This window comes from Carassius gibelio, chromosome B5 (genome assembly GCF_023724105.1).
Source record: "Carassius gibelio isolate Cgi1373 ecotype wild population from Czech Republic chromosome B5, carGib1.2-hapl.c, whole genome shotgun sequence".
Classification (NCBI taxonomy): domain Eukaryota; kingdom Metazoa; phylum Chordata; class Actinopteri; order Cypriniformes; family Cyprinidae; genus Carassius; species Carassius gibelio.
The window spans coordinates 6963249-7107427 of NC_068400.1; the positions used below are offsets into that span (position 1 = coordinate 6963249).

The 144179-nt window shown below is 37.6% G+C and overlaps 2 long non-coding RNA genes across 3 annotated transcripts; both read right to left on the bottom strand.

Annotated features, from left to right (window-relative positions):
- Positions 1 to 6657: 6657 nt before the first annotated feature.
- Positions 6658 to 85861, bottom strand: LOC127957884 (uncharacterized). 2 transcript variants are annotated; one of them, XR_008153887.1, is made up of 4 exons: positions 85356 to 85861; positions 74860 to 75623; positions 62738 to 62846; positions 6658 to 6896 (listed from the first exon to the last, which is right to left on the bottom strand). It is a non-coding gene; the product is annotated as an uncharacterized LOC127957884 (long non-coding RNA). The 2 variants fall into 2 exon arrangements; XR_008153888.1 differs by lacking the exon at positions 6658 to 6896 and adding an exon at positions 15096 to 15175.
- Positions 85862 to 114854: 28993 nt separating this feature from the next.
- Positions 114855 to 129092, bottom strand: LOC127957882 (uncharacterized). Its single transcript, XR_008153885.1, has 3 exons — positions 128984 to 129092; positions 119432 to 119608; positions 114855 to 115402 (listed from the first exon to the last, which is right to left on the bottom strand). It is a non-coding gene; the product is annotated as an uncharacterized LOC127957882 (long non-coding RNA).
- Positions 129093 to 144179: the final 15087 nt, after the last annotated feature.

The window sequence follows — 144179 nt, forward strand, 5'->3', positions numbered from 1 at the left end:
GATACAGCAATTTACAACTAAATCCAAAATGGCCGACGCCCAAAATGGCCGAATTGGGAAAATTCGGTATCATTCGACTCGGAATGATGCACTGAATCTAAAGACACCACTTTTGTGATTTTTGGCAAAACCGTTCAGAAGTTATGAGCAAAAACATGCATTTTTCATATCTCCTGACCACTAGGGGGCACAGCGCCGAAACACTGCAGGTAGTCCCAGGGAATGGTTGTTATAAGACCCACCAACATTGGTCTCAATAGGCCAAACCGTTGCGGAGATATAGCCTCACGTTCACGTTTGCGTGCTTTTCGAAGAATTCGTTCATGAGCTATTCGGAAACGGTTTGAGAAATCAACTTGAATTCCATAACTTTTTGCCAGCATGGTCTGAAGATTATCTGATTCAATTTTCGTGACAATCGGTGCAACGGCCTAGGACGAGTTCGAAAAAGTAGGTTTTACGATCAATTGACGATAGCGAAAAAACTAAGCCTTGCGATTTTTGAATTTCGGTGTCCATTCGACTCGGCATGAGCCAAGGAATCACAGGAAAAAAGAATTTTCATTTTGTGGCTTACGGTTCAAGAGTTATTAGCATCAAGTTTTTGAAAGTTTAGACAATTGGTGGCGCTAGAGAGTTTGAGTTAGAGACTTCAAATTTGCTACGGTTAATGTACAGACAGTCCTCTATTAGTGTGCCAAATTATACAACTTTCCCGCAATCGGTTCTATGGGCTACCATAGACTTGGGGTGGAAGAAGAAGAATAATAATAATAAATATAGCTGCAAGCAGCAATTACGGGGCCAAGCACTCCAACGGCAATGTAGTAGCTAAGCATCGCATGAAGCATCACACCAAATACATTAATGAGCAATAACAGCAATTTTGGAATTATTGTATTTGAAATGGCAAAAAAAAAAAACCACCAATACCCCCTCTAGTAGCATGATTACTTGGTTTATGAAGCTTGACCAATAGGTGACACTGTTATAAAATCAATTTGGTGTACTCTGTGTGACTTTTCAATGACACACACAAAGTTTGGTGTCAATATGCCAAAGCATTCCAGGGATACAGCCTCAAGTGTCATTTTCTCATTGTGCCTCAAATTCGTCGATGTGGTATGCGAAAACGGTTTTGTCTATCGACTCAAAATCCATAACTTTGAATCAGTATAGCCTGAAGATCATTTGATTCGAATTTGGTGAAAATCGGACATACGGTTGATCAGGAGTTCGAAAAAGTATGTTTTCAACATAAATCAAAATGGCGGACCGGAAGTTCAGCTTACCGTGGTATATTTGGTATCTATGTTATCGGCATAAGCCAGGGAATATTTTGAGCCCAGTTTCCTTCAAATAGGCTAATGCATTAAAAAGTTATTAGCATTTTAAAAAGTGTAATTACTCATGGTTAATGAATGGTTTATTACTCTTGACCAATAGGTGGCGCTGTTACCAAATTTATGTGGCATGGTCAGTGTGAGGTGGCGATGACACATACAAAGTTTGGTGCAAATATGTCAAAGTGTTGCAGAGATACAGCCTCAAATGCATTTTGGCACCCTTCCAGCAAATTCCTTGATGCGCTAAATGAGAACCGTTACGTATATCGACACAAAATCCATAACTTTTTGCCAGCATGGTCTGAAGATGATTCACGTCAAATTTGGTGAAAATTGGGCTAACGGTCTAGGAGGAGTTCGAAAAAGTAGGTTTTCAACATTAAGCAAAATGGCGGACAGGAAGTAAGGCCAATTTTCACATTATTGGTATCAATACTCTCGGCATGACCCACAGAATATAGCGAGACCATTTTAATTTTAATAGACTAATTTATTCAAAAGTTATTAGCATTTATGTGATATTTCATTATAACTATTGGCCACAAGGTGGCGCTGCCACCAAACTTTTTGAGTACCTTCAGGGCATGGAGCCGAATATTTTTGTAATTATTTGCGAAACGATACGATGCTGCGTTCAAAAAATACAGCATTTTAAATCATAATTCAAAATGGCCGACGCCTAAAATGGCCGACACAGGAAAATTGGATATCATTTGACTCGACATGACTCACTGAATCTAAAGAGACCAGTTGTGTGATTTTTGGCCAAACCATTCAGTAGTTATAAGCCAAAATATGCATTTTTCATATCTCCTGACCACTAGGTGGCGCTGTGTCGAAACACTGCAGGTAGTCTCAGTTCATGCTTGTTATAACACACGCCAAGTTTGGTCTCAATATGACAAACCGTTGCCGGGATATAGCCTCACGTGCATGTTTGCGTGCTTTTCGTCAAATTTGTTTACGTGTCATTCGACAACAGTTGGACGAATCAACTTGAATTCCATAACTTTTTGCCAGCATGGTCTGAAGATGATCTGAGCCAATTTTCTTGGCAATCGGACTAACCGTCTAGGACGAGTTCGAAAAAGTAGGTTTTTCGAATAATTGAAAATAGCGAAAAAACTAAACCTTGCGATTTTTGAATTTTGGGGTTCATTCGACTTGGCATGAGCCAAGGATTCAGAAGAAAAAAGAATTTCCATTTTCTGGCTTACGGTTCAAAAGTTATTAGCATACAAACATTGAAAGTTTGGACAAGTGGTGGCGCTAGAGAGTTGGAGTTAGAGACTTCAAATTTGCTATAGTTAATGCTGGGACTGTCCTCTATCAGTGTGCCAAATTATACAACTTTCCCGCAATCGGTTCTATGGGCTGCCATAGACTTGCGGCGGAAGAAGAAGAAGAAGAAGAAGCAGAATAATAATAAATATAGCTGCAAGCAGCAATTACGGGGCCAAGCACTCCAACGGCAAATGTAGGAGCTAAGCATGGCATGGAGCATCACACCAAATGCATTAATGAGCAATAACAGCAATTTTAGGATTATTGTAATTGAAATGGCTAAAAAAAAATCATAAATACAACCTCTAGTAGCATGATTTACTGGCTTATCAAAATTGATCAATAGGTGGTGCTGTTATCAACTCAATTTGGTGTACTCTGTGTGACTTTTCAATGACACAAACAAAGTTTGGTGTCAATATGCCAAAGCATTGCAGAGATACAGCCTCAAGTGTCATTTTGGCATTGTTCCTCAAATTCGTCGCTGTGGTATGCAAAAACGGTTTTGTCTATCGATACAAAATCCATAACATTTTGTCAGCACAGTCTACAGATCATCTGAGTCAATTTTGGTGAAAATCGGACTAACGGTTGATGAGGAGTTCGAAAAAGTAGGTTTTCAACATAAATCAAAATGGCGGACAGGAAGTTCGGCTTACTCTGGCATATATGGTATCTATGTTGTCGGCATAAGCCAGGGAATATTTTGAGGCCAGTTTCATTACAATAGGCTAATGCATTAAAAAGTTACTAGCATTTTTATAAGTGTAATTATTCATAGTTAATGAATGGTTCATTACTCTAGACCAATAGGTGGCGCTGTTACCAAATTTATGTGGCATGGTCAGTGTGAGGTGGCGATGGCACATACAAAGTTTGGTGCAAAAATGTCAAAGTGTTGCAGAGATACAGCCTCAAATGCATTTTGGCACCCTTCCAGCAAATTCGTTGATGCGCTAAATCAGAACCGTTTCGTATATCGACACGAAATCCATAACTTTTTGCCAGCATGGTCTGAAGATGATTCACGTCAAATTTGGTGAAAATCGGACTAACGGTCTAGGAGGAGTTTGAAAAAGTAGGTTTTCATCATTAATCAAAATGGCGGACAGGAAGTATGGCCAATTTTGGCATAATTGGTATCTATGTTCTCGGCATGACCCAAAGAATATAGTGAGACCATTTGCATTTCAATTGTCTAATTTACTCAAAAGTTATTAGCATTTTTGTGATAATTCATTATAACTCTTGACCACAAGGTGGCGCTGCCACCAAGCTTTTTGAGTACCTTCAGGGCATGGAGCCGAATATTTTTGTAATTATTTGCGAAACGATACGATACTGCATTGAAAAAATACAGCATTTTAAAACATAATTCAAAATGGCCGACGCCTAAAATGGCTGACACTGGAAATTTGCATATCATACGACTCGACATGACTCACTGAATCTAAAGAGACCAGTTGTGTGATTTTTGGCCAAACCATTCAGAAGATATAAGCCAAAATATGCATTTTTCATATCTCCTGACCACTAGGTGGCGCTGTGTCGAAACACTGCAGGTAGTCTCAGGTCATGCTTATTATAACATACACCAAGTTTGGTCTCAATATGCCAAACCGTTGCTGAGATATAGCCTCAAGTGCATTTTTGCGTGCTTTTCGTCAAATTTGTTTACGTGTCATTCGACAACGGTTGGACAAATCAACTTGAATTCCATAACTTTTTTCCAACATGGTCTGAAGATGATCTGAGCCAATTTTCGTGGCAATCGGACTAACCGTCTAGGACGAGTTCGAAAAAGTATGTTTTTCGAAAAATTGAAAATAGCGAAAAAACTAAACCTTGCGATTTTTGAATTTTGGGGTTCATTCGACTTGGCATGAGTCAAGGATTCAGAGGAAAAAAGAATTTCCATTTTCTGGCTTACGGTTCAAAAGTTATTAGCATACAAACATTGAAAGTTTGGACAAGTGGTGGCGCTAGAGAGTAGGAGTTAGAGGCTTCAAATTTGCTATAGTTAATGTTGGGACTGTCCTCTATCAGTGTGCCAAATTATACAACTTTCCCGCAAACGGTTCTATGGGCTGCCATAGACTTGCGGCGGAAGAAGAAGAAGAAGAAGAATAATAAATATAGCTGCAAGCAGCAATTACGGGGCCAAGCACTCCAACGGCAAATGTAGTAGCTAAGCATCGCATAAAGCATCACACCAAATACATTAATGAGCAATAACAGCAATTTTGGAATTATTGTATTTGAAATGGCAAAAAAAAAAAAAAAACACCAATACCACCTCTAGTAGCATGATTACTTGGTTTATCAAGCTTGACCAATAGGTGACACTGTTATAAAATCAATTTGGTGTACTCTGTGTGTCTTTTCAATGACACACACAAAGTTTGGTGTCAATATGCCAAAGCATTCCAGGGATACAGCCTCAAGTGTCATTTTCTCATTGTGCCTCAAATTCGTCGATGTGGTATGCGAAAACGGTTTTGTCTATCGACTCAAAATCCATAACATTGAATCAGTATAGCCTGAAGATCATTTGATTCGAATTTGGTGAAAATCGGACATACGGTTGATCAGGAGTTCGAAAAAGTATGTTTTCAACATAAATCAAAATGGCGGACCGGAAGTTCAGCTTACCGTGGTATATTTGGTATCTATGTTATCGGCATAAGCCAGGGAATATTTTGAGCCCAGTTTCCTTCAAATAGGCTAATGCATTAAAAAGTTATTAGCATTTTAAAAAGTGTAATTACTCATGGTTAATGAATGGTTTATTACTCTTGACCAATAGGTGGCGCTGTTACCAAATTTATGTGGCATGGTCAGTGTGAGGTGGCGATGACACATACAAAGTTTGGTGCAAATATGTCAAAGTGTTGCAGAGATACAGCCTCAAATGCATTTTGGCACCCTTCCAGCAAATTCGTTGATGCGCTAAATGAGAACCGTTACGTATATCGACACAAAATCCATAACTTTTTGCCAGCATGGTCTGAAGATGATTCACGTCAAATTTGGTGAAAATTGGGCTAACGGTCTAGGAGGAGTTCGAAAAAGTAGGTTTTCAACATTAAGCAAAATGGCGGACAGGAAGTAAGGCCAATTTTCACATTATTGGTATCAATACTCTCGGGCATGACCCACAGAATATAGCGAGACCATTTTAATTTTAATAGACTAATTTATTCAAAAGTTATTAGCGTTTATGTGATATTTCATTATAACTATTGGCCACAAGGTGGCGCTGCCACCAAACTTTTTGAGTACCTTCAGGGCATGGAGCCGAATATTTTTGTAATTATTTGCGAAACGATACGATGCTGCGTTCAAAAAATACAGCATTTTGAAACATAATTCAAAATGGCCGACGCCTAAAATGGCCGACACAGGAAAATTGGATATCATTCGACTCGACATGACTCACTGAATCTAAAGAGACCAGTTGTGTGATTTTTGGCCAAACCATTCAGTAGTTATAAGCCAAAATATGCATTTTTCATATCTCCTGACCACTAGGTGGCGCTGTGTCGAAACACAGCAGGTAGTCTCAGTTCATGCTTGTTATAACACACGCCAAGTTTGGTCTCAATATGACAAACCGTTGCCGGGATATAGCCTCACGTGCATGTTTGCGTGCTTTTCGTCAAATTTGTTTACGTGTCATTCGACAACAGTTGGACGAATCAACTTGAATTCCATAACTTTTTGCCAGCATGGTCTGAAGATGATCTGAGCCAATTTTCGTGGCAATCGGACTAACCGTCTAGGACGAGTTCGAAAAAGTAGGTTTTTCGAATAATTGAAAATAGCGAAAAAACTAAACCTTGCGATTTTTGAATTTTAGGGTTCATTCGACTTGGCCTGAGCCAAGGATTCAGAGGAAAAAAGAATTTCCATTTTCTGGCTTACGGTTCAAAAGTTATTAGCATACAAACATTGAAAGTTTGGACAAGTGGTGGCGCTAGAGAGTAGGAGTTAGAGGCTTCAAATTTGCTATAGTTAATGTTGGGACTGTCCTCTATCAATGTGCCAAATTATACAACTTTCCCGCAAACGGTTCTATGGGCTGCCATAGACTTGCGGCGGAAGAAGAAGAAGAATAATAATAATAACGCCAACGAAAACAATAGGTGCCTACGCACCTTCGGTGCTTGGCCCCTAATAATAACGCCAACGAAAACAATAGGTGCCTACGCACCTTCGGTGCTTGGCCCCTAATAACGCCAACGGAAACAATAGGTGCCTACGCACCTTCGGTGCTTGGCCCCTAAATATAGCTGCAAGCAGCAATTACGGGGCCAAGCACTCCAACGGCAAATGTAGGAGCTAAGCATCGCATGAAGCATCACACCAAATTCATTAATGAGCAATAACAGCAATTTTGGAATTATTGTAATTGAAATGGCAAAAAAAAATTATAATACCACCTCTAGTAGCATGATTACTTGGCTTATCAAACTTGACCAATAGGTGGCACTGTTATAAAATCAATTTGGTGTACTCTGTGTGACTTTTCAATGACACACACAAAGTTTGGTGTCAATATGCCAAAGCATTCCAGGGATACAGCCTCAAGTGTCATTTTCTCATTGTGCCTCAAATTCGTCGATGTGGTATGCGAAAACGGTTTTGTCTATCGACTCAAAAGCCATAACTTTGAGTCAGCATAGTCTGAAGATCATTTGATTCGAATTTGGTGAAAATCGGACCTACGGTTGATGAGGAGTTCGACAAAGTAGGTTTTCAACATAAATCAAAATGGCGGACCGGAAGTTCAGCTTACTATGGTATATTTGGTATCTATGTTATCGGCATAAACCAGGGAATATTTTGAGCCCAGTTCCATTCGAATGGGCTAATGCAATAAAAAGTTATTAGCATTTTTACAAGTGTAATTATTCATGGTTAATGAATGGTTTATTACTCTTGACCAATAGGTGGCGCTGTCACCAAATTTCTGTGGCATGGTCAGTGTGAGGTGGCGATGACACATACAAAATTTGGTGCAAATATGTCAAAGCGTTGCAGAGATACAGCCTCAAATGCATTTTGGCACCCTTCCAGCAAATTCGTTGATGCGCTAAATGAGAACTGTTTCGTATATCGACACGAAATCCATAACTTTTTGCCAGCATGGTCTGAAGATGATTCACGTCAAATTTGGTGAAAATTGGACTAACGGTCTAGGAGGAGTTCGAAAAAGTAGGTTTTCAACATTAAGCAAAATGGCGGACAGGAAGTATGGCCAATTTTCACATAATTGGTATCAATGCTCTCGGCATGACCCACAGAATATAGCGAGACCATTTTAATTTTAATAGTCTAAATTATTCAAAAGTTATTAGCATTTATGTGATATTTCATTATAACTATTGGCCACAAGGTGGCGCTGCCACCAAACTTTTTGAGTACCTTTAGGGCATGGAGCCGAATATTTTTGTAATTATTTGCGAAACGATACGATGCTGCGTTCAAAAAATACAGCATTTTAACACATAATTCAAAATGGCCAACGCCTAAAATGGCCGACACGGGAAAATTGGATATCATTCGACTCGAGATGACTCACTGAATCTAAAGAGACCAGTTGTGTGATTTTTGGCCAAACCATTCAGAAGTTATAAGCCAAAATATGCATTTTTCATATCTCCTGACCACTAGGTGGCGCTGTGTCGAAACACTGCAGGTAGTCTCAGTTCATGCTTGTTAAAACACACACCAAGTTTGGTCTCAATATGACAAACTGTTGCCGAGATATAGCCTCACGTGCATTTTTGCGTGCACTTCGTCAAATTAGTTTACGTGTCATTCGACAACGGTTGGACGAATCAACTTGAATTCCATAACTTTTTGCCGGCCTGGTCTGAAGATGATCTGACACAATTTTCGTGGCAATCAGACTAACCGTCTAGGACGAGTTCGAAAAAGTAGGTTTGTCGAATAATTGAAAATAGCGAAAAAACTAAACCTTGCGATTTTTGAATTTTGGGGTTCATTCGACTTGGCATGAGCCAAGGATTCAGAAGAAAAAAGAATTTTCATTTTCTGGCTTACAGTTCAAAAGTTATTAGCATAGAAACATTGAAAGTTTGGACAAGTGGTGGCGCTAGAGAGTTGGAGTTAGAGACTTCAAATTTGCTATAGTTAATGCTGGGACTGTCCTCTATCAGTGTGCCAAATTATACAACTTTCCCGCAATCGGTTCTATGGGCTGCCATAGACTTGCGGCGGAAGAAGAAGAAGAAGAAGAAGCAGAATAATAATAAATATAGCTGCAAGCAGCAATCACGGGGCCAAGCACTCCAACGGCAAATGTAGTAGCTAAGCATCGCATAAAGCATCACACCAAATACATTAATGAGCAATAACAGCAATTTTGGAATTATTGTATTTGAAATGGCAAAAAAAAAAAAACACCAATACCACCTCTAGTAGCATGATTACTTGGTTTATCAAGCTTGACCAATAGGTGACACTGTTATAAAATCTATTTGGTGTACTCTGTGTGACTTTTCAATGACACACACAAAGTTTGGTGTCAATATGCCAAAGCATTCCAGGGATACAGCCTCAAGTGTCATTTTCTCATTGTGCCTCAAATTCGTCGATGTGGTATGCGTCAACGGTTTTGTCTATCGACTCAAAATCCATAACTTTGAATCAGTATAGCCTGAAGATCATTTGATTCGAATTTGGTGAAAATCGGACATACGGTTGATGAGGAGTTCGAAAAAGTATGTTTTCAACATATATCAAAATGGCGGACCGGAAGTTCAGCTTACCGTGGTATATTTGGTATCTATGTTATCGGCATAAGCCAGGGAATATTTTGAGCCCAGTTTCCTTCAAATAGGCTAATGCATTAAAAAGTTATTAGCATTTTAAAAAGTGTAATTACTCATGGTTAATGAATGGTTTATTACTCTTGACCAATAGGTGGCGCTGTTACCAAATTTATGTGGCATGGTCAGTGTGAGGTGGCGATGACACATACAAAGTTTGGTGCAAATATGTCAAAGTGTTGCAGAGATACAGCCTCAAATGCATTTTGGCACCCTTCCAGCAAATTCGTTGATGCGCTAAATGAGAACCGTTACGTATATCGACACAAAATCCATAACTTTTTGCCAGCATGGTCTGAAGATGATTCACGTCAAATTTGGTGAAAATTGGGCTAACGGTCTAGGAGGAGTTCGAAAAAGTAGGTTTTCAACATTAAGCAAAATGGCGGACAGGAAGTAAGGCCAATTTTCACATTATTGGTATCAATACTCTCGGCATGACCCACAGAATATAGCGAGACCATTTTAATTTTAATAGACTAATTTATTCAAAAGTTATTAGCATTTATGTGATATTTCTTTATAACTATTGGCCACAAGGTGGCGCTGCCACCAAACTTTTTGAGTACCTTCAGGGCATGGAGCCGAATATTTTTGTAATTATTTGCGAAACGATACGATGCTGCGTTCAAAAAATACAGCATTTTGAAACATAATTCAAAATGGCCGACGCCTAAAATGGCCGACACAGGAAAATTGGATATCATTCGACTCGACATGACTCACTGAATCTAAAGAGACCAGTTGTGTGATTTTTGGCCAAACCATTCAGTAGTTATAAGCCAAAATATGCATTTTTCATATCTCCTGACCACTAGGTGGCGCTGTGTCGAAACACTGCAGGTAGTCTCAGTTCATGCTTGTTATAACACACGCCAAGTTTGGTCTCAATATGACAAACCGTTGCCGGGATATAGCCTCACGTGCATGTTTGCGTGCTTTTCGTCAAATTTGTTTACGTGTCATTCGACAACAGTTGGACGAATCAACTTGAATTCCATAACTTTTTGCCAGCATGGTCTGAAGATGATCTGAGCCAATTTTCGTGGCAATCGGACTAACCGTCTAGGACGAGTTCGAAAAAGTAGGTTTTTCGAATAATTGAAAATAGCGAAAAAACTAAACCTTGCGATTTTTGAATTTTGGGGTTCATTCGACTTGGCATGAGCCAAGGATTCAGAGGAAAAAAGAATTTCCATTTTCTGGCTTACGGTTCAAAAGTTATTAGCATACAAACATTGAAAGTTTGGACAAGTGGTGGCGCTAGAGAGTAGGAGATAGAGACTTCAAATTTGCTATAGTTAATGTTGGGACTGTCCTCTATCAGTGTGCCAAATTATACAACTTTCCCGCAATCGGTTCTATGGGCTGCCATAGACTTGCGGCGGAAGAAGAAGAAGAAGAAGAAGAATAATAATAACGCCAACGATTACAATAGGTGCCTACGCACCTTCGGTGCTTGGCCCCTAAATATAGCTGCAAGCAGCAATTACGGGGCCAAGCACTCCAACGGCAAATGTAGGAGCTAAGCATGGCATGAAGCATCACACCAAATACATTAATGAGCAATAACAGTAATTTTGGAATTATTGTAATTGAAATGGCAAAAAAAAAATCATAATACCACCTCTAGTAGCATGATTACTTGGCTTATAAAGTTTGACCAATAGGTGGCACTGTTATGAAATCAATTTGGTGTACTCTGTTTGACTTTTCAATGACACACACAAAGTTTGGTGTTAATATGCCACAGCATTCCAGAGATGCAGCCTCAAGTGTCATTTTGTCATTGTGTTTCAACTTCGTCGCTTTGGTATGCGAAAACGGTTTTGTCTATCGACACAAAATCCATAACTTTGTGTCAACATAGTCTGAAGATCATCTGATTCGAATTTGGTGAAAATTGGACATACGGTTCATGAGGAGTTCGAAAAAGTAGGTTTTCCACATAAATCAAAATGGTGGACCGGAACTTCAGTAAACACTGGCATATTTGGTATCTATGTTATCGGCATAAGCCAGGGAATATTTTGAGCCCAGTTTCGTTGCAATAGGCTAATGGACTAAAAAGTTATTAGCATTTTAAAAAGTGTAATTACTCATGGTTAATGAATGGTTTATTACTCTTGACCAATAGGTGGCGCTGTTACCAAATTTATGTGGCATGGTCAGTGTGAGGTGGCGATGACACATACAAAGTTTGGTGCAAATATGTCAAAGTGTTGCAGAGATACAGCCTCAAATGCATTTTGGCACCCTTCCAGCAAATTCGTTGATGCGCTAAATGAGAACCGTTACGTATATCGACACAAAATCCATAACTTTTTGCCAGCATGGTCTGAAGATGATTCACGTCAAATTTGGTGAAAATTGGGCTAACGGTCTAGGAGGAGTTCGAAAAAGTAGGTTTTCAACATTAAGCAAAATGGCGGACAGGAAGTAAGGCCAATTTTCACATTATTGGTATCAATACTCTCGGCATGACCCACAGAATATAGCGAGACCATTTTAATTTTAATAGACTAATTTATTCAAAAGTTATTAGCGTTTATGTGATATTTCATTATAACTATTGGCCACAAGGTGGCGCTGCCACCAAACTTTTTGAGTACCTTCAGGGCATGGAGCCGAATATTTTTGTAATTATTTGCGAAACGATACGATGCTGCGTTCAAAAAATACAGCATTTTGAAACATAATTCAAAATGGCCGACGCCTAAAATGGCCGACACAGGAAAATTGGATATCATTCGACTCGACATGACTCACTGAATCTAAAGAGACCAGTTGTGTGATTTTTGGCCAAACCATTCAGTAGTTATAAGCCAAAATATGCATTTTTCATATCTCCTGACCACTAGGTGGCGCTGTGTCGAAACACAGCAGGTAGTCTCAGTTCATGCTTGTTATAACACACGCCAAGTTTGGTCTCAATATGACAAACCGTTGCCGGGATATAGCCTCACGTGCATGTTTGCGTGCTTTTCGTCAAATTTGTTTACGTGTCATTCGACAACAGTTGGACGAATCAACTTGAATTCCATAACTTTTTGCCAGCATGGTCTGAAGATGATCTGAGCCAATTTTCGTGGCAATCGGACTAACCGTCTAGGACGAGTTCGAAAAAGTAGGTTTTTCGAATAATTGAAAATAGCGAAAAAACTAAACCTTGCGATTTTTGAATTTTAGGGTTCATTCGACTTGGCCTGAGCCAAGGATTCAGAGGAAAAAAGAATTTCCATTTTCTGGCTTACGGTTCAAAAGTTATTAGCATACAAACATTGAAAGTTTGGACAAGTGGTGGCGCTAGAGAGTAGGAGTTAGAGGCTTCAAATTTGCTATAGTTAATGTTGGGACTGTCCTCTATCAGTGTGCCAAATTATACAACTTTCCCGCAAACGGTTCTATGGGCTGCCATAGACTTGCGGCGGAAGAAGAAGAAGAAGAAATATAGCTGCAAGCAGCAATTACGGGGCCAAGCACTCCAACGGCAAATGAAGGACCTAAGCATCGCATGAAGCATCACACCAAATACATTAATGAGCAATAACAGCAAATTTGGAATTATTGTAATTGAAATGGCTAAAAAAAAATCATAATAACACCTCTAGTAGCATGATTACTTGGCTTATCAAGCTTGACCAATAGGTGGCACTTAAAATCAATTTGGTGTACTCTGTGTGACTTTTCAATGACACACACAAAGTTTGGTGTCAATATGCCACAGCATTCCAGGGATACAGCATCAAGTGTCATTTTCTCATTGTGCCTCAAATTCATCGATGTGGTATGCAAAAACGGTTTTGTCTATCGACTCAAAATCCATAACTTTGAGTCAGCATAGACTGAAGATCATTTGATTCGAATTTGGTGAAAATCGGACATACGGTTGATGAGGAGTTCGAAAAAGTATGTTTTCAACATAAATCAAAATGGTGGACCGGAAGTTCAGCTTACTATGGCGTATTTGGTATCTATGTTATCGGCATAAGCCAGGGAATATTTTGAGCCCAGTTTCATTCAAATAGGCTAATGCAATAAAAAGTTATTAGCTTTTTAAAAAGTGTAATTACTCATGGTTAATGAATGGTTTATTACTCTTGACCAATAGGTGGCGCTGTTACCAAATTTATGTGGCATGGTCAGTGTGAGGTGATGATGACACATACAAAGTTTGGTGCAAATATGTCAAAGTGTTGCAGAGATACAGCCTCAAATGCATTTTGGCACCCTTCCAGCAAATTCGTTGATGCGCTAAATGAGAACCGTTTCGTATATCGACACGAAATCCATAACTTTTTGCCAGCATGGTCTGAAAATGATTCACCTCAAATTTTGTGAAAATTGGACTAACGGTCTAGGAGGAGTTCGAAAAAGTAGGTTTTCAACATTAAGCAAAATGGCGGACAGGAAGTAAGGCCAATTTTCACATAATTGGTATCAATGCTCTCGGCATGACCCACAGAATATAGTGAGATCATTTTAATTTTAATTGTCTAATTTATTCAAAAGTTATTAGCGTTTATGTGATATTTCATTATAACTATTGGCCACAAGGTGGCGCTGCCACCAAACTTTTTGAGTACCTTCAGGGCATGGAGCCGAATATTTTTGTAATTATATGCGAAACGATACGATGCTGCGTTCAAAAAATACAGCATTTTGAATCATAATTCAAAATGGCCGACGCCTAAAATGGCCGACACGGGAAAATTTGATATCATTCGACTCGACATGACTCACTGAATCTAAAGAGACCAGTTGTGTGATTTTTGGCCAAACCATTCAGAAGTTATAAGCCAAAATGTGCATTTTTCATATCTCCTGACCACTAGGTGGCGCTGTGTCGAAACACTGCAGGTCGTCTCAGTTCATGCTTGTTATAACACACACCAAGTTTGGTCTCAATATGCCAAACCGTTGCCGAGATATAGCCTTACATGCATTTTTGCTTGCTTTTCGTAAAATTTGTACACGTGTCATTCGACAACGGTTGGACGAATCAACTTGAATTCCATAACTTTTTGCCAGTATGGTCTGAAGATGATCGGAGCCAATTTTCGTGAAAATCGGACTAACCGTCTAGGACGAGTTCGAAAAAGTAGGTTTTTCGAAAAATTGAAAATAGCGAAAAAACTAAACCTTGCGATTTTTGAATTTCGGGATTCATTCGACTTGGCTTGAGCCAAGGATTCAGGGGAAAAAAGAATTTCCATTTTCTGGCTTACGGTTCAAAAGTTATTAGCATATAAACATTGAAAGTTTGGACAAGTGGTGGCGCTAGAGAGTTGGAGTTAGAGACTTCAAATTTGCTATAGTTAATGGTGGGACTGTCCTCTATCAGTGTGCCAAATTATACAACTTTCCCGCAATCGGTTCTATGGGCTGCCATAGACTTGCGGCGGAAGAAGAAGAAGAAGAAGAAGCAGAATAATAATAACGCCAACGATTACAATAGGTGCCTACGCACCTTCGGTGCTTGGCCCCTAATAACGCCAACGATTACAATAGGTGCCTACGCACCTTCGGTGCTTGGCCCCTAATAACGCCAACGAAAACAATAGGTGCCTACGCACCTTCGGTGCTTGGCCCCTAATAATAATAACGCCAACGAAAACAATAGGTGCCTACGCACCTTCGGTGCTTGGCCCCTAATAACGCCAACGGAAACAATAGGTGCCTACGCACCTTCGGTGCTTGGCCCCTAAATATAGCTGCAAGCAGCAATTACGGGGCCAAGCACTCCAACGGCAAATGTAGGAGCTAAGCATGGCATGAAGCATCACACCAAATACATTAATGAGCAATAACAGCAATTTTAGGATTATTGTAATTGAAATGGCTAAATAAAAATCATAATACCACCTCTATTAGCATGATTACTTGGCTTATCAAGTTTGACCAATAGTCGGAACTGTTATAAAATCAATTTGGTGTACTCTGTGTGACTTTTCAATGACACACACAAAGTTTGGTGTCAATATGCCAAAGCATTCCAGGAATACAGCCTCAAGTGTCATTTTGGCATTGTGCCTCAAATTCGTCGCTGTGGTATGCGAAAACGGTTTTGTCTATCGACACAAAATCCATAACTTTGAGTCAGCATAGTCTGAAGATCATCTGATTCAATTTTGGTGAAAATCGGACTAACGGTTGATGAGCAGTTCGAAAAAGTAGGTTTTCAACATAAATCAAAATGGCGGACAGGAAGTTCGGCTTACTCTGGCATATTTGGTATCTATGTTGTCGGCATAAGCCAGGGAATATTTTGAGACAAGTTTCATTGCAATAGGCTAATGCAATAAAAAGTTATTAACATTTTTTATAGTTTAATTATTCATGGTTAATGAATGGTTTATTACTCTTTACCAATAGGTGGCGCTGTTACCAAATTTATGTGGCATGGTCAGTGTGAGGTTGCGATGACACATACAAAGTTTGGTGCAAATATGTCAAAGTGTTGCAGAGATACAGCCTCAAATGCATTTTGGCACCCTTCCAGCAAATTCGTTGATGCGCTAAATGAGAACCGTTTCGTATATCGACACGAAATCCATAACGTTTTGCCAGCATGGTCTGAAGATGATTCACGTCAAATTTGGTGAAAATTGGGCTAACGGTCTAGGAGGAGTTTGAAAAAGTAGGTTTTCAACATTAAGCAAAATGGCGGACAGGAAGTAAGGCCAATTTTCACATTATTGGTATCAATACTCTCGGCATGACCCACAGAATATTGCGAGACCATTTTAATTTTAATAGACTAATTTATTCAAAAGTTATTAGCATTTATGTGATATTTCGTTATAACTATTGGCCACAAGGTGGCGCTGCCACCAAACTTTTTGAGTACCTTCAGGGCATGGAGCCGAATATTTTTGTAATTATTTGCGAAACGATACGATGCTGCGTTCAAAAAATACAGCATTTTAATTCATAATTCAAAATGGCCGACGCCTAAAATGGCCGACACAGGAAAATTGGATATCATGTGACTCGACATGACGCATTGAATCTAAAGAGACAAGTTGTGTGATTTTTGGCCAAACCATTCAGAAGTTATAAGCCAAAATATGCATTTTTCATATCTCCTGACCACTAGGTGGCGCTGTGTCGAAACACTGCAGGTAGTCTTAGTTCATGCTTGTTATAACACACACCAAGTTTGGTCTCAATATGACAAACCGTTGCCGGGATATAGCCTCACGTGCATTTTTGCGTGCTTTTCGTCAAATTTGTTTACGTGTCATTCGACAACAGTTGGACGAATCAACTTGAATTCCATAACTTTTTGCCAGCATGGCCTGAAGATGATCTGAGCCAATTTTCGTGGCAATCGGACTAACCGTCTAGGACGAGTTCGAAAAAGTAGGTTTTTCGAATAATTGAAAATAGCGAAAAAACTAAACCTTGCGATTTTTGATTTTTGGGGTTCATTCGACTTGGCATAAGCCAAGGATTCAGAGGAAAAAAGAATTTCCATTTTCTGGCTTACGGTTCAAAAGTTATTAGCATACAAACATGGAAAGTTTGGACAAGTGGTGGCGCTAGAGAGTAGGAGATAGAGACTCCAAATTTGCTATAGTTAATGTTGGGACTGTCCTCTATCAGTGTGCCAAATTATACAACTTTCCCGCAATCGGTTCTATGGGCTGCCATAGACTTGCGGCGGAAGAAGAAGAATAATAAATATAGCTGCAAGCAGCAATTACGGGGCCAAGCACTCCAACGGCAAATGTAGTAGCAAAGCATCGCATAAAGCATCACACCAAATACATTAATGAGCAATAACAGCAATTTTGGAATTATTGTATTTGAAATGGCAAAAAAAAAAACACCAATACCACCTCTAGTAGCATGATTACTTGGTTTATCAAGCTTGACCAATTGGTGACACTGTTATAAAATCAATTTGGTGTACTCTGTGTGACTTTTCAATGACACACACAAAGTTTGGTGTCAATATGCCAAAGCATTCCAGGGATACAGCCTCAAGTGTCATTTTCTCATTGTGCCTCAAATTTGTCGATGTGGTATGCGAAAACGGTTTTGTCTATCGACTCAAAATCCATAACTTTGAATCAGTATAGCCTGAAGATCATTTGATTCGAATTTGGTGAAAATCGGACATACGGTTGATCAGGAGTTCGAAAAAGTATGTTTTCAACATAAATCAAAATGGCGGACCGGAAGTTCAGCTTACCGTGGTATATTTGGTATCTATGTTATCGGCATAAGCCAGGGAATATTTTGAGTCCAGTTTCCTTCAAATAGGCTAATGCATTAAAAAGTTATTAGCATTTTAAAAAGTGTAATTACTCATGGTTAATGAATGGTTTATTACTCTTGACCAATAGGTGGCGCTGTTACCAAATTTATGTGGCATGGTCAGTGTGAGGTGGCGATGACACATACAAAGTTTGGTGCAAATATGTGAAAGTGTTGCAGAGATACAGCCTCAAATGCATTTTGGCACCCTTCCAGCAAATTCGTTGATGCGCTAAATGAGAACCGTTACGTATATCGACACAAAATCCATAACTTTCTGCCAGCATGGTCTGAAGATGATTCACGTCAAATTTGGTGAAAATTGGGCTAACGGTCTAGGAGGAGTTCGAAAAAGTAGGTTTTCAACATTAAGCAAAATGGCGGACAGGAAGTAAGGCCAATTTTCACATTATTGGTATCAATACTCTCGGCATGACCCACAGAATATAGCGAGACCAATTTAATTTTAATAGACTAATTTATTCAAAAGTTATTAGCATTTATGTGATATTTCATTATAACTATTGGCCACAAGGTGGCGCTGCCACCAAACTTTTTGAGTACCTTCAGGGCATGGAGCCGAATATTTTTGTAATTATTTGCGAAACGATACGATGCTGCGTTCAAAAAATACAGCATTTTAAATCATAATTCAAAATGGCCGACGCCTAAAATGGCCGACACAGGGAAATTGGATATCATTTGACTCGACATGACTCACTGAATCTAAAGAGACCAGTTGTGTGATTTTTGGCCAAACCATTCAGTAGTTATAAGCCAAAATATGCATTTTTCATATCTCCTGACCACTAGGTGGCGCTGTGTCGAAACACTGCAGGTAGTCTCAGTTCATGCTTGTTATAACACACGCCAAGTTTGGTCTCAATATGACAAACCGTTGCCGGGATATAGCCTCACGTGCATGTTTGCGTACTTTTCGTCAAATTTGTTTACGTGTCATTCGACAACAGTTGGACGAATCAACTTGAATTCCATAACTTTTTGCCAGCATCGTCTGAAGATGATCTGAGCCAATTTTCGTGGCAATCGGACTAACCGTCTAGGACGAGTTCGAAAAAGTAGGTTTTTCGAATAATTGAAAATAGCGAAAAAACTAAACCTTGCGATTTTTGAATTTTGGGGTTCATTCGACTTGGCATGAGCCAACGATTCAGAGGAAAAAAGAATTTCCATTTTCTGGCTTACGGTTCAAAAGTTATTAGCATACAAACATTGAAAGTTTGGACAAGTGGTGGCGCTAGAGAGTAGGAGATAGAGACTTCAAATTTGCTATAGTTAATGTTGGGACTGTCCTCTATCAGTGTGCCAAATTATACAACTTTCCCGCAATCGGTTCTATGGGCTGCCATAGACTTGCGGCGGAAGAAGAAGAATAATAAATATAGCTGCAAGCAGCAATCACGGGGCCAAGCATTCCAGCGGCAACATCAGGAGCTAAGCAGACCAAATGCAACAATGAATAATGAAATTAATAATTGCATGATTGTAATTGAAATGGCTGAAAATCGTTAATAAAAGTTCCACAGCGAGGAGCTAAGCATGGCATGGAGCATCAGACCAAATGCAACGAGTAAGAAAAGCAATTATTGGAAGAGTGTAATTGAAACAGCCAGTAAAACTCCAGTAAAATGATGCATTATCATTTTTGGAAAATAGGTGGCGCTGTAATCAAATCGCTTTGTTGTGTTCTGTGGGAGGTGACAATGTTGTGGGCAATTTCTTTCAAAATACTTACAGACCTTTAGGGCAATGAGTCGAACATGCCCACCGAGTTTCGTTCCGATCGACTTCCATTAACCTTGTCAAATAGGTGCTTAAAGTTGTTTGGCCAATGGCGGCCATGTTTTTTAAGATAAGTGAAATTCCTCATAGAGCACTTGTGCCACATTGGGCCATATCAATTTTCAAGTTGATTGGATCAACGGTTGCTTAGTTATAGCCATTTGATTTTTTTTCATCCTGTAGCGCCACCAAGTGGCAGATATGGAAAAAAAATAATAATTTGACTAAAGTTTTTGTTCATGCATATGAGTTCTGAGTTTGGTGAAGATATCTCATTTTGTTCCCGAGTTATAGCCTTTTTCGTAAAATTGGTCCACGAATTTGAATGTTTTGGGTCACCTGGTTTTTTGTTCAGTCTTGATCAAACCACTGCAATAATATTCTGTGGACTCTCTAGATCAATAATTTTCAATAAAATGTTGCATTTTGTCCTTTGGTTAGCTATAAGAGGTCATTTAGGAAAGGGCCGTGGCCACATGTAACCTAAAGCCTATAAAACTGAAACAAAAACTCAAAACTTTATGAAACTTGGTTATAACATGTGAAAGATGACCCACCAAGCATGCAAAGTTTCATTAAGATCAGAAAATAGCTGGTGCTATAACAGTTAAAATGGCCTAAAAAACAAAAGATTTCTGTTGTGAATGGCATTAAACTGCAAAAAAAAGGGCTAATATAATCACACATGCATTAGATCTGTATTTTTTCTAAACAATCATGCAAAATTTAACAGAGATTAGGTAAAAAAGAACACTGTAATATTTATAAAGCTTCAAAACCCAGTGTTGAATAAAAAATTGCAATTATAACCACTAGATGTCACCGGAAGACCACTAATGAGCTCAGTAAAGTCTAAAACATTACAGTTTATGGGCTTGTTGAGGGATTCATCTAGAAAAAATGTATATTACTATTATTTAATATTACTGTTCAAGAATTTCAGATCACATTGAGTCAAAGTTTACCAATTTATTCATACAGATATATCTAATGTTTATAATTATGCCAGATTATGATTGCAATGAAACCTGAAAAATGACATAGAAGCCCATAAAAACAGAAGACTTGCAATAGGTTTTATCACCCATGATTTATTTTAATTATCTATATATATAACAAAATGTGTGCATCTGTGTGTGGGTTTAAGCATGCTTATTGAGTATTAATATAGTAGTTTAAACATTTCATGTTTGTGTGTGTCTGTAATTCTGTTCTATTCTTTTACTGTCAGCCATATCTAGGTTATTTAAAATCAGTGCAGTACTATTATCTAGACTGTGAAATTATACATAAATTGCGTATGCGTCTTTGGAATGAAATTAAGACAACATATAACAGTTATAAAGGTTAAAGAGACAGTGTTGTATGATAAATTGCATTTACGACCACTAGATGTCACTGGAAGACCACTAATGAGCTCACTAAAGACTAAAACATTACAGTTCATTGTCTCGATGATTGATTCATCTAGAAAAATATATATTACTATTATTTAATATTACTGTTCAAGCATTTAAGATCACATTGAGTGAAAGTTCAACAATTTATTCATACATGTATATCAAATGTTTACTATTATGTCAGAATATGAATGCAATGAAACCTGACATAGAAATGTAAGAAAAGAAGTCTTTCTGTGAGTTGTGTGTCACCTATAATTTATTTCAAATATCTACATACAACAAAATGTGTGGGCATGTACTTCTCTCTCTCTGTGTGTGTGTGTGTGTGTGTGTGTGTGTGTGTGTGTGTAATCATGCTTATTGATTATTCATATAATAGTTGAACCATTTCATTTCTGTGTGTGAGTGTCTGTGAGCCTATTCTCCATGTTAGACAATGGCACACACAAGTTTGGCTTAATTACAACAAAGCTTTGCAGAGATATAGCCTCAGACTCATTTTGTGAAGATGCCTGACATCTGAAGCAGCGCTGTACAAAAACGGTTTCGTCTATTGACACGAAATCCATAACTTTTTGTCAGCACGGTCTGAAGATGATCTGATTCAATTTTGGTGAAGATCAGACAAACGGTTGAGGATGAGTTTAAAAAAAAAGGTTTTCAACATGAATCAAAATGGCGGACAGGAAGTTTTGCTTAATATGACATAATTGGTATGTATGTTGTCGGCATGTCCCAAGGAACATTTTGAGACATGTTTCATGATAATAGGCTAATGCAATCAAAAGTTATTAGCATTATTGGAAATGTAATAATTAGCGGTTATTGATTGGTTTATTACTCTTGACCAATAGGTGGCGCTGTGACCAAAATGATGTGGCGTGGTCAATGTGATGTGACAATGTCACATATTAAGTTTTGTGTAAATATCTCCAACCTTTGCAGAGATACAGCCTCAGATGCAGTTTGGCATCTTTCCAGCAAATTCGTTGGTACGCTAATTGAAAACGGTTACGTGTATCGACACAAATTCCATAACTTTTTGCCAGCATGGTCTGAAGATGATCCAAATCAAATTTGGTGAAAATCTGAGCAACGGTCTAGGAGGAGTTCGAAAAAGTAGGTTTTCAACATGAATCAAAATGGCGGACAGGAAATTTTGCCAAAATTGACAAATGGGGTATCGGTGTTCTCGGCATGACCCAAGGAATCTATCAACATCAGCTTTGTTACAATAGGCTAATGTATGCAAAAGTTATTAGCATTTTTCGAAAAAATCGTTATAACTATTGACCACAAGGTGGCGCTGCCCCCAATTTTTTTGTGTACATTCAGGGCATGGAGCCGGACATTTTTGTAATTATTTGCGAAACGATACGGAACTTCATTCTTAAGATACAGCAATTTACAACTAAATCCAAAATGGCCGACGCCCAAAATGGCCGAATTGGGAAAATTCGGTATCATTCGACTCGGAATGATGCACTGAATCTAAAGACACCACTTTTGTGATTTTTGGCAAAACCGTTCAGAAGTTATGAGCAAAAACATGCATTTTTCATATCTCCTGACCACTAGGGGGCACAGCGCCGAAACACTGCAGGTAGTCCCAGGGAATGGTTGTTATAAGACCCACCAAGATTGGTCTCAATAGGCCAAACCGTTGCGGAGATATAGCCTCACGTTCACGTTTGCGTGCTTTTCGAAGAATTCGTTCATGAGCTATTCGGAAACGGTTTGAGAAATCAACTTGAATTCCATAACTTTTTGCCAGCATGGTCTGAAGATTATCTGATTCAATTTTCGTGACAATCGGTGCAACGGCCTAGGACGAGTTCGAAAAAGTAGGTTTTACGAACAATTGACGATAGCGAAAAAACTAAGCCTTGCGATTTTTGAATTCCGGTGTCCATTCGACTCGGCATGAGCCAAGGAATCACAGGAAAAAAGAATTTTCATTTTGTGGCTTACGGTTCAAGAGTTATTAGCATCAAGTTTTTGAAAGTTTAGACAATTGGTGGCGCTAGAGAGTTTGAGTTAGAGACTTCAAATTTGCTATGGTTAATGTTCAGACAGTCCTCTATTAGTGTGCCAAATTATACAACTTTCCCGCAATCGGTTCTATGGGCTACCATAGACTTGGGGTGGAAGAAGAAGAAGAATAATAATAACGCCAACAAACACAATAGGTGCCTTCGCACCTTCGGTGCTTGGCCCCTAAATATAGCTGCAAGCAGCAATCACGGGGCCAAGCATTCCAGCGGCAACATCAGGAGCTAAGCATATGTAGCATCAGACCAAATGCAACAATGAATAATGAAATTAATAATTGCATGATTGTAATTGAAATGGCTGAAAATCGTTAATAAAAGTTCCACAGCGAGGAGCTAAGCATGGCATGGAGCATCAGACCAAATGCAACGAGTAAGAAAAGCAATTATTGGAAGAGTGTAATTGAAACAGCCAGTAAAACTCCAGTAAAATGATGCATTATCATTTTTGGAAAATAGGTGGCGCTGTAATCAAATCGCTTTGTTGTGTTCTGTGGGAGGTGACAATGTTGTGGTCAATTTCTTTCAAAATACTTACAGACCTTTAGGGCAATGAGTCGAACATGCCCACCGAGTTTCGTTCCGATCGACTTCCATTAACCTTGTCAAATAGGTGCTTAAAGTTGTTTGGCCAATGGCGGCCATGTTTTTTAAGATAAGTGAAATTCCTCATAGACACTTATGCCACATTGGGCCATACCAATTTTCAAGTTGATTGGATCAGCGGTTGCTTAGTAATAGCCATTTTAGTTTTTTTTTCATCCTGTAGCGCCACCAAGTGGCAGATATGGAAAAAAATATAATTTGACTAAAGTTTTTGTTCATGCATATGAGTTCTGAGTTTGGTGAAGATATCTCATTTTGTTCCCGAGTTATAGCCTTTTTCATAAAATTGGTCCACGAATTTGAATGTTTTGGGTCACCTGGTTTTTTGTTCAGTCTTGATCAAACCACTGCAGTAATATTCTCAGGACTCTCTAGATCAATAACTTTGAAAAAATATGTTGTATTTTGTCCTTTGGTTAGATAACATTTAACCAGGCCTGAAAAACAAAAGATTTCTGTTGTGAATGGCATTAAACTGCAAAAAAAAAAGGGGTAATATAATCACACATGCATTAGATCTGTATTTTTTCTAAACAATCATGCAAAATTTAACAGAGATTAGGTAAAAAAGAACACTGTAATATTTATAAAGCTTCAAAACCCAGTGTTGAATAAAAAATTGCAATTATGACCACTAGATGTCACCGGAAGACCACTAATGAGCTCACTAAAGACTAAAACATTACAGTTTATGGGCTTGTTGAGGGATTCATCTAGAAAAAATGTATATTACTATTATTTAATATTACTGTTCAAGCATTTCAGATCACATTGAGTCAAAGTTTACCAATTTATTCATACAGATATATCTAATGTTTATAATTATGCCAGATTATGATTGCAATGAAACCTGAAAAATGACATAGAAGCCCATAAAAACAGAAGACTTGCAATAGGTTTTATCACCCATCATTTATTTTAATTATCTATATATATAACAAAATGTGTGCATCTGTGTGTGGGTTTAAGCATGCTTATTGGGTATTAATATACTAGTTTAAACATTTCATGTTTGTGTGTGTCTGTAATTCTGTTCTATTCTTTTACTGTCAGCCATATCTAGGTTATTTAAAATCAGTGCAGTACTATTATCTAGACTGTGAAATTATACATAAATTGCGTATGCTTCTTTGGAATGAAATTAAGACAACATATAACAGTTATAAAGGTTAAAGAGACAGTGTTGTATGATAAATTGCATTTACGACCACTAGATGTCACTGGAAGACCACTAATGGGCTTTGCAGAGATATAGCCTCAGACTCATTTTGTGAAGATGCCTGACATCTGAAGCAGCGCTGTACAAAAACGGTTTCGTCTATTGACACGAAATCCATAACTTTTTGTCAGCACGGTCTGAAGATGATCTGATTCAATTTTGGTGAAAATCGGACAAACGGTTGAGGATGAGTTTAAAAAAAAAGGTTTTCAACATGAATCAAAATGGCGGACAGGAAGTTTTGCTTAATATGACATAATTGGTATGCATGTTGTCGGCATGTCCCAAGGAACATTTTGAGACATGTTTCATGATAATAGGCTAATGCAATCAAAAGTTATTAGCATTATTGGAAATGTAATAATTAGCGGTTATTGATTGGTTTATTACTCTTGACCAATAGGTGGCGCTGTGACCAAAATGATGTGGCGTGGTCAATGTGATGTGACAATGTCACATATTAAGTTTTGTGTAAATATCTCCAACCTTTGCAGAGATACAGCCTCAGATGCAGTTTGGCATCTTTCCAGCAAATTCGTTGGTACGCTAATTGAAAACGGTTACGTGTATCGACACAAATTCCATAACTTTTTGCCAGCATGGTCTGAAGATGATCCAAATCAAATTTGGTGAAAATCTGAGCAACGGTCTAGGAGGAGTTCGAAAAAGTAGGTTTTCAACATGAATCAAAATGGCGGACAGGAAATTTTGCCAAAATTGACAAATGGGGTATCGGTGTTCTCGGCATGACCCAAGGAATCTATCAACATCAGCTTTGTTACAATAGGCTAATGTATGCAAAAGTTATTAGCATTTTTCGAAAAAATCGTTATAACTATTGACCACAAGGTGGCGCTGCCCCCAATTTTTTTGTGTACATTCAGGGCATGGAGCCGGACATTTTTGTAATTATTTGCGAAACGATACGGAACTTCATTCTTAAGATACAGCAATTTACAACTAAATCCAAAATGGCCGACGCCCAAAATGGCCGAATTGGGAAAATTCGGTATCATTCGACTCGGAATGATGCACTGAATCTAAAGACACCACTTTTGTGATTTTTGGCAAAACCGTTCAGAAGTTATGAGCAAAAACATGCATTTTTCATATCTCCTGACCACTAGGGGGCACAGCGCCGAAACACTGCAGGTAGTCCCAGGGAATGGTTGTTATAAGACCCACCAAGATTGGTCTCAATAGGCCAAACCGTTGCGGAGATATAGCCTCACGTTCACGTTTGCGTGCTTTTCGAAGAATTCGTTCATGAGCTATTCGGAAACGCTTTGAGAAATCAACTTGAATTCCATAAATTTTTGCCAGCATGGTCTGAAGATTATCTGATTCAATTTTCGTGACAATCGGTGCCACGGCCTAGGACGAGTTCGAAAAAGTAGGTTTTACGAACAATTGACGATAGCGAAAAAACTAAGCCTTGCGATTTTTGAATTTCGGTGTCCATTCGACTCGGCATGAGCCAAGGAATCACAGGAAAAAAGAATTTTCATTTTGTGGCTTACGGTTCAAGAGTTATTAGCATCAAGTTTTTGAAAGTTTAGACAATTGGTGGCGCTAGAGAGTTTGAGTTAGAGACTTCAAATTTGCTACGGTTAATGTTCAGACAGTCCTCTATTAGTGTGCCAAATTATACAACTTTCCCGCAATCGGTTCTATGGGCTACCATAGACTTGGGGTGGAAGAAGAAGAATAATAATAAATATAGCTGCAAGCAGCAATTACGGGGCCAAGCACTCCAACGGCAAATGTAGTAGCTAAGCATCGCATAAAGCATCACACCAAATACATTAATGAGCAATAACAGCAATTTTGGAATTATTGTATTTGAAATGGCAAAAAAAAAAAACATCAATACCACCTCTAGTAGCATGATTACTTGGTTTATCAAGCTTGACCAATAGGTGACACTGTTATAAAATCAATTTGGTGTACTCTGTGTGTCTTTTCAATGACACACACAAAGTTTGGTGTCAATATGCCAAAGCATTCCAGGGATACAGCCTCAAGTGTCATTTTCTCATTGTGCCTCAAATTCGTCGATGTGGTATGCGAAAACGGTTTTGTCTATCGACTCAAAATCCATAACTTTGAATCAGTATAGCCTGAAGATCATTTGATTCGAATTTGGTGAAAATCGGACATACGGTTGATCAGGAGTTCGAAAAAGTATGTTTTCAACATAAATCAAAATGGCGGACCGGAAGTTCAGCTTACCGTGATATATTTGGTATCTATGTTATCGGCATAAGCCAGGGAATATTTTGAGCCCAGTTTCCTTCAAATAGGCTAATGCATTAAAAAGTTATTAGCATTTTAAAAAGTGTAATTACTCATGGTTAATGAATGGTTTATTACTCTTGACCAATAGGTGGCGCTGTTACCAAATTTATGTGGCATGGTCAGTGTGAGGTGGCGATGACACATACAAAGTTTGGTGCAAATATGTCAAAGTGTTGCAGTGATACAGCCTCAAATGCATTTTGGCACCCTTCCAGCAAATTCGTTGATGCGCTAAATGAGAACCGTTACGTATATCGACACAAAATCCATAACTTTTTGCCAGCATGGTCTGAAGATGATTCACGTCAAATTTGGTGAAAATTGGGCTAACGGTCTAGGAGGAGTTCGAAAAAGTAGGTTTTCAACATTAAGCAAAATGGCGGACAGGAAGTAAGACCAATTTTCACATTATTGGTATCAATACTCTTGGCATGACCCACAGAATATAGCGAGACCATTTTAATTTTAATAGACTAATTTATTCAAAAGTTATTAGCGTTTATGTGATATTTCATTATAACTATTGGCCACAAGGTGGCGCTGCCACCAAACTTTTTGAGTACCTTCAGGGCATGGAGCCGAATATTTTTGTAATTATTTGCGAAACGATACGATGCTGCGTTCAAAAAATACAGCATTTTGAAACATAATTCAAAATGGCCGACGCCTAAAATGGCCGACACAGGAAAATTGGATATCATTCGACTCGACATGACTCACTGAATCTAAAGAGACCAGTTGTGTGATTTTTGGCCAAACCATTCAGTAGTTATAAGCCAAAATATGCATTTTTCATATCTCCTGACCACTAGGTGGCGCTGTGTCGAAACACAGCAGGTAGTCTCAGTTCATGCTTGTTATAACACACGCCAAGTTTGGTCTCAATATGACAAACCGTTGCCGGGATATAGCCTCACGTGCATGTTTGCGTGCTTTTCGTCAAATTTGTTTACGTGTCATTCGACAACAGTTGGACGAATCAACTTGAATTCCATAACTTTTTGCCAGCATGGTCTGAAGATGATCTGAGCCAATTTTCGTGGCAATCGGACTAACCGTCTAGGACGAGTTCGAAAAAGTAGGTTTTTCGAATAATTGAAAATAGCGAAAAAACTAAACCTTGCGATTTTTGAATTTTAGGGTTCATTCGACTTGGCCTGAGCCAAGGATTCAGAGGAAAAAAGAATTTCCATTTTCTGGCTTACGGTTCAAAAGTTATTAGCATACAAACATTGAAAGTTTGGACAAGTGGTGGCGCTAGAGAGTAGGAGTTAGAGGCTTCAAATTTGCTATAGTTAATGTTGGGACTGTCCTCTATCAGTGTGCCAAATTATACAACTTTCCCGCAAACGGTTCTATGGGCTGCCATAGACTTGCGGCGGAAGAAGAAGAAGAATAAATATAGCTGCAAGCAGCAATAACGGGGCCAAGCACTACAGAAGCAAGCTTCAGACGAATGGCAGGAATGAGTAATTAAGACAGTTTTAAGATTATTTTAGGCAAAATGGCTTAAAAACAATGAACACAACAACTAGTAATAGGATTTATTGGCTTATCACATGTAACCAATAGGTGGCGCTGTTACCAAATTAGTTTGGAATGGTCAGTGTGAGGTGACGATGACACATACAAAGTTTGGTGCAAATATGTCAAAGCTTTGCAGAGATACAGCCTCAAATGAATGTTGGCATCATTCCAGCAAATTTGTTGATGCGCTAAATGAGAACCGTTTCGTATATCGACATGAAATCCATAACATTTTGCCAGCATGGTCTGAAGATGATCCACGTCCAATTTGGTGAAAATCTGATTAACGGTCTAGGAGGAGTTCGAAAAAGTAGGTTTTCAACATTAATCAAAATGGCGGACAGGAAGTTCAGCCAAATAAGGAAAACTTGATATCTATGTTCTCGGCTTGACCCAAGGAATCTATTAAGATCAGCGTCATGTCAATAGCCAGATCTTTTTAAAAGTTATTAGCCTTTATGTAAATTGAGTTATAACTTTTGACCACTAGGTGGCTCTGTTTCAAAATATTTTGAGTACCTTCAGGGGATGATGTTGTTGGCACATTCTGAGTTGTGGAATATAACACCAATGCATTTGTTTAGTATAGCCTTTTATTTCACAAAACTGTATTGAAGTCAATGGGAATTTCATGTTTTGTTCTATTATAGCGCCACCAAGAGGCTCAGTCCCACCATTTCTTTTATGTGTCATCAGAGTGAGCCCATACATATGCGTGTCAATTTTGGTGAAAATATCTCAATTCACTTCAGAGTTATAGACATTTACATGAAAAAACACGTAAAAATTGACTGACTCTTGACTTTGATTGAATATTACTACCCCTTACTATCAATATTTTTGCATTTGGGCATTGGCGTATAGCTATCGACCTATGTTTCCGAACTTCTGACGGTGGTTTCGTCTCGATCAGACAAGCGGTTTCGAAGATATAGCCAAATGTTTTTTAAGCGCTAAATCACAACGCTACACAAACCGTAAGGCAAAACCTAGCATGTTTGGTATTGTAGGACTCTGTAAGGTTTCAGGAGTCCAATTTGATGAGTCTGGTGAAAATACGTCGACCACACCCAAAGTTATAAGCATTTAAAAATAGAAGATCACCACTAGGTGGCGCTGTTTCAAAACTTCTCATACTCCTTCAGGACATTGTGCTGATGACCCATACCATGTTTCGTAACAATCCGTTGATGTGTTCAGAAAATACAGCATTTTAGCACAAAATTCAAAATGGCCGACAGTCAAAATGGCCGAAATGGTCAAATTGGATATCAGTCGACTCGGCATGTTGCCCTGAATCTAACAAGACCAATGTTATGATTTTTGGACAAACTGTTCAGAAGTTATAAGCAAAAATAGCAGTTTTTCATATCTCCGGATCAGTAGGTGGCGCTGCGCCCAATCACAGCATGTTGCCTCAGGTCATGCTTGTTATGACATGTACCAAGTTTGGTCTGAATAGGATAAGTCGTTGCCGAGATACAGCCTTACGACTGTTTTTGTAAGCACTACATAAAATTTGTTAGAGCGTTTATCGAAAACGGTTTGACGAATCAATTTGATTTGCATAACTTTTGGTCAGCACTGCCTGAGGATGATATGGTTTAATTTTCGTGTGAATCGGACAAACCGTCTAGGACGAGTTCGAAAAAGTAGGTTTTTAAAGAAATTCAAAATGGCGGTCATATTTCTATGATGGAAATGACTTCGTAGGGTGCAATGGAATCGGCATGAGCTCAGAAATCAGAGGAAAAAAGAATTTCGTTGATTGGCCTTAGGGTTAAAAAGTTATTAACAAAATTAAAGTGAAATTTTGGACAGTTGGTGGCGCTAGAGGGATTGACTTAGACACACCAAAATTGGTGTACTTAATGTTGGCACTGTCCTCTATCAGAATGTCAAACCATTACAACTTTCCCGCATTCGGTTCTATGGGCTGCCATAGACGCCCAGTCGGAAGAATAATAATAATAATAATAATAATAAGAACGCCAACAAAAACAAGAGGGTCCTACGCACCTTCGGTGCTTGGCCCCTAATAATAATAATAACGCCAACGAAAACAATAGGTGCCTACGCACCTTCGGTGCTTGGCCCCTAATAATAACGCCAACAAACACAATAGGTGCCTTCGCACCTTCGGTGCTTGGCCCCTAATAACGCCAACGATTACAATAGGTGCCTACGCACCTTCGGTGCTTGGCCCCTAATAACGCCAACGATTACAATAGGTGCCTACGCACCTTCGGTGCTTGGCCCCTAAATATAGCTGCAAGCAGCAATTACGGGGCCAAGCACTCCAACGGCAAATGTAGGAGCTAAGCATGGCATGGAGCATCACACCAAATGCATTAATGAGCAATAACAGCAATTTTAGGATGATTGTAATTGAAATGGCTAAAAAAATCATAAATACAACCTCTAGTAGCATGATTTACTGGCTTATCAAAATTGACCAATAGGTGGTGCTGTTATCAAGTCAATTTGGTGTACTCTGTGTGACTTTTCAATGACACAAACAAAGTTTGGTGTCAATATGCCAAAGCATTGCAGAGATACAGCCTCAAGTGTCATTTTGGCATTGTGCCTCAAATTCGTCGCTGTGGTATGCGAAAACGGTTTTGTCTATCGATACAAAATCCATAACATTTTGTCAGTACAGTCTACAGATCATCTGAGTCAATTTTGGTGAAAATCGGACTAACGGTTGATGAGGAGTTCGAAAAAGTAGGTTTTCAACATAAATCAAAATGGCGGACAGGAAGTTCGGCTTACTCTGGCATATATGGTATCTATGTTGTCGGCATAAGCCAGGGAATATTTTGAGGCCAGTTTCATTACAATAGGCTAATGCATTAAAAAGTTACTAGCATTTTTATAAGTGTAATTATTCATAGTTAATGAATGGTTCATTACTCTTGACCAATAGGTGGCGCTGTTACCAAATTTATGTGGCATGGTCAGTGTCAGGTGGCAATGACACATACAAAGTTTGGTGCAAAAATGTCAAAGCGTTGCAGAGATACAGCCTCAAATGCATTTTGGCACCCTTCCAGCAAATTCGTTGATGCGCTAAATCAGAACCGTTTTGTATATCGACACGAAATCCATAACTTTTTGCCAGCATGGTCTGAAGATGATTCACGTCAAATTTGGTGAAAATCGGACTAACGGTCTAGGAGGAGTTCGAAAAAGTAGGTTTTCAACATTAATCAAAATGGCGGACAGGAAGTATGGCCAATTTTGGCATAATTGGTATCTATGTTCTCGGCATGACCCAAAGAATACGGGGAGACCATTTGCATTTCAATTGTCTAATTTACTCAAAAGTTATTAGCATTTTTGTGATAATTCATTATAACTCTTGACCACAAGGTGGCGCTGCCACCAAGCTTTTTGAGTACATTCAGGGCATGGAGCCGAATATTTTTGTAATTATTTGCGAAACGATACGATGCTGCGTTGAAAAAATACAGCATTTTAAAACATAATTCAAAATGGCCGACGCCTAAAATGGCTGACACGGGAAATTTGCATATCATACGACTCAACATGACTCACTGAATCTAAAGAGACCAGTTGTGTGATTTTTGGCCAAACCATTCAGAAGATATAAGCCAAAATATGCATTTTTCATATCTCCTGACCACTAGGTGGCGCTGTGTCGAAACACTGCAGGTAGTCTCAGGTCATGCTTATTATAACACACACCAAGTTTGGTCTCAATATGCCAAACCGTTGCTGAGATATAGCCTCAAGTGCATTTTTGCGTGCTTTTCGTCAAATTTGTTTACGTGTCATTCGACAATGGTTGGACGAATCAACTTGAATTCCATAACTTTTTGCCAGCATTGTCTGAAGATGATCTGAGCCAATTTTCGTGGCAATCGGACTAACCGTCTAGCACGAGTTCGAAAAAGTAGGTTTTTCGAAAAATTGAAAATAGCGAAAAAACTAAACCTTGCGATTTTTGAATTTTGGGGTTCATTCGACTTGGCATGAGCCAAGGATTCAGAGGAAAAAAGAATTTCCATTTTCTGGCTTACGGTTCAAAAGTTATTAGCATACAAACATTGAAAGTTTGGACAAGTGGTGGCGCTAGAGAGTAGGAGCTAGAGACTTCAAATTAGCTATAGTTAATGTTGGGACTGTCCTCTATCAGTGTGCCAAATTATACAACTTTCCCGCAATCGGTTCTATGGGCTGCCATAGACTTGCGGCGGAAGAAGAAGAAGAAGAAGAAGAAGAAGCAGAATAATAATAACGCCAACGATTACAATAGGTGCCTACGCACCTTCGGTGCTTGGCCCCTAATAACGCCAACAAACACAATAGGTGCCTTCGCACCTTCGGTGCTTGGCCCCTAATAACGCCAACAAACACAATAGGTGCCTTCGCACCTTCGGTGCTTGGCCCCTAATAATAAATATAGCTGCAAGCAGCAATCACGGGGCCAAGCATTCCAGCGGCAACATCAGGAGCTAAGCATATGTAGCATCAGACCAAATGCAACAATGAATAATGAAATTAATAATTGCATGATTGTAATTGAAATGGCTGAAAATCGTTAATAAAAGTTCCACAGCGAGGAGCTAAGCATGGCATGGAGCATCAGACCAAATGCAACGAGTAAGAAAAGCAATTATTGGAAGAGTGTAATTGAAACAGCCAGTAAAACTCCAGTAAAATGATGCATTATCATTTTTAGAAAATAGTTGGCGCTGTAATCAAATCGCTTTGTTGTGTTCTGTGGGAGGTGACAATGTTGTGGGCAATTTCTTTCAAAATACTTACAGACCTTTAGGGCAATGAGTCGAACATGCCCACCGAGTTTCGTTCCGATCGACTTCCATTAACCTTGTCAAATAGGTGCTTAAAGTTGTTTGGCCAATGGCGGCCATGTTTTTTAAGATAAGTGAAATTCCTCATAGAGCACTTATGCCACATTGGGCCATACCTATTTTCAAGTTGATTGGATCAGCGGTTGCTTAGTTATAGCCATTTTAGTTTTTTTTTCATCATGTAGCGCCACCAAGTGGCAGATATGGAAATAAAAAATAATTTGACTAAAGTTTTTGTTCATGCATATGAGTTCTGAGTTTGGTGAAGATATCTCATTTTGTTCCCGAGTTATAGCCTTTTTCATAAAATTGGTCCACGAATTTGAATGTTTTGGGTCACCTGGTTTTTTGTTCAGTCTTGATCAAACCACTGCAGTAATATTCTCAGGACTCTCTAGATCAATAACTTTGAAAAAATATGTTGTATTTTGTCCTTTGGTTAGATAACATTTAAACAGGCCTAAAAAACAAAAGATTTCTGTTGTGAATGGCATTAAACTGCAAAAAAAAAAGGGGGTAATATAATCACACATGCATTAGATCTGTATTTTTTCTAAACAATCATGCAAAATTTAACAGAGATTAGGTAAAAAAGAACACTGTAATATTTATAAAGCTTCAAAACCCAGTGTTGAATAAAAAATTGCAATTATAACCACTAGATGTCACCGGAAGACCACTAATGAGCTCACTAAAGACTAAAACATTACAGTTTATGGGCTTGTTGAGGGATTCATCTAGAAAAAATGTATATTACTATTATTTAATATTACTGTTCAAGCATTTCAGATCACATTGAGTAAAAGTTTACCAATTTATTCATACAGATATATCTAATGTTTATAATTATGCCAGATTATGATTGCAATGAAACCTGAAAAATGACATAGAAGCCCATAAAAACAGAAGACTTGCAATAGGTTTTATCACCCATCATTTATTTTAATTATCTATATATATAACAAAATGTGTGCATCTTTGTGTGGGTTTAAGCATGCTTATTGAGTATTAATGTTTGTGTGTGTCTGTAATTCTGTTCTATTCTTTTACTGTCAGCCATATCTAGGTTATTTAAAATCAGTGCAGTACTATTATCTAGACTGTGAAATTATACATAAATTGCGTATGCTTCTTTGGAATGAAATTAAGACAACATATAACAGTTATAAAGGTTAAAGAGACAGTGTTGTATGATAAATTACATTTACGACCACTAGATGTCACTGGAAGACCACTAATGGGCTCACTAAAGACTAAAACATTACAGTTCATTGTCTCGATGATTGTTTCATCTAGAAAAATATATATTACTATTATTTAATATTACTGTTCAAGCATTTAAGATCACATTGAGTGAAAGTTCAACAATTTATTCATACATGTATATCAAATGTTTACTATTATGTCAGAATATGAATGCAATGAAACCTGACATAGAAATGTAAGAAAAGAAGTCTTTCTGTGAGTTGTGTGTCACCTATAATTTATTTCAAATATCTACATACAACAAAATGTGTGGGCATGTACTTCTCTCTGTGTGTGTGTGTGTGTAATCATGCTTATTGATTATTCATATAATAGTTGAACCATTTCATTTCTGTGTGTGAGTGTCTGTGAGCCTATTCTCCATGTTAGACAATGGCACACACAAGTTTGGCTTAATTACAACAAAGCTTTGCAGAGATATAGCCTCAGACTCATTTTGTGAAGATGCCTGACATCTGAAGCAGCGCTGTACAAAAACGGTTTCGTCTATTGACACGAAATCCATAACTTTTTGTCAGCACGGTCTGAAGATGATCTGATTCAATTTTGGTGAAAATCAGACAAATGGTTGAGGATGAGTTAAAAAAAAAAGGTTTTCAACATTAATCAAAATGGCGGACAGGAAGTTTTGCTTAATATGACATAATTGGTATGTATGTTGTCGGCATGTCCCAAGGAACATTTTGAGACATGTTTCATGATAATAGGCTAATGCAATCAAAAGTTATTAGCATTATTGGAAATGTAATAATTAGCGGTTATTGATTGGTTTATTACTGTTGACCAATAGGTGGCGCTGTGACCAAAATGATGTGGCGTGGTCAATGTGATGTGACAATGTCACATATTAAGTTTTGTGTAAATATCTCCAACCTTTGCAGAGATACAGCCTCAGATGCAGTTTGGCATCTTTCCAGCAAATTCGTTGGTACGCTAATTGAAAACGGTTACGTGTATCGACACATATTCCATAACTTTTTGCCAGCATGGTCTGAAGATGATCCAAATCAAATTTGGTGAAAATCTGAGCAACGGTCTAGGAGGAGTTCGAAAAAGTAGGTTTTCAACATGAATCAAAATGGCGGACAGGAAATTTTGCCAAAATTGACAAATGGGGTATCGGTGTTCTCGGCATGACCCAAGGAATCGATCAACATCAGTTTTGTTACAATAGGCTAATGTATGCAAAAGTTATTAGCATTTTTTCGAAAAATCGTTATAACTATTGACCACAAGGTGGCGCTGCCCCCAATTTTTTTGTGTACATTCAGGGCATGGAGCCGGACATTTTTGTAATTATTTGCGAAACGATACGGAACTTCATTCTTAAGATACAGCAATTTACAACTAAATTCAAAATGGCCGACGCCCAAAATGGCCGAATTGGGAAAATTCGGTATCATTCGACTCGGGATGATGCACTGAATCTAAAGACACCACTTTTGTGATTTTTGGCAAAACCGTTCAGAAGTTATGAGCAAAAACATGCATTTTTCATATCTCCTGACCACTAGGGGGCACAGCGCCGAAACACTGCAGGTAGTCCCAGGGAATGGTTGTTATAAGACCCACCAAGATTGGTCTCAATAGGCCAAACCGTTGCTGAGATACAGCCTCACGTTCACGTTTGCGTGCTTTTCGAAGAATTCGTTCATGAGCTATTCGGAAACGGTTTGAGAAATCAACTTGAATTCCATAACTTTTTGCCAGCATGGTCTGAAGATTATCTGATTCAATTTTCGTGACAATCGGTGCAACGGCCTAGGACGAGTTCGAAAAAGTAGGTTTTACGAACAATTGACGATAGCGAAAAAACTAAGCCTTGCGATTTTTGAATTTCGGTGTCCATTCGACTCGGCATGAGCCAAGGAATCACAGGAAAAAAGAATTTTCATTTTGTGGCTTACGGTTCAAGAGTTATTAGCATCAAGTTTTTGAAAGTTTAGACAATTGGTGGCGCTAGAGAGTTTGAGTTAGAGACTTCAAATTTGCTACGGTTAATGTTCAGACAGTCCTCTATTAGTGTGCCAAATTATACAACTTTCCCGCAATCGGTTCTATGGGCTACCATAGACTTGGGGTGGAAGAAGAGGAAGAATAATAATAATAAATATAGCTGCAAGCAGCAATCACGGGGCCAAGCATTCCAGCGGCAACATCAGGAGCTAAGCATATGTAGCATCAGACCAAATGCAACAATGAATAATGAAATTAATAATTGCATGATTGTAATTGAAATGGCTGAAAATCGTTAATTAAAGATCCACAGCGAGGAGCTAAGCATGGCATGGAGCATCAGACCAAATGCAACGAGTAAGAAAAGCAATTATTGGAAGAGTGTAATTGAAACAGCCAGTAAAACTCCAGTAAAATGATGCATTATCATTTTTGGAAAATAGGTGGCGCTGTAATCAAATCGCTTTGTTGTGTTCTGTGGGAGGTGACAATGTTGTGGGCAATTTCTTTCAAAATACTTACAGACCTTTAGGGCAATGAGTCGAACATGCCCACCGAGTTTCGTTCCGATCGACTTCCATTAACCTTGTCAAATAGGTGCTTAAAGTTGTTTGGCCAATGGCGGCCATGTTTTTTAAGATAAGTGAAATTCCTCATAGAGCACTTGTGCCACATTGGGCCATATCAATTTTCAAGTTGATTGGATCAACGGTTGCTTAGTTATAGCCATTTGATTTTTTTTTCATCCTGTAGCGCCACCAAGTGGCAGATATGGAAAAAAATAATAATTTGACTAAAGTTTTTGTTCATGCATATGAGTTCTGAGTTTGGTGACGATATCTCATTTTGTTCCCGAGTTATAGCCTTTTTCGTAAAATTGGTCCACGAATTTGAATGTTTTGGGTCACCTGGTTTTTTGTTCAGTCTTGATCAAACCACTGCAATAATATTCTCTGGACTCTCTAGATCAATAATTTTCAAAAATATGTTGCATTTTGTCCTTTGGTTAGCTATAAGAGGTCATTTAGGAAAGGGCCGTGGCCACATGTAACCTAAAGCCTATAAAACTGAAACAAAAACTCAAAACTTTATGAAACTTGGTTATAACATGTGAAAGATGACCCACCAAGCATGCAAAGTTTCATTAAGATCAGAAAATAGCTGGTGCTATAACAGTTAAACAGGCCTAAAAAACAAAAGATATCTGTTGTGAATGGCATTAAACTGCAAAAAAAAAGGGGTAATATAATCACACATGCATTAGATCTGTATTTTTTCTAAACAATCATGCAAAATTTAACAGAGATTAGGTAAAAAAGAACACTGTAATATTTATAAAGCTTCAAAACCCAGTGTTGAATAAAAAATTGCAATTATAACCACTAGATGTCACCGGAAGACCACTAATGAGCTCAGTAAAGACTAAAACATTACAGTTTATGGGCTTGTTGAGGGATTCATCTAGAAAAAATGTATATTACTATTATTTAATATTACTGTTCAAGCATTTCAGATCACATTGAGTCAAAGTTTACCAATTTATTCATACAGATATATCTAATGTTTATAATTATGCCAGATTATGATTGCAATGAAACCTGAAAAATGACATAGAAGCCCATAAAAACAGAAGACTTGCAATAGGTTTTATCACCCATCATTTATTTTAATCATCTATATATATAACAAAATGTGTGCATCTGTGTGTGGGTTTAAGCATGCTTATTGAGTATTAATGTTTGTGTGTGTCTGTAATTCTGTTCTATTCTTTTACTGTCAGCCATATCTAGGTTATTTAAAATCAGTGCAGTACTATTATCTAGACTGTGAAATTATACATAAATTGCGTATGCTTCTTTGGAATGAAATTAAGACAACATATAACAGTTATAAAGGTTAAAGAGACAGTGTTGTATGATAAATTGCATTTACGACCACTAGATGTCACTGGAAGACCACTAATGGGCTCACTAAAGACTAAAACATTACAGTTCATTGTCTCGATGATTGATTCATCTAGAAAAATATATATTACTATTATTTAATATTACTGTTCAAGCATTTAAGATCACATTGAGTGAAAGTTCAACCATTTATTCATACATGTATATCAAATGTTTACTATTATGTCAGAATATGAATGCAATGAAACCTGACATAGAAATGTAAGAAAAGAAGTCTTTCTGTGAGTTGTGTGTCACCTATAATTTATTTCAAATATCTACATATAACAAAATGTGTGGGCATGTACTTCTCTCTCTCTGTGTGTGTGTGTGTGTGTGTGTGTGTAATCATGCTTATTGATTATTCATATAATAGTTGAACCATTTCATTTCTGTGTGTGAGTGTCTGTGAGCCTATTCTCCATGTTAGACAATGGCACACACAAGTTTGGCTTAATTACAACAAAGCTTTGCAGAGATATAGCCTCAGACTCATTTTGTGAAGATGCCTGACATCTGAAGCAGCGCTGTACAAAAATGGTTTCGTCTATTGACACGAAATCCATAACTTTTTGTCGGCACGGTCTGAAGATGATCTGATTCAATTTTGGTGAAAATCAGACAAACGGTTGAGGATGAGTTTAAAAAAAAAAGGTTTTCAACATGAATCAAAATGGCGGACAGGAAGTTTTGCTTAATATGACATAATTGGTATGTATGTTGTCGGCATGTCCCAAGGAACATTTTGAGACATGTTTCATGATAATAGGCTAATGCAATCAAAAGTTATTAGCATTATTGGAAATGTAATAATTAGCGGTTATTGATTGGTTTATTACTCTTGACCAATAGGTGGCGCTGTGACCAAAATGATGTGGCGTGGTCAATGTGATGTGACAATGTCACATATTAAGTTTTGTGTAAATATCTCCAACCTTTGCAGAGATACAGCCTCAGATGCAGTTTGGCATCTTTCCAGCAAATTCGTTGGTACGCTAATTGAAAACGGTTACGTGTATCGACACAAATTCCATAACTTTTTGCCAGCATGGTCTGAAGATGATCCAAATCAAATTTGGTGAAAATCTGAGCAACGGTCTAGGAGGAGTTCGAAAAAGTAGGTTTTCAACATGAATCAAAATGGCGGACAGGAAATTTTGCCAAAATTGACAAATGGGGTATCGGTGTTCTCGGCATGACCCAAGGAATCTATCAACATCAGCTTTGTTACAATAGGCTAATGTATGCAAAAGTTATTAGCATTTTTCGAAAAAATCGTTATAACTATTGACCACAAGGTGGCGCTGCCCCCAATTTTTTTGTGTACATTCAGGGCATGGAGCCGGACATTTTTGTAATTATTTGCGAAACGATACGGAACTTCATTCTTAAGATACAGCAATTTACAACTAAATCCAAAATGGCCGACGCCCAAAATGGCCGAATTGGGAAAATTCGGTATCATTCGACTCGGAATGATGCACTGAATCTAAAGACACCACTTTTGTGATTTTTGGCAAAACCGTTCAGAAGTTATGAGCAAAAACATGCATTTTTCATATCTCCTGACCACTAGGGGGCACAGCGCCGAAACACTGCAGGTAGTCCCAGGGAATGGTTGTTATAAGACCCACCAAGATTGGTCTCAATAGGCCAAACCGTTGCGGAGATATAGCCTCACGTTCACGTTTGCGTGCTTTTCGAAGAATTCGTTCATGAGCTATTCGGAAACGGTTTGAGAAATCAACTTGAATTCCATAACTTTTTGCCAGCATGGTCTGAAGATTATCTGATTCAATTTTCGTGACAATCGGTGCAACGGCCTAGGACGAGTTCGAAAAAGTAGGTTTTACGAACAATTGACGATAGCGAAAAAACTAAGCCTTGCGATTTTTGAATTTCGGTGTCCATTCGACTCGGCATGAGCCAAGGAATCACAGGAAAAAAGAATTTTCATTTTGTGGCTTACGGTTCAAGAGTTATTAGCATCAAGTTTTTGAAAGTTTAGACAATTGGTGGCGCTAGAGAGTTTGAGTTAGAGACTTCAAATTTGCTACGGTTAATGTTCAGACAGTCCTCTATTAGTGTGCCAAATTATACAACTTTCCCGCAATCGGTTCTATGGGCTACCATAGACTTGGGGTGGAAGAAGAAGAAGAATAAATATAGCTGCAAGCAGCAATCACGGGGCCAAGCATTCCAGCGGCAACATCAGGAGCTAAGCATATGTAGCATCAGACCAAATGCAACAATGAATAATGAAATTAATAATTGCATGATTGTAATTGAAATGGCTGAAAATCGTTAATAAAAGTTCCACAGCGAGGAGCTAAGCATGGCATGGAGCATCAGACCAAATGCAACGAGTAAGAAAAGCAATTATTGGAAGAGTGTAATTGAAACAGCCAGTAAAACTCCAGTAAAATGATGCATTATCATTTTTGGAAAATAGGTGGCGCTGTAATCAAATCGCTTTGTTGTGTTCTGTGGGAGGTGACAATGTTGTGGGCAATTTCTTTCAAAATACTTACAGACCTTTAGGGCAATGAGTCGAACATGCCCACCGAGTTTCGTTCCGATCGACTTCCATTAACCTTGTCAAATAGGTGCTTAAAGTTGTTTGGCCAATGGCGGCCATGTTTTTTAAGATAAGTGAAATTCCTCATAGAGCACTTGTGCCACATTGGGCCATATCAATTTTCAAGTTGATTGGATCAACGGTTGCTTAGTTATAGCCATTTGATTTTTTTTCATCCTGTAGCGCCACCAAGTGGCAGATATGGAAAAAAAATAATAATTTGACTAAAGTTTTTGTTCATGCATATGAGTTCTGAGTTTGGTGAAGATATCTCATTTTGTTCCCGAGTTATAGCCTTTTTCGTAAAATTGGTCCACGAATTTGAATGTTTTGGGTCACCTGGTTTTTTGTTCAGTCTTGATCAAACCACTGCAATAATATTCTCTGGACTCTCTAGATCAATAATTTTCAAAAATATGTTGCATTTTGTCCTTTGGTTAGCTATAAGAGGTCATTTAGGAAAGGGCCGTGGCCACATGTAACCTAAAGCCTATAAAACTGAAACAAAAACTCAAAACTTTATGAAACTTGGTTATAACATGTGAAAGATGACCCACCAAGCATGCAAAGTTTCATTAAGATCAGAAAATAGCTGGTGCTATAACAGTTAAAATGGCCTAAAAAACAAAAGATTTCTGTTGTGAATGGCATTAAACTGCAAAAAAAAAAAGGGGTAATATAATCACACATGCATTAGATCTGTATTTTTTCTAAACAATCATGCAAAATTTAACAGAGATTAGGTAAAAAAGAACACTGTAATATTTATAAAGCTTCAAAACCCAGTGTTGAATAAAAAATTGCAATTATAACCACTAGATGTCACCGGAAGACCACTAATGAGCTCACTAAAGACTAAAACATTACAGTTTATGGGCTTGTTGAGGGATTCATCTAGAAAAAATGTATATTACTATTATTTAATATTACTGTTCAAGCATTTCAGATCACATTGAGTCAAAGTTTACCAATTTATTCATACAGATATATCTAATGTTTATAATTATGCCAGATTATGATTGCAATGAAACCTGAAAAATGACATAGAAGCCCATAAAAACAGAAGACTTGCAATAGGTTTTATCACCCATCATTTATTTTAATTATCTATATATATAACAAAATGTGTGCATCTGTGTGTGGGTTTAAGCATGCTTATTGAGTATTAATATAGTAGTTTAAACATTTCATGTTTGTGTGTGTCTGTAATTCTGTTCTATTCTTTTACTGTCAGCCATATCTAGGTTATTTAAAATCAGTGCAGTACTATTATCTAGACTGTGAAATTATACATAAATTGCGTATGCTTCTTTGGAATGAAATTAAGACAACATATAACAGTTATAAAGGTTAAAGAGACAGTGTTGTATGATAAATTGAATTTACGACCACTAGATGTCACTGGAAGACCACTAATGGGCTCACTAAAGACTAAAACATTACAGTTCATTGTCTCGATGATTGATTCATCTAGAAAAATATATATTACTATTATTTAATATTACTGTTCAAGCATTTAAGATCACATTGAGTGAAAGTTCAACAATTTATTCATACATGTATATCAAATGTTTACTATTATGTCAGAATATGAATGCAATGAAACCTGACATAGAAATGTAAGAAAAGAAGTCTTTCTGTGAGTTGTGTGTCACCTATAATTTATTTCAAATATCTACATACAACAAAATGTGTGGGCATGTACTTCTCTCTGTGTGTGTGTGTGTGTGTAATCATGCTTATTGATTATTCATATAATAGTTGAACCATTTCATTTCTGTGTGTGAGTGTCTGTGAGCCTATTCTCCATGTTAGACAATGGCACACACAAGTTTGGCTTAATTACAACAAAGCTTTGCAGAGATATAGCCTCAGACTCATTTTGTGAAGATGCCTGACATCTGAAGCAGCGCTGTACAAAAACGGTTTCGTCTATTGACACGAAATCCATAACTTTTTGTCAGCACGGTCTGAAGATGATCTGATTCAATTTTGGTGAAAATCAGACAAACGGTTGAGGATGAGTTTAAAAAAAAAGGTTTTCAACATGAATCAAAATGGCGGACAGGAAGTTTTGCTTAATATGACATAATTGGTATGTATGTTGTCGGCATGTCCCAAGGAACATTTTGAGACATGTTTCATGATAATAGGCTAATGCAATCAAAAGTTATTAGCATTATTGGAAATGTAATAATTAGCGGTTATTGATTGGTTTATTACTCTTGACCAATAGGTGGCGCTGTGACCAAAATGATGTGGCGTGGTCAATGTGATGTGACAATGTCACATATTAAGTTTTGTGTAAATATCTCCAACCTTTGCAGAGATACAGCCTCAGATGCAGTTTGGCATCTTTCCAGCAAATTCGTTGGTACGCTAATTGAAAACGGTTACGTGTATCGACATAAATTCCATAACTTTTTGCCAGCATGGTCTGAAGATGATCCAAATCAAATTTGGTGAAAATCTGAGCAACGGTCTAGGAGGAGTTCGAAAAAGTAGATTTTCAACATGAATCAAAATGGCGGACAGGAAATTTTGCCAAAATTGACAAATGGGGTATCGGTGTTCTCGGCATGACCCAAGGAATCTATCAACATCAGTTTTGTTACAATAGGCTAATGTATGCAAAAGTTATTAGCATTTTTCGAAAAATCGTTATAACTATTGACCACAAGGTGGCGCTGCCCCCAATTTTTTTGTGTACATTCAGGGCATGGAGCCGGACATTTTTGTAATTATTTGCGAAACGATACGGAACTTCATTCTTAAGATACAGCAATTTACAACTAAATTCAAAATGGCCGACGCCCAAAAGGGCCGAATTGGGAAAATTCGGTATCATTCGAATCGGAATGATGCACTGAATCTAAAGACACCACTTTTGTGATTTTTAGCAAAACCGTTCAGAAGTTATGAGCAAAAACATGCATTTTTCATATCTCCTGACCACTAGGGGGCACAACGCCGAAACATTGCAGGTAGTCCCAGGGAATGGTTGTTATAAGACCCACCAAGATTGGTCTCAATAGGCCAAACCGTTGCGGAGATATAGCCTCACGTTCACGTTTGCGTGCTTTTCGAAGAATTCGTTCATGAGCTATTCGGAAACGGTTTGAGAAATCAACTTGAATTCCATAACTTTTTGCCAGCATGGTCTGAAGATTATCTGATTCAATTTTCGTGACAATCGGTGCAACGGCCTAGGACGAGTTCGAAAAAGTAGGTTTTACGAACTATTGACGATAGCGAAAAAACTAAGCCTTGCGATTTTTGAATTTCGGTGTCCATTCGACTCGGCATGAGCCAAGGAATCACAGGAAAAAAGAATTTTCATTTTGTGGCTTACGGTTCAAGAGTTATTAGCATCAAGTTTTTGAAAGTTTAGACAATTGGTGGCGCTAGAGAGTTTGAGTTAGAGACTTCAAATTTGCTACGGTTAATGTTCAGACAGTCCTCTATTAGTGTGCCAAATTATACAACTTTCCCGCAATCGGTTCTATGGGCTACCATAGACTTGGGGTGGAAGAAGAAGAGGAAGAATAAATATAGCTGCAAGCAGCAATCACGGGGCCAAGCATTCCAGCGGCAACATCAGGAGCTTAGCATATGTAGCATCAGACCAAATGCAACAATGAATAATGAAATTAATAATTGCATGATTGTAATTGAAATGGCTGAAAATCGTTAATAAAAGTTCCACAGCGAGGAGCTAAGCATGGCATGGAGCATCAGACCAAATGCAACGAGTAAGAAAAGCAATTATTGGAAGAGTGTAATTGAAACAGCCAGTAAAACTCCAGTAAAATGATGCATTATCATTTTTGGAAAATAGTTTGGCGCTGTAATCAAATCGCTTTGTTGTGTTCTGTGGGAGGTGACAATGTTGTGGGCAATTTCTTTCAAAATACTTACAGACCTTTAGGGCAATGAGTCGAACATGCCCACCGAGTTTCGTTCCGATCGACTTCCATTAACCTTGTCAAATAGGTGCTTAAATTTGTTTGGCCAATGGCGGCCATGTTTTTTAAGATAAGTGAAATTCCTCATAGACACTTATGCCACATTGGGCCATACCAATTTTCAAGTTGATTGGATCAGCGGTTGCTTAGTTATAGCCATTTTAGTTTTTTTTCATCCTGTAGCGCCACCAAGTGGCAGATATGGGAAAAAAAATTATTTGACTAAAGTTTTTGTTCATGCATATGAGTTCTGAGTTTGGTGAAGATATCTCATTTTGTTCCCGAGTTATAGCCTTTTTCATTAAATTGGTCCACGAATTTGAATGTTCTGGGTCACCTGGTTTTTTGTTCAGTCTTGATCAAACCACTGCAGTAATATTCTCAGGACTCTCTAGATCAATAACTTTGAAAAAATATGTTGTATTTTGTCCTTTGGTTAGATAACATTTAAACAGGCCTAAAAAACAAAAGATTTCTGTTGTGAATGGCATTAAACTGCAAAAAAAAAAAGGGGTAATATAATCACACGTGCATTAGATCTGTATTTTTTCTAAACAATCATGCAAAATTTAACAGAGATTAGGTAAAAAAGAACACTGTAATATTTATAAAGCTTCAAAACCCAGTGTTGAATAAAAAATTGCAATTAGAACCACTAGATGTCACCGGAAGACCACTAATGAGCTCACTAAAGACTAAAACATTACAGTTTATGGGCTTGTTGAGGGATTCATCTAGAAAAAATGTATATTACTATTATTTAATATTACTGTTCAAGCATTTCAGATCACATTGAGTCAAAGTTTACCAATTTATTCATACAGATATATCTAATGTTTATAATTATGCCAGATTATGATTGCAATGAAACCTGAAAAATGACATAGAAGCCCATAAAAACAGAAGACTTGCAATAGGTTTTATCACCCATCATTTATTTTAATTATCTATATATATAACAAAATGTGTGCATCTGTGTGTGGGTTTAAGCATGCTTATTGAGTATTAATATACTAGTTTAAACATTTCATGTTTGTGTGTGTCTGTAATTCTGTTCTATTCTTTTACTGTCAGCCATATCTAGGTTATTTAAAATCAGTGCAGTACTATTATCTAGACTGTGAAATTATACATAAATTGCGTATGCTTCTTTGGAATTAAATTAAGACAACATATAACAGTTATAAAGGTTAAAGAGACAGTGTTGTATGATAAATTGCATTCACGACCACTAGATGTCACTGGAAGACCACTAATGGGCTTTGCAGAGATATAGCCTCAGACTCATTTTGTGAAGATGCCTGACATCTGAAGCAGCGCTGTACAAAAACGGTTTTGTCTATTGACACGAAATCCATAACTTTTTGTCAGCACGGTCTGAAGATGATCTGATTCAATTTTGGTGAAAATCGGACAAACGGTTGAGGATGAGTTTAAAAAAAAAGGTTTTCAACATGAATCAAAATGGCGGACAGGAAGTTTTGCTTAATATGACATAATTGGTATGCATGTTGTCGGCATGTCCCAAGGAACATTTTGAGACATGTTTCATGATAATAGGCTAATGCAATCAAAAGTTATTAGCATTATTGGAAATGTAATAATTAGCGGTTATTGATTGGTTTATTACTCTTGACCAATAGGTGGCGCTGTGACCAAAATGATGTGGCGTGGTCAATGTGATGTGACAATGTCACATATTAAGTTTTGTGTAAATATCTCCAACCTTTGCAGAGATACAGCCTCAGATGCAGTTTGGCATCTTTCCAGCAAATTCGTTGGTACGCTAATTGAAAACGGTTACGTGTATCGACACAAATTCCATAACTTTTTGCCAGCATGGTCTGAAGATGATCCAAATCAAATTTGGTGAAAATCTGAGCAACGGTCTAGGAGGAGTTCGAAAAAGTAGGTTTTCAACATGAATCAAAATGGCGGACAGGAAATTTTGCCAAAATTGACAAATGAGGTATCGGTGTTCTCGGCATGACCCAAGGAATCTATCAACATCAGCTTTGTTACAATAGGCTAATGTATGCAAAAGTTATTAGCATTTTTCGAAAAAATCGTTATAACTATTGACCACAAGGTGGCGCTGCCCCCAATTTTTTTTGTGTACATTCAGGGCATGGAGCCGGACATTTTTGTAATTATTTGCGAAACGATACGGAACTTCATTCTTAAGATACAGCAATTTACAACTAAATCCAAAATGGCCGACGCCCAAAATGGCCGAATTGGAAAAATTCGGTATCATTCGACTCGGAATGATGCACTGAATCTAAAGACACCACTTTTGTGATTTTTGGCAAAACCGTTCAGAAGTTATGAGCAAAAACATGCATTTTTCATATCTCCTGACCACTAGGGGGCACAGCGCCGAAACACTGCAGGTAGTCCCAGGGAATGGTTGTTATAAGACCCACCAAGATTGGTCTCAATAGGCCAAACCGTTGCGGAGATATAGCCTCACGTTCACGTTTGCGTGCTTTTCGAAGAATTCGTTCATGAGCTATTCGGAAACGGTTTGAGAAATCAACTTGAATTCCATAACTTTTTGCCAGCATGGTCTGAAGATTATCTGATTCAATTTTTGTGACAATCGGTGCAACGGCCTAGGACGAGTTCGAAAAAGTAGGTTTTACGAACAATTGACGATAGCGAAAAAACTAAGCCTTGCGATTTTTGAATTTTGGTGTCCATTCGACTCGGCATGAGCCAAGGAATCACAGGAAAAAAGAATTTTCATTTTGTGGCTTACGGTTCAAGAGTTATTAGCATCAAGTTTTTGAAAGTTTAGACAATTGGTGGCGCTAGAGAGTTTGAGTTAGAGACTTCAAATTTGCTACGGTTAATGTTCAGACAGTCCTCTATTAGTGTGCCAAATTATACAACTTTCCCGCAATCGGTTCTATGGGCTACCATAGACTTGGGGTGGAAGAAGAAGAATAATAATAATAATAATAATAACGCCAACGAACACAATAGGTGCCTTCGCACCTTCGGTGCTTGGCCCCTAAATATAGCTGCAAGCAGCAATTACGGGGCCAAGCACTCCAACGGCAAATGTAGTAGCTAAGCATCGCATAAAGCATCACACCAAATACATTAATGAGCAATAACAGCAATTTTGGAATTATTGTATTTGAAATGGCAAAAAAAAAAAAAAACACCAATACCACCTCTAGTAGCATGATTACTTGGTTTATCAAGCTTGACCAATAGGTGACACTGTTATAAAATCAATTTGGTGTACTCTGTGTGTCTTTTCAATGACACACACAAAGTTTGGTGTCAATATGCCAAAGCATTCCAGGGATACAGCCTCAAGTGTCATTTTCTCATTGTGCCTCAAATTCGTCGATGTGGTATGCGAAAACGGTTTTGTCTATCGACTCAAAATCCATAACTTTGAATCAGTATAGCCTGAAGATCATTTGATTCGAATTTGGTGAAAATCGGACATACGGTTGATCAGGAGTTCGAAAAAGTATGTTTTCAACATAAATCAAAATGGCGGACCGGAAGTTCAGCTTACCGTGGTATATTTGGTATCTATGTTATCGGCATAAGCCAGGGAATATTTTGAGCCCAGTTTCCTTCAAATAGGCTAATGCATTAAAAAGTTATTAGCATTTTAAAAAGTGTAATTACTCATGGTTAATGAATGGTTTATTACTCTTGACCAATAGGTGGCGCTGTTACCAAATTTATGTGGCATGGTCAGTGTGAGGTGGCGATGACACATACAAAGTTTGGTGCAAATATGTCAAAGTGTTGCAGAGATACAGCCTCAAATGCATTTTGGCACCCTTCCAGCAAATTCGTTGATGCGCTAAATGAGAACCGTTACGTATATCGACACAAAATCCATAACTTTTTGCCAGCATGGTCTGAAGATGATGCACGTCAAATTTGGTGAAAATTAGGCTAACGGTCTAGGAGGAGTTCGAAAAAGTAGGTTTTCAACATTAAGCAAAATGGCGGACAGGAAGTAAGGCCAATTTTCACATTATTGGTATCAATACTCTCGGCATGACCCACAGAATATAGCGAGACCATTTTAATTTTAATAGACTAATTTATTCAAAAGTTATTAGCATTTATGTGATATTTCATTATAACTATTGGCCACAAGGTGGCGCTGCCACCAAACTTTTTGAGTACCTTCAGGGCATGGAGCCGAATATTTTTGTAATTATTTGCGAAACAATACGATGCTGCGTTCAATAAATACAGCATTTTAAATCATAATTCAAAATGGCCGACGCCTAAAATGGCCGACACAGGAAAATTGGATATCATTTGACTCGACATGACTCACTGAATCTAAAGAGACCAGTTGTGTGATTTTTGGCCAAACCATTCAGTAGTTATAAGCCAAAATATGCATTTTTCATATCTCCTGACCACTAGGTGGCGCTGTGTCGAAACACTGCAGGTAGTCTCAGTTCATGGTTGTTATAACACACGCCAAGTTTGGTCTCAATATGACAAACCGTTGCCGGGATATAGCCTCACGTGCATGTTTGCGTGCTTTTCGTCAAATTTGTTTACGTGTCATTCGACAACAGTTGGACGAATCAACTTGAATTCCATAACTTTTTGCCAGCATGGTCTGAAGATGATCTGAGCCAATTTTCGTGGCAATCGGACTAACCGTCTAGGACGAGTTCGAAAAAGTAGGTTTTTCGAATAATTGAAAATAGCGAAAAAACTAAACATTGCGATTTTTGAATTTTGGGGTTCATTCGACTTGGCATGAGCCAAGGATTCAGAGGAAAAAAGAATTTCCATTTTCTGGTTTACGGTTCAAAAGTTATTAGCATACAAACATTGAAAGTTTGGACAAGTGGTGGCGCTAGAGAGTAGGAGATAGAGACTTCAAATTTGCTATAGTTAATGTTGGGACTGTCCTCTATCAGTGTGCCAAATTATACAACTTTCCCGCAATCGGTTCTATGGGCTGCCATAGACTTGCGGCGGAAGAAGAAGAAGAAGAAGAAGAAGAATAATAAATATAGCTGCAAGCAGCAATCACGGGGCCAAGCATTCCAGCGGCAACATCAGGAGCTAAGCATATGTAGCATCAGACCAAATGCAACAATGAATAATGAAATTAATAATTGCATGATTGTACTTGAAATGGCTGAACATCGTTAATAAAAGTTCCACAGCGAGGAGCTAAGCATGGCATGGAGCATCAGACCAAATGCAACGAGTAAGAAAAGCAATTATTGGAAGAGTGTAATTGAAACAGCCAGTAAAACTCCAGTAAAATGATGCATTATCATTTTTGGAAAATAGGTGGCGCTGTAATCAAATCGCTTTGTTGTGTTCTGTGGGAGGTGACAATGTTGTGGGCAATTTCTTTCAAAGTACTTACAGACCTTTAGGGCAATGAGTCGAACATGCCCACCAAGTTTCATTCCGATCGACTTCCATTAACCTTGTCAAATAGGTGCTTAAAGTTGTTTGGCCAATGGCGGCCATGTTTTTTAAGATAAGTGAAATTCCTCATAGAGCACTTGTGCCACATTGGGCCATATCAATTTTCAAGTTGATTGGATCAACGGTTGCTTAGTTATAGCCATTTGATTTTTTTTCATCCTGTAGCGCCACCAAGTGGCAGATATGGAAAAAAAAAATAATTTGACTAAAGTTTTTGTTCATGCATATGAGTTCTGAGTTTGGTGAAGAAATCTCATTTTGTTCCCGAGTTATAGCCTTTTTCCTAAAATTGGTCCACGAATTTGAATGTTTTGGGTCACCTGGTTTTTTGTTCAGTCTTGATCAAACCACTGCAATAATATTCTCTGGACTCTCTAGATCAATAATTTTCAAAAATATGTTGCATTTTGTCCTTTGGTTAGCTATAAGAGGTCATTTAGGAAAGGGCCGTGGCCACATGTAACCTAAAGCCTATAAAACTGAAACAAAAACTCAAAACTTTATGAAACTTGGTTATAACATGTGAAAGATGACCCACCAAGCATGCAAAGTTTCATTAAGATCAGAAAATAGCTGGTGCTATAACAGTTAAAATGGCCTAAAAAACTAAAGATTTCTGTTGTGAATGGCATTAAAGTGCAAAAAAAAGAGGGGGTAATATAATCACACATGCATTTGATCTGTATTTTTTCTAAACAATCATGCAAAATTTAACAGATATTAGGTAAAAAAGAACACTTTAATATTTATAAAGCTTCAAAACCCAGTGTTGAATAAAAAATTGCAATTATAACCACTAGATGTCACCGGAAGACCACTAATGAGCTCACTAAAGACTAAAACATTACAGTTTATGGGCTTGTTGAGGGATTCATCTAGAAAAAATGTATATTACTATTATTTAATATTACTGTTCAAGCATTTCAGATCACATTGAGTCAAAGTTTACCAATTTATTCATACAGATATATCTAATGTTTATAATTATGCCAGATTATGATTGCAATGAAACCTGAAAAATGACATAGAAGCCCATAAAACAGAAGACTTGCAATAGGTTTTATCACCCATCATTTATTTTAATTATCTATATATATAACAAAATGTGTGCATCTGTGTGTGGGTTTAAGCATGCTTATTGAGTATTAATATAGTAGTTTAAACATTTCATGTTTGTGTGTGTCTGTAATTCTGTTCTATTCTTTTACTGTCAGCCATATCTAGGTTATTTAAAATCAGTGCAGTACTATTATCTAGACTGTGAAATTATACATAAATTGCGTATGCTTCTTTGGAATGTAATTAAGACAACATATAACAGTTATAAAGGTTAAAGAGACAGTGTTGTATGATAAATTGCATTTACGACCACTAGATGTCACTGGAAGACCACTAATGGGCTTTGCAGAGATATAGCATCAGACTCATTTTGTGAAGATGCCTGACATCTGAAGCAGCGCTGTACAAAAACGGTTTCGTCTATTGACACGAAATCCATAACTTTTTGTCAGCACGGTCTGAAGATGATCTGATTCAATTTTGGTGAAAATCAGACAGACGGTTGAGGATGAGTTTAAAAAAAAAGGTTTTCAACATGAATCAAAATGGCGGACAGGAAGTTTTGCTTAATATGACATAATTGGTATGTATGTTGTCGGCATGTCCCAAGGAACATTTTGAGACATGTTTCATGATAATAGGCTAATGCAATCAAAAGTTATTAGCATTATTGGAAATGTAATAATTAGCGGTTATTGATTGGTTTATTACTCTTGACCAATAGGTGGCGCTGTGACCAAAATGATGTGGCGTGGTCAATGTGATGTGACAATGTCACATATTAAGTTTTGTGTAAATATCTCCAACCTTTGCAGAGATACAGCCTCAGATGCAGTTTGGCATCTTTCCAGCAAATTCGTTGGTACGCTAATTGAAAACGGTTACGTGTATCGACACAAATTCCATAACTTTTTGCCAGCATGGTCTGAAGATAATCCAAATGAAATTTGGTGAAAATCTGAGCAACGGTCTAGGAGGAGTTCGAAAAAGTAGGTTTTCAACATGAATCAAAATGGCGGACAGGAAATTTTGCCAAAATTGACAAATGGGGTATCGGTGTTCTCGGCATGACCCAAGGAATCTATCAACATCAGCTTTGTTACAATAGGCTAATGTATGCAAAAGTTATTAGCATTTTTCGAAAAAATCGTTATAACTATTGACCACAAGGTGGCGCTGCCCCCAATTTTTTTGTGTACATTCAGGGCATGGAGCCGGACATTTTTGTAATTATTTGCGAAACGATACGGAACTTCATTCTTAAGATACAGCAATTTACAACTAAATCCAAAATGGCCGACGCCCAAAATGGCCGAATTGGGAAAATTCGGTATCATTCGACTCAGAATGATGCACTGAATCTAAAGACACCACTTTTGTGATTTTTGGCAAAACCGTTCAGAAGTTATGAGCAAAAACATGCATTTTTCATATCTCCTGACCACTAGGGGGCACAGCGCCGAAACACTGCAGGTAGTCCCAGGGAATGGTTGTTATAAGACCCACCAAGATTGGTCTCAATAGGCCAAACCGTTGCGGAGATATAGCCTCACGTTCACGTTTGCGTGCTTTTCGAAGAATTCGTTCATGAGCTATTCGGAAACGGTTTGAGAAATCAACTTGAATTCCATAACTTTTTGCCAGCATGGTCTGAAGATTATCTGATTCAATTTTCGTGACAATCGGTGCAACGGCCTAGGACGAGTTCGAAAAAGTAGGTTTTACAAACAATTGACGATAGCGAAAAAACTAAGCCTTGCGATTTTTGAATTTCGGTGTCCATTCGACTCGGCATGAGCCAAGGAATCAGAGGAAAAAAGAATTTTCATTTTGTGGCTTACGGTTCAAGAGTTATTAGCATCAAGTTTTTGAAAGTTTAGACAATTGGTGGCGCTAGAGAGTTTGAGTTAGAGACTTCAAATTTGCTACGGTTAATGTTCAGACAGTCCTCTATTAGTGTGCCAAATTATACAACTTTCCCGCAATCGGTTCTATGGGCTACCATAGACTTGGGGTGGAAGAAGAGGAAGAATAATAATAATAAATATAGCTGCAAGCAGCAATTATGGGGCCAAGCACTCCAACGGCAAATGTAGGAGCTAAGCATGGCATGAAGCATCACACCAAATACATTAATGAGCAATAACAGTAATTTTGGAATTATTGTAATTGAAATGGCAAAAAAAAAATCATAATACCACCTCTAGTAGCATGATTACTTGGCTTATAAAGTTTGACCAATAGGTGGCACTGTTATGAAATCAATTTGGTGTACTCTGTTTGACTTTTCAATGACACACACAAAGTTTGGTGTTAATATGCCACAGCATTCCAGAGATGCAGCCTCAAGTGTCATTTTGTCATTGTGTTTCAACTTCGTCGCTTTGGTATGCGAAAACGGTTTTGTCTATCGACACAAAATCCATAACTTTGTGTCAACATAGTCTGAAGATCATCTGATTCGAATTTGGTGAAAATTGGACATACGGTTCATGAGGAGTTCGAAAAAGTAGGTTTTCCACATAAATCAAAATGGTGGACCGGAACTTCAGTAAACACTGGCATATTTGGTATCTATGTTATCGGCATAAGCCAGGGAATATTTTGAGCCCAGTTTCGTTGCAATAGGCTAATGGACTAAAAAGTTATTAGCATTTTAAAAAGTGTAATTACTCATGGTTAATGAATGGTTTATTACTCTTGACCAATAGGTGGCGCTGTTACCAAATTTATGTGGCATGGTCAGTGTGAGGTGGCGATGACACATACAAAGTTTGGTGCAAATATGTCAAAGTGTTGCAGAGATACAGCCTCAAATGCATTTTGGCACCCTTCCAGCAAATTCGTTGATGCGCTAAATGAGAACCGTTACGTATATCGACACAAAATCCATAACTTTTTTCCAGCATGGTCTGAAGATGATTCACGTCAAATTTGGTGAAAATTGGGCTAACGGTCTAGGAGGAGTTCGAAAAAGTAGGTTTTCAACATTAAGCAAAATGGCGGACAGGAAGTAAGGCCAATTTTCACATTATTGGTATCAATACTCTCGGCATGACCCACAGAATATAGCGAGACCATTTTAATTTTAATAGACTAATTTATTCAAAAGTTATTAGCGTTTATGTGATATTTCATTATAACTATTGGCCACAAGGTGGCGCTGCCACCAAACTTTTTGAGTACCTTCAGGGCATGGAGCCGAATATTTTTGTAATTATTTGCGAAACGATACGATGCTGCGTTCAAAAAATACAGCATTTTGAAACATAATTCAAAATGGCCGACGCCTAAAATGGCCGACACAGGAAAATTGGATATCATTCGACTCGACATGACTCACTGAATCTAAAGAGACCAGTTGTGTGATTTTTGGCCAAACCATTCAGTAGTTATAAGCCAAAATATGCATTTTTCATATCTCCTGACCACTAGGTGGCGCTGTGTCGAAACACAGCAGGTAGTCTCAGTTCATGCTTGTTATAACACACGCCAAGTTTGGTCTCAATATGACAAACCGTTGCCGGGATATAGCCTCACGTGCATGTTTGCGTGCTTTTCGTCAAATTTGTTTACATGTCATTCGACAACAGTTGGACGAATCAACTTGAATTCCATAACTTTTTGCCAGCATGGTCTGAAGATGATCTGAGCCAATTTTCGTGGCAATCGGACTAACCGTCTAGGACGAGTTCGAAAAAGTAGGTTTTTCGAATAATTGAAAATAGCGAAAAAACTAAACCTTGCGATTTTTGAATTTTGGGGTTCATTCGACTTGGCCTGAGCCAAGGATTCAGAGGAAAAAAGAATTTCCATTTTCTGGCTTACGGTTCAAAAGTTATTAGCATACAAACATTGAAAGTTTGGACAAGTGGTGGCGCTAGAGAGTAGGAGTTAGAGGCTTCAAATTTGCTATAGTTAATGTTGGGACTGTCCTCTATCAGTGTGCCAAATTATACAACTTTCCCGCAAACGGTTCTATGGGCTGCCATAGACTTGCGGCGGAAGAAGAAGAAGAAGAAGAAGAATAAATATAGCTGCAAGCAGCAATCACGGGGCCAAGCATTCCAGCGGCAACATCAGGAGCTAAGCATATGTAGCATCAGACCAAATGCAACAATGAATAATGAAATTAATAATTGCATGATTGTAATTGAAATGGCTGAAAATCGTTAATAAAAGTTCCACAGCGAGGAGCTAAGCATGGCATGGAGCATCAGACCAAATGCAACGAGTAAGAAAAGCAATTATTGGAAGAGTGTAATTGAAACAGCCAGTAAAACTCCAGTAAAATGATGCATTATCATTTTTGGAAAATAGTTGGCGCTGTAATCAAATCGCTTTGTTGTGTTCTGTGGGAGGTGACAATGTTGTGGGCAATTTCTTTCAAAATACTTACAGACCTTTAGGGCAATGAGTCGAACATGCCCACCGAGTTTCGTTCCGATCGACTTCCATTAACCTTGTCAAATAGGTGCTTAAAGTTGTTTGGCCAATGGCGGCCATGTTTTTTAAGATAAGTGAAATTCCTCATAGACACTTATGCCACATTGGGCCATACCAATTTTCAAGTTGATTGGATCAGCGGTTGCTTAGTTATAGCCATTTTAGTTTTTTTTTTCATCCTGTAGCGCCACCAAGTGGCAGATATGGAAAAAAAAATAATTTGACTAAAGTTTTTGTTCATGCATATGAGTTCTGAGTTTGGTGAAGATATCTCATTTTGTTCCCGAGTTATAGCCTTTTTCATAAAATTGGTCCACGAATTTGAATGTTTTGGGTCACCTGGTTTTTTGTTCAGTCTTGATCAAACCACTGCAGTAATATTCTCAGGACTCTCTAGATCAATAACTTTGAAAAAATATGTTGTATTTTGTCCTTTGGTTAGATAACATTTAAACAGGCCTAAAAAACAAAAGATTTCTGTTGTGAATGGCATTAAACTGCAAAAAAAAAAAGGGGTAATATAATCACACATGCATTAGATCTGTATTTTTTCTAAACAATCATGCAAAATTTAACAGAGATTAGGTAAAAAAGAACACTGTAATATTTATAAAGCTTCAAAACCCAGTGTTGAATAAAAAAATGCAATTATAACCACTAGATGTCACCGGAAGACCACTAATGAGCTCACTAAAGACTAAAACATTACAGTTTATGGGCTTGTTGAGGGATTCATCTAGAAAAAATGTATATAACTATTATTTAATATTACTGTTCAAGCATTTCAGATCACATTGAGTCAAAGTTTACCAATTTATTCACACAGATATATCTAATGTTTATAATTATGCCAGATTATGATTGCAATGAAACCTGAAAAATGACATAGAAGCCCATAAAAACAGAAGACTTGAAATAGGTTTTATCACCCATCATTTATTTTAATTATCTATATATATAACAAAATGTGTGCATCTGTGTGTGGGTTTAAGCATGCTTATTGAGTATTAATATAGTAGTTTAAACATTTCATATTTGTGTGTGTCTGTAATTCTGTTCTATTCTTTTACTGTCAGCCATATCTAGGTTATTTAAAATCAGTGCAGTACTATTATCTAGACTGTGAAATTATACATAAATTGCGTATGCTTCTTTGGAATGAAATTAAGACAACATATAACAGTTATAAAGGTTAAAGAGACAGTGTTGTATGATAAATTGCATTTACGACCACTAGATGTCACTGGAAGACCACTAATGGGCTTTGCAGAGATATAGCCTCAGACTCATTTTGTGAAGATGCCTGACATCTGAAGCAGCGCTGTACAAAAACGGTTTCGTCTATTGACACGAAATCCATAACTTTTTGTCAGCACGGTCTGAAGATGATCTGATTCAATTTTGGTGAAAATCAGACAAACGGTTGAGGATGAGTTTAAAAAAAAAGGTTTTCAACATGAATCAAAATGGCGGACAGGAAGTTTTGCTTAATATGACATAATTGGTATGTATGTTGTCGGCATGTCCCAAGGAACATTTTGAGACATGTTTTTTGATAATAGGCTAATGCAATCAAAAGTTATTAGCATTATTGGAAAGTTAATAATTAGCGGTTATTGATTGGTTTATTACTCTTGACCAATAGGTGGCGCTGTGACCAAAATGATGTGGCGTGGTCAATGTGATGTGACAATGTCACATATTAAGTTTTGTGTAAATATCTCCAACCTTTGCAGAGATACAGCCTCAGATGCAGTTTGGCATCTTTCCAGCAAATTCGTTGGTACGCTAATTGAAAACGGTTACGTGTATCGACACAAATTCCATAACTTTTTGCCAGCATGGTCTGAAGATGATCCAAATCAAATTTGGTGAAAATCTGAGCAACGGTCTAGGAGGAGTTCGAAAAAGTAGGTTTTCAACATGAATCAAAATGGCGGACAGGAAATTTTGCCAAAATTGACAAATGGGGTATCGGTGTTCTCGGCATGACCCAAGGAATCTATCAACATCAGCTTTGTTACAATAGGCTAATGTATGCAAAAGTTATTAGCATTTTTCGAAAAAATCGTTATAACTATTGACCACAAGGTGGCGCTGCCCCCAATTTTTTTGTGTACATTCAGGGCATGGAGCCGGACATTTTTGTAATTATTTGCGAAACGATACGGAACTTCATTCTTAAGATACAGCCATTTACAACTAAATCCAAAATGGCCGACGCCCAAAATGGCCGAATTGGGAAAATTCGGTATCATTCGACTCGGAATGATGCACTGAATCTAAAGACACCACTTTTGTGATTTTTGGCAAAACCGTTCAGAAGTTATGAGCAAAAACATGCATTTTTCATATCTCCTGACCACTAGGGGGCACAGCGCCGAAACACTGCAGGTAGTCCCAGGGAATGGTTGTTATAAGACCCACCAAGATTGGTCTCAATAGGCCAAACCGTTGCGGAGATATAGCCTCACGTTCACGTTTGCGTGCTTTTCGAAGAATTCGTTCATGAGCTATTCGGAAACGGTTTGAGAAATCAACTTGAATTCCATAACTTTTTGCCAGCATGGTCTGAAGATTATCTGATTCAATTTTCGTGACAATCGGTGCAACGGCCTAGGACGAGTTCGAAAAAGTAGGTTTTACGAACAATTGACGATAGCGAAAAAACTAAGCCTTGCGATTTTTGAATTTCGGTGTCCATTCGACTCGGCATGAGCCAAGGAATCACAGGAAAAAAGAATTTTCATTTTGTGGCTTACGGTTCAAGAGTTATTAGCATCAAGTTTTTGAAAGTTTAGACAATTGGTGGCGCTAGAGAGTTTGAGTTAGAGACTTAAAATTTGCTACGGTTAATGTTCAGACAGTCCTCTATTAGTGTGCCAAATTATACAACTTTCCCGCAATCGGTTCTATGGGCTACCATAGACTTGGGGTGGAAGAAGAAGAGGAAGAATAATAAATATAGCTGCAAGCAGCAATCACGGGGCCAAGCATTCCAGCGGCAACATCAGGAGCTAAGCAGACCAAATGCAACAATGAATAATGAAATTAATAATTGCATGATTGTAATTGAAATGGCTGAAAATCGTTAATAAAAGTTCCACAGCGAGGAGCTAAGCATGGCATGGAGCATCAGACCAAATGCAACGAGTAAGAAAAGCAATTATTGGAAGAGTGTAATTGAAACAGCCAGTAAAACTCCAGTAAAATGATGCATTATCATTTTTGGAAAATAGGTGGCGCTGTAATCAAATCGCTTTGTTGTGCTATGTGGGAGGTGACAATGTTGTGGGCAATTTCTTTCAAAATACTTACAGACCTTTAGGGCAATGAGTCGAACATGCCCACCGAGTTTCGTTCCGATCGACTTCCATTAACCTTGTCAAATAGGTGCTTAAAGTTGTTTGGCCAATGGCGGCCATGTTTTTTAAGATAAGTGAAATTCCTCATAGAGCACTTGTGCCACATTGGGCCATATCAATTTTCAAGTTGATTGGATCAACGGTTGCTTAGTTATAGCCATTTGATTTTTTTTCATCCTGTAGCGCCACCAAGTGGCAGATATGGAAAAAAAATAATAATTTGACTAAAGTTTTTGTTCATGCATATGAGTTCTGAGTTTGGTGAAGATATCTCATTTTGTTCCCGAGTTATAGCCTTTTTCGTAAAATTGGTCCACGAATTTGAATGTTTTGGGTCACCTGGTTTTTTGTTCAGTCTTGATCAAACCACTGCAATAATATTCTCTGGACTCTCTAGATCAATAATTTTCAAAAATATGTTGCATTTTGTCCTTTGGTTAGCTATAAGAGGTCATTTAGGAAAGGGCCGTGGCCACATGTAACCTAAAGCCTATAAAACTGAAACAAAAACTCAAAACTTTATGAAACTTGGTTATAACATGTGAAAGATGACCCACCAAGCATGCAAAGTTTCATTAAGATCAGAAAATAGCTGTTGCTATAACAGTTAAAATGGCCTAAAAAACAAAAGATTTCTGTTGTGAATAGCATTAAACTGCAAAAAAAGGGGTAATATAATCACACATGCATTAGATCTGTATTTTTTCTAAACAATCATGCAAAATTTAACAGAGATTAGGTAAAAAAGAACACTGTAATATTTATAAAGCTTCAAAACCCAGTGTTGAATAAAAAAATGCAATTATAACCACTAGATGTCACCGGAAGACCACTAATGAGCTCACTAAAGACTAAAACATTACAGTTTATGGGCTTGTTGAGGGATTCATCTAGAAAAAATGTATATTACTATTATTTAATATTACTGTTCAAGCATTTCAGATCACATTGAGTCAAAGTTTACCAATTTATTCATACAGATATATCTAATGTTTATAATTATGCCAGATTATGATTGCAATGAAACCTGGAAAAAGACATAGAAGCCCATAAAAACAGAAGACTTGCAATAGGTTTTATCACCCATCATTTATTTTAATTATCTATATATATAACAAAATGTGTGCATCTGTGTGTGGGTTTAAGCATGCTTATTGAGTATTAATATACTAGTTTAAACATTTCATGTTTGTGTGTGTCTGTAATTCTGTTCTATTCTTTTACTGTCAGCCATATCTAGGTTATTTAAAATCAGTGCAGTACTATTATCTAGACTGTGAAATTATACATAAATTGCGTATGCTTCTTTGGAATGAAATTAAGACAACATATAACAGTTATAAAGGTTAAAGAGACAGTCTTGTATGATAAATTGCATTTACGACCACTAGATGTCACTGGAAGACCACTAATGGGCTTTGCAGAGATATAGCCTCAGACTCATTTTGTGAAGATGCCTGACATCTGAAGCAGCGCTGTACAAAAACGGTTTCGTTTATTGATACGAAATCCATAACTTTTTGTCAGCACGGTCTGAAGATGATCTGATTCAATTTTGGTGAAAATCGGACAAACGGTTGAGGATGAGTTTAAAAAAAAAGGTTTTCAACATGAATCAAAATGGCGGACAGGAAGTTTTGCTTAATATGACATAATTGGTATGCATGTTGTCGGCATGTCCCAAGGAACATTTTGAGACATGTTTCATGATAATAGGCTAATGCAATTAAAAGTTATTAGCATTATTGGAAATGTAATAATTAGCGGTTATTGATTGGTTTATTACTCTTGACCAATAGGTGGCGCTGTGACCAAAATGATGTGGCGTGGTCAATGTGATGTGACAATGTCACATATTAAGTTTTGTGTAAATATCTCCAACCTTTGCAGAGATACAGCCTCAGATGCAGTTTGGCATCTTTCCAGCAAATTCGTTGGTACGCTAATTGAAAACGGTTACGTGTATCGACACAAATTCCATAACTTTTTGCCAGCATGGTCTGAAGATGATCCAAATCAAATTTGGTGAAAATCTGAGCAACGGTCTAGGAGGAGTTCGAAAAAGTAGGTTTTCAACATGAATCAAAATGGCGGACAGGAAATTTTGCCAAAATTGACAAATGGGGTATCGGTGTTCTCGGCATGACCCAAGGAATCTATCAACATCAGCTTTGTTACAATAGGCTAATGTAGGCAAAAGTTATTAGCATTTTTCGAAAAAATCGTTATAACTATTGACCACAAGGTGGCGCTGCCCCCAATTTTTTTGTGTACATTCAGGGCATGGAGCCGGACATTTTTGTAATTATTTGCGAAACGATACGGAACTTCATTCTTAAGATACAGCAATTTACAACTAAATCCAAAATGGCCGACGCCCAAAATGGCCGAATTGGGAAAATTCTGTATCATTCGACTCGGAATGATGCACTGAATCTAAAGACACCACTTTTGTGATTTTTGGCAAAACCGTTCAGAAGTTATGAGCAAAAACATGCATTTTTCATATCTCCTGACCACTAGGGGGCACAGCGCCGAAACACTGCAGGTAGTCCCAGGGAATGGTTGTTATAAGACCCACCAAGATTGGTCTCAATAGGCCAAACCGTTGCGGAGATATAGCCTCACGTTCACGTTTGCGTGCTTTTCGAAGAATTCGTTCATGAGCTATTCGGAAACGGTTTGAGAAATCAACTTGAATTCCATAACTTTTTGCCAGCATGGTCTGAAGATTATCTGATTCAATTTTCGTGACAATCGGTGCAACGGCCTAGGACGAGTTCGAAAAAGTAGGTTTTACGAACAATTGACGATAGCGAAAAAACTAAGCCTTGCGATTTTTGAATTTCGGTGTCCATTCGACTCGGCATGAGCCAAGGAATCACAGGAAAAAAGAATTTTCATTTTGTGGCTTACGGTTCAAGAGTTATTAGCATCAAGTTTTTGAAAGTTTAGACAATTGGTGGCGCTAGAGAGTTTGAGTTAGAGACTTCAAATTTGCTACGGTTAATGTTCAGACAGTCCTCTATTAGTGTGCCAAATTATACAACTTTCCCGCAATCGGTTCTATGGGCTACCATAGACTTGGGGTGGAAGAAGAAGAATAATAATAATAATAATAATAACGCCAACGAACACAATAGGTGCCTTCGCACCTTCGGTGCTTGGCCCCTAATAACGCCAACAAACACAATAGGTGCCTTCGCACCTTCGGTGCTTGGCCCCTAATAATAACGCCAACGAAAACAATAGGTGCCTACGCACCTTCGGTGCTTGGCCCCTAATAACGCCAACAAACACAATAGGTGCCTTCGCACCTTCGGTGCTTGGCCCCTAATAACGCCAACGATTACAATAGGTGCCTACGCACCTTCGGTGCTTGGCCCCTAAATATAGCTGCAAGCAGCAATCACGGGGCCAAGCATTCCAGCGGCAACATCAGGAGCTAAGCATATGTAGCATCAGACCAAATGCAACAATGAATAATGAAATTAATAATTGCATGATTGTAATTGAAATGGCTGAAAATCGTTAATAAAAGTTCCACAGCGAGGAGCTAAGCATGGCATGGAGCATCAGACCAAATGCAACGAGTAAGAAAAGCAATTATTGGAAGAGTGTAATTGAAACAGCCAGTAAAACTCCAGTAAAATGATGCATTATCATTTTTGGAAAATAGGTGGCGCTGTAATCAAATCGCTTTGTTGTGTTCTGTGGGAGGTGACAATGTTGTGGGCAATTTCTTTCAAAATACTTACAGACCTTTAGGACAATGAGTCGAACATGCCCACCGAGTTTCGTTCCGATCGACTTCCATTAACCTTGTCAAATAGGTGCTCAAATTTGTTTGGCCAATGGCGGCCATGTTTTTTAAGATAAGTGAAATTCCTCATAGAGCACTTGTGCCACATTGGGCCATATCAATTTTCAAGTTGATTGGATCAACGGTTACTTAGTTATAGCCATTTGATTTTTTTTCATCCTGTAGCGCCACCAAGTGGCAGATATGGAAAAAATAATAATAATTTGACTAAAGTTTTTGTTCATGCATATGAGTTCTGAGTTTGGTGAAGATATCTCATTTTGTTCCCGAGTTATAGCCTTTTTCGTAAAATTGGTCCACGAATTTGAATGTTTTGGGTCACCTGGTTTTTTGTTCAGTCTTGATCAAACCACTGCAATAATATTCTCTGGACTCTCTAGATCAATAATTTTCAAAAATATGTTGCATTTTGTCCTTTGGTTAGCTATAAGAGGTCATTTAGGAAAGGGCCGTGGCCACATGTAACCTAAAGCCTATAAAACTGAAACAAAAACTCAAAACTTTATGAAACTTGGTTATAACATGTGAAAGATGACCCACCAAGCATGCAAAGTTTCATTAAGATCAGAAAATAGCTGGTGCTATAACAGTTAAACAGGCCTAAAAAACAAAAGATTTCTGTTGTGAATGGCATTAAACTGCAAAAAAAAAGGGGTAATATAATCACACATGCATTAGATCTGTATTTTTTCTAAACAATCATGCAAAATTTAACAGAGATTAGGTAAAAAAGAACACTGTAATATTTATAAAGCTTCAAAACCCAGTGTTGAATAAAAAATTGCAATTATAACCACTAGATGTCACCGGAAGACCACTAATGAGCTCACTAAAGACTAAAACATTACAGTTTATGGGCTTGTTGAGGGATTCATCTAGAAAAAATGTATATTACTATTATTTAATATTACTGTTCAAGCATTTCAGATCACATTGAGTCAAAGTTTACCAATTTATTCATACAGATATATCTAATGTTTATAATTATGCCAGATTATGATTGCAATGAAACCTGAAAAATGACATAGAAGCCCATAAAAACAGAAGACTTGCAATAGGTTTTATCACCCATCATTTATTTTAATTATCTATATATATAACAAAATGTGTGCATCTGTGTGTGGGTTTAAGCATGCTTATTGAGTATTAATATAGTAGTTTAAACATTTCATGTTTGTGTGTGTCTGTAATTCTGTTCTATTCTTTTACTGTCAGCCATATCTAGGTTATTTAAAATCAGTGCAGTACTATTATCTAGACTGTGAAATTATACATAAATTGCGTATGCTTCTTTGGAATGAAATTAAGACAACATATAACAGTTATAAAGGTTAAAGAGACAGTGTTGTATGATAAATTGCATTTACGACCACTAGATGTCACTGGAAGACCACTAATGGGCTCACTAAAGACTAAAACATTACAGTTCATTGTCTCGATGATTGATTCATCTAGAAAAATATATATTACTATTATTTAATATTACTGTTCAAGCATTTAAGATCACATTGAGTGAAAGTTCAACCATTTATTCATACATGTATATCAAATGTTTACTATTATGTCAGAATATGAATGCAATGAAACCTGACATAGAAATGTAAGAAAAGAAGTCTTTCTGTGAGTTGTGTGTCACCTATAATTTATTTCAAATATCTACATACAACAAAATGTGTGGGCATGTACTTCTCTCTCTGTGTGTGTGTGTGTGTGTGTGTGTAATCATGCTTATTGATTATTCATATAATAGTGGAACCATTTCATTTCTGTGTGTGAGTGTCTGTGAGCCTATTCTCCATGTTAGACAATGGCACACACAAGTTTGGCTTAATTACAACAAAGCTTTGCAGAGATATAGCCTCAGACTCATTTTGTGAAGATGCCTGACATCTGAAGCAGCGCTGTACAAAAACGGTTTCGTCTATTGACACGAAATCCATAACTTTTTGTCAGCACGGTCTGAAGATGATCTGATTCAATTTTGGTGAAAATCAGACAAACGGTTGAGGATGAGTTTAAAAAAAAAGGTTTTCAACATGAATCAAAATGGCGGACAGGAAGTTTTGCTTAATATGACATAATTGGTATGTATGTTGTCGGCATGTCCCAAGGAACATTTTGAGACATGTTTCATGATAATAGGCTAATGCAATCAAAAGTTATTAGCATTATTGGAAATGTAATAATTAGCGGTTATTGATTGGTTTATTACTCTTGACCAATAGGTGGCGCTGTGACCAAAATGATGTGGCGTGGTCAATGTGATGTGACAATGTCACATATTAAGTTTTGTGTAAATATCTCCAACCTTTGCAGAGATACAGCCTCAGATGCAGTTTGGCATCTTTCCAGCAAATTCGTTGGTACGCTAATTGAAAACGGTTACGTGTATCGACACAAATTCCATAACTTTTTGCCAGCATGGTCTGAAGATGATCCAAATCAAATTTGGTGAAAATCTGAGCAACGGTCTAGGAGGAGTTCGAAAAAGTAGGTTTTCAACATGAATCAAAATGGCGGACAGGAAATTTTGCCAAAATTGACAAATGGGGTATCGGTGTTCTCGGCATGACCCAAGGAATCTATCAACATCAGTTTTGTTACAATAGGCTAATGTATGCAAAAGTTATTAGCATTTTTCGAAAAATCGTTATAACTATTGACCACAAGGTGGCGCTGCCCCCAATTTTTTTGTGTACATTCAGGGCATGGAGCCGGACATTTTTGTAATTATTTGCGAAACGATACGGAACTTCATTCTTAAGATACAGCAATTTACAACTAAATTCAAAATGGCCGACGCCCAAAATGGCCGAATTGGGAAAATTCGGTATCATTCGACTCGGAATGATGCACTGAATCTAAAGACACCACTTTTGTGATTTTTGGCAAAACCGTTCAGAAGTTATGAGCAAAAACATGCATTTTTCATATCTCCTGACCACTAGGGGGCACAGCGCCGAAACACTGCAGGTAGTCCCAGGGAATGGTTGTTATAAGACCCACCAAGATTGGTCTCAATAGGCCAAACCGTTGCGGAGATATAGCCTCACGTTCACGTTTGCGTGCTTTTCGAAGAATTCGTTCATGAGCTATTCGGAAACGGTTTGAGAAATCAACTTGAATTCCATAACTTTTTGCCAGCATGGTCTGAAGATTATCTGATTCAATTTTCGTGACAATCGGTGCAACGGCCTAGGACGAGTTCGAAAAAGTAGGTTTTACGAACAATTGACGATAGCGAAAAAACTAAGCCTTGCGATTTTTGAATTTCGGTGTCCATTCGACTCGGCATGAGCCAAGGAATCACAGGAAAAAAGAATTTTCATTTTGTGGCTTACGGTTCAAGAGTTATTAGCATGAAGTTTTTGAAAGTTTAGACAATTGGTGGCGCTAGAGAGTTTGAGTTAGAGACTTCAAATTTGCTACGGTTAATGTTCAGACAGTCCTCTATTAGTGTGCCAAATTATACAACTTTCCCGCAATCGGTTCTATGGGCTACCATAGACTTGGGGTGGAAGAAGAAGAGGAAGAATAATAAATATAGCTGCAAGCAGCAATTACGGGGCCAAGCACTCCAACGGCAAATGTAGGAGCTAAGCATGGCATGAAGCATCACACCAAATACATTAATGAGAAATAACAGTAATTTTGGAATTATTGTAATTGAAATGGCAAAAAAAAAATCATAATACCACCTCTAGTAGCATGATTACTTGGCTTATAAAGTTTGACCAATAGGTGGCACTGTTATGAAATCAATTTGGTGTACTCTGTTTGACTTTTCAATGACACACACAAAGTTTGGTGTTAATATGCCACAGCATTCCAGAGATGCAGCCTCAAGTGTCATTTTGTCATTGTGTTTCAACTTCGTCGCTTTGGTATGCGAAAACGGTTTTGTCTATCGACACAAAATCCATAACTTTGTGTCAACATAGTCTGAAGATCATCTGATTCGAATTTGGTGAAAATTGGACATACGGTTCATGAGGAGTTCGAAAAAGTAGGTTTTCCACATAAATCAAAATGGTGGACCGGAACTTCAGTAAACACTGGCATATTTGGTATCTATGTTATCGGCATAAGCCAGGGAATATTTTGAGCCCAGTTTCGTTGCAATAGGCTAATGGACTAAAAAGTTATTAGCATTTTAAAAAGTGTAATTACTCATGGATAATGAATGGTTTATTACTCTTGACCAATAGGTGGCGCTGTTACCAAATTTATGTGGCATGGTCAGTGTGAGGTGGCGATGACACATACAAAGTTTGGTGCAAATATGTCAAAGTGTTGCAGAGATACAGCCTCAAATGCATTTTGGCACCCTTCCAGCAAATTCGTTGATGCGCTAAATGAGAACCGTTACGTATATCGACACAAAATCCATAACTTTTTGCCAGCATGGTCTGAAGATGATTCACGTCAAATTTGGTGAAAATCTGAGCAACGGTCTAGGAGGAGTTAGAAAAAGTAGGTTTTCAACATTAAGCAAAATGGCGGACAGGAAGTAAGGCCAATTTTCACATTATTGGTATCAATACTCTCGGCATGACCCACAAGAATATAGCGAGACCATTTTAATTTTAATAGACTAATTTATTCAAAAGTTATTAGCGTTTATGTGATATTTCATTATAACTATTGGCCACAAGGTGGCGCTGCCACCAAACTTTTTGAGTACCTTCAGGGCATGGAGCCGAATATTTTTGTAATTATTTGCGAAACGATACGATGCTGCGTTCAAAAAATACAGCATTTTGAAACATAATTCAAAATGGCCGACGCCTAAAATGGCCGACACAGGAAAATTGGATATCATTCGACTCGACATGACTCACTGAATCTAAAGAGACCAGTTGTGTGATTTTTGGCCAAACCATTCAGTAGTTATAAGCCAAAATATGCATTTTTCATATCTCCTGACCACTAGGTGGCGCTGTGTCGAAACACAGCAGGTAGTCTCAGTTCATGCTTGTTATAACACACGCCAAGTTTGGTCTCAATATGACAAACCGTTGCCGGGATATAGCCTCACGTGCATGTTTGCGTGCTTTTCGTCAAATTTGTTTACGTGTCATTCGACAACAGTTGGACGAATCAACTTGAATTCCATAACTTTTTGCCAGCATGGTCTGAAGATGATCTGAGCCAATTTTCGTGGCAATCGGACTAACCGTCTAGGACGAGTTCGAAAAAGTAGGTTTTTCGAATAATTGAAAATAGCGAAAAAACTAAACCTTGCGATTTTTGAATTTTAGGGTTCATTCGACTTGGCCTGAGCAAAGGATTCAGAGGAAAAAAGAATTTCCATTTTCTGGCTTACGGTTCAAAAGTTATTAGCATACAAACATTGAAAGTTTGGACAAGTGGTGGCGCTAGAGAGTAGGAGTTAGAGGCTTCAAATTTGCTATAGTTAATGTTGGGACTGTCCTCTATCAGTGTGCCAAATTATACAACTTTCCCGCAAACGGTTCTATGGGCTGCCATAGACTTGCGGCGGAAGAAGAAGAAGAAGAATAATAAATATAGCTGCAAGCAGCAATCACGGGGCCAAGCATTCCAGCGGCAACATCAGGAGCTAAGCATATGTAGCATCAGACCAAATGCAACAATGAATAATGAAATTAATAATTGCATGATTGTAATTGAAATGGCTGAAAATCGTTAATAAAAGTTCCACAGCGAGGAGCTAAGCATGGCATGGAGCATCAGACCAAATGCAACGAGTAAGAAAAGCAATTATTGGAAGAGTGTAATTGAAACAGCCAGTAAAACTCCAGTAAAATGATGCATTATCATTTTTGGAAAATAGGTGGCGCCGTAATCAAATCGCTTTGTTGTGTTCTGTGGGAGGTGACAATGTTGTGGGCAATTTCTTTCAAAATACTTACAGACCTTTAGGGCAATGAGTCGAACATGCCCACCGAGTTTCGTTCCGATCGACTTCCATTAACCTTGTCAAATAGGTGCTTAAAGTTGTTTGGCCAATGGCGGCCATGTTTTTTAAGATAAGTGAAATTCCTCATAGAGCACTTGTGCCACATTGGGCCATATCAATTTTCAAGTTGATTGGATCAACGGTTGCTTAGTTATAGCCATTTGATTTTTTTTCATCCTGTAGCGCCACCAAGTGGCAGATATGGAAAAAAATAATAATTTGACTAAAGTTTTTGTTCATGCATATGAGTTCTGAGTTTGGTGAAGATATCTCATTTTGTTCCCGAGTTATAGCCTTTTTTGTAAAATTGGTCCACGAATTTGAATGTTTTGGGTCACCTGGTTTTTTGTTCAGTCTTGATCAAACCACTGCAATAATATTCTCTGGACTCTCTAGATCAATAATTTTCAAAAATATGTTGCATTTTGTCCTTTGGTTAGCTATAAGAGGTCATTTAGGAAAGGGCCGTGGCCACATGTAACCTAAAGCCTATAAAACTGAAACAAAAACTCAAAACTTTATGAAACTTGGTTATAACATGTGAAAGATGACCCACCAAGCATGCAAAGTTTCATTAAGATCAGAAAATAGCTGGTGCTATAACAGTTAAAATGGCCTAAAAAACAAAAGACTTCTGTTGTGAATGGCATTAAACTGCAAAAAAAAAAAGGGGTAATATAATCACACATGCATTAGATCTGTATTTTTTCTAAACAATCATGCAAAATTTAACAGAGATTAGGTAAAAAAGAACACTGTAATATTTATAAAGCTTCAAAACCCAGTGTTGAATAAAAAATTGCAATTATAACCACTAGATGTCACCGGAAGACCACTAATGAGCTCACTAAAGACTAAAACATTACAGTTTATGGGCTTGTTGAGGGATTCATCTAGAAAAAATGTATATTACTATTATTTAATATTACTGTTCAAGCATTTCAGATCACATTGAGTCAAAGTTTACCAATTTATTCATACAGATATATGTAATGTTTATAATTATGCCAGATTATGATCGCAATGAAACCTGAAAAATGACATAGAAGCCCATAAAAACAGAAGACTTGCAATAGGTTTTATCACCCATCATTTATTTTAATTATCTATATATATAACAAAATGTGTGCATCTGTGTGTGGGTTTAAGCATGCTTATTGAGTATTAATATAGTAGTTTAAACATTTCATGTTTGTGTGTGTCTGTAATTCTGTTCTATTCTTTTACTGTCAGCCATATCTAGGTTATTTAAAATCAGTGCAGTACTATTATCTAGACTGTGAAATTATACATAAATTGCGTATGCTTCTTTGGAATGAAATTAAGACAACATATAACAGTTATAAAGGTTAAAGAGACAGTGTTGTATGATAAATTGCATTTACGACCACTAGATGTCACTGGAAGACCACTAATGGGCTCACTAAAGACTAAAACATTACAGTTCATTGTCTCGATGATTGATTCATCTAGAAAAATATATATTACTATTATTTAATATTACTGTTCAAGCATTTAAGTTCACATTGAGTGAAAGTTCAACAATTTATTCATACATGTATATCAAATGTTTACTATTATGGCAGAATATGAATGCAATGAAACCTGACATAGAAATGTAAGAAAAGAAGTCTTTCTGTGAGTTGTGTGTCACCTATAATTTATTTCAAATATCTACATACAACAAAATGTGTGGGCATGTACTTCTCTCTGTGTGTGTGTGTGTGTGTGTAATCATGCTTATTGATTATTCATATAATAGTTGAACCATTTCATTTCTGTGTGTGAGTGTCTGTGAGCCTATTCTCCATGTTAGACAATGGCACACACAAGTTTGGCTTAATTACAACAAAGCTTTGCAGAGATATAGCCTCAGACTCATTTTGTGAAGATGCCTGACATCTGAAGCAGCGCTGTACAAAAACGGTTTCGTCTATTGACACGAAATCCATAACTTTTTGTCAGCACGGTCTGAAGATGATCTGATTCAATTTTGGTGAAAATCAGACAAACGGTTGAGGATGAGTTTAAAAAAAAAGGTTTTCAACATGAATCAAAATGGCGGACAGGAAGTTTTGCTTAATATGACATAATTGGTATGTATGTTGTCGGCATGTCCCAAGGAACATTTTGAGACATGTTTCATGATAATAGGCTAATGCAATCAAAAGTTATTAGCATTATTGGAAATGTAATAATTAGCGGTTATTGATTGGTTTATTACTCTTGACCAATAGGTGGCGCTGTGACCAAAATGATGTGGCGTGGTCAATGTGATGTGACAATGTCACATATTAAGTTTTGTGTAAATATCTCCAACCTTTGCAGAGATACAGCCTCAGATGCAGTTTGGCATCTTTCCAGCAAATTCGTTGGTACGCTAATTGAAAACGGTTACGTGTATCGACACAAATTCCATAACTTTTTGCCAGCATGGTCTGAAGATGATCCAAATCAAATTTGGTGAAAATCTGAGCAACGGTCTAGGAGGAGTTCGAAAAAGTAGGTTTTCAACATGAATCAAAATGGCGGACAGGAAATTTTGCCAAAATTGACAAATTGGGTATCGGTGTTCTCGGCATGACCCAAGGAATCTATCAACATCAGCTTTGTTACAATAGGCCAATGTATGCAAAAGTTATTAGCATTTTTCGAAAAATCGTTATAACTATTGACCACAAGGTGGCGCTGCCCCCAATTTTTTTGTGTACATTCAGGGCATGGAGCCGGACATTTTTGTAATTATTTGCGAAACGATACGGAACTTCATTCTTAAGATACAGCAATTTACAACTAAATTCAAAATGGTCGACGCCCAAAATGGCCGAATTGGGAAAATTCGGTATCATTCGACTCGGAATGATGCACTGAATCTAAAGACACCACTTTTGTGATTTTTGGCAAAACCGTTCAGAAGTTATGAGCAAAAACATGCATTTTTCATATCTCCTGACCACTAGGGGGCACAGCGCCGAAACACTGCAGGTAGTCCCAGGGAATGGTTTTTATAAGACCCACCAAGATTGGTCTCAATAGGCCAAACCGTTGCGGAGATATAGCCTCACGTTCACGTTTGCGTGCTTTTCGAAGAATTCGTTCATGAGCTATTCGGAAACGGTTTGAGAAATCAACTTGAATTCCATAACTTTTTGCCAGCATGGTCTGAAGATTATCTGATTCAATTTTCGTGACAATCGGTGCAACGGCCTAGGACGAGTTCGAAAAAGTAGGTTTTACGAACAATTGACGATAGCGAAAAAACTAAACCTTGCGATTTTTGAATTTCGGTGTCCATTCGACTCGGCATGAGCCAAGGAATCACAGGAAAAAAGAATTTTCATTTTGTGGCTTACGGTTCAAGAGTTATTAGCATCAAGTTTTTGAAAGTTTAGACAATTGGTGGCGCTAGAGAGTTTGAGTTAGAGACTTCAAATTTGCTACGGTTAATGTTCAGACAGTCCTCTATTAGTGTGCCAAATTATACAACTTTCCCGCAATCGGTTCTATGGGCTACCATAGACTTGGGGTGGAAGAAGAGGAAGAATAATAATAATAAATATAGCTGCAAGCAGCAATTACGGGGCCAAGCACTCCAACGGCATATGTAGGAGATAAGCATGGCATGAAGCATCACACCAAATACATTTATAAGCAATAACAGCAATTATAGGATTATTGTAATTGAAATGGCAAAACAATCATAATACCACCTCTAGTAGCATGATTACTTGGCTTATCAAATTTGACCAATAGGTGGCACTGTTATAAAATCAATTTGGTGTACTCTGTGTGACTTTTCAATGACACACACAAAGTTTGGTGTCAATATGCGAAAGCATTCCATGGATAAAGCCTCAAGTGTCATTTTCTCATTGTGCCTCAAATTCGTCGATGTGGTATGCGAAAACGGTTTTGTCTATCGACACAAAATCCATAACTTTGAGTCAGCATAGTCAGAAGATCATTTGATTCGAATTTGGTGAAAATCGGACATACGGTTGATGAGGAGTTCGAAAAAGTATGTTTTCAACATAAATCAAAATGGCGGACCGGAAGTTCAGCTTACTATGGTATATTTGGTATCTATGTTATCGGCATAAGCCAGGGAATATTTTGAGCCCAGTTTCATTCAAATAGGCTAATGCAATAAAAAGTTATTAGCATTTTAAAAAGTGTAATTACTCATGGTTAATGAATGGTTTATTACTCTTGACCAATAGGTGGCGCTGTTACCAAATTTATGTGGCATGGTCAGTGTGAGGTGGCGATGACACATACAAAATTTGGTGCAAATATGTCAAAGTGTTGCAGAGATACAGCCTCAAATGCATTTTGGCACCCTTCCAGCAAATTCGTTGATGCGCTAAATGAGAACCGTTTCGTATATCGACACGAAATCCATAACTTTTTGCCAGCATGGTCTGAAGATGATTCACGTCAAATTTGGTGAAAATTGGACTAACGGTCTAGGAGGAGTTTGAAAAAGTAGGTTTTCAACATTAAGCAAAATGGCGGACAGGAAGTAAGGCCAATTTTCACATAATTGGTATCAATGCTCTCGGCATGACCCACAGAATATAGCGAGATCATTTTAATTTTAATAGTCTAATTTATTCAAAAGTTATTAGCATTTATGTGATATTTCATTATAACTATTGGCCACAAGGTGGCGCTGCCACCAAACTTTTTGAGTACCTTCAGGGCATGGAGCCGAATATTTTTGTAATTATTTGCGAAACGATACGATGCTGCGTTCAAAAAATACAGCATTTTAAAACATAATTCAAAATGGCCGACGCTTAAAATGGCCGACACAGGAAAATTGGATATCATTCGACTCGCCATGACTCACTGAATCTAAAGAGACCAGTTGTGTGATTTTTTGCCAAACCAATCAGAAGTTATAAGCCAAAATATGCATTTTCATATCTCCTGACCACTAGGTGGCGCTGTGTTGAAACACTGCAGGTAGTCTCAGGTCATGCTTATTATAACACACACCAAGTTTGGTCTCAATATGCCAAACCGTTGCTGAGATATAGCCTCACGTGTATTTTTGCGTGCTTTTCATCATATCTTTTCACGTGTCATTCGAGAACGGTTGGAGGAATCAACTTGAATTCCATAACTTTTAGCCAACATGGTCTGAAGATGATCTGAGCCAATTTTCGTGAAAATCGGACAAACCGTCTAGGACGAGTTCGAAAAAGTATGTTTTTTGAACAATCGAAAATAGCGAAAAAACTAAACCTTGCGATTTTTGAATTTTGGGGTTCATTCGACTTGGCATGAGCCAAGGATTCAGAGGAAAAAAGAATTTCCATTTTCTGGCTTACGGTTCAAAAGTTATTAGGATACAAACATTGAAAGTTTGGACAAGTGGTGGCGCTAGAGAGTAGGAGTTAGAGACTTCAAATTAGCTATAGTTAATGATGGGACTGTCCTCTATCAGTGTGCCAAATTATACAACTTTCCCGCAATCGGTTCTATGGGCTGCCATAGACTTGCGGCGGAAGAAGAAGAAGAAGAATAATAACGCCAACGAAAACAATAGGTGCCTACGCACCTTCGGTGCTTGGCCCCTAAATATAGCTGCAAGCAGCAATCACGGGGCCAAGCATTCCAGCGGCAACATCAGGAGCTAAGCAGACCAAATGCAACAATGAATAATGAAATTAATAATTGCATGATTGTAATTGAAATGGCTGAAAATCGTTAATAAAAGTTCCACAGCGAGGAGCTAAGCATGGCATGGAGCATCAGACCAAATGCAACGAGTAAGAAAAGCAATTATTGGAAGAGTGTAATTGAAACAGCCAGTAAAACTCCAGTAAAATGATGCATTATTATTTTTGGAAAATAGGTGGCGCTGTAATCAAATCGCTCTGTTGTGTTCTGTGGGAGGTGACAATGTTGTGGGCAATTTCTTTCAAAATACTTACAGACCTTTAGGGCAATGAGTCGAACATGCCCACCGAGTTTCGTTCCGATCGACTTCCATTAACCTTGTCAAATAGGTGCTTAAAGTTGTTTGGCCAATGGCGGCCATGTTTTTTAAGATAAGTGAAATTCCTCATAGAGCACTTGTGCCACATTGGGCCATATCAATTTTCAAGTTGATTGGATCAACGGTTGCTTAGTTATAGCCATTTGATTTTTTTTTCATCCTGTAGCGCCACCAAGTGGCAGATATGGAAAAAAAAATAATAATTTGACTAAAGTTTTTGTTCATGCATATGAGTTCTGAGTTTGGTGAAGATATCTCATTTTGTTCCCGAGTTATAGCCTTTTTCGTAAAATTGGTCCACGAATTTGAATGTTTTGGGTCACCTGGTTTTTTGTTCAGTCTTGATCAAACCACTGCAATAATATTCTCTGGACTCTCTAGATCAATCATTTTCAAAAATATGTTGCATTTTGTCCTTTGGTTAGCTATAAGAGGTCATTTAGGAAAGGGCCGTGGCCACATGTAACCTAAAGCCTATAAAACTGAAACAAAAACTCAAAACTTTATGAAACTTGGTTATAACATGTGAAAGATGACCCACCAAGCATGCAAAGTTTCATTAAGATCAGAAAATAGCTGGTGCTATAACAGTTAAAATGGCCTAAAAAACAAAAGATTTCTGTTGTGAATGGCATTAAACTGCAAAAAAAAAGGGGTAATATAATCACACATGCATTAGATCTGTATTTTTTCTAAACAATCATGCAAAATTTAACAGAGATTATGTAAAAAAGAACACTGTAATATTTATAAAGCTTCAAAACCCAGTGTTGAATAAAAAATTGCAATTATAACCACTAGATGTCACCGGAAGACCACTAATGAGCTCACTAAAGACTAAAACATTACAGTTTATGGGCTTGTTGAGGGATTCATCTAGAAAAAATGTATATTACTATTATTTAATATTACTGTTCAAGCATTTCAGATCACATTGAGTCAAAGTTTACCAATTTATTCATACAGATATATCTAATGTTTATAATTATGCCAGATTATGATTGCAATGAAACCTGAAAAATGACATAGAAGCCCATAAAAACAGAAGACTTGCAATAGGTTTTATCACCCATCATTTATTTTAATTATCTATATATATAACAAAATGTGTGCATCTGTGTGTGGGTTTAAGCATGCTTATTGAGTATTAATATACTAGTTTAAACATTTCATGTTTGTGTGTGTCTGTAATTCTGTTCTATTCTTTTACTGTCAACCATATCTAGGTTATTTAAAATCAGTGCAGTACTATTATCTAGACTGTGAAATTATACATAAATTGCGTATGCTTCTTTGGAATGAAATTAAGACAACATATAACAGTTATAAAGGTTAAAGAGACAGTGTTGTATGATAAATTGCATTTACGACCACTAGATGTCACTGGAAGACCACTAATGGGCTTTGCAGAGATATAGCCTCAGACTCATTTTGTGAAGATGCCTGACATCTGAAGCAGCGCTGTACAAAAACGGTTTCGTCTATTGACACGAAATCCATAACTTTTTGTCAGCAAGGTCTGAAGATGATCTGATTCAATTTTGGTGAAAATCGGACAAACGGTTGAGGATGAGTTTAAAAAAAAAGGTTTTCAACATGAATCAAAATGGCGGACAGGAAGTTTTGCTTAATATGACATAATTGGTATGTATGTTGTCGGCATGTCCCAAGGAACATTTTGAGACATGTTTCATGATAATAGGCTAATGCAATCAAAAGTTATTAGCATTATTGGAAATGTAATAATTAGCGGTTATTGATTGGTTTATTACTCTTGACCAATAGGTGGCGCTGTGACCAAAATGATGTGGCGTGGTCAATGTGATGTGACAATGTCACATATTTAGTTTTGTGTAAATATCTCCAACCTTTGCAGAGATACAGCCTCAGATGCAGTTTGGCATCTTTCCAGCAAATTCGTTGGTACGCTAATTGAAAACGGTTACGTGTATCGACACAAATTCCATAACTTTTTGCCAGCATGGTCTGAAGATGATCCAAATCAAATTTGGTGAAAATCTGAGCAACGGTCTAGGAGGAGTTCGAAAAAGTAGGTTTTCAACATGAATCAAAATGGCGGACAGGAAATTTTGCCAAAATTGACAAATGGGGTATCGGTGTTCTCGGCATGACCCAAGGAATCTATCAACATCAGCTTTGTTACAATAGGCTAATGTATGCAAAAGTTATTAGCATTTTTCGAAAAAATCGTTATAACTATTGACCACAAGGTGGCGCTGCCCCCAATTTTTTTGTGTACATTCAGGGCATGGAGCCGGACATTTTTGTAATTATTTGCGAAACGATACGGAACTTCATTCTTAAGATACAGCAATTTACAACTAAATCCAAAATGGCCGAAGCCCAAAATGGCCGAATTGGGAAAATTCGGTATCATTCGACTCGGAATGATGCACTGAATCTAAAGACACCACTTTTGTGATTTTTGGCAAAACCGTTCAGAAGTTATGAGCAAAAACATGCATTTTTCATATCTCCTGACCACTAGGGGGCACAGCGCCGAAACACTGCAGGTAGTCCCAGGGAATGGTTGTTATAAGACCCACCAAGATTGGTCTCAATAGGCCAAACCGTTGCGGAGATATAGCCTCACGTTCACGTTTGCGTGCTTTTCGAAGAATTCGTTCATGAGCTATTCGGAAACGGTTTGAGAAATCAACTTGAATTCCATAACTTTTTGCCAGCATGGTCTGAAGATTATCTGATTCAATTTTCGTGACAATCGGTGCAACGGCCTAGGACGAGTTCGAAAAAGTAGGTTTTACGAACAATTGACGATAGCGAAAAAACTAAGCCTTGCGATTTTTGAATTTCGGTGTCCATTCGACTCGGCATGAGCCAAGGAATCACAGGAAAAAATAATTTTCATTTTGTGGCTTACGGTTCAAGAGTTATTAGCATCAAGTTTTTGAAAGTTTAGACAATTGGTGGCGCTAGAGAGTTTGAGTTAGAGACTTCAAATTTGCTACGGTTAATGTTCAGACAGTCCTCTATTAGTGTGCCAAATTATACAACTTTCCCGCAATCGGTTCTATGGGCTACCATAGACTTGGGGTGGAAGAAGAAGAATAATAATAATAAATATAGCTGCAAGCAGCAATTACGGGGCCAAGCACTCCAACGGCAAATGTAGTAGCTAAGCATCGCATAAAGCATCACACCAAATACATTAATGAGCAATAACAGCAATTTTGGAATTATTGTATTTGAAATGGCAAAAAAAAAAAAAACACCAATACCACCTCTAGTAGCATGATTACTTGGTTTATCAAGCTTGACCAATAGGTGACACTGTTATAAAATCAATTTGGTGTACTCTGTGTGTCTTTTCAATGACACACACAAAGTTTGGTGTCAATATGCCAAAGCATTCCAGGGATACAGCCTCAAGTGTCATTTTCTCATTGTGCCTCAAATTCGTCGATGTGGTATGCGAAAACGGTTTTGTCTATCGACTCAAAATCCATAACTTTGAATCAGTATAGCCTGAAGATCATTTGATTCGAATTTGGTGAAAATCGGACATACGGTTGATCAGGAGTTCGAAAAAGTATGTTTTCAACATAAATCAAAATGGCGGACCGGAAGTTCAGCTTACTGTGGTATATTTGGTATCTATGTTATCGGCATAAGCCAGGGAATATTTTGAGCCCAGTTTCCTTCAAATAGGCTAATGCATTAAAAAGTTATTAGCATTTTAAAAAGTGTAATTACTCATGGTTAATGAATGGTTTATTACTCTTGACCAATAGGTGGCGCTGTTACCAAATTTATGTGGCATGGTCAGTGTGAGGTGGCGATGACACATACAAAGTTTGGTGCAAATATGTCAAAGTGTTGCAGAGATACAGCCTCAAATGCATTTTGGCACCCTTCCAGCAAATTCGTTGATGCGCTAAATGAGAACCGTTACGTATATCGACACAAAATCCATAACTTTTTGCCAGCATGGTCTGAAGATGATGCACGTCAAATTTGGTGAAAATTGGGCTAACGGTCTAGGAGGAGTTCGAAAAAGTAGGTTTTCAACATTAAGCAAAATGGCGGACAGGAAGTAAGGCCAATTTTCACATTATTGGTATCAATACTCTCGGCATGACCCACAGAATATAGCGAGACCATTTTAATTTAAATAGACTAATTTATTCAAAAGTTATTAGCATTTATGTGATATTTCATTATAACTATTGGCCACAAGGTGGCGCTGCCACCAAACTTTTTGAGTACCTTCAGGGCATGGAGCCGAATATTTTTGTAATTATTTGCGAAACGATACGATGCTGCGTTAAAAAAATACAGCATTTTAAATCATAATTCAAAATGGCCGACGCCTAAAATGGCCGACACAGGAAAATTGGATATCATTTGACTCGACATGACTCACTGAATCTAAAGAGACCAGTTGTGTGATTTTTGGCCAAACCATTCAGTAGTTATAAGCCAAAATATGCATTTTTCATATCTCCTGACCACTAGGTGGCGCTGTGTCGAAACACTGCAGGTAGTCTCAGTTCATGCTTGTTATAACACACGCCAAGTTTGGTCTCAATATGACAAACCGTTGCCGGGATATAGCCTCACGTGCATGTTTGCGTGCTTTTCGTCAAATTTGTTTACGTGTCATTCGACAACAGTTGGACGAATCAACTTGAATTCCATAACTTTTTGCCAGCATGGTCTGAAGATGATCTGAGCCAATTTTCGTGGCAATCGGACTAACCGTCTAGGACGAGTTCGAAAAAGTAGGTTTTTCGAATAATTGAAAATAGCGAAAAAACTAAACCTTGCGATTTTTGAATTTTGGGGTTCATTCGACTTGGCATGAGCCAAGGATTCAGAGGAAAAAAGAATTTCCATTTTCTGGCTTACGGTTCAAAAGTTATTAGCATACAAACATTGAAAGTTTGGACAAGTGGTGGCGCTAGAGAGTAGGAGATAGAGACTTCAAATTTGCTATAGTTAATGTTGGGACTGTCCTCTATCAGTGTGCCAAATTATACAACTTTCCCGCAATCGGTTCTATGGGCTGCCATAGACTTGCGGCGGAAGAAGAAGAAGAAGAAGAAGAAGAAGAATAATAATAACGCCAACGATTACAATAGGTGCCTACGCACCTTCGGTGCTTGGCCCCTAAATATAGCTGCAAGCAGCAATTACGGGGCCAAGCACTCCAACGGCAAATGTAGTAGCTAAGCATCGCATAAAGCATCACACCAAATACATTAATGAGCAATAACAGCAATTTTGGAATTATTGTATTTGAAATGGCAAAAAAAAAAAAAACACCAATACCACCTCTAGTAGCATGATTACTTGGTTTATCAAGCTTGACCAATAGGTGACACTGTTATAAAATCAATTTGGTGTACTCTGTGTGTCTTTTCAATGACACACACAAAGTTTGGTGTCAATATGCCAAAGCATTCCAGGGATACAGCCTCAAGTGTCATTTTCTCATTGTGCCTCACATTCGTCGATGTGGTATGCGAAAACGGTTTTGTCTATCGACTCAAAATCCATAACTTTGAATCAGTATAGCCTGAAGATCATTTGATTCGAATTTGGTGAAAATCGGACATACGGTTGATCAGGAGTTCGAAAAAGTATGTTTTCAACATAAATCAAAATGGCGGACCGGAAGTTCAGCTTACCGTGGTATATTTGGTATCTATGTTATCGGCATAAGCCAGGGAATATTTTGAGCCCAGTTTCCTTCAAATAGGCTAATGCATTAAAAAGTTATTAGCATTTTAAAAAGTGTAATTACTCATGGTTAATGAATGGTTTATTACTCTTGACCAATAGGTGGCGCTGTTACCAAATTTATGTGGCATGGTCAGTGTGAGGTGGCGATGACACATACAAAGTTTGGTGCAAATATGTCAAAGTGTTGCAGAGATACAGCCTCAAATGCATTTTGGCACCCTTCCAGCAAATTCGTTGATGCGCTAAATGAGAACCGTTACGTATATCGACACAAAATCCATAACTTTTTGCCAGCATGGTCTGAAGATGATGCACGTCAAATTTGGTGAAAATTGGGCTAACGGTCTAGGAGGAGTTCGAAAAAGTAGGTTTTCAACATTAAGCAAAATGGCGGACAGGAAGTAAGGCCAATTTTCACATTATTGGTATCAATACTCTCGGCATGACCCACAGAATATAGCGAGACCATTTTAATTTTAATAGACTAATTTATTCAAAAGTTATTAGCATTTATGTGATATTTCATTATAACTATTGGCCACAAGGTGGCGCTGCCACCAAACTTTTTGAGTACCTTCAGGGCATGGAGCCGAATATTTTTGTAATTATTTGCGAAACGATACGATGCTGCGTTCAAAAAATACAGCATTTTAAATCATAATTCAAAATGGCCGACGCCTAAAATGGCCGACACAGGAAAATTGGATATCATTTGACTCGACATGACTCACTGAATCTAAAGAGACCAGTTGTGTGATTTTTGGCCAAACCATTCAGTAGTTATAAGCCAAAATATGCATTTTTCATATCTCCTGACCACTAGGTGGCGCTGTGTCGAAACACTGCAGGTAGTCTCAGTTCATGCTTGTTATAACACACGCCAAGTTTGGTCTCAATATGACAAACCGTTGCCGGGATATAGCCTCACGTGCATGTTTGCGTGCTTTTCGTCAAATTTGTTTACGTGTCATTCGACAACAGTTGGACGAATCAACTTGAATTCCATAACTTTTTGCCAGCATGGTCTGAAGATGATCTGAGCCAATTTTCGTGGCAATCGGACTAACCGTCTAGGACGAGTTCGAAAAAGTAGGTTTTTCGAATAATTGAAAATAGCGAAAAAACTAAACCTTGCGATTTTTGAATTTTGGGGTTCATTCGACTTGGCATGAGCCAAGGATTCAGAGGAAAAAAGAATTTCCATTTTCTGGCTTACGGTTCAAAAGTTATTAGCATACAAACATTGAAAGTTTGGACAAGTGGTGGCGCTAGAGAGTAGGAGATAGAGACTTCAAATTTGCTATAGTTAATGTTGGGATTGTCCTCTATCAGTGTGCCAAATTATACAACTTTCCCGCAATCGGTTCTATGGGCTGCCATAGACTTGCGGCGGAAGAAGAAGAAGAAGAAGAAGAAGAATAATAACGCCAACGATTACAATAGGTGCCTACGCACCTTCGGTGCTTGGCCCCTAAATATAGCTGCAAGCAGCAATTACGGGGCCAAGCACTCCAACGGCAAATGTAGGAGCTAAGCATGGCATGAAGCCTCACACCAAATACATTAATGAGCAATAACAGTAATTTTGGAATTATTGTAATTGAAATGGCAAAAAAAAAATCATAATACCACCTCTAGTAGCATGATTACTTGGCTTATAAAGTTTGACCAATAGGTGGCACTGTTATGAAATCAATTTGGTGTACTCTGTTTGACTTTTCAATGACACACACAAAGTTTGGTGTTAATATGCCACAGCATTCCAGAGATGCAGCCTCAAGTGTCATTTTGTCATTGTGTTTCAACTTCGTCGCTTTGGTATGCGAAAACGGTTTTGTCTATCGACACAAAATCCATAACTTTGTGTCAACATAGTCTGAAGATCATCTGATTCGAATTTGGTGAAAATTGGACATACGGTTCATGAGGAGTTCGAAAAAGTAGGTTTTCCACATAAATCAAAATGGTGGACCGGAACTTCAGTAAACACTGGCATATTTGGTATCTATGTTATCGGCATAAGCCAGGGAATATTTTGAGCCCAGTTTCTTTGCAATAGGCTAATGGACTAAAAAGTTATTAGCATTTTAAAAAGTGTAATTACTCATGGTTAATGAATGGTTTATTACTCTTGACCAATAGGTGGCGCTGTTACCAAATTTATGTGGCATGGTCAGTGTGAGGTGGCGATGACACATACAAAGTTTGGTGCAAATATGTCAAAGTGTTGCAGAGATACAGCCTCAAATGCATTTTGGCACCCTTCCAGCAAATTCGTTGATGCGCTAAATGAGAACCGTTACGTATATCGACACAAAATCCATAACTTTTTGCCAGCATGGTCTGAAGATGATTCACGTCAAATTTGGTGAAAATTGGGCTAACGGTCTAGGAGGAGTTCGAAAAAGTAGGTTTTCAACATTAAGCAAAATGGCGGACAGGAAGTAAGGCCAATTTTCACATTATTGGTATCAATACTCTCGGCATGACCCACAGAATATAGCGAGACCATTTTAATTTTAATAGACTAATTTATTCAAAAGTTATTAGCGTTTATGTGATATTTCATTATAACTATTGGCCACAAGGTGGCGCTGCCACCAAACTTTTTGAGTACCTTCAGGGCATGGAGCCGAATATTTTTGTAATTATTTGCGAAACGATACGATGCTGCGTTCAAAAAATACAGCATTTTGAAACATAATTCAAAATGGCTGACGCCTAAAATGGCCGACACAGGAAAATTGGATATCATTCGACTCGACATGACTCACTGAATCTAAAGAGACCAGTTGTGTGATTTTTGGCCAAACCATTCAGTAGTTATAAGCCAAAATATGCATTTTTCATATCTCCTGACCACTAGGTGGCGCTGTGTCGAAACACAGCAGGTAGTCTCAGTTCATGCTTGTTATAACACACGCCAAGTTTGGTCTCAATATGACAAACCGTTGCCGGGATATAGCCTCACGTGCATGTTTGCGTGCTTTTCGTCAAATTTGTTTACATGTCATTCGACAACAGTTGGACGAATCAACTTGAATTCCATAACTTTTTGCCAGCATGGTCTGAAGATGATCTGAGCCAATTTTCGTGGAAATCGGACTAACCGTCTAGGACGAGTTCGAAAAAGTAGGTTTTTCGAATAATTGAAAATAGCGAAAAAACTAAACCTTGCGATTTTTGAATTTTAGGGTTCATTCGACTTGGCCTGAGCCAAGGATTCAGAGGAAAAAAGAATTTCCATTTTCTGGCTTACGGTTCAAAAGTTATTAGCATACAAACATTGAAAGTTTGGACAAGTGGTGGCGCTAGAGAGTAGGAGTTAGAGGCTTCAAATTTGCTATAGTTAATGTTGGGACTGTCCTCTATCAGTGTGCCAAATTATACAACTTTCCCGCAAACGGTTCTATGGGCTGCCATAGACTTGCGGCGGAAGAAGAAGAAGAAGAAGAAGAAGAATAATAACGCCAACGAAAACAATAGGTGCCTACGCACCTTCGGTGCTTGGCCCCTAATAATAACGCCAACGAACACAATAGGTGCCTTCGCACCTTCGGTGCTTGGCCCCTAAATATAGCTGCAAGCAGCAATCACGGGGCCAAGCATTCCAGCGGCAACATCAGGAGCTAAGCATATGTAGCATCAGACCAAATGCAACAATGAATAATGAAATTAATAATTGCATGATTGTAATTGAAATGGCTGAAAATCGTTAATAAAAGTTCCACAGCGAGGAGCTAAGCATGGCATGGAGCATCAGACCAAATGCAACGAGTAAGAAAAGCAATTATTGGAAGAGTGTAATTGAAACAGCCAGTAAAACTCCAGTAAAATGATGCATTATCATTTTTGGAAAATAGGTGGCACTGTAATCAAATCGCTTTGTTGTGTTCTGTGGGAGGTGACAATGTTGTGGGCAATTTCTTTCAAAATACTTACAGACCTTTAGGGCAATGAGTCGAACATGCCCACCGAGTTTCGTTCCGATCGACTTCCATTAACCTTGTCAAATAGGTGCTTAAAGTTGTTTGGCCAATGGCGGCCATGTTTTTTAAGATAAGTGAAATTCCTCATAGAGCACTTGTGCCACATTGGGCCATATCAATTTTCAAGTTGATTGGATCAACGGTTGCTTAGTTATAGCCATTTGATTTTTTTTCATCCTGTAGCGCCACCAAGTGGCAGATATGGAAAAAAAAATAATAATTTGACTAAAGTTTTTGTTCATGCATATGAGTTCTGAGTTTGGTGAAGATATCTCATTTTGTTCCCGAGTTATAGCCTTTTCGTAAAATTGGTCCACGAATTTGAATGTTTTGGGTCACCTGGTTTTTTGTTCAGTCTTGATCAAACCACTGCAATAATATTCTGTGGACTCTCTAGATCAATAATTTTCAAAAATATGTTGCATTTTGTCCTTTGGTTAGCTATAAGAGGTCATTTAGGAAAGGGCCGTGGCCACATGTAACCTAAAGCCTATAAAACTGAAACAAAAACTCAAAACTTTATGAAACTTGGTTATAACATGTGAAAGATGACCCACCAAGCATGCAAAGTTTCATTAAGATCAGAAAATAGCTGGTGCTATAACAGTTAAAATGGCCTAAAAAACAAAAGATTTCTGTTGTGAATGGCATTAAACTGCAAAAAAAAGGGGTAATATAATCACACATGCATTAGATCTGTATTTTTTCTAAACAATCATGCAAAATTTAACAGAGATTAGGTAAAAAAGAACACTGTAATATTTATAAAGCTTCAAAACCCAGTGTTGAATAAAAAATTGCAATTATAACCACTAGATGTCACCGGAAGACCACTAATGAGCTCACTAAAGACTATAACATTACAGTTTATGGGCTTGTTGAGGGATTCATGTAGAAAAAATGTATATTACTATTATTTAATATTACTGTTCAAGCATTTCAGATCACATTGAGTCAAAGTTTACCAATTTATTCATACAGATATATCTAATGTTTATAATTATGCCAGATTATGATTGCAATGAAACCTGAAAAATGACATAGAAGCCCTTAAAAACAGAAGACTTGCAATAGGTTTTATCACCCATCATTTATTTTAATTATCTATATATATAACAAAATGTGTGCATCTGTGTGTGGGTTTAAGCATGCTTATTGAGTATTAATATAGTAGTTTAAACATTTCATGTTTGTGTGTGTCTGTAATTCTGTTCTATTCTTTTACTGTCAGCCATATCTAGGTTATTTAAAATCAGTGCAGTACTATTATCTAGACTGTGAAATTATACATAAATTGCGTATGCTTCTTTGGAATGAAATTAAGACAACATATAACAGTTATAAAGGTTAAAGAGACAGTGTTGTATGATAAATTGCATTTACGACCACTAGATGTCACTGGAAGACCACTAATGGGCTTTGCAGAGATATAGCCTCAGACTCATTTTGTGAAGATGCCTGACATCTGAAGCAGCGCTGTACAAAAACGGTTTCGTCTATTGACACGAAATCCATAACTTTTTGTCAGCACGGTCTGAAGATGATCTGATTCAATTTTGGTGAAAATCAGACAAACGGTTGAAGATGAGTTTAAAAAAAAAGGTTTTCAACATGAATCAAAATGGCGGACAGGAAGTTTTGCTTAATATGACATAATTGGTATGTATGTTGTCAGCATGTCCCAAGGAACATTTTGAGACATGTTTCATGATAATAGGCTAATGCAATCAAAAGTTATTAGCATTATTGGAAATGTAATAATTAGCGGTTATTGATTGGTTTATTACTCTTGACCAATAGGTGGCGCTGTGACCAAAATGATGTGGCGTGGTCAATGTGATGTGACAATGTCACATATTAAGTTTTGTGTAAATATCTCCAACCTTTGCAGAGATACAGCCTCAGATGCAGTTTGGCATCTTTCCAGCAAATTCGTTGGTACGCTAATTGAAAACGGTTACGTGTATCGACACAAATTCCATAACTTTTTGCCAGCATGGTCTGAAGATGATCCAAATCAAATTTGGTGAAAATCTGAGCAACGGTCTAGGAGGAGTTCGAAAAAGTAGGTTTTCAACATGAATCAAAATGGCGGACAGGAAATTTTGCCAAAATTGACAAATGGGGTATCGGTGTTCTCGGCATGACCCAAGGAATCTATCAACATCAGTTTTGTTACAATAGGCTAATGTATGCAAAAGTTATTAGCATTTTTCGAAAAATCGCTATAACTATTGACCACAAGGTGGCGCTGCCCCCAATTTTTTTGTGTACATTCAGGGCATGGAGCCGGACATTTTTGTAATTATTTGCGAAACGATACGGAACTTCATTCTTAAGATACAGCAATTTACAACTAAATTCAAAATGGCCGACGCCCAAAATGACCGAATTGGGAAAATTCGGTATCATTCGACTCGGAATGATGCACTGAATCTAAAGACACCACTTTTGTGATTTTTGGCAAAACCGTTCAGAAGTTATGAGCAAAAACATGCATTTTTCATATCTCCTGACCACTAGGGGGCACAGCGCCGAAACACTGCAGGTAGTCCCAGGGAATGGTTGTTATAAGACCCACCAAGATTGGTCTCAATAGGCCAAACCGTTGCGGAGATATAGCCTCACGTTCACGTTTGCGTGCTTTTCGAAGAATTCGTTCATGAGCTATTCGGAAACGGTTTGAGAAATCAACTTGAATTCCATAACTTTTTGCCAGCATGGTCTGAAGATTATCTGATTCAATTTTCGTGACAATCGGTGCAACGGCCTAGGACGAGTTCGAAAAAGTAGGTTTTACGAACAATTGACGATAGCGAAAAAACTAAGCCTTGCGATTTTTGAATTTCGGTGTCCATTCGACTCGGCATGAGCCAAGGAATCACAGGAAAAAAGAATTTTCATTTTGTGGCTTACGGTTCAAGAGTTATTAGCATCAAGTTTTTGAAAGTTTAGACAATTGGTGGCGCTAGAGAGTTTGAGTTAGAGACTTCAAATTTGCTACGGTTAATGTTCAGACAGTCCTCTATTAGTGTGCCAAATTATACAACTTTCCCGCAATCGGTTCTATGGGCTACCATAGACTTGGGGTGGAAGAAGAGGAAGAATAATAATAATAAATATAGCTGCAAGCAGCAATAACGGGGCCAAGCACTACAGAAGCAAGCTTCAGACGAATGGCAGGAATGAGTAATTAAGACAGTTTTAAGATTATTTTAGGCAAAATGGCTTAAAAACAATGAACACAACAACTAGTAATAGGATTTATTGGCTTATCACATGTAACCAATAGGTGGCGCTGTTACCAAATTAGTTTGGAATGGTCAGTGTGAGGTGACGATGACACATACAAAGTTTGGTGCAAATATGTCAAAGCTTTGCAGAGATACAGCCTCAAATGAATGTTGGCATCATTCCAGCAAATTCGTTGATGCGCTAAATGAGAACCGTTTCGTATATCGACATGAAATCCATAACATTTTGCCAGCATGGTCTGAAGATGATCCACGTCCAATTTGGTGAAAATCTGATTAACGGTCTAGGAGGAGTTCGAAAAAGTAGGTTTTCAACATTAATCAAAGTGGCGGACAGGAAGTTCAGCCAAATAAGGAAAACTTGATATCTATGTTCTCGGCTTGACCCAAGGAATCTATTAAGATCAGCGTCATGTCAATAGCCAGATCTTTTCAAAAGTTATTAGCCTTTATGTAAATTGAGTTATAACTTTTGACCACTAGGTGGCTCTGTTTCAAAATATTTTGAGTACCTTCAGGGGATGATGTTGTTGGCACATTCTGAGTTGTGGAATATAACACCAATGCATTTGTTTAGTATAGCCTTTTATTTCACAAAACTGTATTGAAGTCAATGGGAATTTCATGTTTTGTTCTATTATAGCGCCACCAAGAGGCTCAGTCCCACCATTTCTTTTATGTGTCATCAGAGTGAGCCCATACATATGCGTGTCAATTTTGGTGAAAATATCTCAATTCACTTCAGAGTTATAGACATTTACATGAAAAAACACGTAAAAATTGACTGACTCTTGACTTTGATTGAATATTACTACCCCTTACTATCAATATTTTTGCATTTGGGCATTGGCGTATAGCTATCGACCTATGTTTCCGAACTTCTGACGGTGGTTTCGTCTCGATCAGACAAGCGGTTTCGAAGATATAGCCAAATGTTTTTTAAGCGCTAAATCACAACGCTACACAAACCGTAAGGCAAAACCTAGCATGTTTGGTATTGTAGGACTCTGTAAGGTTTCAGGAGTCCAATTTGATGAGTCTGGTGAAAATACGTCGACCACACCCAAAGTTATAAGCATTTAAAAATAGAAGATCACCACTAGGTGGCGCTGTTTCGAAACTTCTCATACTCCTTCAGGACATTGTGCTGATGACCCATACCATGTTTCGTAACAATCCGTTGATGTGTTCAGAAAATACAGCATTTTAGCACAAAATTCAAAATGGCCGACAGTCAAAATGGCCGAAATGGTCAAATTGGATATCAGTCGACTCGGCATGTTGCCCTGAATCTAACAAGACCAATGTTATGATTTTTGGACAAACTGTTCAGAAGTTATAAGCAAAAATAGCAGTTTTTCATATCTCCGGATCAGTAGGTGGCGCTGCGCCCAATCACAGCATGTTGCCTCAGGTCATGCTTGTTATGACATGTACCAAGTTTGGTCTGAATAGGATAAGTCGTTGCCGAGATACAGCCTTACGACTGTTTTTGTAAGCACTACATAAAATTTGTTAGAGCGTTTATCGAAAACGGTTTGACGAATCAATTTGATTTGCATAACTTTTGGTCAGCACTGCCTGAGGATGATATGGTTTAATTTTCGTGTGAATCGGACAAACCGTCTAGGACGAGTTCGAAAAAGTAGGTTTTTAAAGAAATTCAAAATGGCGGTCATATTTCTATGACAGAAATGACTTCGTAGGGTGCAATCGAATCGGCATGAGCTCAGAAATCAGAGGAAAAAAGAATTTCGTTGATTGGCCTTAGGGTTAAAAAGTTATTAACAAAATTAAAGTGAAATTTTGGACAGTTGGTGGCGCTAGAAGGATTGACTTAGACACACCAAAATTGGTGTACTTAATGTTGGCACTGTCCTCTATCAGAATGTCAAACCATTACAACTTTCCCGCATTCGGTTCTATGGGCTGCCATAGACGCCCAGTCGGAAGAATAATAATAATAAATATAGCTGCAAGCAGCAATCACGGGGCCAAGCATTCCAGCGGCAACATCAGGAGCTAAGCATATGTAGCATCAGACCAAATGCAACAATGAATAATGAAATTAATAATTGCATGATTGTAATTGAAATGGCTGAAAATCGTTAATAAAAGTTCCACAGCGAGGAGCTAAGCATGGCATGGAGCATCAGACCAAATGCAACGAGTAAGAAAAGCAATTATTGGAAGAGTGTAATTGAAACAGCCAGTAAAACTCCAGTAAAATGATGCATTATCATTTTTGGAAAATAGGTGGCGCTGTAATCAAATCGCTTTGTTGTGTTCTGTGGGAGGTGACAATGTTGTGGGCAATTTCTTTCAAAATACTTACAGACCTTTAGGGCAATGAGTCGAACATGCCCACCGAGTTTCGTTCCGATCGACTTCCATTAACCTTGTCAAATAGGTGCTTAAAGTTGTTTGGCCAATGGCGGCCATGTTTTTTAAGATAAGTGAAATTCCTCATAGAGCACTTGTGCCACATTGGGCCATATCAATTTTCAAGTTGATTGGATCAACGGTTGCTTAGTTATAGCCATTTGATTTTTTTTCATCCTGTAGCGCCACCAAGTGGCAGATATGGAAAAAAAATAATAATTTGACTAAAGTTTTTGTTCATGCATATGAGTTCTGAGTTTGGTGAAGATATCTCATTTTGTTCCCGAGTTATAGCCTTTTTCGTAAAATTGGTCCACGAATTTGAATGTTTTGGGTCACCTGGTTTTTTGTTCAGTCTTGATCAAACCACTGCAATAATATTCTCTGGACTCTCTAGATCAATAATTTTCAAAAATATGTTGCATTTTGTCCTTTGGTTAGCTATAAGAGGTCATTTAGGAAAGGGCCGTGGCCACATGTAACCTAAAGCCTATAAAACTGAAACAAAAACTCAAAACTTTATGAAACTTGGTTATAACATGTGAAAGATGACCCACCAAGCATGCAAAGTTTCATTAAGATCAGAAAATAGCTGGTGCTATAACAGTTAAAATGGCCTAAAAAACAAAAGATTTCTGTTGTGAATGGCATTAAACTGCAAAAAAAAAGGGGTAATATAATCACACATGCATTAGATCTGTATTTTTTCTAAACAATCATGCAAAATTTAACAGAGATTAGGTAAAAAAGAACACTGTAATATTTATAAAGCTTCAAAACCCAGTGTTGAATAAAAAATTGCAATTATAACCACTAGATGTCACCGGAAGACCACTAATGAGCTCACTAAAGACTAAAACATTACAGTTTATGGGCTTGTTGAGGGATTCGTCTATAAAAAATGTATATTACTATTATTTAATATTACTGTTCAAGCATTTCAGATCACATTGAGTCAAAGTTTACCAATTTATTCATACAGATATATCTAATGTTTATAATTATGCCAGATTATGATTGCAATGAAACCTGAAAAATGACATAGAAGCCCATAAAAACAGAAGACTTGCAATAGGTTTTATCACCCATCATTTATTTTAATTATCTATATATATATAACAAAATGTGTGCATCTGTGTGTGGGTTTAAGCATGCTTATTGAGTATTAATATAGTATATTAAACATTTCATGTTTGTGTGTGTCTGTAATTCTGTTCTATTCTTTTACTGTCAGCCATATCTAGGTTATTTAAAATCAGTGCAGTACTATTATCTAGACTGTGAAATTATACATAAATTGCGTATGCTTCTTTGGAATGAAATTAAGACAACATATAACAGTTATAAAGGTTAAAGAGACAGTGTTGTATGATAAATTGCATTTACGACCACTAGATGTCACTGGAAGACCACTAATGGGCTCACTAAAGACTAAAACATTACAGTTCATTGTCTCGATGATTGATTCATCTAGAAAAATATATATTACTATTATTTAATATTACTGTTCAAGCATTTAAGATCACATTGAGTGAAAGTTCAACAATTTATTCATACATGTATATCAAATGTTTACTATTATGTCAGAATATGAATGCAATGAAACCTGACATAGAAATGTAAGAAAAGAAGTCTTTCTGTGAGTTGTGTGTCACCTATAATTTATTTCAAATATCTACATACAACAAAATGTGTGGGCATGTACTTCTCTCTCTGTGTGTGTGTGTGTGTGTGTGTAATCATGCTTATTGATTATTCATATAATAGTTGAACCATTTCATTTCTGTGTGTGAGTGTCTGTGAGCCTATTCTCCATGTTAGACAATGGCACACACAAGTTTGGCTTAATTACAACAAAGCTTTGCAGAGATATAGCCTCAGACTCATTTTGTGAAGATGCCTGACATCTGAAGCAGCGCTGTACAAAAACGGTTTCGTCTATTGACACGAAATCCATAACTTTTTGTCAGCACGGTCTGAAGATGATCTGATTCAATTTTGGTGAAAATCGGACAAACGGTTGAGGATGAGTTTAAAAAAAAAGGTTTTCAACATGAATCAAAATGGCGGACAGGAAGTTTTGCTTAATATGACATAATTGGTATGCATGTTGTCGGCATGTCCCAAGGAACATTTTGAGACATGTTTCATGATAATAGGCTAATGCAATCAAAAGTTATTAGCATTATTGGAAATGTAATAATTAGCGGTTATTGATTGGTTTATTACTCTTGACCAATAGGTGGCGCTGTGACCAAAATGATGTGGCGTGGTCAATGTGATGTGACAATGTCACATATTAAGTTTTGTGTAAATATCTCCAACCTTTGCAGAGATACAGCCTCAGATGCAGTTTGGCATCTTTCCAGCAAATTCGTTGGTACGCTAATTGAAAACGGTTACGTGTATCGACACAAATTCCATAACTTTTTGCCAGCATGGTCTGAAGATGATCCAAATCAAATTTGGTGAAAATCTGAGCAACGGTCTAGGAGGAGTTCGAAAAAGTAGGTTTTCAACATGAATCAAAATGGCGGACAGGAAATTTTGCCAAAATTGACCAATGGGGTATCGGTGTTCTCGGCATGACCCAAGGAATCTATCAACATCAGCTTTGTTACAATAGGCTAATGTATGCAAAAGTTATTAGCATTTTTCGAAAAAATCGTTATAACTATTGACCACAAGGTGGCGCTGCCCCCAATTTTTTTGTGTACATTCAGGGCATGGAGCCGGACATTTTTGTAATTATTTGCGAAACGATACGGAACTTCATTCTTAAGATACAGCAATTTACAACTAAATTCAAAATGGCCGACGCCCAAAATGGCCGAATTGGGAAAATTCGGTATCATTCGACTCGGAATGATGCACTGAATCTAAAGACACCACTTTTGTGATTTTTGGCAAAACCGTTCAGAAGTTATGAGCAAAAACATGCATTTTTCATATCTCCTGACCACTAGGGGGCACAGCGCCGAAACACTGCAGGTAGTCCCAGGGAATGGTTGTTATAAGACCCACCAAGATTGGTCTCAATAGGCATAACCGTTGCGGAGATATAGCCTCACGTTCACGTTTGCGTGCTTTTCGAAGAATTCGTTCATGAGCTATTCGGAAACGGTTTGAGAAATCAACTTGAATTCCATAACTTTTTGCCAGCATGGTCTGAAGATTATCTGATTCAATTTTCGTGACAATCGGTGCAACGGCCTAGGACGAGTTAGAAAAAGTAGGTTTTACGAACAATTGACGATAGCGAAAAAACTAAGCCTTGCGATTTTTGAATTTCGGTGTCCATTCGACTCGGCATGAGCCAAGGAATCACAGGAAAAAAGAATTTTCATTTTGTGGCTTACGGTTCAAGAGTTATTAGCATCAAGTTTTTGAAAGTTTAGACAATTGGTGGCGCTAGAGAGTTTGAGTTAGAGACTTCAAATTTGCTACGGTTAATGTTCAGACAGTCCTCTATTAGTGTGCCAAATTATACAACTTTCCCGCAATCGGTTCTATGGGCTACCATAGACTTGGGGTGGAAGAAGAAGAATAATAATAATAATAATAATAACGCCAACGAACACAATAGGTGCCTTCGCACCTTCGGTGCTTGGCCCCTAATAATAATAATAATAAGAACGCCAACAAAAACAAGAGGGTCCTACGCACCTTCGGTGCTTGGCCCCTAATTAAAGCTGCAAGCAGCATTTTACCGGGGTTCAAGCACATTAAGGCCTCTGAGGTGGTCAGAGCCATCCTGGATGCATGGATGACAGTTAAACACATCCAAAATGGAGAACAGGCTAACAGACAGACACACACACTGAAAGTAAATGATTAGACTAATATATTAATACTCTATAAGCATATGCACACACACACACACACACACAAAGACACACATATACATGCACAAACATTTTGTTGCAGATATAGGTATTTGAAATAAGTGATAGGTGATAATAAACTTATTGCAAGTCTTCTCTTTTTAAGAGTTTAGATGTCATTTTCAGGTTAAACTGTAATCATAATAATGTGGCAAAATTTTAAAAACTGATATATCTGTATGAACAAAATGGAAAACATTGACTCAATGAGATTTAAAATGTTATAACAGTTCATTTTTTAATGTTTTGGCATGAATTCATGAATCCTTTCAACAGTACTGTTCAACTTTACTGAATGAGCCCATTAGTGGTCTTCCGCTGCCATCTAGTGGTTATAAATTGCATTTACTCCAAGAACACTGTGTTTTTAAACATAACTGTTATAGTGTTATTTTTTTTTATGCCCAATCTCTCTTAAATTTTGCATGCTTGTTTAGAATGAAATTATGCATTATTTTACACAGTTTTGATTATTTGTGGGCTTTCTGATTGTATTAATAGGCCTTTGTGTGCACTATGAAAAGAACATATTATGAAATGACTGGTTTATAGTTGCCCAAATGCAATTGTTCAACATGTTTTTGATAATTATTGACCTTCAGAGTCTAGAGAATTGTACTTCAGTGGTTTTATTGATTTTCATCTTAAACCGTATCACAAGTATGCCAAAGTAACTTTTTTAAATAATCTTGAATATTTAATTAACAGCTTTATTGACAACATTGGTCCCAGAGGCAAAGTTGTTCAGAATGAGGAGATTTATCATATGATATGAAGATTTAGTGTTTTTGAGTGAATATATGAACATTTTCAAACAATTTGAGGCCATTTACCATATAAATCTTGTGTTTTGAGACCTTTTCTACTGTTATAGCGCCACCTATGGTCTGATCTCCATGAAACTTTGCATGCTTGTTAAGAGTCACCTGATACATGATTTCAGTGAGTTTCATAAAGTTTTGAGTTTTCGTTTAGGTTTTATAGGCTTTGGGGTATGTTTGGCCACACCCATTTTTCTATATTACCCCCTTACAGCTAACCAAAGGACAAAATTCAACATTTTTTTAATAATTATTGATCTAGAGAGTCCACAGAATATTACTGCAGTGGTTTGGTTCCGATCGGACAAAAAACCTAGGACTAGTTCGCAAAAGTAGGTTTTTAACATATTTGTGAATAACAATTGAACGATTTGATTGACAGCAATGGTTCTTGAGGCAAAGTTGTGCATTACGAGGAGATCTATCAAATGATATGCATATTGTGTTGATATGTGAAACACCACGTGATTACAGAGCCATAAAACTCGTTAGCGCCAACTAGTGGCCGATTTCTTTCAAAATTCTTACAGACCTTAAGGTTCATGAGTCGAACGTACCCAGCGAGTTTCGTTCCGATCAACATCCGTTAACCCTTTCAAATAGGTGCTTAAATTTGTTTGGCCAATGGCGGCCATGTTTTTTTTAGATATGCAAATGTCCTCATAGGTACTTGTGCCCCTTCAGACCAAGACACTGCATACCAATTTTCAAGTCGATCGAGCCAACGGTTGCCTAGTTATAGCCATTTATGTGTTTTTTAAATCTTATTGCGCCCCCAAGTGGCAGAGATGCGCAATTTTTTTTTATTTGACCAAAGATTGAGCTCATGCATATGTGTACCAATTTTGGTGAAGATATCTCTTTCCGTTCAAGAGTTATAGTCAAAATAGCATTTGGCTAACGTTAGCATAGACGCTTTTTGGCATACTGTTTCGCGTAAGAATTGAAATTTCAACTTTTTTTTGATAATTATTGATATTGAGTGTCCAGGGAATATTTATGAAGTGGTTTGGTTCTGATTGGTTGAAAATCCTAGGACTAGTTCGCAAAAGTAGGTTTCGGATATAGCTCGATTTTGCGAGAAAACGGTGCGTCGTAGACCCCAAAAAGGCGCCGTGCACTTTTGTTTGGGCTATCCCAAGGATTGCAACAATGCCATGTTTTTGAGTCTATGGCTAACGGTTTACACTTTACGGCCAAAAATGTCCAAAATTTTTGTTTTTTGCGCTGTAGCGCCCCCGTTAGGCCGATTGGGCCGGTTCTTTGTATCTGAGTAGCGAGCAAGACTACTACGATCTGACCAAGTTTCAGCTCTCTAGGCCTTACGGTTTGGGCTGCACGTTCAGTTTTAAGGCGGAAGAATAATAATAATAATTAAAGCTGCAAGCAGCATTTTACCGGGGTTCAAGCACATTAAGGCCTCTGAGGTGGTCAGAGCCAACCTGGATGTATGGATGACAGTTAAACACATCCAAAATGGAGAACAGGCTAACAGACAGACACACACACTGAAAGTAAATGATTAGACTAATATATGTATACTCTATAAGCATATGCACACACACACACACACACAAAGACACACAAAGATACACATATACATGCACAAACATTTTGTGGCAGATATAGGTATTTGATAAAAAGTGATAGGTGACAATAAGCTTATTGCAAGTCTTCTCTTTTTTTAGAGTTTAGATGTCATTTTCAGATTAAACTGTAATCATAATGTGGCAAAATTGTTAAAACTGATACATCTGTATGAACAAAATGGAAAACATCAATTCAATGAGATGCAAAATGTTATAACAGTTAATTTATTAATGTTTTGGCATGAATTCATAAAAACAGTACTAGCTGAAAGAGCCCATTAGTGGTCTTCCGCTGCCATCTAGTGGTTATAAATTGCATTTACTCAAACAACACTGTGTTTTTAAACATAACTGTTAAAGTGTTGTTGTTGGGTTTTTTTGCCCTATCTCTCTTAAATGTTGCATGCTTGTTTAGAATGAAATTATGCATTACTTTACACAGTTTTGATAATTTGTGGGATTTCTGTTTGTATTAATAGGTCTTTGTGCCTCTGGGGTGGTCTCGGCCAACCAGGATGTATGGATGACATTTAAATACATCCAAAAGACAGACACACACACACTGAAATTAAATGATTAAACTAGTTTTTAAGAGTTTAGATGTCATTCAGGTTTCACTGTAATCACAATGTGGCAAAATTGTAAAAAATGATGTGTCTGTATGAACAAAATGGAAAACATTGATTCAATAAGATGTAACATGTTATAACAGTTAATTTATTAATGTTTTGGCATGAATTCATGAATCCTTTCTACAGTACTGTTCATTTTAACTGAATGAGCCCATTAGTGGTCTTCCGCTGCCATCTAGTGGTTATAAATTGCATTTACTGAAACAACACTGTGTTTCTAAACATAACTGTCATAGTGTTGTTATTTTTTTTTATTTTTGCCCAATCTCTCTTAAATTTTGCATGCTTGTTTAGAATGAAATCATGCATTATTTTACACAGTTTTGATCATTTGTGGGATTTCTGTTTGTATTAATAGGCCTTTGTGTACACTATGCAAATAACATAATATAAAATTACTGGTTTATAGTTGTCTAAATGCAATTGTTCAACATGTTTTTGATAATTATTGACCTTCAGAGTCTAGAGAATTGTACTTCAGTGGTTTTATTGATTTTCATCTTATACCCGATCACTAGTTTGCCAAAGTACCTTTTTAAAATAATCTTGAATGTTTAATTAACAGCTTTATTGACAACGTTGGTCCCAGAGGCAAAGTTGTTCAGAATGAGGATATTTATCAAATGATATAAAGATTTAGTGTTTTTGAGTGAATATATGAGCATTTACAAACAATTTGAGGCCATTTACCATATAAATCTTGTGTTTTGAGACCTTTTCTACTGTTATAGCGCCACCTATGGTCTGATCTCCATGAAACTTTGCATGCTTGTTAAGAGTCACAAGTTAGATGATTTCACCGAGTTTCATAAAGTTTTGAGTTTTCGTTAAGGTTTTATAGGCTTTGGGGTATGTTTGGCCACACCCCTTTTTCTAAATTACCCCTTTACAGCTGACCAAAGGACAAAATTCAACATTTTTTTAATAATTATTGATCTAGAGAGTCCACAGAATATTACTGCAGTGGTTTGGTTCCGATCGGACAAAAAACCTAGGACTAGTTCGCAAAAGTAGGTTTTTAACATATTTGTGAATAACAATTGAATGATTTGATTGACAGCAATGGTTCTTGAGGCAAAGTTGTGCATTATGAGGAGATCTATCAAATGATATGCATACTGTGTTGATATGTGAAACACCACGTGATTACAGAGCCATAAAACTCGTTAGCGCCAACTAGTGGCCGATTTCTTTCAAAATTCTTACAGACCTTAAGGTTCATGAGTCGAACGTACCCAGCGAGTTTCGTTCCGATCAACATCCGTTAACCCTTTCAAATAGGTGCTTAAAATTGTTTGGCCAATGGCGGCCATGTTTTTTTTAGATATGCAAATGTCCTCATATGTACTTGTGCCCCTTCAGACCGAGACATTGCATACCAATTTTCAAGTCGATCGAGGCAACAGTTGCCTAGTTATAGCCATTTATGTGTTTTTTCTATCTTATAGCGCCCCCAAGTGGCAGAGATGCGCAATATTTTTGATTTGACCAAAGATTGAGCTTATACATATGTATACCGAGTTTGGTGAAGATATCTCATTCCGTTCAAGAGTTATAGTTAAAATAGCATTTGGCTAACGTTAGCATAGACGCTTTTTGGTGTACTGTTTCGCGTAAGAATTGAAATTTCAACTTTTTTTTGATAATTATTGATATTGAGTGTCCAGGGAATATTTATGAAGTGGTTTGGTTCTGATTGGTTGAAAATCCTAGGACTAGTTCGCAAAAGTAGGTTTCGGATTTAGCTCGATTTTGCGAGAAAACGGTGCGTCGTAGACCCCAAAAAGGCGCCGTGCACTTTTGTTCGGGCTAACCCAAGGATTGCAACAATGCCATGTTTTTGAGTCTATGGCTAACGGTTTACACTTTACGGCCAAAATTGTCCAAAATTTTTGTTTTTTGCGCTGTAGCGCCCCCGTTAGGCCGATTGGGCCGGTTCTTTGTATCTGAGTAGCGAGCAAGACTACTACCATCTGACCAAGTTTCAGCTCTCTAGGCCTTACGGTTTGGGCTGCACGTTCAGTTTTAAGGCGGAAGAATAATAATAATAATAATAATAATAATAAAAATCCTAACAAATACAATAGGGTTTCAGCACTGCGTGCTTGAACCCCTAATAATAATAATAATAAAAATCCTAACAATTACAATAGGGTTTCAGCACTGCGTGCTTGAACCCCTAATAACGCCAACGAACACAATAGGTGCCTTCGCACCTTCGGTGCTTGGCCCCTAATAAATATAGCTGCAAGCAGCAATCACGGGGCCAAGCATTCCAGCGGCAACATCAGGAGCTAAGCATATGTAGCATCAGACCAAATGCAACAATGAATAATGAAATTAATAATTGCATGGTTGTAATTGAAATGGCTGAAAATCGTTAATAAAAGTTCCACAGCGAGGAGCTAAGCATGGCATGGAGCATCAGACCAAATGCAACGAGTAAGAAAAGCAATTATTGGAAGAGTGTAATTGAAACAGCCAGTAAAACTCCAGTAAAATGATGCATTATAATTTTTGGAAAATAGTTGGCGCTGTAATCAAATTGCTTTGTTGTGTTCTGTGGGAGGTGACAATGTTGTGGGCAGTTTCTTTCAAAATACTTACAGACCTTTAGGGCAATGAGTCGAACATGCCCACCGAGTTTCGTTCCGATTGACTTCTATTAACCTTGTCAAATAGGTGCTTAAAGTTGTTTGGCCAATGGCGGCCATGTTTTTTAAGATAAGTGAAATTCCTCATAGAGCACTTATGCCACATTGGGCCATACCAATTTTCAAGTTGATTGGATCAGCGGTTGCTTAGTTATAGCCATTTTAGTTTTATTTTTCATCCTGTAGCGCCACCAAGTGGCAGATATGGAAAAAAAAATAATTTGACTAAAGTTTTTGTTCATGCATATGAGTTCTGAGTTTGGTGAAGATATCTCATTTTGTTCCCGAGTTATAGCCTTTTTCATAAAATTGGTCCACGAATTTCAATGTTTTGGGTCAGCTGGTTTTTTGTTCAGTCTTGATCAAACCACTGCAGTAATATTCTCAGGACTCTCTAGATCAATAACTTTGAAAAAATATGTTGTATTTTGTCCTTTGGTTAGATAACATTTAAACAGGCCTAAAAAACAAAAGATTTCTGTTGTGAATGGCATTAAACTGCAAAAAAAAAAAGGGGTAGTATAATCACACATGCATTAGATCTGTATTTTTTCTAAACAATCATGCAAAATTTAACAGAGATTAGGTAAAAAAGAACACTGTAATATTTATAAAGCTTCAAAACCCAGTGTTGAATAAAAAATTGCAATTATAACCACTAGATGTCAGCGGAAGACCACTAATGAGCTCAGTAAAGACTAAAACATTACAGTTTATGGGCTTGTTGAGGGATTCATCTAGAAAAAATGTATATTACTATTATTTAATATTACTGTTCAAGCATTTCAGATCACATTGAGTCAAAGTTTACCAATTTATTCATACAGATATGTCTAATGTTTATAATTATGCCAGATTATGATTGCAATGAAACCTGAAAAATGACATAGAAGCCCATAAAAACAGAAGACTTGCAATAGGTTTTATCACCCATCATTTATTTTTATTATCTATATATATAACAAAATGTGTGCATCTGTGTGTGGGTTTAAGCATGCTTATTGAGTATTAATATAGTAGTTCAAACATTTCATGTTTGTGTGTGTCTGTAATTCTGTTCTATTCTTTTACTGTCAGCCATATCTAGGTTATTTAAAATCAGTGCAGTACTATTATCTAGACTGTGAAATTATACATAAATTGCGTATGCTTCTTTGGAATGAAATTAAGACAACATATAACAGTTGTAAAGGTTAAAGAGACAGTGTTGTATGATAAATTGCATTTACGACCACTAGATGCCACTGGAAGACCACTAATGGGCTCACTAAAGACTAAAACATTACAGTTCATTGTCTCGATGATTGATTCATCTAGAAAAATATATATTACTATTATTTAATATTACTGTTCAAGCATTTAAGATCACATTGAGTGAAAGTTCAACAATTTATTCATACATGTATATCAAATGTTTACTATTATGTCAGAATATGAATGCAATGAAACCTGACATAGAAATGTAAGAAAAGAAGTCTTTCTGTGAGTTGTGTGTCACCTATAATTTATTTCAAATATCTACATACAACAAAATGTGTGGGCATGTACTTCTCTGTGTGTGTGTGTGTGTGTGTGTGTGTGTGTGTGTGTGTGTGTGTGTGTGTAATCATGCTTATTGATTATTCATATAATAGTTGAACCATTTCATTTCTGTGTGTGAGTGTCTGTGAGCCTATTCTCCATGTTAGACAATGGCACACACAAGTTTGGCTTAATTACAACAAAGCTTTGCAGAGATATAACCTCAGACTCATTTTGTGAAGATGCCTGACATCTGAAGCAGCACTGTACAAAAACGGTTTCGTCTATTGACACGAAATCCATAAGTTTTTGTCAGCACGGTCTGAAGATGATCTGATTCAATTTTGGTGAAAATCAGACAAACGGTTGAGGATGAGTTTAAAAAAAAAGGTTTTCAACATGAATCAAAATGGCGGACAGGAAGTTTTGCTTAATATGACATAATTGGTATGTATGTTGTCGGCATGTCCCAAGGAACATTTTGAGACATGTTTCATGATAATAGGCTAATGCAATCAAAAGTTATTAGCATTATTGGAAATGTAATAATTAGCGGTTATTGATTGGTTTATTACTCTTGACCAATAGGTGGCGCTGTGACCAAAATGATGTGGCGTGGTCAATGTGATGTGACAATGTCACATATTAAGTTTTGTGTAAATATCTCCAACCTTTGCAGAGATACAGCCTCAGATGCAGTTTGGCATCTTTCCAGCAAATTGGTTGGTACGCTAATTGAAAACGGTTACGTGTATCGACACAAATTCCATAACTTTTTGCCAGCATGGTCTGAAGATGATCCAAATCAAATTTGGTGAAAATCTGAGCAACGGTCTAGGAGGAGTTCGAAAAAGTAGGTTTTCAACATGAATCAAAATGGCGGACAGGAAATTTTGCCAAAATTGACAAATGGGGTATCGGTGTTCTCGGCATGACCCAAGGAATCTATCAACATCAGCTTTGTTACAATAGGCTAATGTATGCAAAAGTTATTAGCATTTTTCGAAAAATCATTATAACTATTGACCACAAGGTGGCGCTGCCCCCAATTTTTTTGTGTACATTCAGGGCATGGAGCCGGACATTTTTGTAATTATTTGCGAAACGATACGGAACTTCATTCTTAAGATACAACAATTTACAACTAAATTCAAAATGGCCGACGCCCAAAATGGCCGAATTGGGAAAATTCGGTATCATTCGACTCGGAATGATGCACTGAATCTAAAGACACCACTTTTGTGATTTTTGGCAAAACCGTTCAGAAGTTATGAGCAAAAACATGCATTTTTCATATCTCCTGACCACTAGGGGGCACAGCGCCGAAACACTGCAGGTAGTCCCAGGGAATGGTTGTTATAAGACCCACCAAGATTGGTCTCAATAGGCCAAACCGTTGCGGAGATATAGCCTCACGTTCACGTTTGCGTGCTTTTCGAAGAATTCGTTCATGAGCTATTCGGAAACGGTTTGAGAAATCAACTTGAATTCCATAACTTTTTGCCAGCATGGTCTGAAGATTATCTGATTCAATTTTCGTGACAATCGGTGCAACGGCCTAGGACGAGTTCGAAAAAGTAGGTTTTACGAACAATTGACGATAGCGAAAAAACTAAACCTTGCGATTTTTGAATTTCGGTGTCCATTCGACTCGGCATGAGCCAAGGAATCACAGAAAAAAAGAATTTTCATTTTGTGGCTTACGGTTCAAGAGTTATTAGCATCAAGTTTTTGAAAGTTTAGACAATTGGTGGCGCTAGAGAGTTTGAGTTAGAGACTTCAAATTTGCTACGGTTAATGTTCAGACAGTCCTCTATTAGTGTGCCAAATTATACAACTTTCCCGCAATCGGTTCTATGGGCTACCATAGACTTGGGGTGGAAGAAGAAGAATAATAATAATAAATATAGCTGCAAGCAGCAATTACGGGGCCAAGCACTCCAACGGTAAATGTAGTAGCTAAGCATCGCATAAAGCATCACACCAAATACATTAATGAGCAATAACAGCAATTTTGGAATTATTGTATTTGAAATGGCAAAAAAAAAAAAACACCAATACCACCTCTAGTAGCATGATTACTTGGTTTCTCAAGCTTGACCAATAGGTGACACTGTTATAAAATCAATTTGGTGTACTCTGTGTGACTTTTCAATGACACACACAAAGTTTGGTGTCAATATGCCAAAGCATTCCAGGGATACAGCCTCAAGTGTCATTTTCTCATTGTGCCTCAAATTCGTCGATGTGGTATGCGAAAACGGTTTTGTCTATCGACTCAAAATCCATAACTTTGAATCAGTATAGCCTGAAGATCATTTGATTCGAATTTGGTGAAAATCGGACATACGGTTGATCAGGAGTTCGAAAAAGTATGTTTTCAACATAAATCAAAATGGCGGACCGGAAGTTCAGCTTACCGTGGTATATTTGGTATCTATGTTATCGGCATAAGCCAGGGAATATTTTGAGCCCAGTTTCCTTCAAATAGGCTAATGCATTAAAAAGTTATTAGCATTTTAAAAAGTGTAATTACTCATGGTTAATGAATGGTTTATTACTCTTGACCAATAGGTGGCGCTGTTACCAAATTTATGTGGCATGGTCAGTGTGAGGTGGCGATGACACATACAAAGTTTGGTGCAAATATGTCAAAGTGTTGCAGAGATACAGCCTCAAATGCATTTTGGCACCCTTCCAGCAAATTCGTTGATGCGCTAAATGAGAACCGTTATGTATATCGACACAAAATCCATAACTTTTTGCCAGCATGGTCTGAAGATGATTCACGTCAAATTTGGTGAAAATTGGGCTAACGGTCTAGGAGGAGTTCGAAAAAGTAGGTTTTCAACATTAAGCAAAATGGCGGACAGGAAGTAAGGCCAATTTTCACATTATTGGTATCAATACTCTCGGCATGACCCACAGAATATAGCGAGACCATTTTAATTTTAATAGACTAATTTATTCAAAAGTTATTAGCATTTATGTGATATTTCATTATAATTATTGGCCACAAGGTGGCGCTGCCACCAAACTTTTTGAGTACCTTCAGGGCATGGAGCCGAATATTTTTGTAATTATTTGCGAAACGATACGATGCTGCGTTCAAAAAATACAGCATTTTAAATCATAATTCAAAATGGCCGACGCCTAAAATGGCCGACACAGGAAAATTGGATATCATTTGACTCGACATGACTCACTGAATCTAAAGAGACCAGTTGTGTGATTTTTGGCCAAACCATTCAGTAGTTATAAGCCAAAATATGCATTTTTCATATCTCCTGACCACTAGGTGGCGCTGTGTCGAAACACTGCAGGTAGTCTCAGTTCATGCTTGTTATAACACACGCCAAGTTTGGTCTCAATATGACAAACCGTTGCCGGGATATAGCCTCACGTGCATGTTTGCGTGCTTTTCGTCAAATTTGTTTACGTGTCATTCGACAACAGTTGGACGAATCAACTTGAATTCCATAACTTTTTGCCAGCATGGTCTGAAGATGATCTGAGCCAATTTTCGTGGCAATCGGACTAACCGTCTAGGACGAGTTCGAAAAAGTAGGTTTTTCGGATAATTGAAAATAGCGAAAAAACTAAACCTTGCGATTTTTGAATTTTGGGGTTCATTCGACTTGGCATGAGCCAAGGATTCAGAGGAAAAAAGAATTTCCATTTTCTGGCTTACGGTTCAAAAGTTATTAGCATACAAACATTGAAAGTTTGGACAAGTGGTGGCGCTAGAGAGTAGGAGATAGAGACTTCAAATTTGCTATAGTTAATGGTGGGACTGTCCTCTATCAGTGTGCCAAATTATACAACTTTCCCGCAATCGGTTCTATGGGCTGCCATAGACTTGCGGCGGAAGAAGAAGAAGAAGAAGCAGAATAATAATAACGCCAACGGAAACAATAGGTGCCTACGCACCTTCGGTGCTTGGCCCCTAATAACGCCAACAAACACAATAGGTGCCTTCGCACCTTCGGTGCTTGGCCCCTAATAATAACGCCAACAAACACAATAGGTGCCTTCGCACCTTCGGTGCTTGGCCCCTAAATATAGCTGCAAGCAGCAATTACGGGGCCAAGCACTCCAACGGCAAATGTAGGAGCTAAGCATGGCATGGAGCATCACACCAAATGCATTAATGAGCAATAACAGCAATTTTAGGATGATTGTAATTGAAATGGCTAAAAAAATCATAAATACAACCTCTAGTAGCATGATTTACTGGCTTATCAAAATTGACCAATAGCTGGTGCTGTTATCAAGTCAATTTGGTGTACTCTGTGTGACTTTTCAATGACACAAACAAAGTTTGGTGTCAATATGCCAAAGCATTGCAGAGATACAGCCTCAAGTGTCATTTTGGCATTGTGCCTCAAATTCGTTGCTGTGGTGTGCGAAAACGGTTTTGTCTATCGATACAAAATCCATAACATTTTGTCAGTACAGTCTACAGATCATCTGAGTCAATTTTGGTGAAAATTGGACTAACGGTTGATGAGGAGTTCGAAAAAGTAGGTTTTCAACATAAATCAAAATGGCGGACAGGAAGTTCGGCTTACTCTGGCATATATGGTATCTATGTTGTCGGCATAAGCCAGGGAATATTTTGAGGCCAGTTTCATTACAATAGGCTAATGCATTAAAAAGTTACTAGCATTTTTATAAGTGTAATTATTCATGGTTAATGAATGGTTCATTACTCTTGACCAATAGGTGGCGCTGTTACCAAATTTATGTGGCATGGTCAGTGTCAGGTGGCGATGACACATACAAAGTTTGGTGCAAAAATGTCAAAGCGTTGCAGAGATACAGCCTCAAATGCATTTTGGCACCCTTCCAGCAAATTCGTTGATGCGCTAAATCAGAACCGTTTTGTATATCGACACGAAATCCATAACTTTTTGCCAGCATGGTCTGAAGATGATTCACGTCAAATTTGGTGAAAATCGGACTAACGGTCTAGGAGGAGTTCGAAAAAGTAGGTTTTCAACATTAATCAAAATGGCGGACAGGAAGTATGGCCAATTTTGGCATAATTGGTATCTATGTTCTCGGCATGACCCAAAGAATACGGGGAGACCATTTGCATTTCAATTGTCTAATTTACTCAAAAGTTATTAGCATTTTTGTGATAATTCATTATAACTCTTGACCACAAGGTGGCGCTGCCACCAAGCTTTTTGAGTACATTCAGGGCATGGAGCCGAATATTTTTGTAATTATTTGCGAAACGATACGATGCTGCGTTGAAAAAATACAGCATTTTAAATCATAATTCAAAATGGCCGACGCCTAAAATGGCTGACACGGGAAATTTGCATATCATACGACTCGACATGACTCACTGAATCTAAAGAGACCAGTTGTGTGATTTTTGGCCAAACCATTCAGAAGATATAAGCCAAAATATGCATTTTTCATATCTCCTGACCACTAGGTGGCGCTGTGTCGAAACACTGCAGGTAGTCTCAGGTCATGCTTATTATAACACACACCAAGTTTGGTCTCAATATGCCAAACCGTTGCTGAGATATAGCCTCAAGTGCATTTTTGCGTGCTTTTCGTCAAATTTGTTTACGTGTCATTCGACAATGGTTGGACGAATCAACTTGAATTCCATAACTTTTTGCCAGCATGGTCTGAAGATGATCTGAGCCAATTTTCGTGGCAATCGGACTAACCGTCTAGCACGAGTTCAAAAAAGTAGGTTTTTCGAAAAATTGAAAATAGCGAAAAAACTAAACCTTGCGATTTTTGAATTTTGGGGTTCATTCGACTTGGCATGAGCCAAGGATTCAGAGGAAAAAAGAATTTCCATTTTCTGGCTTACGGTTCAAAAGTTATTAGCATACAAACATTGAAAGTTTGGACAAGTGGTGGCGCTAGAGAGTAGGAGTTAGAGACTTCAAATTAGCTATAGTTAATGTTGGGACTGTCCTCTATCAGTGTGCCAAATTATACAACTTTCCCGCAATCGGTTCTATGGGCTGCCATAGACTTGCGGCGGAAGAAGAAGAAGAAGAAGAAGAAGAAGAAGAAGCAGAATAATAATAACGCCAACGATTACAATAGGTGCCTACGCACCTTCGGTGCTTGGCCCCTAATAACGCCAACAAACACAATAGGTGCCTTCGCACCTTCGGTGCTTGGCCCCTAATAATAACGCCAACAAACACAATAGGTGCCTTCGCACCTTCGGTGCTTGGCCCCTAATAATAACGCCAACAAACACAATAGGTGCCTTCGCACCTTCGGTGCTTGGCCCCTAATAATAAATATAGCTGCAAGCAGCAATCACGGGGCCAAGCATTCCAGCGGCAACATCAGGAGCTAAGCATATGTAGCATCAGACCAAATGCAACAATGAATAATGAAATTAATAATTGCATGATTGTAATTGAAATGGCTGAAAATCGTTAATAAAAGTTCCACAGCGAGGAGCTAAGCATGGCATGGAGCATCAGACCAAATGCAACGAGTAAGAAAAGCAATTATTGGAAGAGTGTAATTGAAACAGCCAGTAAAACTCCAGTAAAATGATGCATTATCATTTTTGGAAAATAGGTGGCGCTGTAATCAAATCGCTTTGTTGTGTTCTGTGGGAGGTGACAATGTTGTGGGCAATTTCTTTCAAAATACTTACAGACCTTTAGGGCAATGAGTCGAACATGCCCACCGAGTTTCGTTCCGATCGACTTCCATTAACCTTGTCAAATAGGTGCTTAAAGTTGTTTGGCCAATGGCGGCCATGTTTTGTAAGATAAGTGAAATTCCTCATAGAGCACTTGTGCCACATTGGGCCATATCAATTTTCAAGTTGATTGGATCAACGGTTGCTTAGTTATAGCCATTTGATTTTTTTTCATCCTGTAGCGCCACCAAGTGGCAGATATGGAAAAAAAATAATAATTTGACTAAAGTTTTTGTTCATGCATATGAGTTCTGAGTTTGGTGAAGATATCTCATTTTGTTCCCGAGTTATAGCCTTTTTCGTAAAATTGGTCCACGAATTTGAATGTTTTGGGTCACCTGGTTTTTTGTTCAGTCTTGATCAAACCACTGCAATAATATTCTCTGGACTCTCTAGATCAATAATTTTCAAAAATATGTTGCATTTTGTCCTTTGGTTAGCTATAAGAGGTCATTTAGGAAAGGGCCGTGGCCACATGTAACCTAAAGCCTATAAAACTGAAACAAAAACTCAAAACTTTATGAAACTTGGTTATAACATGTGAAAGATGACCCACCAAGCATGCAAAGTTTCATTAAGATCAGAAAATAGCTGGTGCTATAACAGTTAAAATGGCCTAAAAAACAAAAGATTTCTGTTGTGAATGGCATTAAACTGCAAAAAAAAAAGGGGTAATATAATCACACATGCATTAGATCTGTATTTTTTCTAAACAATCATGCAAAATTTAACAGAGATTAGGTAAAAAAGAACACTGTAATATTTATAAAGCTTCAAAACCCAGTGTTGAATAAAAAATTGCAATTATAACCACTAGATGTCACCGGAAGACCACTAATGAGCTCACTAAAGACTAAAACATTACAGTTTATGGGCTTGTTGAGGGATTCATCTAGAAAAAATGTATATTACTATTATTTAATATTACTGTTCAAGCATTTCAGATCACATTGAGTCAAAGTTTACCAATTTATTCATACAGATATATCTAATGTTTATAATTATGCCAGATTATGATTGCAATGAAACCTGAAAAATGACATAGAAGCCCATAAAAACAGAAGACTTGCAATAGGTTTTATCACCCATCATTTATTTTAATTATCTATATATATAACAAAATGTGTGCATCTGTCTGTGGGTTTAAGCATGCTTATTGGGTATTAATATACTAGTTTAAACATTTCATGTTTGTGTGTGTCTGTAATTCTGTTCTATTCTTTTACTGTCAGCCATATCTAGGTTATTTAAAATCAGTGCAGTACTATTATCTAGACTGTGAAATTATACATAAATTGCGTATGCTTCTTTGGAATGAAATTAAGACAACATATAACAGTTATAAAGGTTAAAGAGACAGTGTTGTATGATAAATTGCATTTACGACCACTAGATGTCACTGGAAGACCACTAATGGGCTTTGCAGAGATATAGCCTCAGACTCATTTTGTGAAGATGCCTGACATCTGAAGCAGCGCTGTACAAAAACGGTTTCGTCTATTGACACGAAATCCATAACTTTTTGTCAGCACGGTCTGAAGATGATCTGATTCAATTTTGGTGAAAATCGGACAAACGGTTGAGGATGAGTTTAAAAAAAAAGGTTTTCAACATGAATCAAAATGGCGGACAGGAAGTTTTGCTTAATATGACATAATTGGTATGCATGTTGTCGGCATGTCCCAAGGAACATTTTGAGACACGTTTCATGATAATAGGCTAATGCAATCAAAAGTTATTAGCATTATTGGAAATGTAATAATTAGCGGTTATTGATTGGTTTATTACTCTTGACCAATAGGTGGCGCTGTGACCAAAATGATGTGGCGTGGTCAATGTGATGTGACAATGTCACATATTAAGTTTTGTGTAAATATCTCCAACCTTTGCAGAGATACAGCCTCAGATGCAGTTTGGCATCTTTCCAGCAAATTCGTTGGTACGCTAATTGAAAACGGTTACGTGTATCGACACAAATTCCATAACTTTTTGCCAGCATGGTCTGAAGATGATCCAAATCAAATTTGGTGAAAATCTGAGCAACGGTCTAGGAGGAGTTCGAAAAAGTAGGTTTTCAACATGAATCAAAATGGCGGACAGGAAATTTTGCCAAAATTGACAAATGGGGTATCGGTGTTCTCGGCATGACCCAAGGAATCTATCAACATCAGTTTTGTTACAATAGGCTAATGTATGCAAAAGTTATTAGCATTTTTCGAAAAATCGTTATAACTATTGACCACAAGGTGGCGCTGCCCCCAATTTTTTTGTGTACATTCAGGGCATGGAGCCGGACATTTTTGTAATTGTTTGCGAAACGATACGGAACTTCATTCTTAAGATACAGCAATTTACAACTAAATTCAAAATGGCCGACGCCCAAAATGGCCGAATTGGGAAAATTCGGTATCATTCGACTCGGAATGATGCACTGAATCTAAAGACACCACTTTTGTGATTTTTGGCAAAACCGTTCAGAAGTTATGAGCAAAAACATGCATTTTTCATATCTCCTGACCACTAGGGGGCACAGCGCCGAAAGACTGCAGGTAGTCCCAGGGAATGGTTGTTATAAGACCCACCAAGATTGGTCTCAATAGGCCAAACCGTTGCGGAGATATAGCCTCACGTTCACGTTTGCGTGCTTTTTGAAGAATTCGTTCATGAGCTATTCGGAAACGGTTTGAGAAATCAACTTGAATTCCATAACTTTTTGCCAGCATGGTCTGAAGATTATCTGATTCAATTTTCGTGACAATCGGTGCAACGGCCTAGGACGAGTTCGAAAAAGTAGGTTTTACGAACAATTGACGATAGCGAAAAAACTAAGCCTTGCGATTTTTGAATTTCGGTGTCCATTCGACTCGGCATGAGCCAAGGAATCACAGGAAAAAAGAATTTTCATTTTGTGGCTTACGGTTCAAGAGTTATTAGCATCAAGTTTTTGAAAGTTTAGACAATTGGTGGCGCTAGAGAGTTTGAGTTAGAGACTTCAAATTTGCTACGGTTAATGTTCAGACAGTCCTCTATTAGTGTGCCAAATTATACAACTTTCCCGCAATCGGTTCTATGGGCTACCATAGACTTGGGGTGGAAGAAGAAGAATAATAATAATAAATATAGCTGCAAGCAGCAATCACGGGGCCAAGCATTCCAGCGGCAACATCAGGAGCTAAGCAGACCAAATGCAACAATGAATAATGAAATTAATAATTGCATGATTGTAATTGAAATGGCTGAAAATCGTTAATAAAAGTTCCACAGAGAGGAGCTAAGCATGGCATGGAGCATCAGACCAAATGCAACGAGTAAGAAAAGCAATTATTGGAAGAGTGTAATTGAAACAGCCAGTAAAACTCCAGTAAAATGATGCATTATCATTTTTGGAAAATAGTTGGCGCTGTAATCAAATCGCTTTGTTGTGTTCTGTGGGAGGTGACAATGTTGTGGGCAATTTCTTTCAAAATACTTACAGACCTTTAGGGCAATGAGTCGAACATGCCCACCGAGTTTCGTTCCGATCGACTTCTATTAACCTTGTCAAATAGGTGCTTAAAGTTGTTTGTCCAATGGCGGCCATGTTTTTTAAGATAAGTGAAATTCCTCATAGAGCACTTGTGCCACATTGGGCCATACCAATTTTCAAGTTGATTGGATCAGCGGTTGCTTAGTTATAGCCATTTTAGTTTTTTTTTTCATCCTGTAGCGCCACCAAGTGGCAGATATGGAAAAAAAAATAATTTGACTAAAGTTTTTGTTCATGCATATGAGTTCTGAGTTTGGTGAAGATATCTCATTTTGTTCCCGAGTTATAGCCTTTTTCATAAAATTGGTCCACGAATTTGAATGTTTTGGGTCACCTGGTTTTTTGTTCAGTCTTGATCAAACCACTGCAGTAATATTCTCAGGACTCTCTAGATCAATAACTTTGAAAAAATATGTTGTATTTTGTCCTTTGGTTAGATAACATTTAAACAGGCCTAAAAAACAAAAGATTTCTGTTGTGAATGGCATTAAACTGGAAAAAAAAGGGGTAATATAATCACACATGCATTAGATCTGTATTTTTTCTAAACAATCATGCAAAATTTAACAGAGATTAGGTAAAAAAGAACACTGTAATATTTATAAAGCTTCAAAACCCAGTGTTGAATAAAAAATTGCAATTATAACCACTAGATGTCACCGGAAGACCACTAATGAGCTCAGTAAAGACTAAAACATTACAGTTTATGGGCTTGTTGAGGGATTCATCTAGAAAAAATGTATATTACTATTATTTAATATTACTGTTCAAGCATTTCAGATCACATTGAGTCAAAGTTTACCAATTTATTCATACAGATATATCTAATGTTTATAATTATGCCAGATTATGATTGCAATGAAACCTGAAAAATGACATAGAAGCCCATAAAAACAGAAGACTTGCAATAGGTTTTATCACCCATCATTTATTTTAATTATCTATATATATAACAAAATGTGTGCATCTGTGTGTGGGTTTAAGCATGCTTATTGAGTATTAATATACTAGTTTAAACATTTCATGTTTGTGTGTGTCTGTAATTCTGTTCTATTCTTTTACTGTCAGCCATATCTAGGTTATTTAAAATCAGTGCAGTACTATTATCTAGACTGTGAAATTATACATAAATTGCGTATGCTTCTTTGGAATGAAATTAAGACAACATATAACAGTTATAAAGGTTAAAGAGACAGTGTTGTATGATAAATTGCATTTACGACCACTAGATGTCACTGGAAGACCACTAATGGGCTCACTAAAGACTAAAACATTACAGTTCATTGTCTCGATGATTGATTCATCTAGAAAAATATATATTACTATTATTTAATATTACTGTTCAAGCATTTAAGATCACATTGAGTGAAAGTTCAACAATTTATTCATGCATGTATATCAAATGTTTACTATTATGTCAGAATATGAATGCAATGAAACCTGACATAGAAATGTAAGAAAAGAAGTCTTTCTGTGAGTTGTGTGTCACCTATAATTTATTTCAAATATCTACATACAACAAAATGTGTGGGCATGTACTTCTCTGTGTGTGTGTGTGTGTGTGTGTGTGTGTGTAATCATGCTTATTGATTATTCATATAATAGTTGAACCATTTCATTTCTGTGTGTGAGTGTCTGTGAGCCTATTCTCCATGTTAGACAATGGCACACACAAGTTTGGCTTAATTACAACAAAGCTTTGCAGAGATATAGCCTCAGACTCATTTTGTGAAGATGCCTGACATCTGAAGCAGCGCTGTACAAAAACGGTTTCGTCTATTGACACGAAATCCATAACTTTTTGTCAGCACGGTCTGAAGATGATCTGATTCAATTTTGGTGAAAATCAGACAAACGGTTGAGGATGAGTTTAAAAAAAAAGGTTTTCAACATGAATCAAAATGGCGGACAGGAAGTTTTGCTTAATATGACATAATTGGTATGTATTTTGTCGGCATGTCCCAAGGAACATTTTGAGACATGTTTCATGATAATAGGCTAATGCAATCAAAAGTTATTAGCATTATTGGAAATGTAATAATTAGCGGTTATTGATTGGTTTATTACTCTTGACCAATAGGTGGCGCTGTGACCAAAATGATGTGGCGTGGTCAATGTGATGTGACAATGTCACATATTAAGTTTTGTGTAAATATCTCCAACCTTTGCAGAGATACAGCCTCAGATGCAGTTTGGCATCTTTCCAGCAAATTCGTTGGTATGCTAATTGAAAACAGTTACGTGTATCGACACAAATTCCATAACTTTTTGCCAGCATGGTCTGAAGATGATCCAAATCAAATTTGGTGAAAATCTGAGCAACGGTCTAGGAGGAGTTCGAAAAAGTAGGTTTTCAACATGAATCAAAATGGCGGACAGGAAATTTTGCCAAAATTGACAAATGGGGTATCGGTGTTCTCGGCATGACCCAAGGAATCTATCAACATCAGTTTTGTTACAATAGGCTAATGTATGCAAAAGTTATTAGCATTTTTCGAAAAATCGTTATAACTATTGACCACAAGGTGGCGCTGCCCCCAATTTTTTTGTGTACATTCAGGGCATGGAGCCGGACATTTTTGTAATTATTTGCGAAACGATACGGAACTTCATTCTTAAGATACAGCAATTTACAACTAAATTCAAAATGGCCGACGCCCAAAATGGCCGAATTGGGAAAATTCGGTATCATTCGACTCGGAATGATGCACTGAATCTAAAGACACCACTTTTGTGATTTTTGGCAAAACCGTTCAGAAGTTATGAGCAAAAACATGCATTTTTCATATCTCCTGACCACTAGGGGGCACAGCGCCGAAACACTGCAGGTAGTCCCAGGGAATGGTTGTTATAAGAACCACCAAGATTGGTCTCAATAGGCCAAACCGTTGCGGAGATATAGCCTCACGTTCACGTTTGCGTGCTTTTCAAAGAATTCGTTCATGAGCTATTCGGAAACGGTTTGAGAAATCAACTTGAATTCCATAACTTTTTGTCAGCATGGTCTGAAGATTATCTGATTCAATTTTCGTGACAATCGGTGCAACGGCCTAGGACGAGTTCGAAAAAGTAGGTTTTACGAACAATTGACGATAGCGAAAAAACTAAGCCTTGCGATTTTTGAATTTCGGTGTCCATTCGACTCGGCATGAGCCAAGGAATCACAGGAAAAAAGAATTTTCATTTTGTGGCTTACGGTTCAAGAGTTATTAGCATCAAGTTTTTGAAAGTTTAGACAATTGGTGGCGCTAGAGAGTTTGAGTTAGAGACTTCAAATTTGCTACGGTTAATGTTCAGACAGTCCTCTATTAGTGTGCCAAATTATACAACTTTCCCGCAATCGGTTCTATGGGCTACCATAGACTTGGGGTGGAAGAAGAAGAATAATAACGCCAACAAACACAATAGGTGCCTTCGCACCTTCGGTGCTTGGCCCCTAAATATAGCTGCAAGCAGCAATTACGGGGCCAAGCACTCCAACGGCAAATGTAGGAGCTAAGCATCGCATGAAGCATCACACCAAATTCATTAATGAGCAATAACAGCAATTTTGGAATTATTGTAATTGAAATGGCAAAAAAAAAATTATAATACCACCTCTAGTAGCATGATTACTTGGCTTATCAAGCTTGACCAATAGGTGGCACTGTTATAAAATCAATTTGGTGTACTCTGTGTGACTTTTCAATGACACACACAAAGTTTGGTGTCAATATGCCAAAGCATTCCAGGGATACAGCCTCAAGTGTCATTTTCTCATTGTGCCTCAAATTCGTCGATGTGGTATGCGAAAACGGTTTTGTCTATCGACTCAAAAGCCATAACTTTGAGTCAGCATAGTCTGAAGATCATTTGATTCGAATTTGGTGAAAATCGGACCTACGGTTGATGAGGAGTTCGACAAAGTAGGTTTTCAACATAAATCAAAATGGCGGACCGGAAGTTCAGCTTACTATGGTATATTTGGTATCTATGTTATCGGCATAAACCAGGGAATATTTTGAGCCCAGTTCCATTCGAATGGGCTAATGCAATAAAAAGTTATTAGCATTTTTACAAGTGTAATTATTCATGGTTAATGAATGGTTTATTACTCTTGACCAATAGGTGGTGCTGTCACCAAATTTCTGTGGCATGGTCAATGTGAGGTGGCGATGACACATACAAAATTTGGTGCAAATATGTCAAAGCGTTGCAGAGATACAGCCTCAAATGCATTTTGGCACCCTTCCAGCAAATTCGTTGATGCGCTAAATGAGAACTGTTTCGTATATCGACACGAAATCCATAACTTTTTGCCAGCATGGTCTGAAGATGATTCACGTCAAATTTGGTGAAAATTGGACTAACGGTCTAGGAGGAGTTCGAAAAAGTAGGTTTTCAACATTAAGCAAAATGGCAGACAGGAAGTATGGCCAATTTTCACATAATTGGTATCAATGCTCTCGGCATGACCCACAGAATATAGCGAGACCATTTTAATTTTAATAGTCTAAATTATTCAAAAGTTATTAGCATTTATGTGATATTTCATTATAACTATTGGCCACAAGGTGGCGCTGCCACCAAACTTTTTGAGTACCTTCAGGGCATGGAGCGGAATATTTTTGTAATTATTTGCGAAACGATACGATGCTGCGTTCAAAAAATACAGCATTTTAACACATAATTCAAAATGGCCGACGCCTAAAATGGCCGACACGGGAAAATTGGATATCATTCGACTCGAGATGACTCACTGATTCTAAAGAGACCAGTTGTGTGATTTTTGGCCAAACCATTCAGAAGTTATAAGCCAAAATATGCATTTTTCATATCTCCTGACCACTAGGTGGCGCTGTGTCGAAACACTGCAGGTAGTCTCAGTTCATGCTTGTTAAAACACACACCAAGTTTGGTCTCAATATGACAAACTGTTGCCGAGATATAGCCTCACGTGCATTTTTGCATGCATTTCGTCAAATTAGTTTACGTGTCATTCGACAACGGTTGGACGAATCAACTTGAATTCCATAACTTTTTGCCGGCCTGGTCTGAAGATGATCTGAGACAATTTTCGTGGCAATCAGACTAACCGTCTAGGACGAGTTCGAAAAAGTAGGTTTGTCGAATAATTGAAAATAGCGAAAAAACTAAACCTTGCGATTTTTGAATTTTGGGGTTCATTCGACTTGGCATGAGCCAAGGATTCAGAAGAAAAAAGAATTTTCATTTTCTGGCTTACGGTTCAAAAGTTATTAGCATAGAAACATTGAAAGTTTGGACAAGTGGTGGCGCTAGAGAGTTGGAGTTAGAGACTTCAAATTTGCTATAGTTAATGCTGGGACTGTCCTCTATCAGTGTGCCAAATTATACAACTTTCCCGCAATCGGTTCTATGGGCTGCCATAGACTTGCGGCGGAAGAAGAAGAAGCAGAATAATAAATATAGCTGCAAGCAGCAATAACGGGGCCAAGCACTCCAACGGCAAATGTAGTAGCTAAGCATCGCATAAAGCATCACACCAAATACATCAATGAGCAATAACAGCAATTTTGGAATTATTGTATTTGAAATGGCAAAAAAAAAAAACACCAATACCACCTCTAGTAGCATGATTACTTGGTTTATCAAGCTTGACCAATAGGTGACACTGTTATAAAATCAATTTGGTGTACTCTGTGTGACTTTTCAATGACACACACAAAGTTTGGTGTCAATATGCCAAAGCATTCCAGGGATACAGCCTCAAGTGTCATTTTCTCATTGTGCCTCAAATTCGTCGATGTGGTATGCGAAAACGGTTTTGTCTATCGACTCAAAATCCATAACTTTGAATCAGTATAGCCTGAAGATCATTTGATTCGAATTTGGTGAAAATCGGACATACGGTTGATCAGGAGTTCGAAAAAGTATGTTTTCAACATAAATCAAAATGGCGGACCGGAAGTTCAGCTTACCATGGTATATTTGGTATCTATGTTATCGGCATAAGCCAGGGAATATTTTGAGCCCAGTTTCCTTCAAATAGGCTAATGCATTAAAAAGTTATTAGCATTTTAAAAAGTGTAATTACTCATGGTTAATGAATGGTTTATTACTCTTGACCAATAGGTGGCGCTGTTACCAAATTTATGTGGTATGGTCAGTGTGAGGTGGCGATGACACATACAAAGTTTGGTGCAAATATGTCAAAGTGTTGCAGAGATACAGCCTCAAATGCATTTTGGCACCCTTCCAGCAAATTCGTTGATGCGCTAAATGAGAACCGTTACGTATATCGACACAAAATCCATAACTTTTTGCCAGCATGGTCTGAAGATGATTCACGTCAAATTTGGTGAAAATTGGGCTAACGGTCTAGGAGGAGTTCGAAAAAGTAGGTTTTCAACATTAAGCAAAATGGCGGACAGGAAGTAAGGCCAATTTTCACATTATTGGTATCAATACTCTCGGCATGACCCACAGAATATAGCGAGACCATTTTAATTTTAATAGACTAATTTATTCAAAAGTTATTAGCATTTATGTGATATTTCATTATAACTATTGGCCACAAGGTGGCGCTGCCACCAAACTTTTTGAGTACCTTCAGGGCATGGAGCCGAATATTTTTGTAATTATTTGCGAAACGATACGATGCTGCGTTAAAATAATACAGCATTTTAAATCGTAATTCAAAATGGCCGACGACTAAAATGGCCGACACAGGAAAATTGGATATCATTTGACTCAACATGACTCACTGAATCTAAAGAGACCAGTTGTGTGATTTTTGGCCAAACCATTCAGTAGTTATAAGCCAAAATATGCATTTTTCATATCTCCTGACCACTAGGTGGCGCTGTGTCGAAACACTGCAGGTAGTCTCAGTTCATGCTTGTTATAACACACGCCAAGTTTGGTCTCAATATGACAAACCGTTGCCGGGATATAGCCTCACGTGCATGTTTGCGTGCTTTTCGTCAAATTTGTTTACGTGTCATTCAACAACAGTTGGACGAATCAACTTGAATTCCATAACTTTTTGCCAGCATGGTCTGAAGATGATCTGAGCCAATTTTCGTGGCAATCGGACTAACCGTCTAGGACGAGTTCGAAAAAGTAGGTTTTTCGAATAATTGAAAATAGCGAAAAAACTAAACCTTGCGATTTTTGAATTTTGGGGTTCATTCGACTTGGCATGAGCCAAGGATTCAGAGGAAAAAAGAATTTCCATTTTCTGGCTTACGGTTCAAAAGTTATTAGCATACAAACATTGAAAGTTTGGACAAGTGGTGGCGCTAGAGAGTAGGAGATAGAAACTTCAAATTTGCTATAGTTAATGTTGGGACTGTCCTCTATCAGTGTGCCAAATTATACAACTTTCCCGCAATCGGTTCTATGGGCTGCCATAGACTTGCGGCGGAAGAAGAAGAAGAAGAAGCAGAATAATAATAACGCCAACGGAAACAATAGGTGCCTACGCACCTTCGGTGCTTGGCCCCTAAATATAGCTGCAAGCAGCAATTACGGGGCCAAGCACTCCAACGGCAAATGTAGGAGCTAAGCATGGCATGAAGCATCACACCAAATACATTAATGAGCAATAACAGTAATTTTGGAATTATTGTAATTGAAATGGCAAAAAAAAAATCATAATACCACCTCTAGAAGCATGATTACTTGGCTTATAAAGTTTAACCAATAGGTGGCACTGTTATGAAATCAATTTGGTGTACTCTGTTTGACTTTTCAATGACACACACAAAGTTTGGTGTTAATATGCCACAGCATTCCAGAGATGCAGCCTCAAGTGTCATTTTGTCATTGTGTTTCAACTTCGTCGCTTTGGTATGCGAAAACGGTTTTGTCTATCGACACAAAATCCATAACTTTGTGTCAACATAGTCTGAAGATCATCTGATTCGAATTTGGTGAAAATTGGACATACGGTTCATGAGGAGTTCGAAAAAGTAGGTTTTCCACATAAATCAAAATGGTGGACCGGAACTTCAGTAAACACTGGCATATTTGGTATCTATGTTATCGGCATAAGCCAGGGAATATTTTGAGCCCAGTTTCTTTGCAATAGGCTAATGGACTAAAAAGTTATTAGCATTTTAAAAAGTGTAATTACTCATGGTTAATGAATGGTTTATTACTCTTGACCAATAGGTGGCGCTGTTACCAAATTTATGTGGCATGGTCAGTGTGAGGTGGCGATGACACATACAAAGTTTGGTGCAAATATGTCAAAGTGTTGCAGAGATACAGCCTCAAATGCATTTTGGCACCCTTCCAGCAAATTCGTTGATGCGCTAAATGAGAACCGTTACGTATATCGACACAAAATCCATAACTTTTTGCCAGCATGGTCTGAAGATGATTCACGTCAAATTTGGTGAAAATTGGGCTAACGGTCTAGGAGGAGTTCGAAAAAGTAGGTTTTCAACATTAAGCAAAATGGCGGACAGGAAGTAAGGCCAATTTTCACATTATTGGTATCAATACTCTCGGCATGACCCACAGAATATAGCGAGACCATTTTAATTTTAATAGACTAATTTATTCAAAAGTTATTAGCGTTTATGTGATATTTCATTATAACTATTGGCCACAAGGTGGCGCTGCCACCAAACTTTTTGAGTACCTTCAGGGCATGGAGCCGAATATTTTTGTAATTATTTGCGAAACGATACGATGCTGCGTTCAAAAAATACAGCATTTAGAAACATAATTCAAAATGGCCGACGCCTAAAATGGCCGACACAGGAAAATTGAATATCATTCGACTCGACATGACTCACTGAATCTAAAGAGACCAGTTGTGTGATTTTTGGCCAAACCATTCAGTAGTTATAAGCCAAAATATGCATTTTTCATATCTCCTGACCACTAGGTGGCGCTGTGTCGAAACACAGCAGGTAGTCTCAGTTCATGCTTGTTATAACACACGCCAAGTTTGGTCTCAATATGACAAACCGTTGCCGGGATATAGCCTCACGTGCATGTTTGCGTGCTTTTCGTCAAATTTGTTTACATGTCATTCGACAACAGTTGGACGAATCAACTTGAATTCCATAACTTTTTGCCAGCATCGTCTGAAGATGATCTGAGCCAATTTTCGTGGCAATCGGACTAACCGTCTAGGACGAGTTCGAAAAAGTAGGTTTTTCGAATAATTGAAAATAGCGAAAAAACTAAACCTTGCGATTTTTGAATTTTAGGGTTCATTCGACTTGGCCTGAGCCAAGGATTCAGAGGAAAAAAGAATTTCCATTTTCTGGCTTACGGTTCAAAAGTTATTAGCATACAAACATTGAAAGTTTGGACAAGTGGTGGCGCTAGAGAGTAGGAGTTAGAGGCTTCAAATTTGCTATAGTTAATGTTGGGACTGTCCTCTATCAGTGTGCCAAATTATACAACTTTCCCGCAAACGGTTCTATGGGCTGCCATAGACTTGCGGCGGAAGAAGAAGAAGAAGAATAATAATAATAAATATAGCTGCAAGCAGCAATTACGGGGCCAAGCACTCCAACGGCAAATGTAGGAGCTGAGCATCGCATAAAGCATCACACCAAATACATTAATGAGCAATAACAGCAATTTTGGAATTATTGTATTTGAAATGGCAAAAAAAAAAAAAAAAAACACCAATACCACCTCTAGTAGCATGATTACTTGGTTTATCAAGCTTGACCAATAGGTGACACTGTTATAAAATCAATTTGGTGTACTCTGTGGGACTTTTCAATGACACACACAAAGTTTGGTGTCAATATGCCAAAGCATTCCAGGGATACAGCCTCAAGTGTCATTTTCTCATTGTGCCTCAAATTCGTCGATGTGGTATGCGAAAACGGTTTTGTCTATCGACTCAAAATCCATAACTTTGAATCAGTATAGCCTGAAGATCATTTGATTCGAATTTGGTGAAAATCGGACATACGGTTTATCAGGAGTTCGAAAAAGTATGTTTTCAACATAAATCAAAATGGCGGACCGGAAGTTCAGCTTACCGTGGTATATTTGGTATCTATGTTATCGGCATAAGCCAGGGAATATTTTGAGCCCAGTTTCCTTCAAATAGGCTAATGCATTAAAAAGTTATTAGCATTTTAAAAAGTGTAATTACTCATGGTTAATGAATGGTTTATTACTCTTGACCAATAGGTGGCGCTGTTACCAAATTTATGTGGCATGGTCAGTGTGAGGTGGCGATGACACATACAAAGTTTGGTGCAAATATGTCAAAGTGTTGCAGAGATACAGCCTCAAATGCATTTTGGCACCCTTCCAGCAAATTCGTTGATGCGCTAAATGAGAACCGTTACGTATATCGACACAAAATCCATAACTTTTTGCCAGCATGGTCTGAAGATGATGCACGTCAAATTTGGTGAAAATTGGGCTAACGGTCTAGGAGGAGTTCGAAAAAGTAGGTTTTCAACATTAAGCAAAATGGCGGACAGGAAGTAAGGCCAATTTTCACATTATTGGTATCAATACTCTCGGCATGACCCACAGAATATAGCGAGACCATTTTAATTTTAATAGACTAATTTATTCAAAAGTTATTAGCATTTATGTGATATTTCATTATAACTATTGACCACAAGGTGGCGCTGCCACCAAACTTTTTGAGTACCTTCAGGGCATGGAGCCGAATATTTTTGTAATTATTTGCGAAACGATACGATGCTGCGTTCAAAAAATACAGCATTTTAAATCATAATTCAAAATGGCCGACGCCTAAAATGGCCGACACAGGAAAATTGGATATCATTTGACTCGACATGACTCACTGAATCTAAAGAGACCAGTTGTGTGATTTTTGGCCAAACCATTCAGTAGTTATAAGCCAAAATATGCATTTTTCATATCTCCTGACCACTAGGTGGCGCTGTGTCGAAACACTGCAGGTAGTCTCAGTTCATGCTTGTTATAACACAAGCCAAGTTTGGTCTCAATATGACAAACCGTTGCCGGGATATAGCCTCACGTGCATGTTTGCGTGCTTTTCGTCAAATTTGTTTACGTGTCATTCGACAACAGTTGGACGAATCAACTTGAATTCCATAAGTTTTTGCCAGCATGGTCTGAAGATGATCTGAGCCAATTTTCGTGGCAATCGGACTAACCGTCTAGGACGAGTTCGAAAAAGTAGGTTTTTCGAATAATTGAAAATAGCGAAAAAACTAAACCTTGCGATTTTTGAATTTTGGGGTCCATTCGACTTGGCATGAGCCAAGGATTCAGAGGAAAAAAGAATTTCCATTTTCTGGCTTACGGTTCAAAAGTTATTAGCATACAAACATTGAAAGTTTGGACAAGTGGTGGCGCTAGAGAGTAGGAGATAGAGACTTCAAATTTGCTATAGTTAATGTTGGGACTGTCCTCTATCAGTGTGCCAAATTATACAACTTTCCCGCAATCGGTTCTATGGGCTGCCATAGACTTGCGGCGGAAGAAGAAGAATAATAAATATAGCTGCAAGCAGCAATCACGGGGCCAAGCATTCCAGCGGCAACATCAGGAGCTAAGCATATGTAGCATCAGACCAAATGCAACGAGTAAGAAAAGCAATTATTGGAAGAGTGTAATTGAAACAGCCAGTAAAACTCCAGTAAAATGATGCATTATCATTTTTGGAAAATAGGTGGCGCTGTAATCAAATCGCTTTGTTGTGTTCTGTGGGAGGTGACAATGTTGTGGGCAATTTCTTTCAAAGTACTTAAAGACCTTTAGGGCAATGAGTCGAACATGCCCACCGAGTTTCGTTCCGATCGACTTCCATTAACCTTGTCAAATAGGTGCTTAAAGTTGTTTGGCCAATGGCGGCCATGTTTTTTAAGATAAGTGAAATTCCTCATAGAGCACTTGTGCCACATTGGGCCATATCAATTTTCAAGATGATTGGATCAACGGTTGCTTAGTTATAGCCATTTGATTTTTTTTCATCCTGTAGCGCCACCAAGTGGCAGATATGGAAAAAAAAAATAATTTGACTAAAGTTTTTGTTCATGTATATGAGTTCTGAGTTTGGTGAAGAAATCTCATTTTGTTCCCGAGTTATAGCCTTTTTCGTAAAATTGGTCCACGAATTTGAATGTTTTGGGTCACCTGGTTTTTTGTTCAGTCTTGATCAAACCACTGCAATAATATTCTCTGGACTCTCTAGATCAATAATTTTCAAAAATATGTTGCATTTTGTCCTTTGGTTAGCTATAAGAGGTCATTTAGGAAAGGGCCGTGGCCACATGTAGCCTAAAGCCTATAAAACTGAAACAAAAACTCAAAACTTTATGAAACTTGGTTATAACATGTGAAAGATGACCCACCAAGCATGCAAAGTTTCATTAAGATCAGAAAATAGCTGGTGCTATAACAGTTAAAATGGCCTAAAAAACTAAAGATTTCTGTTGTGAATGGCATTAAAGTGCAAAAAAAAAAAGGGGTAATATAATCACACATGCATTTGATCTGTATTTTTTCTAAACAATCATGCAAAATTTAACAGATATTAGGTAAAAAAGAACACTGTAATATTTATAAAGCTTCAAAACCCAGTGTTGAATAAAAAATTGCAATTATAACCACTAGATGTCACCGGAAGACCACTAATGAGCTCAGTAAAGACTAAAACATTACAGTTTATGGGCATGTTGAGGGATTCATCTAGAAAAAATGTATATTACTATTATTTAATATTACTGTTCAAGCATTTCAGATCACATTGAGTCAAAGTTTACCAATTTATTCATACAGATATATCTAATGTTTATAATTATGCCAGATTATGATTGCAATGAAACCTGAAAAATGACATAGAAGCCCATAAAAACAGAAGACTTGCAATAGGTTTTATCACCCATCATTTATTTTAATTATCTATGTATATAACAAAATGTGTGCATCTGTGTGTGGGTTTAAGCATGCTTATTGAGTATTAATATACTAGTTTAAACATTTCATGTTTGTGTGTGTCTGTAATTCTGTTCTATTCTTTTACTGTCAGCCATATCTAGGTTATTTAAAATCAGTGCAGTACTATTATCTAGACTGTGAAATTATACATAAATTGCGTATGCTTCTTTGGAATGAAATTAAGACAACATATAACAGTTATAAAGGTTAAAGAGACAGTGTTGTATGATAAATTGCATTTACGACCACTAGATGTCACTGGAAGACCACTAATGGGCTTTGCAGAGATATAGCCTCAGACTCATTTTGTGAAGATGCCTGACATCTGAAGCAGCGCTGTACAAAAACGGTTTCGTCTATTGACACGAAATCCATAACTTTTTGTCAGCACGGTCTGAAGATGATCTGATTCAATTTTGGTGAAAATCAGACAGACGGTTGAGGATGAGTTTAAAAAAAAAGGTTTTCAACATGAATCAAAATGGCGGACAGGAAGTTTTGCTTAATATGACATAATTGGTATGTATGTTGTCGGCATGTCCCAAGGAACATTTTGAGACATGTTTCATGATAATAGGCTAATGCAATCAAAAGTTATTAGCATTATTGGAAATGTAATAATTAGCGGTTTTTGATTGGTTTATTACTCTTGACCAATAGGTGGCGCTGTGACCAAAATGATGTGGCGTGGTCAATGTGATGTGACAATGTCACATATTAAGTTTTGTGTAAATATCTCCAACCTTTGCAGAGATACAGCCTCAGATGCAGTTTGGCATCTTTCCAGCAAATTCGTTGGTACGCTAATTGAAAACGGTTACGTGTATCGACACAAATTCCATAACTTTTTGCCAGCATGGTCTGAAGATGATCCAAATCAAATTTGGTGAAAATCTGAGCAACGGTCTAGGAGGAGTTCGAAAAAGTAGGTTTTCAACATGAATCAAAATGGCGGACAGGAAATTTTGCCAAAATTGACAAATGGGGTATCGGTGTTCTCGGCATGACCCAAGGAATCTATCAACATCAGCTTTGTTACAATAGGCTAATGTATGCAAAAGTTATTAGGATTTTTCGAAAAAATCGTTATAACTATTGACCACAAGGTGGCGCTGCCCCCAATTTTTTTGTGTACATTCAGGGCATGGAGCCGGACATTTTTGTAATTATTTGCGAATCGATACGGAACTTCATTCTTAAGATACAGCAATTTACAACTAAATCCAAAATGGCCGACGCCCAAAATGGCCGAATTGGGAAAATTCGGTATCATTCGACTCGGAATGATGCACTGAATCTAAAGACACCACTTTTGTGATTTTTGGCAAAACCGTTCAGAAGTTATGAGCAAAAACATGCATTTTTCATATCTCCTGACCACTAGGGGGCACAGCGCCGAAACACTGCAGGTAGTCCCAGGGAATGGTTGTTATAAGACCCACCAAGATTGATCTCAATAGGCCAAACCGTTGCGGAGATATAGCCTCACGTTCACGTTTGCGTGCTTTTCGAAGAATTCGTTCATGAGCTATTCGGAAACGGTTTGAGAAATCAACTTGAATTCCATAACTTTTTGCCAGCATGGTCTGAAGATTATCTGATTCAATTTTCGTGACAATCGGTGCAACGGCCTAGGACGAGTTCGAAAAAGTAGGTTTTACGAACAATTGACGATAGCGAAAAAACTAAGCCTTGCGATTTTTGAATTTCGGTGTCCATTCGACTCGGCATGAGCCAAGGAATCAGAGGAAAAAAGAATTTTCATTTTGTGGCTTACGGTTCAAGAGTTATTAGCATCAAGTTTTTGAAAGTTTAGACAATTGGTGGCGCTAGAGAGTTTGAGTTAGAGACTTCAAATTTGCTACGGTTAATGTTCAGACAGTCCTCTATTAGTGTGCCAAATTGTACAACTTTCCCGCAATCGGTTCTATGGGCTACCATAGACTTGGGGTGGAAGAAGAAGAATAATAATAATAAATATAGCTGCAAGCAGCAATTACGGGGCCAAGCACTCCAACGGCAAATGTAGTAGCTAAGCATCGCATAAAGCATCACACCAAATACATTAATGAGCAATAACAGCAATTTTGGAATTATTGTATTTGAAATGGCAAAAAAAAAAAACATCAATACCACCTCTAGTAGCATGATTACTTGGTTTATCAAGCTTGACCAATAGGTGACACTGTTATAAAATCAATTTGGTGTACTCTGTGTGACTTTTCAATGACACACACAAAGTTTGGTGTCAATATGCCAAAGCATTCCAGGGATACAGCCTCAAGTGTCATTTTCTCATTGTGCCTCAAATTCGTCGATGTGGTATGCGAAAACGGTTTTGTCTATCGACTCAAAATCCATAACTTTGAATCAGTATAGCCTGAAGATCATTTGATTCGAATTTGGTGAAAATCGGACATACGGTTGATCAGGAGTTCGAAAAAGTATGTTTTCAACATAAATCAAAATGGCGGACCGGAAGTTCAGCTTACCGTGATATATTTGGTATCTATGTTATCGGCATAAGCCAGGGAATATTTTGAGCCCAGTTTCCTTCAAATAGGCTAATGCATTAAAAAGTTATTAGCATTTTAAAAAGTGTAATTACTCATGGTTAATGAATGGTTTATTACTCTTGACCAATAGGTGGCGCTGTTACCAAATTTATGTGGCATGGTCAGTGTGAGGTGGCGATGACACATACAAAGTTTGGTGCAAATATGTCAAAGTGTTGCAGAGATACAGCCTCAAATGCATTTTGGCACCCTTCCAGCAAATTCGTTGATGCGCTAAATGAGAACCGTTACGTATATCGACACAAAATCCATAACTTTTTGCCAGCATGGTCTGAAGATGATTCACGTCAAATTTGGTGAAAATTGGGCTAACGGTCTAGGAGGAGTTCGAAAAAGTAGGTTTTCAACATTAAGCAAAATGGCGGACAGGAAGTAAGACCAATTTTCACATTATTGGTATCAATACTCTTGGCATGACCCACAGAATATAGCGAGACCATTTTAATTTTAATAGACTAATTTATTCAAAAGTTATTAGCGTTTATGTGATATTTCATTATAACTATTGGCCACAAGGTGGCGCTGCCACCAAACTTTTTGAGTACCTTCAGGGCATGGAGCCGAATATTTTTGTAATTATTTGCGAAACGATACGATGCTGCGTTCAAAAAATACAGCATTTTGAAACATAATTCAAAATGGCCGACGCCTAAAATGGCCGACACAGGAAAATTGGATATCATTCGACTCGACATGACTCACTGAATCTAAAGAGACCAGTTGTGTGATTTTTGGCCAAACCATTCAGTAGTTATAAGCCAAAATATGCATTTTTCATATCTCCTGACCACTAGGTGGCGCTGTGTCGAAACACAGCAGGTAGTCTCAGTTCATGCTTGTTATAACACACGCCAAGTTTGGTCTCAATATGACAAACCGTTGCCGGGATATAGCCTCACGTGCATGTTTGCGTGCTTTTCGTCAAATTTGTTTACGTGTCATTCGACAACAGTTGGACGAATCAACTTGAATTCCATAACTTTTTGCCAGCATGGTCTGAAGATGATCTGAGCCAATTTTCGTGGCAATCGGACTAACCGTCTAGGACGAGTTCGAAAAAGTAGGTTTTTCGAATAATTGAAAATAGCGAAAAAACTAAACCTTGCGATTTTTGAATTTTAGGGTTCATTCGACTTGGCCTGAGCCAAGGATTCAGAGGAAAAAAGAATTTCCATTTTCTGGCTTACGGTTCAAAAGTTATTAGCATACAAACATTGAAAGTTTGGACAAGTGGTGGCGCTAGAGAGTAGGAGTTAGAGGCTTCAAATTTGCTATAGTTAATGTTGGGACTGTCCTCTATCAGTGTGCCAAATTATACAACTTTCCCGCAAACGGTTCTATGGGCTGCCATAGACTTGCGGCGGAAGAAGAAGAAGAAGAAATATAGCTGCAAGCAGCAATTACGGGGCCAAGCACTCCAACGGCAAATGTAGGAGCTAAGCATGGCATGAAGCATCACACCAAATACATTAATGAGCAATAACAGTAATTTTGGAATTATTGTAATTGAAATGGCAAAAAAAAATCATAATACCACCTCTAGTAGCATGATTACTTGGCTTATAAAGTTTGACCAATAGGTGGCACTGTTATGAAATCAATTTGGTGTACTCTGTTTGACTTTTCAATGACACACACAAAGTTTGGTGTTAATATGCCACAGCATTCCAGAGATGCAGCCTCAAGTGTCATTTTGTCATTGTGTTTCAAATTCGTCGCTTTGGTATGCGAAAACGGTTTTGTCTATCGACACAAAATCCATAACTTTGTGTCAACATAGTCTGAAGATCATCTGATTCGAATTTGGTGAAAATTGGACATACGGTTCATGAGGAGTTCGAAAAAGTAGGTTTTCCACATAAATCAAAATGGTGGACCGGAACTTCAGTAAACACTGGCATATTTGGTATCTATGTTATCGGCATAAGCCAGGGAATATTTTGAGCCCAGTTTCGTTGCAATAGGCTAATGGACTAAAAAGTTATTAGCATTTTAAAAAGTGTAATTACTCATGGTTAATGAATGGTGTATTACTCTTGACCAATAGGTGGCGCTGTTACCAAATTTATGTGGCATGGTCAGTGTGAGGTGGCGATGACACATACAAAGTTTGGTGCAAATATGTCAAAGTGTTGCAGAGATACAGCCTCAAATGCATTTTGGCACCCTTCCAGCAAATTCGTTGATGCGCTAAATGAGAACCGTTATGTATATCGACACAAAATCCATAACTTTTTGCCAGCATGGTCTGAAGATGATTCACGTCAAATTTGGTGAAAATTGGGCTAACGGTCTAGGAGGAGTTCGAAAAAGTAGGTTTTCAACATTAAGCAAAATGGCGGACAGGAAGTAAGGCCAATTTTCACATTATTGGTATCAATACTCTCGGCATGACCCACAGAATATAGCGAGACCATTTTAATTTTAATAGACTAATTTATTCAAAAGTTATTAGCGTTTATGTGATATTTCATTATAACTATTGGCCACAAGGTGGCGCTGCCACTAAACTTTTTGAGTACCTTCAGGGCATGGAGCCGAATATTTTTGTAATTATTTGCGAAACGATACGATGCTGCGTTCAAAAAATACAGCATTTTGAAACATAATTCAAAATGGCCGACGCCTAAAATGGCCGACACAGGAAAATTGGATATCATTCGACTCGACATGACTCACTGAATCTAAAGAGACCAGTTGTGTGATTTTTGGCCAAACCATTCAGTAGTTATAAGCCAAAATATGCATTTTTCATATCTCCTGACCACTAGGTGGCGCTGTGTCGAAACACAGCAGGTAGTCTCAGTTCATGCTTGTTATAACACACGCCAAGTTTGGTCTCAATATGACAAACCGTTGCCGGGATATAGCCTCACGTGCATGTTTGCGTGCTTTTCGTCAAATTTGTTTACGTGTCATTCGACAACAGTTGGACGAATCAACTTGAATTCCATAACTTTTTGCCAGGATGGTCTGAAGATGATCTGAGCCAATTTTCGTGGCAATCGGACTAACCGTCTAGGACGAGTTCGAAAAAGTAGGTTTTTCGAATAATTGAAAATAGCGAAAAAACTAAACCTTGCGATTTTTGAATTTTAGGGTTCATTCGACTTGGCCTGAGCCAAGGATTCAGAGGAAAAAAGAATTTCCATTTTCTGGCTTACGGTTCAAGAGTTATTAGCATACAAACATTGAAAGTTTGGACAAGTGGTGGCGCTAGAGAGTAGGAGTTAGAGGCTTCAAATTTGCTATGGTTAATGTTGGGACTGTCCTCTATCAGTGTGCCAAATTATACAACTTTCCCGCAAACGGTTCTATGGGCTGCCATAGACTTGCGGCGGAAGAAGAAGAAGAAGAATAATAATAATAACGCCAACGAAAACAATAGGTGCCTACGCACCTTCGGTGCTTGGCCCCTAATAATAATAACGCCAACGAAAACAATAGGTGCCTACGCACCTTCGGTGCTTGGCCCCTAATAATAACGCCAACAAACACAATAGGTGCCTTCGCACCTTCGGTGCTTGGCCCCTAATAACGCCAACAAACACAATAGGTGCCTTCGCACCTTCGGTGCTTGGCCCCTAAATATAGCTGCAAGCAGCAATCACGGGGCCAAGCATTCCAGCGGCAACATCAGGAGCTAAGCATATGTAGCATCAGACCAAATGCAACAATGAATAATGAAATTAATAATTGCATGATTGTAATTGAAATGGCTGAAATCGTTAATAAAAGTTCCACAGCGAGGAGCTAAGCATGGCATGGAGCATCAGACCAAATGCAACGAGTAAGAAAAGCAATTATTGGAAGAGTGTAATTGAAACAGCCAGTAAAACTCCAGTAAAATGATGCATTATCATTTTTGGAAAATAGTTGGCGCTGTAATCAAATCGCTTTGTTGTGTTCTGTGGGAGGTGACAATGTTGTGGGCAATTTCTTTCAAAATACTTACAGACCTTTAGGGCAATGAGTCGAACATGCCCACCGTGTTTCGTTCCGATCGACTTCCATTAACCTTGTCAAATAGGTGCTTAAAGTTGTTTGGCCAATGGCGGCCATGTTTTTTAAGATAAGTGAAATTCCTCATAGAGCACTTGTGCCACATTGGGCCATATCAATTTTCAAGTTGATTGGATCAACGGTTGCTTAGTTATAGCCATTTGATTTTTTTTCATCCTGTAGCGCCACTAAGTGGCAGATATGGAAAAAAAAATAATAATTTGACTAAAGTTTTTGTTCATGCATATGAGTTCTGAGTTTGGTGAAGATATCTCATTTTGTTCCCGAGTTATAGCCTTTTTCATAAAATTGGTCCACGAATTTGAATGTTTTGGGTCACCTGGTTTTTTGTTCAGTCTTGATCAAACCACTGCAGTAATATTCTCAGGACTCTCTAGATCAATAACTTTGAAAAAATATGTTGTATTTTGTCCTTTGGTTAGATATCATTTAAACAGGCCTAAAAAACAAAAGATTTCTGTTGTGAATGGCATTAAACTGCAAAAAAAAAGGGGGTAATATAATCACACATGCATTAGATCTGTATTTTTTCTAAACAATCATGCAAAATTTAACAGAGATTAGGTAAAAAAGAACACTGTAATATTTATAAAGCTTCAAAACCCAGTGTTGAATAAAAAATTGCAATTATAACCACTAGATGTCACCGGAAGACCACTAATGAGCTCACTAAAGACTAAAACATTACAGTTTATGGGCTTGTTGAGGGATTCATCTAGAAAAAATGTATATTACTATTATTTAATATTACTGTTCAAGCATTTCAGATCACATTGAGTCAAAGTTTACCAATTTTTTCATACAGATATATCTAATGTTTATAATTATGCCAGATTATGATTGCAATGAAACCTGAAAAATAGAACATAGAAGCCCATAAAAACAGAAGACTTGCAATAGGTTTTATCACCCATCATTTATTTTAATTATCTATATATATAACAAAATGTGTGCATCTGTGTGTGGGTTTAAGCATGCTTATTGAGTATTAATATAGTAGTTTAAACATTTCATGTTTGTGTGTGTCTGTAATTCTGTTCTATTCTTTTACTGTCAGCCATATCTAGGTTATTTAAAATCAGTGCAGTACTATTATCCAGACTGTGAAATTATACATAAATTGCGTATGCTTCTTTGGAATGAAATTAAGACAACATATAACAGTTATAAAGGTTAAAGAGACAGTGTTGTATGATAAATTGCATTTACGACCACTAGATGTCACTGGAAGACCACTAATGGGCTCACTAAAGACTAAAACATTACAGTTCATTGTCTCGATGATTGATTCATCTAGAAAAATATATATTACTATTATTTAATATTACTGTTCAAGCATTTAAGATCACATTGAGTGAAAGTTCAACAATTTATTCATACATGTATATCAAATGTTTACTATTATGTCAGAATATGAATGCAATGAAACCTGACATAGAAATGTAAGAAAAGAAGTCTTTCTGTGAGTTGTGTGTCACCTATAATTTATTTCAAATATCTACATACAACAAAATGTGTGGGCATGTACTTCTCTCTGTGTGTGTGTGTGTGTGTAATCATGCTTATTGATTATTCATATAATAGTTGAACCATTTCATTTCTGTGTGTGAGTGTCTGTGAGCCTATTCTCCATGTTAGACAATGGCACACACAAGTTTGGCTTAATTACAACAAAGCTTTGCAGAGATATAGCCTCAGGCTCATTTTGTTAAGATGCCTGACATCTGAAGCAGCGCTGTACAAAAACGGTTTCGTCTATTGACACGAAATCCATAACTTTTTGTCAGCACGGTCTGAAGATGATCTGATTCAATTTTGGTGAAAATCAGACAAACGGTTGAGGATGAGTTTAAAAAAAAAGGTTTTCAACATGAATCAAAATGGCGGACAGGAAGTTTTGCTTAATATGACATAATTGGTATGTATGTTGTCGGCATGTCCCAAGGAACATTTTGAGACATGTTTCATGATAATAGGCTAATGCAATCAAAAGTTATTAGCATTATTGGAAATGTAATAATTAGCGGTTATTGATTGGTTTATTACTCTTGACCAATAGGTGGCGCTGTGACCAAAATGATGTGGCGTGGTCAATGTGATGTGACAATGTCACATATTAAGTTTTGTGTAAATATCTCCAACCTTTGCAGAGATACAGCCTCAGATGCAGTTTGGCATCTTTCCAGCAAATTCGTTGGTACGCTAATTGAAAACGGTTACGTGTATCGACACAAATTCCATAACTTTTTGCCAGCATGGTCTGAAGATGATCCAAATCAAATTTGGTGAAAATCTGAGCAACGGTCTAGGAGGAGTTCGAAAAAGTAGGTTTTCAACATGAATCAAAATGGCGGACAGGAAATTTTGCCAAAATTGACAAATGGGGTATCGGTGTTCTCGGCATGACCCAAGGAATCTATCAACATCAGCTTTGTTACAATAGGCTAATGTATGCAAAAGTTATTAGCATTTTTCGAAAAAATCGTTATAACTATTGACCACAAGGTGGCGCTGCCCCCAATTTTTTTGTGTACATTCAGGGCATGGAGCCGGACATTTTTGTAATTATTTGCGAAACGATACGGAACTTCATTCTTAAGATACAGCAATTTACAACTAAATCCAAAATGGCCGACGCCCAAAATGGCCGAATTGGGAAAATTCGGTATCATTCGACTCGGAAAGATGCACTGAATCTAAAGACACCACTTTTGTGATTTTTGGCAAAACCGTTCAGAAGTTATGAGCAAAAACATGCATTTTTCATATCTCCTGACCACTAGGGGGCACAGCGCCGAAACACTGCAGGTAGTCCCAGGGAATGGTTGTTATAAGACCCACCAAGATTGGTCTCAATAGGCCAAACCGTTGCAGAGATATAGCCTCACGTTCACGTTTGCGTGCTTTTCGAAGAATTCGTTCATGAGCTATTCGGAAACGGTTTGAGAAATCAACTTGAATTCCATTACTTTTTGCCAGCATCGTCTGAAGATTATCTGATTCAATTTTCGTGACAATCGGTGCAACGGCCTAGGACGAGTTCGAAAAAGTAGGTTTTACGAACAATTGACGATAGCGAAAAAACTAAGCCTTGCGATTTTTGAATTTTGGTGTCCATTCGACTCGGCATGAGCCAAGGAATCACAGGAAAAAAGAATTTTCATTTTGTGGCTTACGGTTCAAGAGTTATTAGCATCAAGTTTTTGTAAGTTTAGACAATTGGTGGCGCTAGAGAGTTTGAGTTAGAGACTTCAAATTTGCTACGGTTAATGTTCAGACAGTCCTCTATTAGTGTGCCAAATTATACAACTTTCCCGCAATCGGTTCTATGGGCTACCATAGACTTGGGGTGGAAGAAGAAGAATAATAATAATAAATATAGCTGCAAGCAGCAATCACGGGGCCAAGCATTCCAGCGGCAACATCAGGAGCTAAGCATATGTAGCATCAGACCAAATGCAACAATGAATAATGAAATTAATAATTGCATGATTGTAATTGAAATGGCTGAAAATCGTTAATAAAAGTTCCACAGCGAGGAGCTAAGCATGGCATGGAGCATCAGACCAAATGCAACGAGTAAGAAAAGCAATTATTGGAAGAGTGTAATGGAAACAGCCAGTAAAACTCCAGTAAAATGATGCATTATCATTTTTGGAAAATAGGTGGCGCTGTAATCAAATCGCTTTGTTGTGTTCTGTGGGAGGTGACAATGTTGTGGGCAATTTCTTTCAAAATACTTACAGACCTTTAGGGCAATGAGTCGAACATGCCCACCGAGTTTCGTTCCGATCGACTTCCATTAACCTTGTCAAATAGGTGCTTAAAGTTGTTTGGCCAGTGGCGGCCATGTTTTTTAAGATAAGTGAAATTCCTCATAGAGCACTTGTGCCACATTGGGCCATATCAATTTTCAAGTTGATTGGATCACTGGTTGCTTAGTTATAGCCATTTGATTTTTTTTCATCCTGTAGCGCCACCAAGTGGCAGATATGGAAAAAAAATAATAATTTGACTAAAGTTTTTGTTCATGCATATGAGTTCTGAGTTTGGTGAAGATATCTCATTTTGTTCCCGAGTTATAGCCTTTTTCGTAAAATTGGTCCACGAATTTGAATGTTTCGGGTCACCTGGTTTTTTGTTCAGTCTTGATCAAACCACTGCAATAATATTCTCTGGACTCTCTAGATCAATAATTTTCAAAAATATGTTGCATTTTGTCCTTTGGTTAGCTATAAGAGGTCATTTAGGAAAGGGCCGTGGCCACATGTAACCTAAAGCCTATAAAACTGAAACAAAAACTCAAAACTTTATGAAACTTGGTTATAACATGTGAAAGATGACCCACCAAGCATGCAAAGTTTCATTAAGATCAGAAAATAGCTGGTGCTATAACAGTTAAAATGGCCTAAAAAAACAAAAGATTTCTGTTGTGAATGGCATTAAACTGCAAAAAAAAAGGGGTAATATAATCACACATGCATTAGATCTGTATTTTTTCTAAACAATCATGCAAAATTTAACAGAGATTAGGTAAAAAAGAACACTGTAATATTTATAAAGCTTCAAAACCCAGTGTTGAATAAAAAATTGCAATTATAACCACTAGATGTCACCGGAAGACCACTAATGAGCTCACTAAAGACTAAAACATTACAGTTTATGGGCTTGTTGAGGGATTCATCTAGAAAAAATGTATATTACTATTATTTAATATTACTGTTCAAGCATTTCAGATCACATTGAGTCAAAGTTTACCAATTTATTCATACAGATATATCTAATGTTTATAATTATGCCAGATTATGATTGCAATGAAACCTGAAAAATGACATAGAAGCCCATAAAAACAGAAGACTTGCAATAGGTTTTATCACCCATCATTTATTTTAATTATCTATATATATAACAAAATGTGTGCATCTGTGTGTGGGTTTAAGCATGCTTATTGAGTATTAATATACTAGTTTAAACATTTCATGTTGGTGTGTGTGTCTGTAATTCTGTTCTATTCTTTTACTGTCAGCCATATCTAGGTTATTTAAAATCAGTGCAGTACTATTATCTAGACTGTGAAATTATACATAAATTGCGTATGCTTCTTTGGAATGAAATTAAGACAACATATAACAGTTATAAAGGTTAAAGAGACAGTGTTGTATGATAAATTGCATTTACGACCACTAGATGTCACTGGAAGACCACTAATGGGCTTTGCAGAGATATAGCCTCAGACTCATTTTGTGAAGATGCCTGACATCTGAAGCAGCGCTGTACAAAAACGGTTTCGTCTATTGACACGAAATCCATAACTTTTTGTCAGCACGGTCTGAAGATGATCTGATTCAATTTTGGTGAAAATCAGACAAACGGTTGAGGATGAGTTTAAAAAAAAAGGTTTTCAACATGAATCAAAATGGCGGACAGGAAGTTTTGCTTAATATGACATAATTGGTATGTATGTTGTCGGCATGTCCCAAGGAACATTTTGAGACATGTTTCATGATAATAGGCTAATGCAATCAAAAGTTATTAGCATTATTGGAAATGTAATAATTAGCGGTTATTGATTGGTTTATTACTCTTGACCAATAGGTGGCGCTGTGACCAAAATGATGTGGCGTGGTCAATGTGATGTGATAATGTCACATATTAAGTTTTGTGTAAATATCTCCAACCTTTGCAGAGATACAGCCTCAGATGCAGTTTGGCATCTTTCCAGCAAATTCGTTGGTACGCTAATTGAAAACGGTTACGTGTATCGACACAAATTCCATAACTTTTTGCCAGCATGGTCTGAAGATGATCCAAATCAAATTTGGTGAAAATCTGAGCAACGGTCTAGGAGGAGTTCGAAAAAGTAGGTTTTCAACATGAATCAAAATGGCGGACAGGAAATTTTGCCAAAATTGACAAATGGGGTATCGGTGTTCTCGGCATGACCCAAGGAATCTATCAACATCAGCTTTGTTACAATAGGCTAATGTATGCAAAAGTTATTAGCATTTTTCGAAAAAATCGTTATAACTATTGACCACAAGGTGGCGCTGCCCCCAATTTTTTTGTGTACATTCAGGGCATGGAGCCGGACATTTTTGTAATTATTTGCGAAACGATACGGAACTTCATTCTTAAGATACAGCAATTTACAACTAAATCCAAAATGGCCGACGCCCAAAATGGCCGAATTGGGAAAATTCGGTATCATTCGACTCGGAATGATGCACTGAATCTAACGACACCACTTTTGTGATTTTTGGCAAAACCGTTCAGAAGTTATGAGCAAAAACATGCATTTTTCATATCTCCTGACCACTAGGGGGCACAGCGCCGAAACACTGCAGGTAGTCCCAGGGAATGGTTGTTATAAGACCCACCAAGATTGGTCTCAATAGGCCAAACCGTTGCGGAGATATAGCCTCACGTTCACGTTTGCATGCTTTTCGAAGAATTCGTTCATGAGCTATTCGGAAACGGTTTGAGAAATCAACTTGAATTCCATAACTTTTTGCCAGCATGGTCTGAAGATTATCTGATTCAATTTTCGTGACAATCGGTGCAACGGCCTAGGACGAGTTCGAAAAAGTAGGTTTTACGAACAATTGACGATAGCGAAAAAACTAAGCCTTGCGATTTTTGAATTTCGGTGTCCATTCGACTCGGCATGAGCCAAGGAATCACAGGAAAAAAGAATTTTCATTTTGTGGCTTACGGTTCAAGAGTTATTAGCATCAAGTTTTTGAAAGTTTAGACAATTGGTGGCGCTAGAGAGTTTGAGTTAGAGACTTCAAATTTGCTACGGTTAATGTTCAGACAGTCCTCTATTAGTGTGCCAAATTATACAACTTTCCCGCAATCGGTTCTATGGGCTACCATAGACTTGGGGTGGAAGAAGAAGAATAAATATAGCTGCAAGCAGCAATCACGGGGCCAAGCATTCCATCGGCAACATCAGGAGCTAAGCATATGTAGCATCAGACCAAATGCAACAATGAATAATGAAATTAATAATTGCATGATTGTAATTGAAATGGCTGAAAATCGTTAATAAAAGTTCCACAGCGAGGAGCTAAGCATGGCATGGAGCATCAGACCAAATGCAACGAGTAAGAAAAGCAATTATTGGAAGAGTGTAATTGAAACAGCCAGTAAAACTCCAGTAAAATGATGCATTATCATTTTTGGAAAATAGGTGGCGCTGTAATCAAATCGCTTTGTTGTGTTCTGTGGGAGGTGACAATGTTGTGGTCAATTTCTTTCAAAATACTTACAGACCTTTAGGGCAATGAGTCGAACATGCCCACCGAGTTTCATTCCGATCGACTTCCATTAACCTTGTCAAATAGGTGCTTAAAGTTGTTTGGCCAATGGCGGCCATGTTTTTTAAGATAAGTGAAATTCCTCATAGACACTTATGCCACATTGGGCCATACCAATTTTCAAGTTGATTGGATCAGCGGTTGCTTAGTAATAGCCATTTTATTTTTTTTTTCATCCTGTAGCGCCACCAAGTGGCAGATATGGAAAAAAATATAATTTGACTAAAGTTTTTGTTCATGCATATGAGTTCTGAGTTTGGTGAAGATATCTCATTTTGTTCCCGAGTTATAGCCTTTTTCATAAAATTGGTCCACGAATTTGAATGTTTTGGGTCACCTGGTTTTTTGTTCAGTCTTGATCAAACCACTGCAGTAATATTCTCAGGACTCTCTAGATCAATAACTTTGAAAAAATATGTTGTATTTTGTCCTTTGGTTAGATAACATTTAAACAGGCCTGAAAAACAAAAGATTTCTGTTGTGAATGGCATTAAACTGCAAAAAAAAAAAAAGGGGTAATATAATCGCACATGCATTAGATCTGTATTTTTTCTAAACAATCATGCAAAATTTAACAGAGATTAGGTAAAAAAGAACACTGTAATATTTATAAAGCTTCAAAACCCAGTGTTGAATAAAAAATTGCAATTATAACCACTAGATGTCACCGGAAGACCACTAATGAGCTCACTAAAGACTAAAACATTACAGTTCATGGGCTTGTTGAGGGATTCATCTAGAAAAAATGTATATTACTATTATTTAATATTACTGTTCAAGCATTTCAGATCACATTGAGTCAAAGTTTACCAATTTATTCATACAGATATATCTAATGTTTATAATTATGCCAGATTATGATTGCAATGAAACCTGAAAAATGACATAGAAGCCCATAAAAACAGAAGACTTGCAATAGGTTTTATCACCCATCATTTATTTTAATTATCTATATATATAACAAAATGTGTGCATCTGTGTGTGGGTTTAAGCATGCTCATTGGGTATTAATATACTAGTTTAAACATTTCATGTTTGTGTGTGTCTGTAATTCTGTTCTATTCTTTTACTGTCAGCCATATCTAGGTTATTTAAAATCAGTGCAGTACTATTATCTAGACTGTGAAATTATACATAAATTGCGTATGCTTCTTTGGAATGAAATTAAGACAACATATAACAGTTATAAAGGTTAAAGAGACAGTGTTGTATGATAAATTGCATTTACGACCACTAGATGTCACTGGAAGACCACTAATGGGCTTTGCAGAGATATAGCCTCAGACTCATTTTGTGAAGATGCCTGACATCTGAAGCAGCGCTGTACAAAAACGGTTTCGTCTATTGACACGAAATCCATAACTTTTTGTCAGCACGGTCTGAAGATGATCTGATTCAATTTTGGTGAAAATCGGACAAACGGTTGAGGATGAGTTTAAAAAAAAAGGTTTTCAACATGAATCAAAATGGCGGACAGGAAGTTTTGCTTAATATGACATAATTGGTATGCATGTTGTCGGAATGTCCCAAGGAACATTTTGAGACATGTTTCATGATAATAGGCTAATGCAATCAAAAGTTATTAGCATTATTGGAAATGTAATAATTAGCGGTTATTGATTGGTTTATTACTCTTGACCAATAGGTGGCGCTGTGACCAAAATGATGTGGCGTGGTCAATGTGATGTGACAATGTCACATATTAAGTTTTGTGTAAATATCTCCAACCTTTGCAGAGATACAGCCTCAGATGCAGTTTGGCATCTTTCCAGCAAATTCGTTGGTACGCTAATTGAAAACGGTTACGTGTATCGACACAAATTCCATAACTTTTTGCCAGCATGGTCTGAAGATGATCCAAATCAAATTTGGTGAAAATCTGAGCAACGGTCTAGGAGGAGTTCGAAAAAGTAGGTTTTCAACATGAATCAAAATGGCGGACAGGAAATTTTGCCAAAATTGACAAATGGGGTATCGGTGTTCTCGGCATGACCCAAGGAATCTATCAACATCAGCTTTGTTACAATAGGCTAATGTATGCAAAAGTTATTAGCATTTTTCGAAAAAATCGTTATAACTATTGACCACAAGGTGGCGCTGCCCCCAATTTTTTTGTGTACATTCAGGGCATGGAGCCGGACATTTTTGTAATTATTTGCGAAACGATACGGAACTTCATTCTTAAGATACAGCAATTTACAACTAAATCCAAAATGGCCGACGCCCAAAATGGCCGAATTGGGAAAATTCGGTATCATTCGACTCGGAATGATGCACTGAATCTAAAGACACCACTTTTGTGATTTTTGGCAAAACCGTTCAGAAGTTATGAGCAAAAACATGCATTTTTCATATCTCCTGACCACTAGGGGGCACAGCGCCGAAACACTGCAGGTAGTCCCAGGGAATGGTTGTTATAAGACCCACCAAGATTGGTCTCAATAGGCCAAACCGTTGCGGAGATATAGCCTCACGTTCACGTTTGCGTGCTTTTCGAAGAATTCGTTCATGAGCTATTCGGAAACGGTTTGAGAAATGAACTTGAATTCCATAACTTTTTGCCAGCATGGTCTGAAGATTATCTGATTCAATTTTCGTGACAATCGGTGCAACGGCCTAGGACGAGTTCGAAAAAGTAGGTTTTACGAACAATTGACGATAGCGAAAAAACTAAGCCTTGCGATTTTTGAATTTCGGTGTCCATTTGACTCGGCATGAGCCAAGGAATCACAGGAAAAAAGAATTTTCATTTTGTGGCTTACGGTTCAAGAGTTATTAGCATCAAGTTTTTGAAAGTTTAGACAATTGGTGGCGCTAGAGAGTTTGAGTTAGAGACTTCAAATTTGCTACGGTTAATGTTCAGACAGTCCTCTATTAGTGTGCCAAATTATACAACTTTCCCGCAATCGGTTCTATGGGCTACCATAGACTTGGGGTGGAAGAAGAAGAATAATAATAATAACGCCAACAAACACAATAGGTGCCTTCGCACCTTCGGTGCTTGGCCCCTAAATATAGCTGCAAGCAGCAATCACGGGGCCAAGCATTCCAGCGGCAACATCAGGAGCTAAGCATATGTAGCATCAGACCAAATGCAACAATGAATAATGAAATTAATAATTGCATGATTGTAATTGAAATGGCTGAAAATCGTTAATAAAAGTTCCACAGAGAGGAGCTAAGCATGGCATGGAGCATCAGACCAAATGCAACGAGTAAGAAAAGCAATTATTGGAAGAGTGTAATTGAAACAGCCAGTAAAACTCCAGTAAAATGATGCATTATCATTTTTGGAAAATAGTTGGCGCTGTAATCAAATCGCTTTGTTGTGTTCTGTGGGAGGTGACAATGTTGTGGGCAATTTCTTTCAAAATACTTACAGACCTTTAGGGCAATGAGTCGAACATGCCCACCGAGTTTCGTTCCGATCGACTTCCATTAACCTTGTCAAATAGGTGCTTAAAGTTGTTTGGCCAATGGCGGCCATGTTTTTTAAGATAAGTGAAATTCCTCATAGAGCACTTGTGCCACATTGGGCCATACCAATTTTCAAGTTGATTGGATCAGCGGTTGCTTAGTTATAGCCATTTTAGTTTTTTTTTTTCATCCTGTAGCGCCACCAAGTGGCAGATATGGAAAAAAAAATAATTTGACTAAAGTTTTTGTTCATGCATATGAGTTCTGAGTTTGGTGAAGATATCTCATTTTGTTCCCGAGTTATAGCCTTTTTCATAAAATTGGTCCACGAATTTGAATGTTTTGGGTCACCTGGTTTTTTGTTCAGTCTTGATCAAACCACTGCAGTAATATTCTCAGGACTCTCTAGATCAATAACTTTGAAAAAATATGTTGTATTTTGTCCTTTGGTTAGATAACATTTAAACAGGCCTAAAAAACAAAAGATTTCTGTTGTGAATGGCATTAAACTGGAAAAAAAAGGGGTAATATAATCACACATGCATTAGATCTGTATTTTTTCTAAACAATCATGCAAAATTTAACAGAGATTAGGTAAAAAAGAACACTGTAATATTTATAAAGCTTCAAAACCCAGTGTTGAATAAAAAATTGCAATTATAACCACTAGATGTCACCGGAAGACCACTAATGAGCTCAGTAAAGACTAAAACATTACAGTTTATGGGCTTGTTGAGGGATTCATCTAGAAAAAATGTATATTACTATTATTTAATATTACTGTTCAAGCATTTCAGATCACATTGAGTCAAAGTTTACCAATTTATTCATACAGATATATCTAATGTTTATAATTATGCCAGATTATGATTGCAATGAAACCTGAAAAATGACATAGAAGCCCATAAAAACAGAAGACTTGCAATAGGTTTTATCACCCATCATTTATTTTAATTATCTATATATATAACAAAATGTGTGCATCTGTGTGTGGGTTTAAGCATGCTTATTGAGTATTAATATACTAGTTTAAACATTTCATGTTTGTGTGTGTCTGTAATTCTGTTCTATTCTTTTACTGTCAGCCATATCTAGGTTATTTAAAATCAGTGCAGTACTATTATCTAGACTGTGAAATTATACATAAATTGCGTATGCTTCTTTGGAATGAAATTAAGACAACATATAACAGTTATAAAGGTTAAAGAGACAGTGTTGTATGATAAATTGCATTTACGACCACTAGATGTCACTGGAAGACCACTAATGGGCTCACTAAAGACTAAAACATTACAGTTCATTGTCTCGATGATTGATTCATCTAGAAAAATATATATTACTATTATTTAATATTACTGTTCAAGCATTTAAGATCACATTGAGTGAAAGTTCAACAATTTATTCATGCATGTATATCAAATGTTTACTATTATGTCAGAATATGAATGCAATGAAACCTGACATAGAAATGTAAGAAAAGAAGTCTTTCTGTGAGTTGTGTGTCACCTATAATTTATTTCAAATATCTACATACAACAAAATGTGTGGGCATGTACTTCTCTGTGTGTGTGTGTGTGTGTGTGTGTGTGTAATCATGCTTATTGATTATTCATATAATAGTTGAACCATTTCATTTCTGTGTGTGAGTGTCTGTGAGCCTATTCTCCATGTTAGACAATGGCACACACAAGTTTGGCTTAATTACAACAAAGCTTTGCAGAGATATAGCCTCAGACTCATTTTGTGAAGATGCCTGACATCTGAAGCAGCGCTGTACAAAAACGGTTTCGTCTATTGACACGAAATCCATAACTTTTTGTCAGCACGGTCTGAAGATGATCTGATTCAATTTTGGTGAAAATCAGACAAACGGTTGAGGATGAGTTTAAAAAAAAAGGTTTTCAACATGAATCAAAATGGCGGACAGGAAGTTTTGCTTAATATGACATAATTGGTATGTATTTTGTCGGCATG